This window comes from Syngnathus leptorhynchus, chromosome 6 (genome assembly GCF_054491065.1).
Source record: "Syngnathus leptorhynchus isolate UIUO chromosome 6, UIUO_Slep, whole genome shotgun sequence".
NCBI classification, from domain to species: domain Eukaryota; kingdom Metazoa; phylum Chordata; class Actinopteri; order Syngnathiformes; family Syngnathidae; genus Syngnathus; species Syngnathus leptorhynchus.
The window spans coordinates 11524377-11660257 of NC_141200.1; the positions used below are offsets into that span (position 1 = coordinate 11524377).

The 135881-nt window shown below is 40.3% G+C and overlaps 11 protein-coding genes across 15 annotated transcripts in view; 5 read left to right on the top strand and 6 right to left on the bottom strand.

Moving 5' to 3' along the window:
• The window catches only part of rag1 (recombination activating 1), a 4091-nt gene extending 295 nt beyond the window's left edge, over positions 1 to 3796 (bottom strand). The window contains exons 1-3 of the mRNA XM_085914766.1: positions 3456 to 3796; positions 2233 to 3365; positions 1 to 1456 (exon numbers count right to left, since the gene is read on the bottom strand). The exon at positions 1 to 1456 is cut by the window's left edge and continues 295 nt beyond it. Of these exons, the coding sequence (XP_085770892.1) occupies positions 1 to 1456; positions 2233 to 3365; positions 3456 to 3796 (2930 nt within the window). The remainder of the gene's footprint in view (positions 1457 to 2232; positions 3366 to 3455) is intronic.
• Positions 3797 to 15220: 11424 nt separating this feature from the next.
• Positions 15221 to 22047, bottom strand: LOC147055957 (uncharacterized). Its single transcript, XM_085914769.1, has 4 exons — positions 21107 to 22047; positions 20822 to 21018; positions 18159 to 18350; positions 15221 to 16795 (listed from the first exon to the last, which is right to left on the bottom strand). Exons 2-4 carry the CDS (start codon positions 21006 to 21008, stop codon positions 16488 to 16490), a joined length of 687 nt encoding a protein of 228 aa, XP_085770895.1. The 5' UTR covers positions 21009 to 21018; positions 21107 to 22047; the 3' UTR covers positions 15221 to 16487.
• Positions 22048 to 22246: 199 nt separating this feature from the next.
• accs (1-aminocyclopropane-1-carboxylate synthase homolog (Arabidopsis)(non-functional)) lies at positions 22247 to 31869 on the bottom strand. 2 transcript variants are annotated; one of them, XM_085914768.1, is made up of 17 exons: positions 31715 to 31869; positions 29848 to 30296; positions 29632 to 29745; positions 28561 to 29249; positions 28387 to 28446; positions 28232 to 28302; positions 28090 to 28159; positions 27351 to 27417; positions 26587 to 26684; positions 26118 to 26195; positions 25896 to 25996; positions 24934 to 25023; positions 24778 to 24823; positions 24491 to 24632; positions 23599 to 23741; positions 23286 to 23439; positions 22248 to 22936 (listed from the first exon to the last, which is right to left on the bottom strand). In XM_085914768.1, exons 2-17 carry the CDS (start codon positions 30272 to 30274, stop codon positions 22518 to 22520), a joined length of 2769 nt encoding a protein of 922 aa, XP_085770894.1. In that variant the 5' UTR covers positions 30275 to 30296; positions 31715 to 31869; the 3' UTR covers positions 22248 to 22517. The 2 variants fall into 2 exon arrangements, with proteins under 2 accessions (XP_085770893.1, XP_085770894.1); XM_085914767.1 differs by having other exon boundaries at positions 22247 to 22936; positions 29632 to 30296.
• Positions 31870 to 32783: 914 nt separating this feature from the next.
• On the top strand, positions 32784 to 77144 carry furinb (furin (paired basic amino acid cleaving enzyme) b). Its single transcript, XM_085914192.1, has 18 exons — positions 32784 to 32841; positions 32944 to 33171; positions 33295 to 33474; positions 35686 to 35957; positions 50669 to 50767; positions 53783 to 53878; positions 54318 to 54446; positions 54532 to 54608; positions 60597 to 60685; positions 62392 to 62564; positions 65582 to 65794; positions 67606 to 67706; positions 69293 to 69396; positions 70824 to 70941; positions 71039 to 71218; positions 71572 to 71699; positions 74676 to 74804; positions 75087 to 77144. Exons 4-18 carry the CDS (start codon positions 35784 to 35786, stop codon positions 75749 to 75751), a joined length of 2475 nt encoding a protein of 824 aa, XP_085770318.1. The 5' UTR covers positions 32784 to 32841; positions 32944 to 33171; positions 33295 to 33474; positions 35686 to 35783; the 3' UTR covers positions 75752 to 77144.
• Positions 77145 to 82454: 5310 nt separating this feature from the next.
• man2a2 (mannosidase, alpha, class 2A, member 2) lies at positions 82455 to 99109 on the bottom strand. Of its 3 annotated transcripts, none has more exons than XM_085914804.1 (23): positions 98865 to 99109; positions 97187 to 97976; positions 95259 to 95516; positions 95026 to 95170; positions 93738 to 93909; positions 93417 to 93544; positions 92430 to 92603; positions 91717 to 91903; positions 91112 to 91289; positions 90623 to 90825; positions 90287 to 90469; positions 89910 to 90024; positions 89263 to 89333; positions 89005 to 89170; positions 88105 to 88341; positions 87913 to 88035; positions 87713 to 87827; positions 87413 to 87546; positions 87174 to 87315; positions 86936 to 87069; positions 85729 to 85926; positions 84889 to 84999; positions 82455 to 84563 (listed from the first exon to the last, which is right to left on the bottom strand). In XM_085914804.1, the coding sequence occupies exons 2-23, from the start codon at positions 97316 to 97318 to the stop codon at positions 84411 to 84413; spliced, it is 3459 nt and encodes a 1152-aa protein (XP_085770930.1). In that variant the 5' UTR covers positions 97319 to 97976; positions 98865 to 99109; the 3' UTR covers positions 82455 to 84410. The 3 variants fall into 3 exon arrangements, with proteins under 3 accessions (XP_085770930.1, XP_085770931.1, XP_085770932.1); XM_085914805.1 differs by having other exon boundaries at positions 97187 to 97979; XM_085914806.1 differs by lacking the exon at positions 97187 to 97976 and having other exon boundaries at positions 98865 to 99108.
• An 877-nt stretch (positions 99110 to 99986) lies between these two features.
• On the top strand, positions 99987 to 106104 carry unc45a (unc-45 myosin chaperone A). The gene is made up of 19 exons (XM_085914365.1): positions 99987 to 100156; positions 100257 to 100449; positions 100928 to 101103; positions 101190 to 101279; positions 101362 to 101529; positions 102182 to 102350; positions 102533 to 102703; positions 102878 to 103049; positions 103167 to 103467; positions 103544 to 103638; positions 103726 to 103867; positions 104052 to 104192; positions 104344 to 104471; positions 104553 to 104619; positions 104707 to 104820; positions 104905 to 105020; positions 105392 to 105509; positions 105593 to 105748; positions 105816 to 106104. The coding sequence occupies exons 1-19, from the start codon at positions 100133 to 100135 to the stop codon at positions 106101 to 106103; spliced, it is 2829 nt and encodes a 942-aa protein (XP_085770491.1). The 5' UTR covers positions 99987 to 100132; the 3' UTR covers position 106104.
• A 446-nt stretch (positions 106105 to 106550) lies between these two features.
• Positions 106551 to 109535, top strand: rccd1 (RCC1 domain containing 1). Of its 2 annotated transcripts, none has more exons than XM_085914367.1 (8): positions 106551 to 106778; positions 106881 to 107063; positions 107151 to 107316; positions 108077 to 108198; positions 108269 to 108379; positions 108589 to 108753; positions 108955 to 108984; positions 109075 to 109535. In XM_085914367.1, the coding sequence occupies exons 1-8, from the start codon at positions 106577 to 106579 to the stop codon at positions 109227 to 109229; spliced, it is 1134 nt and encodes a 377-aa protein (XP_085770493.1). In that variant the 5' UTR covers positions 106551 to 106576; the 3' UTR covers positions 109230 to 109535. The 2 variants fall into 2 exon arrangements, with proteins under 2 accessions (XP_085770493.1, XP_085770494.1); XM_085914368.1 differs by having other exon boundaries at positions 108622 to 108753.
• On the bottom strand, positions 109361 to 110893 carry cib1 (calcium and integrin binding 1 (calmyrin)). The gene is made up of 7 exons (XM_085914369.1): positions 110729 to 110893; positions 110430 to 110464; positions 110219 to 110318; positions 109961 to 110114; positions 109764 to 109882; positions 109607 to 109695; positions 109361 to 109532 (listed from the first exon to the last, which is right to left on the bottom strand). Exons 1-7 carry the CDS (start codon positions 110777 to 110779, stop codon positions 109511 to 109513), a joined length of 570 nt encoding a protein of 189 aa, XP_085770495.1. The 5' UTR covers positions 110780 to 110893; the 3' UTR covers positions 109361 to 109510.
• Positions 110894 to 111559: 666 nt separating this feature from the next.
• Positions 111560 to 118902, bottom strand: LOC147055964 (titin-like). The gene is made up of 4 exons (XM_085914625.1): positions 118773 to 118902; positions 118466 to 118544; positions 112030 to 118308; positions 111560 to 111864 (listed from the first exon to the last, which is right to left on the bottom strand). The coding sequence occupies exons 1-4, from the start codon at positions 118794 to 118796 to the stop codon at positions 111830 to 111832; spliced, it is 6417 nt and encodes a 2138-aa protein (XP_085770751.1). The 5' UTR covers positions 118797 to 118902; the 3' UTR covers positions 111560 to 111829.
• A 1318-nt stretch (positions 118903 to 120220) lies between these two features.
• On the top strand, positions 120221 to 121682 carry gdpgp1 (GDP-D-glucose phosphorylase 1). The gene is made up of 2 exons (XM_085914623.1): positions 120221 to 120368; positions 120477 to 121682. The coding sequence occupies exon 2, from the start codon at positions 120553 to 120555 to the stop codon at positions 121618 to 121620; it is 1068 nt and encodes a 355-aa protein (XP_085770749.1). The 5' UTR covers positions 120221 to 120368; positions 120477 to 120552; the 3' UTR covers positions 121621 to 121682.
• Positions 121683 to 123148: 1466 nt separating this feature from the next.
• rhcgb (Rh family C glycoprotein b) lies at positions 123149 to 128849 on the top strand. Its single transcript, XM_085914188.1, has 11 exons — positions 123149 to 123553; positions 124876 to 125068; positions 125303 to 125453; positions 125592 to 125739; positions 125806 to 125972; positions 126044 to 126181; positions 126719 to 126855; positions 126945 to 127069; positions 127151 to 127224; positions 127572 to 127639; positions 128124 to 128849. The coding sequence occupies exons 1-11, from the start codon at positions 123331 to 123333 to the stop codon at positions 128155 to 128157; spliced, it is 1458 nt and encodes a 485-aa protein (XP_085770314.1). The 5' UTR covers positions 123149 to 123330; the 3' UTR covers positions 128158 to 128849.
• The last annotated feature ends 7032 nt before the right edge of the window (positions 128850 to 135881 follow it).

Consider the following 135881-nt stretch of genomic DNA (forward strand, 5'->3'; position numbering starts at 1 on the left):
TTGTGCAGATAATTGGTTATTTTGCCATTGTACCTGTATTTGAAAGTAGTGGAAATTAGGTCAGCAAATCTCTGGGAGTTGAAGGTGTAGCGGCAGACCTGGTCAGGACATTCTTTGGTTGGGCATGTAGAGCGCCACACAGGCTTCATCTGGAGGTACAGCCGCATCAGCTCCCTCAGGGCCTCTCTCCTCTCCTCTGAGGGCACCAGCTCACACACCACTTGCACAGCCTCGAAGGTCATTAGCTTCCGAGCGTAGTTACCGTTCATCCTCATCACAGGTTTGAGTTTCAGCTTCTGCCTCAGTGCTTTATCCAGGGCTGCCCGCCAGCTGCGCCGTTCCTCCCGACTGGGATTTTTGTTTCGGTACACCTCGCCTATTTCATCCTGGAAAATTTTGTAGAACTCAGTGGCATTACCAATGTCACAGTGTAACGCATCAAGTGTGGATTGCGTCTCCATGAAGGGCTTGGCTGAGATCCCCTTGACTCTGTCCCGCAGTTCCTCTACAGACTCAGAAAATGGATTGGTTCGCCAGATTTCATAGCGAGCCAGGTTCTCATCATGACTGCGTGTGACGGAATGGAGTACTATATTTTTGGAGGCCTCCACTCGACTCGAGTCACACAGTGTGCAGACATATGTGGATCCAGAGGCTTCCAAGCCCTCCAATTCACGGACCATCTTTTCATCGTATCCTGACCCTCTAAACTGGAAGCGGAAGGATCGAGGCAGTCCAGCTATCGACAGGATGAGCCTGCTCTCCTTCATTTTGTTACGTTCTGCAACCATGGGCGACAAGACAGCTGTGAGTGTTTCGTGGTCCGCTTCATCAACAAACATCAGACAGAGGGGCTTGCAAGACAATTCTGAGTTTGGCTTTGGCTCAGTGAAGATTGCAACCTCCTGCTTATTATCTTCACCAAGCAATACAGAAATAGACATAATGGTGAAAGAGAAGCGAACAGCTTTCTCGGGAACAACTGGTCCTCCGCCATGCTTTTCAGTGACATCTCCCATGCCATCACATGATTCTTTGATCGTAACATTGAAGCTTTGGGTACAGGCACTGTCTTCCATCCCCTTCTTTCTCAGCCCCTCCACAATGTCCTCCTCCAGATCCTTTATTGCGGACACCAGAGCCACATCGTAGCGGAATCGTCGTGTGATGGTGTTAGATGGTGAGTCATCCAAAGAGGAAGTCCATCCACAGAGCCCATTTATGATACCAACGTTGCAAGATGAAGAGACGTTCTTCAAATCTGGCTGCCATTCAAACTGGTGAAAGCCAGGGAGAAGCTCTTTCTCCGCAGCACGCAAAGTGTGTAAGGGCTGAAAGATCTGGCGGCCGCTGGTGGCTTTGACAGTCCGGTACACTTTGTGATACTGGCTACAGCTCAGGAAAGTATTGACCCGGATGGCCAAACACACAGCAGGGTGCAACGCAAAGCCTCTGCCTGTAGATAGAGACAAATTAAAAAGTTTCAAACACAGAATGAGGCAAAATAAAACACTAAGAGAATTATTCAGCACCAAACTGTGAAGCCCAAACTTTAGAAAGAGCTGGGGAAAAATTTCAATCATTTAAATGTGGAGTCATTCCTAGTACAACGCAGCAAGACCATGGATGTATTGTTGTCCAGAGCACACAAACCCTTGGATAAACAATGTAATGTTTTCTTATTTCTAAATGTCATAATGGGGTTGAGGGTGAAACAATAAAGCCACTGAAAAGGCAAGATGTATTGGCTACAGATGAGAACAGACATCAGCTGGCTTCAATTCCCAAATGGGAACGTTGGTACAGTCTGTGTCATTTACAGATACAAGAGCTGCTGATGATCTGATTCTAACAGGCCCTTCACATGAGTTTATATCATTTATCATAGAGGGGTGTGAAAATGAAAGTATGATAGTCAGGCAGAAAGATAGTGAGAGCTTGAGAAATTCAGCAAAGGCCAACAATGCTAGCTTAATGGACAGAGATGGACAAGCTTGAAAAGCTTTGCAATCAAAAACACAATGGACAAGCATGAAAAGCTTTGCAATCAAAATAGCAGAAACTCTTCTCTACTAAACAGTGAACTTTTCAACTCATTGTTAATTAAGGGATGAGTGCAGCCCTCAGACTATGGCAGAATTTAATGAGCTCTAATTAATTTGTTTGTGTCTGTCTTTTGGTGCTAAGGGGGTGTAAACTGATTGAACAAGAGACTGATTCATGGCCACTTACCTTGCATCGTGACCTCCAGCTCGTCTGCCATCCGGTGTTCATTCCCAGATCTCAGTGCCAGCAGATATAGTGTCAGACACACAGACCTTAGGTCGCCACCTTCCTCTTTGTCTGCAAACATCTTCACCTGGTTCTTCAGATCCTTCAGTCGATGCTTCTGGGCACGACGCGTGAGGGATAGCAAGTGCTGGCGAGGTCTCCCCCCTTTATTGGTTATCAGGTAGTTGTCGAGCTGTGATGATTGCTGTCTAGCATCCTGCTTCTCCGCATCATGGCTCATACAGTGAGCTTTAAATGAGTCTAGTTTTACATGCTGACCACAGCCATCTCTTGGACAAAGCAAAAGCAGAGAATGCAGGACTAACAAAAAGGTTTTTGCAGGAGGAATGAGGTCATCGCTGGAGCAGGGTAAGTTGCAGGAAGGACAGTGAGGCCCTATAAAGTTTTTGTATTTCATAATACAGTTGTGGCAAAAGAGGTGCCCGCAGGGGGCTTGAACTGGGTCAGAGAGCAGATGGTCACACACCATGCAAGTGAAAGAACAGAGGAAATCAACTGGGAAATTCTCAGATATAAGGTTGCTACTCAGGTGCTCTTTCTGACAGTGTGTGATGGTCCTCACCCAATGCTCCCTTTGGACACTGGGACTTCTCCATGTCTTAAGGGCAGAGCCATGAAGATGGCCGCCAAATGGTCTTAAAACTCCACTCTCACCACTGACAGTGATGTGGTTGTGGTCCAACTTGGGTCTTTTTGCTAAGATTTGGGCTCTGGGAGTGGTTTTCATCCTCTTTCTGCCAGTCTTGTGGAATAATTGTTTCTTGGGTGAGCAGAGCTGACAGAGGGTGGAATGAGGTTTCCACTCAGGGACCTTTGTCTTGGAAAGATTGCATACACCCCCTCCTCGTATGGCAGTCATCCAGCAGCGATGGCAGAAGGAAAGCGGGTGGACGGATTCTGTATCTTTAGTCACATCCACTTTAAAAACCTTCCGGATGACCTCTGGCCATTTTGTTGATGTACAGCACATTTTGCGTAAGCAATTCTTGCTGTCGTTATCCAGAACTGCGTGAACATCATGGATTGGGCCACTGATTTTTCTTAATGACATTCCACAAAGACGGCACAGACCTCTTCAACAACAAAAGAAAGAAATATTATAATATCTGTCATTGTGAGATGAAACAGAGCATGTTATCAAGTTAAGGCTTAATGTTAATTACCTGAGGTGGTTCATGTGATTGTCAATTTCTGCTAGCTTCATGTCCATGCTCTGGTCAAGTGGTTCAGTAGTTTTCTTGCTTTTTGCATCTGGGCACAATTTCATAATGCTATCTGTACTACCATGATCTAACTGTACATTTGGAGCTGTACAGACGTTAGATTTAGCGATCCCAGACATGGCTTCCTTCTCAAGTTTTGTCTCACTTGGCATAGGGGCCTTCTCCATGGACCTCACTCTAAACAGTTTAAACTTCCACTGAGTGTACTTAGAATAGGAATGGTGGAGCTCAGCCGGCATAGATGATCTGGGGCCATCTGTCTCCAGGCTTTCCTCTGCCATGATTGGACTTGAGCCTAGGAGAGGAGAAGTTGATGGAATAAGAGTAAGATGAGAATGGATTAAAAGGCTATGGGTGACAAATTTTGGGGGAAATGAACAAATTCATACCACAGATGTAAGGACACACAAAAAATGTTTTGGGTTTTAATTATTTCTTTGTCCCAACCCAGGGTCTTTTGGCTTGGCGCCCTAACAATTATATGTCATTCCTATAAAACATATCTTGACATGTGTAATCTAAAATCCATTGAACAAGACGTGACTACTGCAGGACTGTTTTACACTAATATATTGACCTCATGAAACAAGCACTGTGTGATCAATATAGCACCAAAATCTTCATTTCTCCCATCTCCAATCTTCTTGCCCTAGGAGCCTATCAGACTGTATTTCTTTGACACAGAGAACTTGTTAACACCTCCCCCCACCCCCACCCGTATCCCTGGAAGACTGTCAATCATTTATATTTGTCATTTTCCAAGATGGAGAGAGGATCGGAGCTCCGGGAGCCATAAAGTGGCTTTGTGAAGGCAGGGGGAAAATTGAAGACAGTTAAACTTATTTCACAATGCATTGATACTGACAAGGGAGGTAAAGAGGAAAAGAAAACAAGATGCCATCACACTAAATAGAGATAATTATATATTATTCCAAATACAACATTGTTCAATTTAACAGCACTTAATTTAGCAGACATTTAAATATATAATGTTTCGGCAAACTGCAAACATTACAATGTTGACCTTATTCTAGCTGAATTAACATTAGCACGTTAGACATTACTATTAAACAAGCTGATCATAAGAATCTTGAATAATCTATGAATTATTTTATCAATTTTTGGCCTTACCATAATTATACCAATGGCACTCTTCTTACAGCATCTCCTGTCTAACCATCTTTCAATGTGCTCCCTGGAAACCTTCATATTAGAGGCCTTTATTTACTTCTCTCTTTTGAGACAAACAGCTGAGGCTGTGTGCATAAGATTCAGCTGGGCTCTTACCTTGTTTTTAATCTCAGCTGGCGTCAGTCCCCTGGGGCTCCTCTCTGCACGGGGGCACAAGGGAAGCCCTGGAGCTATAGGCCTAAACACACTGCTGTATGTGTTTGTCTTTCACAGCTTGAGGCATCTGTTACCATGAGTCAAAGCTCCGTTGCCGGGAATTGATGCTGTCTTTACTTATGTGGCTTGTGTTTATACCTTTCCTTGTCAGGATCCCAACTGTCAACTCTCGCCACCTGATGCAAGCAGCTGATTTTTGGGAGGAAAAAAACAAGGTCAGAGCCACAGTGGTTTACACATGCACAGTTTGAGCTGCAGACAAACAACTTTTCTACCCCACCAAACAGAGAAAAAAAGGCAAAAACATATACATATACAGTTTTGACATTAAGAACCAAATGTGCATGTGTTAAAAAAAAATATATATATATATATATATATATATATATATATATATATATATATATATATATATATATATATATATATATATATATATATATAGAGAGAGAGAGAGAGAGAGAGAGAGAGAGAGAGAGAGAGAGAGAGAGAGAGAGAGAGAGAGACTTGATGTCTGGATTTAAAAGGACATTTGTTTTGCCTTCATCTTTCTTGTAGTACATATCACAATCAAATGTGGAATTTAGTCAGTGCTTTCAACCCAAATAGGAGTGTACTAAATATATTGCATTGCACTCAGCAATTTAGACGATTCATCAATAAATTATCTATGAATCGACAACTAATTGGTCATCAGATTAAACCATCCATTTTGCTATTTGATAATCAATTAATTACCGAGAAGGTTTTTTAATTAGAAATTAATGAAATTGAGATACTTTTTAGCAATCAAATTCATTATTTAATTGACAAAATAATGGACAGATCAATTGACTAATCATATAATTGTTAGATGCAGCCCTCAAACACTTTCTAGAAAGCAATGTTTAATTTCCACTGAGAAATATGGTTGCAATCAGGTGCAAAACTAAAAGGGAAACGGCATCCAAATGGCATCTTGCTGAATACATTGGCTTGTCATTTTAAAATGTCATTTAAATGTCATGTCTGTTTGAGGATGTACCATGTATATATGACATAAAATATGCAGCAAAAAGTATGTTTTCTGCATATTTGACCTTCAAGGTTTAAATCTCAGCTCCATCTTTTCTGCATGGAGTCACAGTATGAATTTCTTCTCCCCGTACTCGCTTGGGTCGCCTTCCTCCCACATTCTAAAAACATGCTTGTTGGTTACCCAAAGCTCTAACATTCCCAAAATATGAGCATATCATCCCACTCCCCCAAAGTCAACTGGAATAGGCTCCAGTTCACTGGTAACCATTAAAAGGATAAGAGGTCAATAATGGCTGGATATTTAACTTTAGCGTAACTCAAACTGGCAGCATGAATAGAGTATAAATAGCGAGCACAGCTGAACACAATGGTGCTACAGCGTCCAACAAAGAGGCATGAGAAAAAAAACAAGGTCTGACGCGACGTGTCACTGAGCAACCTGAGCTTACGTATAAATACGAAAAGGCATCAAGCAATGCCCAACCCTGTGAAAAAAAAAGGACCATAGCAACTGACAAGATCAAGGATCCAAACACAGTGCATGTGGGTGTATGCGTGTGCATTTATGTCTTGTATGCATGTGAGTATTTGACATACTGAATTTATTGAACCTTTGACTTGAATATATCCGAAGAACCTGTACAATACCATGTGATTTGTGCTGATTTTGTGCAGGGAAGTGAAAAGCAAGATTTTCAGATAAACAACTTTTCAGACAAAGCAATATTCCATCTTTTGAAAAGCCAGATTCTTACAGTTCATGACCAAGAAAAATAATGTGTGGGTATGCCATTTTTTATTGATTTGTTTGCAGGGAAATCAACAAAACAACACGTTTTGTTCAATTTTAGAATGAATTGCAATTACTTTATCACAGTTCTTCTCATTTTCCTGTCTTCATAAAAGGCAACGACTGGCTGGATTATTACATTGGCTGCATATGATGTAGATTGAAATTATATTGTATGCAGTGTGTTTTGTGACAAATAGGCAAAGCATAATTTGACACTGGTTTGTATACAGGCATTACTTATCCACCTTCCGTTGAGGCAAAGTGCAAGTTATATGATATATAGTTTAGCAAGGTATCACAAAATGATATATTGCAACAAAATGTTCCACTCTTGTTGATATTAATAAAATTGACATGATGTTCGCCATGCATATGCACTCTTGTACCCAGTTACTAAGCTCGATTGTGGCAGACAGAGATGAGATTGTCAGATGAAACAAACAAGCAATGACCCTCTGAGACCTTTGTCTCTCTGTGCCTACTAATTGTCTTGCTATTGAGGACATTTTGATTCATAGGGAGGAGGTCTTTTGGAGAGACCATTGTGACGTAGAGTAGTGGCGTGAATATGATGAGCAGATTGTTGTGCCGTTTTCAAGGTTATGTTGCAGTGACACTTTGTGCGTGTGTGTGTGTTTGTTTGTTTTATTTAATGGGAACAATTCAAACATTAAATTAGTTGAGCATGTGTACAAGCGGATGTTTCAGGTGCTGTGTTTTGAGCAGCTTTGTCTCTTTTTTTTCAATATCATGTCCGCTTGTTAGGTTTTTGTGTGCATCTGTTCTCGTCAGCCCTGTTCCCTTTGAATATAGCAGTCAACTTCCTCCATCCACTCATTTCTTTTTCAGGTGTGGCTTGTTATATTGTCACTTTGTATTTATTGTATGCTGCATTTGAGGAAGGTGGGCGAGGAAAGGTACACTAGAACACTCCTTTAAACACACTTTTAAACCCCTTTAAAAGTTAACTTTGAATTGCAAAGTCTGATAAGAAAAGAGGACCCTGAGTACACCGAATGGTTCAATATGATGTCACTTGTCAGCCATCTTTGTCTTTTTCATTCGACTCAAACTCGGAGGGCAGAACTCGGACAATCCGAATTGGATTGATCTGACTTCCCAATTTCCTCAAATGCAAGGTAAGTTCCCTGCTTTCTTTTGGTCTTTGCTGCCGTGTGTCATTGTTAGTCATGTTAGCCAAATGCAATTCATACCAAGTTACGCTTCCCGGGTTAGGGTTAGTTTTGAGTATTTTCCCTGAGAGGTCTGGAAGCATGAAAGCAGAACACCAGCAGACCTGCGACCCTAAGCCGTTTGGAAAATGAATAAATTCATGAATAAAGCAATGCTTTTACCACTGTTGCTATGCATGAACATTGTATGAGGTTAAACTGGAGTGGAATAAAACAGTTTGCAGTTTGACTCCAGTGGATGTCTCATAACTGTGCCTTCGGTTTGCAGGATATTGCCGGAAAACAACCTTTCTTTAGGGTTTGTCTATATACTGTAAAACATTGGGGAGAAGAGGACATTGTAAGACAGGAATTATATCGACAAAGGATATAGTATATCGCAGTGATCTTGTATGAAATGCTAGCAAAGAATAACAGGCTTAGTACAGCGTAAAGAACATATAAGGGATTTAGGTTGATCGGAGGCTGTGACAAGGAAAAAGGGGCTGCAGAGATCAAGGCTTCCAAATACAACTGCTAAAGCCAGAAGTCTAAAAAGACCACCGCTTAGCTCAGGCAATGTACATAGCTTTAAGAAAAAGAAGAAAAGGACACTTAATGAATAGCACCGATGGGTCCACTATCTTTCTCATAGAAAAGTGTCAGCATGGTGTGTAGTGAATATAAAAAGTTTACACACCCCTGCTCAAATGCCAGGATTTTGTGAAAGTGATTACATCAAAATGAATTATTTTAAAATGTTTTCCATAATCACAAAGTGCAAAATTCAACTGAGACAAGTTTATATAGCCGGCGTATATATTAGACTAGAGTTTCTGCATGAGCTTTCTAAATGCCACAAAAAAGTCAGCATTTCTGGGATTTCTATTCAGTCTGAGAATGGTGTTTTCCTTCCAAGTCAATGATGGATTTTATGTAATTGTAAATCATTAGGGGGAAATTTTTATTTTAGGCCTCATCAAAGTCTTGCATTAATATCTCCTCTGAAAATGCAAATTTTTTTTTTTCCTTGGACTGTTTGCAGGTATTTCCACTTCTCTGGTGTGTTAAACAATATGGAAAGCAAGTTAGAGCAAATTTGTTTTATACCATTTGCGTAGCTTCTTCAGAATTGGAAATCTCCCGTTGCCACAAAACAATGGGAACGCATAAGTTAAATAGCATAGGGAAATTAAGGCTAATAAGCTGGACGATTACGTTTAGCCTTCCCAAAAGCAAAACCTACAACTGGGAAGGCAATCTAGATACATGGCAATCCACTTGTAGACAATCAAATGAAATTAAAAGTATAAGCCATGATGTTTCAAGACCACGAAAGATTGGGGGATCAGGACCAGTTTCTTTAATCAAAATAGTAATATACTTCTGTGTATTCCACGTTTAATTAAATGGCAATATCCCTAATTGGAGAACAGTCCTCCTGTTGCTAGGGGACTTCCAGCCGAGTAGAAACCCTCTAAACTGCATTTGGCTTTTGTTTAAACAAGTATTCAGCCTCTTTTTCAAACTGTCGGATGCAGATTTACACAGAAGGTCTGTCATCTGAGGAATAGCAAACAACCACTTAATATTTCAAATGTTCACTTTCCCTCTCTTATGGGAAGGTGTACATTTCATGTGTTATATCTGTACAGTTCTTAAATATGAAAAATAAAAATGAAACAATAGTAGTACACGTTCAAAACTGTGTCAAGTAGACCTCTTCCTGCTATGTAAAGAGCAAATTGTGGCTGCAAGGCATCCATATATACAAAGAAAACTCAGTTCTATTATGTATCAAGGAATGGGAAGCGCAAATGGTTTTAAATTTCCACCAAACACAAAAAGATCCATTCTGCATGTAAATCCAAACACAAAAAGATCCATTCTGCATGTAAATCCCATTATAATTGTCTTGTCTTTTTAACTAAAAACTCATTATAGGAAATACCAAGACAGCTGTGCCCTTTTCTTCAGTCAATTCTCAAAGCTCAGACAAAAGAACAATGGGCACAGAAACACACTCAGATGTATTGCTGATTTCAAAGTGTGTTTTTTGAGCACTGTGCTGCAGCAAGTGTTGCTACCGTTACCTTGAAAAGTTACTAGCTCTAAAAGGTAATGTCATTAGTAATTACTTTTCTGATTACTTACTTTTAAAAGAAGCTAAATTGGATTACAAGTTACTTTAGTTACATTTTGCAGATGACGACAGCTCTGCGAAACGTAAAAATGACACCTGGTTTTGAATGTTTTGATTTTCACTTTAAAATTCTCAATATATTTGTTGATCAGATAAATCGTATTAGATTGCATTTTTAATAACAATTATTTGTGAGAAATCAGGAAATAACTGCTCTCCAAATGCTCCTTTCTAGTCAGCAATATACTGTCGCCATGTGCATCCACGAGGAGTCCGTCCACGTTACATTTCATTGTCTATTGTCTCATGTTAGAGGAGGAACTGAACATAAGGAAGCAAAATGTAGCAATCTCGGCAGGGTTTGTCAAGGTCGCAAATATTCTCCAGACATTTAGCAGATACTTGGCTGTACTTTTGTTCAAAATTTCCTTGCACTTAAGAAAAGTCACTTTGCTGTACCTTGAGCAAACATTCTGCAAACATTTATTTGCCACAAAGCCGTGAACAATTAGGAGTTTTTCCAAGGCAGTGAATGTTGTGTTCTTGTCAGTTTGTCAGGGTTCGTTCAAGGTCACACAACCCCCTGCATGGAGTGGAGGAGTGGATTGGCATTTTGGTGATGATTGGTTAAAATTACCAGACACTAGAAGACAATAGAATGTGATAAAGCAAGAAACAATATTGCAATGCTTGTTTGCCTCCTTGCTTCAATTACAGAGTCAGGCTGATGTGTGGAAAAAAGCAGCCCCCATCCATAAATTTCAGGAAGATGTGTTGAATGTCGTCATAGAAAATGCAGGGAGTGAATTTTGGTGCTGACATTTTTTACACACACATGTACAAACGTGTCAATGTTAAGGCCAATTATCTCTCGCTTTAACAATGATATTTAAGAATAAAGTTTGTTTTCATTAAATAATAAAGACAAACTATTACCTTTTTTGACTTCACATACTTCACAGTTTAAGGACAGGACATTACTGTACACTATTGGAGCCAGGAGGAGCTGAGTGAGACAAAATTGACAAAATTTAAAGCTAACCTTTGCTGATTCACCTTAGGACAGTTTTTGGTTGGTGATTGGCAAGGAGCTATTTGGACATTGTACCCATTTTCAGTGTGAGGTGAGCTTTCCAAGCCTGACTACTATGAAAACTAAAAAAACGAGAGTCAGAGAGATGTTGAGGAAGGGCTTTGTGTATTCTTCGATATATATATCAGCTGTTTGTCTAAATAGGCCTGGGTTTCACATTGGGTAAGTAAAAATATGAATGCTTATGAATACTTTTCTTTGTGTTTATTTGATTCATATTTAAAACAAAAATGAAAAAAAATGTGCCTTGGCTCAGAAAAGGTCATAAGGAAATTATTTCAGGTGAAGGGAGAAGTCGCAAAGGTCTTGATTTGTTGGTACATGTCTGAAGTCATGATGGCTGTTTGTACGGTATTTAGCAGACAGTCCGTTTTTGGTAGAGAAATTATTATTAGAACCAAAGTCCAGGCGGTGGAGTATTAATCATCCAGCCATGACAATGAAAATATAATCCATCAGAGAGCCATTTTTGCTCTGGTCTGGCCCGTCCTCTGCGCAACCTGTTGATTGTTAGGATGACGGTAAAGATGGTGTGTAATTGTCTGAGAAATGCCTTGTGATTGACTGGCCATCAGTACACCTCCACCTCTCAGTCAGTCGCGGTACGCCAACGAAACAGTACAATGGTACGAGTTGGATAAAACAGGCATCAAAGGGCCCTTCCAAATGGGCATGCCCCTGATTGCCTCAGGACAAATCCACAGCAAAAATACTAAGTGCTTTTGCCTGGTGGTCACATACAAAACAACGGCATGCTTTGTCACAGCATATCATTTACACTATATCAAACCAAACTGCTTGGTTAAAAGAGGGCTTTGCATACATGAGGAATGTGAGATTTAATTTGGTCTGAATTCATAAACAAGAAAATTGCTGTCCACCTGTCTAAATCATGGTCTTAGAAGTATTGATACAGTTTGCATTTGCAGATCAGTTTTTGCTGGCAAATACAACAAACTCTGAATACATAAGTATTTACAGTCTGATCTGAATGGGGAATAAGGGAAGGAAGCAAGTATGGTGTGTCATTTTAACCTCTATTTTTCTATTCATACTCACTCAAGCTTTATCAGCTTGCTCCCACATGACTGATATGCAGTGATTTTCATCCCTTCCCTTTCAGTGAAGGACCCACTGGAGCAATGGAGAGAGGAAAAGAGATGAGAGATCGGGATTGTTTATTCAGTCAGATGGACTATCGTGTGCAAAATTGATTTGAGCTGAAGAGAAAACCATCTACAAAAGGCTCTTGGCGTGGAGATGGGGGGGCAGAAATGCTGTGTCACAACTATTGGGTAAAACAGATGAGGATTGAGAAAGTGCCTGGATTGGATTGCATTCTTGATCGGGGTTCATCTGTTCAGGGGCTTTTCGTTGAATTCCGAGAACGCCGGTGTATTTCACTTGGAAACTGATGATTAAGATGCCTCTTCTGACGTTAGGTGGATTAGCATCAAATGTGGTCTGCATGCTGGAACACTCTGGGTTTTAAAAAATTACCTGTTAAAATATGACTTAGTGAAGTCCTCGGGTAGGCAGGGACAGTTTTTTTGTATTCTTCCATTCCCCCTTCTTGTGCCATTATGAGAAGTTACGTGTGACTATTCTTGTGGAGCTGAGCCCATTATTGTAAATAAGCCAATAAGTAACCTCACAGTGCGTGTCTCCAAAGCAAGTACACTCTATATGCAAAGCAGAAGCACACTGTTTAAGAAACTGGCGGGAAGTGATTATATTTGTAATTTAATTTCCTTGGTCACACATAGATAAGAAAATGGAACGACTACAGTTGGCCAAGGTTGACTAGAGCGAGGCTCGGATGGGACGTAGATGTCTGAGAAAACAGCACTACACCATGTATGTGATGATCCAATAACAAGTCGAGGACACAAAAAGCAATGTTCACACACAAAACTGCATAAAGAGTCATGCAAAGACTTGTGTATTCTAAAGGAATTTCAAGTGCAGAATAAGAATGAAACTCCCTTTCCTTCTGTCTGCCTCGTTTCAATGTCAGTTGGAGTGAACAAATGTAATCAGCAGGGTGGTCCGGGTGGCACGTCCATCACAAAGAGCAATGGCTCATTGAGGATTCCACAGGCAAGATGAACTGAAGTCCTGGCAAAAAAGCATGGCTGAAGGACACAGTCTATATTAGCCTCCCACCTTACCTCGCTTTTTAGGATTTTTCTAAGATTGTGGAGTCTTCACATCAAGATTCCTGACTTCCCCAAATGTGTCCGCTTATGCAGTGAAGGACATAGAGGCCATGTTCTTATTTCAGCTACATCAAATATTTTAAAGCTAAAGAAGGATGGTGACAACAATGGAGATGAGGAGAGAGTGAGGTCGGTTCATCACAATGCTATACAGATTTCAGGGACAGTGTGAAGCTCTTCTACGGCATCTAAATCCTCTCTCCAATCCTTTGTTCTCTGCTCTCTCCTCCCCTCATCTCGAGTCGGCTACCCCCCTGCTGTCTTGTCATTCTGCACATTTCTGCATCTTTTAAAAAAACAAAAAAAAACTTTCAATCCAATTGTATTAATATATCCGAAAAGTTGAAATTGTTCAAAGTGAATTATGTTAAGTCCAAAGAGATTAAACTGTAAAAAGGCTGGCTTTATTTCATAATGTATATTATGCGCAAATGCGCAACCTAAGCTCCATATCTCAAAAGTTGCCTGGCAATCAAACGATTATTTTGTAGTTTATATTTGTCCTATTCTGCCGATTTTAAACAGGGAAAAAAAAGTATATATACATGCAGAGATTTCTATGTAGCATTGCTCATCTGACAAGATTTCCTCTGCTGAGCCAAATGACATTGTCAGATATGAATGTTACACGAGCACCACCAACAGGCTAAACAGGAAACACTTCAGCTAGTGGCGCTTCCTCTCCTGCAAAATCCAGAATTATCTGTAAAATAAGACAGTGCTTTGTTTCTAGGTACATTTATTTAACTCAGTTAGTGCAACTACAGAACGGCAAGTACATACTAAGCGTTCATCCTGTGGGGGGTGGTGTTAACATAATTAGAAGGACATGGCTGGATAATGAGTTTCTAATTGATATGAAGAGCAGTGGATGAGCACAGGTTGTGTTCTGCACATGCTGCCAGCTGCCTGCAGGAAGTGCCAGTGGCCTTTAAGCAGGGATACGTCCTCTGATTGATGTCTGTTTAGCAAATACCCTTCAAGAATCAGCAGCCACGATCTCATATCTCTGTGGTTGCATCCCCGAGCATTCTCCTGTTATTGCTTCCTTTGTGCATAATCGTCTGACGTGTTGATTTACTCTAGCTTGATTCACACCAGCTTTTGGGAAGACCTTTTCAAACAATGCCCCCCCCCCCCCCCCCCCCCGTCCCTCCTTCCCGAATTGGCCCAAAAGCAAGGAGTCCAAATGTTTGTTCCTGGATATTGGAATTTATCTAAGACCATATACCGCCAAGGGACGAGGCACCACATTGTACAAGAGAATCTTAGAAAAATGAATCCATTTGAAAAGTACTCCTACCTTAGATGTTAAGTGGGTTTCCAGCTCTCTCGCCTATTTAATTAGATTTCAAGAGCTTTCTTTGAGAGAGTAGAGCAAACAACAGCAAATCCTGAGAGGCACAGCTGGACACAAGAGTACACACCACAATGAATTGCCGAGTTTTATATTTAGGTGGGATTCTATTTGTGGTTTGAGAGCTGATGCAGGACGACCCTCAAGGACATTTGCCTCATTTACACAGCAATTAAGCACTACCCTGTTGCTAAATTGAAAAAGAGACCAAAATCCTCTGTGGATTTAATAACAAACTCATTAGCGGGGTCCAACAGGGCGGAACTGCCTTTTAATCAGAGCACCACCTGATTAACGCCCAATTAACAAAGCCGGTGCCTCTTAATTTTCCCCACTTTGGCACATTCAGCATACAAGCCTAAGCAGTCTCAAGTCTGTACTACGCCTCCTCGTGGGAATGCGAGACAACGTTAAATGTAATGCCTTTGGAGGCAGTCTGTCATCGGGTGGTCCCAACACATGGCAGCTGCAACCTTTTCGCAACACACTTCCGACTCACGTTGGGATGATGTATGTATGCATTGTTACAGCAGATACAGCAAGCAAACGAAAGCTTTGAAAGGATTTGGTTTATTTAGTTGAGGTAATTTTTCTCTTTTTCTCTGAACAGACATAAGACTCGGTGACAAAGTCGGGTTTGAAACACACCTGTGATAGAGCTTCAGTACCATGTGAAAGGTAGTTGTGTCAGCTGAAGAGGCAATGTTTTGGTTCTATGCGGCACTTTTGGATTTGACTGTCTGGAGAAATTCACGAAATAAAGGATACAAATATATAAATCGAATCCCAATGAAGTCATGTTGATAGTAACATGTTGGTGTAGAGTAGTTTTTAAAATGTTTTTTTTTTTTTATTAAAGTATAAAACAGTACTGTCTGTATCTACAATATGTATGCAAATGCTGTGGAACAATTTGTAGAGTGGGAGTCACATATTTCCAACAAAGAGGACAACCTGCATGCTAAAATTCAACAGCTTAGCAACCAATGCTCAGGTAGGCACCACCCAATGCAGTAAATAAGGAGTGTTAAAAGGAGCAAAAGGGCGCCCCAACATTGCTCATGATTTCAAAGAGACACTCTTCCATGCCTGTACCCACTGAAAAATGTAAACCCGTCTACCCATCCCCGTTGGCAAAACAAAAATGTTCGTGGTAGTGTGCACCAAGTCCCACTCAGGTTCTGCCACAGAAGGAAGGGAAGACCATGCAAACTCCGCACAGTAAAGCTGGAGCAGAGATTAAAACTCAAAAGCGCTCTACTGTGAGGCAGACACTTGCTTACAAAGCTCTCAAGTTCATCTACAAACATGACGTTATGAGAAGGAACATATTGCTCCATTAAAAGGATTTGCAAATTGATGATTAATGAACTAATTTTATAAAAATGTGATGCATTTTTTATGCAAAGATAACATTCATTTCAACAACAGAATCATTTGTACAACTCAGTAACACAATACAAAACAACAAAAACTCAACAGTTTCTGTTAATTCTTTTGTAATTCTTTTTTCTTAATCCATTGATGGTGAGACTCATCATCCATCCATTTTCTGTAGTGCTTGTCCTAATTAGGGTTGCAGATAATTGAAGCCTTTACCCGCTATACTGTACTTTGTGCAAGAAGACTAGTCGCGAGCAAATTGTGGAGCCAGTCACTTTTAGTAAATCGGGCTACATTGTTTTGTTTAGTTTTTGTTACGAGTCAATCTGGTTGGAAAATGTCCTCAATATTCATACTGCTTGCCAGTTTCTCCATGAAGTCTGCTCAGCATTTTCATGTGAAATTATTACACTCATATTGTCTGTCATATCCAAGTAATGTGGTCCATTTAAGGTACTGACATGTACCTCTTTGGAGCAAGCTTACTTTTACTGACTGCAGGGTGAGGACAACCTTCACTGAAGCTACGACTCGGCTGAGAGGTGACCCTCCATGACTCCACTGCCTTCTCCAGGTCTTCGAGAATGTCTGGCACAATAGCTTGCTCAGCGACGAAGACGATCGTTTCAACAACCAACAGTAGGATCCAGCCTAAAGCACCCAGCCAGTAAGAGGAACCTAAGATTGAGAAGTCCTTGTAGATTTCTTCATAGTGGTGATAAGTGAAAATGGACCAGCTGAGTAGGAAGAAGAAACCTGTCAATGGGGGGAAAAGAGCAGTAAAACCACGAGTTACCACATTTAAAATGTCATTAAAGCCTATTATTGGTACCCTCAAGCTTTTATGATAATGGAAAAGAAAGTTAAAAAGTCTATTTAAACACATTCTGCCCTTGAGGGTATGTAAATGCAAAACATTAAAGTCTTCTTGAATTTAACCCAAATCAATACAACAAAGTCTCTTTGGAGGTTAAGAGAAAACAAAGCTATTTTAGGACTTTGCTTCCAAAGTGTGCTATATTTAAGCGTCATACGACAAGACAAAAAAATGTCCTCTCCAAATCCAGATGGATGTCTTCTTTCATTGTGTATTTGGGGGAGGGGCGTTTGTGTCACCTTGTCCGGTCACGATAATTTTTTAGGATGTATTTTCCCAAAAACTATTTGCTAAGTTAGTAATATTGTTTGTTTGTTTGTTTTTTGTTTGTTTTTTGTTTGTTTGTCACTACCGTAGACGGATTTATGTGTCTGTCTGTCTGTCGTCCGTCTGTCCATCCATCGGGTGGCAAAACATACCCATGTACCCATTTATGCCATTTAAAGGACCCATATCATACACCCTTAAAATCGCTGGGTTAAAAATTCGACCGACACAGAAAGTTGGGTCAATTGGACCAAAACGAAAATTGGTTGTTTAGTGCAAAACAACTCGGGAAGTTATGTCAATTCCTCAAATTGACCCAACTTACTGGGGTTGCTCTAATTTTAATATTGCGCTTGTGGAATAAAATAAGGAGGCAAACACGGGAGGCACTTGGTGTCTACTGAAAATGCTGTTACAGTTGCTCAGGTCTCAGGTCACAACCAATTATGGCTCACCAGGTTTATGAAGCTGACCCGAAACATTCATCAGAACACTGTTTCACCGAGTTGGGATGCACAGAACAAAGAAAATTTGGGGGATGACTTCCTCTTTAACTGTTTGCTGTTACGAAAGGATGTTAAATGGAATCTTGTGTTATGGTTATTTTTTATCTAAGATATATTTGTGAAGGGAGATGTGGGGTGGCCTCCAAATAGAATTTTGCTTGGATGCAGCCCTGAATTGCAAAGCATATTGAGAAAATTTACACATTCAAATAACAGACAATTTATAGTTGTACTACCGAACAATGTCTTTATTTAACTGAAGCAGAAGTCTTGATGAGGGTTAGTTTCATAACTAACAGTACAGTACTCTGTGGTTAAAAAAAAAAAAAGAATTGGAACGATACAGCGCCAACCAGTCCTTAAGATGATGATTGTACTTGACTGCAATAGTTAAAAACTGACCCCTATGGGTCCTATCATTTCGACAGTGTTACTCAGACAAATAAAAGTAAACTTGGGCATCTATTACCTGTAGATAACATGGTGAGGAGCAACAAGGTGGTGGGGTAGAGTGCCTGTCCTGCCATAAGCAGAGAACGAGTGTTGGAGTAGGAGCGCACGGTCTCTGATGTCCAGCAGAGGGCGAAGACAAGCGACAGAGCTCCTGTGCTCAACGCCAACAGGAAGGACAGAACCCCAAACACTCTCTCTGCTTCCAGGGCTGCGTCAGAAAATGAAGACAAGTCAATGTCAGTGTTGGTGTAGATGTTCACTCTGCATTTGGTTTTGTAAAAAAAAAAAAAAAAATCCCCACTTTTACTGTAATACAGCTGTGCCTCCCAACCATTGCGCTGTAAGACATCATCTGTTCTGCCTGAGGAATTGGTCTGAAGATGTATATTTACAACAAATCTTTGTTCATCTGTCTATGCTATCGACACATAACAACCCCAGTTGCTTTTGACTGGTGGCCCTAACATTGCACCTCATGAAGCCATGGATCTTAGTCCTTGCCCATCTGTGTCCCTGGTAAACCCGTCTATGGACCTGCTGCAGTTTGCATACTAGACCGGCATCGAAGTGGACGGCGCCATCAACGAGCTCCAACGAGCTCTGCCTCACCTGGAGTGTCCTCTATGTGGGTCCTTTTGTTGGACCTCAGCAGTGCTCCTCGGAGCTCTATGTGGGTCGTTTTCTTGGACCTCAGTAGTGCTTTCAACACCATCGGGTCAGCCATCCTGAGGGACAAGCTTGAGCTCGCCGGAGTGGACCAACACCTCAATGCTGATTTGTGGATTACCTCACCAACTACCACCAACAATCTGGGACTGTGTGTCGAGGGGCTGTATTCTGTAGTGTAAGAGCCCCCCAGGAAACGGAGCCCCCTTCCTCTTCACCTCCCTACACCGCAGACTTTTCTCACCTGTCATCCATCTGCCAAAGTTCTCTGATGACTCTGCCATCATCAGGCTCATCATTGATGAGGACGACCGAGTATACAGAGAACTTGTGAGGGACTTTATGGACTGGTTCCACCTCCTCATTACCACTGGAAAGACTAAGGAGTTGGTTGTGGACTTACGTAGAAGCCCACACCAGTGAACATCCAGGGAAGAGACATTGAGATGGTAAGACCTGTGGTGGCCTCTGCCATCTTCTATAGAGTGATCTGCTGGAGGAGCAGCATTATAGCAGCTGACAGGAAGAGGCTGGACAAGCTCATTAAGAATGCCATCTCCGTTCTGGGATGCCCTCTGCAAATTATGAAGGAGGTGAGAGAGAGGAGGATCTCAGCTAAACTGTCATCCATGCTAGACAAAGACTCTCACCCCCTCCATCACACACTCGCTGCAGTGAGGAGCTCCTTAAGTGAAAGGATGCACCGCCCAAAGTGTGTAACCGAGCGATATGACAGGGTATTTCTCCCTGCAGCTGTCAGACTCTCCAACCAAATCTCCAGGTTTTTAATGAATCATATTTATATGTATCTAACGCTTCAAATATCATACAAAAAAATTCCAGCAGTTAATCATAAACGAATTCTATTTGTGGCCATTTATAGTACAGCACTAGAGCAATAGAATATATTATGCTCTAATGCCTTATATTCACTGACAAAGTAAATTTGTGAATACATTGAGATAAGATCATCATTAGTTCCATTGACTTATGCTTTGTGACATAAGCTGTCACTTTTTCCCAATGCCTTTTCAAAGCCTGGATGTTTCTGAAATTTCGAAACTTCAATGAAAAGAAAACGGAAATGATGGTTTTCAGCCCCAGTGGCCCTTGTGATAATGCTCCATTGATCTGTGACATATTAATTGAAGAATTTGATTATCATTATTGTAGTAGCGGTTTGTGTAGTGTACAACTCTAAAGCAACATAATGGGATGTATCCACTCTCAAACATGTCAGTTGCTTATTTAAACAGAAATAAATCATGCGGTACAAGTCTGCACCACTGAGAACAACAAATATGATAATGAACAAGTTCAATAAATGTCTCTGAGTGTCAATCAAAACAGAACATTGGGATATTTGTATTCCACAGAATATCTGATGTAATACTGTTAGATTGTTGTGGTTCAGGTTGGTCTATCTTTCCCTGAGCAAAAAAAAAATATATTTACTATTAGAGGTATGTTTCTTCACTTTCTCCAGATATTGCTAGCGTTTTGGTAGCCCTGAACTGGATAAGCGGCGTTCAAAAAGACTGCATGAATATTAAGATGTGGTGACATTTACCTGGTTTTCACAGTCAATATAGCCTTCAGCTAACATAACTACGGCATGCCTCTCGTGGGAATATTACACACGCATGCAGCAGACATGTTGAAGGAATAAGGAATTAGTAGAGAACACAACCTCGACAGCAATTGCCAAAGAATAATAGTTTACAAATTAAAAAGAAAAAACATAGAGATCAAGTTTTCAACTATTGAATGACTCCTATTCTATCCACTTTATGTAAGATATACTTGTTGAAAAGAATGCACTTCTCGGAGCAGCGTCATGCTCAGACTTGTTTACAACTTTGGTAAAGGCTTTTCTGTTTGCTGACTCCCTCAGCCTGGACAATGGGGAGAGCAGTATTGCTTCTTTTCAGCACAAAAGACAAACCATTTGGTTTGACATTGCTTTATGTTTAAAAGCCATCAGAATCGTGCGAATTGAGATGTCATGCTTACCATTGAAGATCACACCATCAATGACAGGGTCACCCTTTGTCTTATTCCTCTCGGTCCAAAGTCCGCCATCCTTTAACCAGAATGGTGTCCAGACTGCATAAGACACACACAGGCAACCACCAAGCCCCACACAACATTGTGTGAATCTGAAGCGACTGATCGTGTCCTTGAATTCTGGCAACTTCATATTAAGAGCACTAAGAGAGGGCAAACAGAAGCAGAAGTTCTCATGATCCAATCCTAACCTGTATAATGATGTCAAATGATGATAAGTCATCACCTTACCTTTGTTCAAAGCCAAATCAAAGCATCTCAGCCTTTCTTGACTGTACCTCTTCTGTACTGTATTCAACACCTTGAATCACGTTTTCTTTTTTTTTGTTTTGCTGTGCTCATCACCCACTCATACTCCGCCTACATTGAACTGGAAACTCCTTTAGTAGCATGTTGCCGTGACATCTCTGTGGCCCACGATCTCATAGTGAAAGTGAAAACAATACAGGGTTGGCCTATTTGAGGAAGCACAAGGTTGTTTGATTATTTGAAACATTAAAAGAAAGCTTACCAATTACAAAATAAGTGAGAATGAGCCAGATATGCGTTCAGATTTGTCTGAGATACTTTGTTGGTGTTATTCCATTTGATAGAACAGCAAAAGCCTCCCCATCTACTATTCAAAGTAGCGTCACAAATCGTCCCCCCTTTCTTTTCCATTCTGTGAGGCAGAACTACCCTCACAAGGTTTTATATGTTGCACAGTACAGTAGCTACAAAGCCAACTAGACAATGAATCTGAAACGCATACCTCATGTGGTTTAATTCTGTATCAGTACACGATGAGATGACATAAAAATGTATTTATCGCCCAAAAAATTAATAATAGTAATAATAATAATAATAAACCCCCAAAACATTATTCAGAAAATGCTGATACAGGGTCAGGTGAAAATGTTGAGGTAAAAAAGAAAACCCCTGGAAAAATATGTACCCCAAAAGTCAATTATCTGGGCATTTTTCAGGAGCACCTTGCCCTCCCACTTCTTAGTTCCGCTAGTGCTCAAGCTTATCAAACAGTTTGAGGAAGAACTACAACCAAAATTGTGAGCCAGGGCCTCTAGCCTTGCATCAATGAGCAGGATGAGTCAAACATTTTTAGAGACACACACTTCCACACTCGAGTGTCAGCTGCGAGGGGAGACCTTGTCTCTTCACCTCATTTCTTCAATGGTGATGGCAGGTGTGTCATACTTTTTGTCCATAAAGCATACTGTATATAGCAACTATTATCAATATATATTTCAAATCAACCAGGTCGGCAAAGGAAATAAGAATATCAAATCTCTCAATTGCCATTATGGCTAAAAAAAAAGTCAAATAAAAATAATAATATAAAACATGCTGTTATGAGTGTTTTAAAGGCAAATTCAAATAACAGGAAATTGGCACATCATAAACGTTGCGGGTTGTTGTAGTTTAATTACAATTGGCATTTAATTCAGCTTATAAATATCTTGATTATGGATGGACTGGAATGTGAAATTAATCACCCATTAACATTCAACTCTAAGGCATGATTACAGATATGAAAAAAAAAAAAAACAGAAAATCAACTGCCATAAAGTCAGTCAAAGGAGGGATTATTGAGTGCTGCCAACTGTAAATTGGCAGCCATATCTTTGCCTGTTCATCCCTAACTTTACTTTCTGGCTCGTGCCAACAGGGTTTGAAACACATCAAGAATCTCTGGGTCCTCCTCTGCAGACCGCTCTGGCGTGTTCTTTTCCAACCAATCAGAAGAGTGGATTTGATGCTTGAGTGTACCAATCAGAGAGTCCAGGCTCTCCGCAGGCTTAGAGGCTTGGCAGTCCTGCAAGACAAACTCATCAGGGGCGAGCCAGCTTGTGTCAGGAACAGAACTCTCCTTTTTCTTTAGCTGGTCTGATGACTTGCTCTGGGGGGATGATGTTGAATTTTCAATTGTGGCATTGTCTGAAGTAGCACTGTCCTCTTTCACTGGTCTCTTGTTCTCCTCACTGCCTTCTTTGACAATGAAGGAATCCCTGTCCATACTGCTTTCTTTGATTTCTTTTAAGGCCTCTCCAATTCTTTTCAAACCTAAAACAATGTCAACAAAATGAACATAAAACAAGTCAATAATTGGTATTCAGTTCATGTATGAACTGAGATCAATATCAGAACTTGTTTGTTTTGCAGTTAATGTGTTTAGTGCTCATTTTATACTAGGAACTAAAACTTTAAAGCTGAAGCTAAAAGCATGACAGAGTAAACTCTCCTGGCTAGTCATAATATTCGGTAGAAATGCAAGAAATCTCTTCAGCATTTCTTCACCAGTGGAATTTATACCGAAATATGCTTATTGCAAGTATACTAAGCAGTAAATTGATGCCTTTCTATTGGGCTGTGTTAAATACTGTATGACTACAGTGTAGATATATTGACGGACCAAGTTGGAGGTAGTGCTGATGGTCGGCAAATACGATGCGAAACCAGCCAGGTGTGGAGCAGGAGAAGGCTTGCCCGCAGCTCAATACAACTTTGTGTTTGAGGAAGCACCGCCACATCCGCAACTCCTCCTCAAATGAAGGGGCTCTGAGAAACTAGCAAAACAGACAAGAAGTTGACATCAAACCTCGTGAATTAAAATGTTTTTAATGACAATGACTTTCTCCTTGCAATCCAATTACCTCTGCACAAATTAGCATTTGATTATCAACCCCAGCAACCACAGCATTACAATGTGACCTTATTCAAGTTACCTTCCTGAAGTCAGCCCAGACATACAAAACAGCAGGCCTGTCCAGGTAGTGAATATCCATTTTCTGCAACTCATTTGTCAGGTAGCAGTGAGCAGCTTTCAATCTGCGTCGGTTCTCAGGCAAAAACTCCTTGCTTATCCAATCTACACCATGACAGTGAGAGGCATCATTAGCAAAAACTGCTTGCTTATCCAATCGACACCATGACAGTAAGAGGCAACATTAGTTTCACAGCACTAGTTTACATTGTGTTACACATTGTGCTGTTTGTTCAGCACGATCTGCAGCACGAGCTGAAGTAGGAGAGGGACACAGGTTAAAGCTAAATTTCAACCTCAACTATGCCAGCTGATCTACATGCAGGTTTACCAAAGTTAACAAAGAAAGGATAACCCAATGACGTGACAGCTTGGATTGGGAAATGCTACTTTCCGCTGTTTAAGTGCAAATTTAAATTTCAAATGCATTGACATCTGATTGCCTATGAAAGACTTGAATGTGACCAGAGACACCTTTGTCATCATCTATCAAACCTGCGATCATGTGCTTTGCGACAAAAAGGTTAAAACCAATGCATTTAAAATGTAAATGCATATTATTTCTTATAATGGGTGCTTTGTTCTAATAAATAAAGAAATGAGTGTGCATTTTGTCCCAAAAAAATCCATCTAAACCTTATCTAAAGTTTGGAAAAGACAACAAACAATCAATAACATGTCTGTGACAGACTACATGCATTCTCTGACTAAACAACTAACCGTTTTTTAATGTCTCCTGGTAGGTCACGCAAAACTGACAAGTTTTCCGCAATATAGGATAATCTTTCGATGTAACAAACAACACTGAGGTCAAAACTACAATAGCATGTTTTCTCCAAGTCACATAACCATACCTCTGTCCTGAAGAAGTTGTGCAACCTGTTGCTGAGTTATCCCAGATATACCATGGAATGAGCCCAATTGGGCCAAAGCCTCCACAATGTCTTGATTCTCAGTATAAAGAGTCCCTAATCTGTTTCCAGCCATTGCAAAGTCCTGGAAAGGGCAAGATGAAGTCAACAAGCGAAATGGCTCTGACAGAAAATCTTTTGCGAGGAAAAGCTGAGAATTTACAGTTCTGTCAGGAGTCATAAAAAAAATAAAAAGTCCTCCACATAATGTGATACTGCACAGCACGTACCTTGCTCAGCCCCCACATTATATGTGTCCTCTGTGGGTCGGGCAAACTGAAATAAGGGCACATCATTAGCACTTAAGAGGCAATCTCCATCCATAATTATCATGATAAAGGGTATACATGAGTAATAATAAAGAGGATAGGTTAACAACACTGTACCTTTCCAGACTGAGGACACTGTGAAATGTTACTGACTCATCAAATACTGTCAGCATGTACACTTCATCTATGATGGCATGGATCTCATTTCTAAAACAGGAGACAGATACTGAATAGTCAGCTCGACATACCTTATGTAGTGCAAAATGTATGATGATTGACAACAAAGACAACATGGCATAACGTTAAAGCATAATACATAATAAGAAAAACCCAGAGTGATTTATGTTTACAGCAGCTGACTAACTGGAAAGATATACGGAGGCTATTGCGCTGGGAATCGCAATTACAAAACAACAAAAAATTAAGGGCCTTCCTGATCATATTGCTGCACTTGACAATATGCTGATTCCTAAAGCGTACCTACGTAGCTCAGAATTAGGGAGAAATATATAAGTTTTGCTTGGAAGAAGGAGAGCCGTGACGCAAAGGCGTTCACAACTGTCTTGGCTTGGCCGCCTCCTCAATTCAACACGGCATCTGAGTTATTCTCGCAACTTTCCAGCATCAATACTGATGCAAGGTAAATAGATAAATATATCCAACGTCTCAATGTCGAATGAGAAAGCAGGTGGGGCTGACGCGCTTGCTTTCGTCTGCCTTTTTTGGTTTGGCCCAACAGAGCCCTTTTGATGGAAATAAAAGAAGAGACCGATTTCCATCCAAGCAATGGGTGCCAGGGACATCCCACGACTTGACATCACATCCATTCCAAACATGGTGCCGTGCATTAAAATAAAACAGGGAGATTGGCCAATACAAGACTAGACAAGAAAATTGGAACACCAAATATTTATCAAATTGTACAATATTGCTCCCTTTACCCATCAAGACTTCAATGTGGGAACTCTGACGGTACACCTTAAAAATCTGGCAGTAAACTTTTTAGAGCCACTGTACAGTATCTTCTGTTAAATGTTATGCTTTACCACAGCATGTGGTAACTGAGGAGCAGACCCTACCTTTTAGCAAATTCCAAGAAAGAAAGCATCTCCTTTGGGGTGTAGATCTCAGCAAGAGGATTGTGCGGGTTCATTAGTATAATGGCCCGAATGATAACCCCCTATTTGAAATGCAACAGTTATTCGTCAGTGAAACAGGATGTGAGGTTTCAAGAATCTGCTTTAGCTGGGTTAGCACTTTTTCGAAATATTGAATGTGAAACAAAGACATGCATGGATTACCTCTTGCTTCGCCCTTTTTATAGCTTCCTCCAATTTGCTCACGGTGAGATGAAAAAGACGACCATCATTATTACCATCCTATAAATATTTTGCAAAAAACAAGGGACAGATAGCCAACTGTATAACATTAACTTAAGTAGTAGTAAGTACAACATGACAAAGAGTGCTACTGAAATGTATATATAATCAAGGCAGTACAGAAACCTCACATGTGTGTAGGGACAAGGACAGAGCCTGACTGTGAAGAGGCACAATTTTGTAAATAATTGATGTGCCCACATAATTGCAATGAAGGAGAAAAGAAGTCTGGAAAAATAACCCGCGAATAGCAGATCTCACTTAAAAAGAAACAAAATGAGCAACTGGTGGCTTGAAGGAAAGGCAATTCCCAGAAAAGGTACAATTGTTCAAGGGCCTACTGTATATCTGCTTAAGAAGCGAAAAATAAATACAAGATGAAGGCTTCTACCTCACATTGGAGTGGGACATGAAACAACTTGACGTCACTGTACAACTGCAGGTCCTCAGTAATAACACCGTAGAAAGGGCTAGGAATTAGAATGGCATCTATAACAAAGACAAGAAAAAAAAAGAGGGTGATTTGAACGGCAATAGAACTTGGAACATAGAATGAGGAAACACACACTAATAAAATGAAACATGTATTGTGCTGAAAGAGGAACTAAACAACAAGTTTGTCTCTACATGTGCACTGCGACTGGCGATCAGTTCAGAGTGAAGTCTGCCTTTTGCCAGATGTCAGCTGGGATAGGCTCCAGCACCAACCACTCCTGTCCTTGCTAAATTTTACTTTTACAAACTGTTCTTAGTAAACAAAGCAAGCAGAAACACAACATGTTTTCACCAATTTGCACTCTAGGGAGAGTAAACAGATCTACAAATACATTGCCCTCTATAGATATCGGTGCCCCTAATTGAGATGTTTTCTTTACCTTCTAATAAATTCATTTTTTTTAATATAATATAGGACCAAAATTAAAAAAGAGGGCGGAAAATCCAACCTTTAAGGGCATATATTTAGTCGGGGACATTATATTAATAAATGCTTCACATCAAATCATGTGGGCCACAATAATTAGCACTACTGATGTTAATATTTTGCAGAACACTCTTGCCAACAAAAGAGCAGCAAATCTTCTCCCATAGTGTTTCACAGGATTTATTTTAATACAAAAACAAGTTATGTATTACTATGTACATTTGGGGACCTACCTTTTGGGTCACAAATGACTGCTGCAATGCACGAAAAGAGAGCACTACATCCATTCATCACCACAACCTGACAAAGTACACAAATGAACAGTGTTATTTCACAGCCGCAAAGAACCTTGTTGGCACATAAAAGGCCTGACGATGCACACGAGCACACTAAACTACTTAATTAAATGGCGATTTGGCTAATCAAGTAATTCAAATTAACTGATTTGGCAACATCAGCTGTACGACAATGAGTGCAGCCTTGTTTTTAGTTCAAATTAGTTGGAGAATCGCCTAAAGCCTGCAAAGCCAGTAGGGGGTGATTTCTTTCATTAAAAATTACACAAAAACAATTCCCTCATTAATCTTTGATCACATGCACTAGATTCATTCTTCTTCAATAAAGCAAATATTTCTCATTTACGCTGTCATATTTAGAGGAAACAGTTGATGTTATGGTTTAAGGTTTCAGTTTGACCATACTTTGGGTTGCTGGGTTTTATTGTACAAAAAAAAAAAAAGGGTTGTTTTGAGCAACATTTGACCCAACTTCCTGGGTCTCTCCAATTTTGAACCCAAATTGGGTTGTTATTAACTTAGCATTTAAGTGTGCATTTTGTATTTTTAATAAATTTCAAAAAAATTCAAATACAACTTTTTTTTAGCTAAATAAATACATTAACTGTGACAAATGGCAAAAAATTAGCATTTAACTAGTGACCATTAAATTTTGAGATCCATAAATTCCCCTTACATTTTCCGCTTTCAATAGCTTTGGAGAACAGCAGTAGTGAGTTAGAAACTCTGCGACCACTTCTCTCAGGCTGAAACACAACATTGAAATAGAATAATTGGAAATTGTCCTTTTTAAATCTAAATGAAATCAAATCACTTACAATGCATGTCCCCTCCAATCACCATACTGTAACAGTGCTGGGTCAACACGAAGCATGTCAGATTGGGTCAACTGCAATAAAAACGAAAGTAAAATCGTATTCCTGTCTTGTACTGTATTGTATTGATGTATGAAAATAAAGCACATAATAATTACCCTTTTATGAAGAAGATCATAGCAGAGCTTGTTCTCGCTTGTTCCCATATTGATGACACCCTGCAACACGGGGCACAGAGACATACCTATAGCCACTTTAGCATTTACAAAACCTATCTATTATATTATATTATCTATTATATAATATTACAGTCACTGGAATAAGTGACTCACATTAGGGTTGTCAATGTCATATTTGTTTTCTCTATATTGAGCAAAGCCTTCCTGGAGGATGCCTTGGTGCTGTCGAATACTGTTCCCACGATTGGACAGATACACGCTGGCCTCAGGAGACTTGACACTTCTCGGAGTTGCAAAAGCACTCTCGGCTGTTGTGCAGGCCCTGACTGATGGTTGTGGGTCCGGCTTTATTATCCCCTTAGTGGAGTGTGCAGAGGGAGTGTGTGTATATGGTTGAGATGGCGAAGAGGAAGCAGTTGAAGTCGCCAGTACAGCTGACCGATGATCTAGCGGAGGAACGGGGATGTTAGTGGGCGCTGTTTCTGTGGTCACAGCACCCTGTCTAATGGCACTTAACGCCCCCGTAAGCATGTTAAACAGGTGCAGCTCATGCTGGTGCTCCTTTTCCATTCTTCTCTCTTCTTGCTGCTGTCTGCGCTCATCAGCTTGCAACTCCTTTTCTAGTCGTGCTTCTTCCCAGGAGAGGAGGCGATCTTCAGCACACCGCTGCCACATGAGGACGCTGGCAAGAGCTTTGTTGAGAGGCCCCTGGCTGCAACACTTTCCATTTCCGTGGCCACACGCGCTTTTCCCTGCCTTTGCCTTACGACGTCTCCTCTGTTTTAAGGCAGCCAGGGGACGGAGGCCCTCCCTTGATGCGTCATGTGGCACAGGAACAGTGCCTAAATGGGAAGCAGACGCATCAACGTTCAAGTCAGCTGAATCTGCGGACGTGAGAAAAGCATGAGGTGACATGATTGCTTAGAGACATGCCTCTATACAAAATAATAAAACTGTGTGTGGATGGATGGATGGATGGATGGATGGATGGATGGATGGATGGATGGATGGATGGATGGATGGATGGATGGATGGATGGATGGATGGATGGATGGATGGATGGATGGATGGATGGATGGATGGACGGATGGATGGATGGATGGACACATGGATAGACACATGGATGGACAAATGGATGGACAAATGGATGGACAAATGGATGGACGGATAAAATTTTGCAAGTAGCAGTAATGTTGTGATGCAATATCTGTAGCAATCAACAACCTGAGGGGGAAATTCTTGAATGAGCAGAATTGTCTCCTTGACCGAGTGTATCCTCTGTTCCAAGAAAAGATTGTCCATCTGTTTCCTGTTCATCTCCTGATCTGTAACACAGATCTGGTCGTCCAACATCAGCATTTGAGAGAATTTGCTTAGCATTCTCACATTTGACATCAAGTGGATTCTGAGTTCTAGGGGGCTGACCAAACAGAAACCCACCCGAAGAAGTTGGACCAAAAGAGCCGAGTGAGGAATGCCCCTGGAAAAATGAGTCACTTCCATCTGGATTCTGAAACAATTGCTGCGCAACAAATGTTCCACCCTGAGTGGAGTATGTGATAGCCGGTCGGTTTGCCAAGACCCGATCCATCACGTCGTAGAATTTCCAAGATCTCAGTTTGTGGTTCTCCTTAATACGACGATACTCCAACTTCATTTTTTTAATCTTCTCTCTGCACTGATCACCTGTGCGGTACATGCCCTTTTCACGCAGAATGAGTGCGATGCGGTCAAACACACGCTGGTTGCGCAACGAGCTTTCCAGTTCTATCTGGATAGACTCGTCTGACCACAACTGCAGCAGCTCCACAATCTCTTGGTCGGTCCAGTTGCTGCCTCGCTCGTGCCTCTTGCAACGAGGGTCCATTTTTCTGCTCGCTGGAGATTATCTGCAACATTGTGAAGAATCAGAATTAAATATATCCCAACTTGTGTCTTTAATTTATGGGGTTCATGCGCCACAGTTCTTTTGTTTCAGAAATGACTTTTCCAAACACTTTACTCAAGATCCATTGCAAATACACTAAGTCCTTATTTCATATTTCATTCCATATTTTCATTCCATTATTTCCTTGTTGAGCTGCAAGTAGAGTTAAAGTTGGTTTGAATTTGCACGATTGATTCTCAATTATTATTCTTTCAAAGGGCCAGGGCGGTTCCAAAAGGTTTGCATGGTTTAAATCACGTGTATCCAAACCATTACCATGCATTTATCAGCAACCTGCTGCATAGACTAAAAGGAGCATTTAGTGCCTGCTTCATTTTTATCCTGGGTGGCAATTAAGGCGGGAGAAAGGTTCCTTCTCATCTCTCCCACCCTGGTTTTGAAACACCGACACATCATTCGATAAGGATGTGTTGCCAAGGCAAGCTTCGTACAGCACAGTTCTGTTATGGTTTTAAGTATGCAGATGTGAATCTGTTGTTATTGAGTCCAGGGGTGTTTCTAAAAGCATTTTTTGTACGTTGACCTGGGAAGAAAAAGTCCTGACACTACTGATCCAAGTGAATAGGGCTAACTATTTATTTTTTGGATTAAATCATTTGAACATCTCAATGAATTTATTTCCCATAAACCTTTTTTTTATAATGTATTATACATTTACCGAAGTTCTATTTGTTATTATTATTATTATTATTATTATTATTATTATTGGCAACCCCTTCGACATTAGCAGCAGGTAGAGAAAAACCTAAATAAAAGTTCGTGTTGAAGAAAATTATCACATGCCTTTTGAAACTATGCGCAATGAGCGTTCAGAGTCGGACAGTGTATCATGCAAAAACTTTACTTGGTATAAAATAAGATATATGTACTAGGGAGGCGTGTGTCCGCCGATGAATGTCTCTTGTAATTTATCACTCGGTGAGCCAAAGTCACGATCTCATTTTGAGTGACTTGAGTGACGCTGTTTATCGCGTTTCACTGTGTTGCCGTTTATTATCTTGTCTCACAACGAAAGATGACGTAGACAGATTTAAATCATGACTTCGAAATGCACGCAGTAACAGACATTTTTCAAATTTGTAGTTAACGAAGACAAAAATCACTTTAAAAAGATGGTATTGGACGTATTTTATTGTTTCAATCATTTATTTAAACTCAATTTTATATATTTGAAGTATTATCCATGCAAAACTTTAATAACTTGAAACTTTTACGAAAATCTATTTTACAATAATTTTAAAGACATAGAAATGCATTTTAAAATCTCATAACATTTTCAGGATTTTCATGACGTGCAAACTAAAATTGACCATCTAAATTAAATAATGCATTGCACATTTAACCACTTGCTTCGCTCACCGTATATCAAAAGTGCATGTCCTCGAAGTACGTGCTCGCCTTCTTCTCCTAAAGCGAGACATCTACGATCTAATACGGGCTTGTCAAATGGGGATGCCGCAACTAAGGGAAAACTATATCCGGGGCAACTGTACATGCATGCTATCTTATTCCGGGATAACTATCCCGTTCTAACATAGTACGGCGCAAACGCATTCGAGCCAACAGGCGAGACTGGTCCTGTGCTGCTGTAGCGCCCTCTATTCCAGTACATGGTTTAATTTAACTGTAATGTAAATATAATTCCACAAGATGACGCTGCCACACTGTAATAAAAATAAGAGCGCCCCCCCCCTCCCCTTTTTCTATCAGGGGTAAATTATTGTATTGAGATAAAATACTTGTATTTATTCTGACAGAAACGATGAAAAAGTGATTTTATAAAAAAAATATTTCATAAAAAAAATTATATTTATTACAATAGTTTTATTTTTAAATGGGCATTTTTGTCATCAGTGCGTCTGTGTGTGTGTGTGTGGGGGGGGGGGGGTCGTGGTAATCCAGTGTTTCTAGTCAAGGATGAAATTTGTCAATTAGGATTCAATGTCATGCAGAAGTGTTGTTGTTTTTTTTAACTAATATAGTCACTGAGGAGGGCGGGTGAAATATTTTATAATTAAATATTATATTTAAATATGTTCTTCTTTCTGGGTGGTGTAACAGAAATTAACTGAGAAACTCCAAATCTGGACAGATTAACGCAAATGATAAACTCAAACCCGAGACGTGTCACTTAAAAATGTGGTTTTTAAGAGAAGTTGTAGAAAACGTCTTACACTTGTACAATGTATTATTATTATTATTATTATTATTATTATTATTATTAATTTTATTATTATCTTGATGCGTTACCCTGCACCGCTGTAGTATCCTCTCTGTGATTAATAAACGATTTACCTGGTTCTATCTCTTCTTCTATTGCTAGAACATGAGTCAACATTCATCCAAATTAATTATTTCTTGTATAAACGCAGAGAAGACAATTTAAATGACCTTTAGCCGCGCCCCTCCGAGCAATTATGGTTTCACGAGTCAGGCACGCTCTCTACACGCTTTTGCTGTGACGCATTTCCCGGACAAAGGAGCAGGTTTGTTGTCATTTGCAGCTCTCAAGAGCTCCCATCCTCCTCTGACCCCCTCGCAGCTTCAATTTACCCATTTACGTTTGTGCAACTCTGTCTTATGAACAGAAGAACGGCGTTTAAAGGAAAGAGGAATTGCTTTCGAAGGTTGAAGTCACCGGCAAAATAAAAATCATGCTGAGGATGGCAAGTTGGACAAGCTAGCATTGGATTTCATCTTGAGCCGCCAATATAATTGCAAAGTTAAAGGACAAGTGGCGAGAGAAAGGATCAGTCCCCGCCCGGTTGAAGAAGAGGGATGGAGTGGCATGACGTCTTGGATTTTGACATGTCACGGTACGAGCGCATTTCTGTTGTTGATGAAACTACGAGTAAAACGTGTTCCCCACAGGGAGGGTCGCTATGGCAAAGTGGGCGGGTGCAACTGAAACGTTAGCAGAAACCTCATTTCTATTTTAGCCATAAATCCGTGCCAGAGCTGCCGACAAGCATCTCACCAGTCTGCCCAGTGATGGCGAATCCGTCCCCAGTCTCGCTCCTTGGCATTGTGATCCAATGCAGGTGGACCTCTTCGAGGGGGCTTGAATGAGCACCACAAAGACGCTCTCCGCTGCGCGTCCTCTCTGAAGTTTGTAGGAGGTAAGACTCTGTCACTCGTGGATTATTTTTATTCATATGACAACTAAAGCATTTTTTTCTATTGCATATAGTCAATTTCATATCCATGGCTTTATATGCACGTTACAGCCTACAACAGCCAGCATTCATTCTTTTTCATAATTATCCACGCCTTCCTTCATTAGACAACTGATCTCATCAATTGCATCTATTTGCGTGCGGTAGGAATTAATAACAAGTAAATTAACTGTTTTGTAGGCTTGACTTTCAGAAAAACAAACGCCCCACTCCCCGCCCCCCAATCAAGCTTCACGTTAATAAAATCAAAAGTGAGGTCGGGGTAAATAAAGCGATATATACAACTTGTAAATTATGGCCATCGTAGATTTGTTAACTTTCCTTTTTAGATGGGTGTTAAGATATTGGGGGGTCAAGGTCACCATAGCAAGACAAACAGTAAGATTTTAAGATTCCACCTTAACTGTCATTTAATCCAGTTAATATCGTTTGATTCTAGTTTAGTATTGAAGCAATGCAACACACAAATACTGTATACACTGCATAGTGCATACATATCCATGCAGTTGCTACCTATTTATTTGTAGAGGAAATGTTCATTTGTTTTTACAATATTATAGATTCACCCTTGACCTAACCTTGTCATGTGTTGAAAATGTTTCAGCAGTGCAGATCAATTTCCGCTGTAAGACCATTGGAAACAGTATTTCGAGAAGACACAAAACAGTCAAGCATCAGAGAACAATATAGGAAGACAAGAGGTTATTATAGATATTGTTTAGTCATGGGGCCATTGCTGCATGCAATGCGTAGACCGCATTTTCTGGAAGTCCCACTGTCGAATTGCAGTAAGAGCAAAAAATTTGATCTGATGAATAGCTACTCTATCTCACTGCTCACTCAATTTCCAGTGCATCTTAGGTGAAAGCTCTTTTCTTACTGTGTGTCCTGACTAAGCGCAGTGCAATATGCAATTTTTTCCTGTCATACTGAACTTCATCTGCTCTTATGAATGGACACTCACCTGCCAACGTTCTTCCGCACAATCACAGCAACATACTCTTGTGCATTCTTTTAGAGGGCAGCCCGAAGCATGGTGGGTGCTGATTTAACTTGAGCACAGCCTGAAATAGAACTCAAGAGCTGGTTATGTTGTGCTACCTACTTACTATTCACCTGTGAAGCCAGCAAATTACATTTTGGCCAGATTTGTTTGCATGAATAAAAAAACTATAAGATGAGCTGACTGGAAGAATCTAGCATAGAAAAGGAAGAATGTAACATTTTTTTTAAGCAGCACATTTTTTTTGCTGTTGAGTCAATGGGAATTGCTGTATTTGAGTTCCTCTGTGTCTCAGAACAGTAAACCAATACTTGACTTCCTTGCAAGTGCTCAGTTTTTAAATAGAACAGGTTTGGCGTTTGAAAAGACACTGCTGCCTCAAGATCAGGAAACATGCGCTGTTACATTTCTGTCTGTTCCATGTCATTCTATGTACAGTCTGCATGTACTGTGTAACCTCCATTTAACAGTATAATTGGGGGATGGGGTCGTCCATTAGAGATTTTTTTTTTTTTCATGGCCTAAAAATCCCCAGTAGCAGACTATTAGTCGTAATTTAGCTGGGTTTTGTTGATAACATTCCAGTTTGATTCCTATTGTCTTAAATAATTGTGGATCGTAACAAGACGGGACAAAGACAATTGTCATTATATCATTGGTCTCCAACTGACTGCTGATCATTTAGCAGAAATGACTAAAATGCTGAAGTCCTGTACAACAAATGTTTGCGTCACATGTCAATTTCAATTGAATATCAAATTTTCAAACAGCGTGGAGTACAGAAAATCCGAAATGAATTTCCCTTTGATTGATTATTATTGATACCACAATGCAAAAAGTATTGAATTACATCCAATTAAAAAAATACATACCTCAAACACGTACACACAGTTCTTTTTTTATGAATAAGGATGTACATTTCATAATCATCACCACAAATGTATAGTATGTCTCCTTAACAGTGCTTGGCATTTTTATTGAATGGGTTGTAAAAAGTCATGTGAAGTCTGACTGCCAACCACGGCCTCATTAACATTGTGGCTGTGCTGTCTACTTTTCGCTTTGGTGTAAGTGGGGGATTCTGACCCAGAAGTGAAACCATCAAGAAAATATTTGTCTTTATCACTCACTTTGTGTTCTGTCATCTCTAGGCCACTGTTCTACTTTACCACCACAAGAGAGTGCAGCTCCAATTTGGCTGCAACGCAGTGATAGACCCACAAATACACTGCCCTTTCTTTCACTTGTCATGGATGCCCAGGTGGCTCTGCTGCACGTATGGACAGTCCTTGTCCTGACAGCAGAACTGAATTGGATTGATACTGCAGAGGTCTACACCAATGCTTGGGCTGTCCAGATTAATGGAGGCCCTGAGGAGGCTGATCGCATCGCAAAGGAACACGGTTTCATCAACCATGGCAATGTGAGTCGAACATATCATGCACTGTAACTGTACGTGCTTCGTTTGCTCTCAAGATGTTGCTGTCAAGTATGATTGTCCTAACACTCCATGTGGCACTAACTCTGATAGTGTTAGAATTCTCTCGGCCACAAAATCTGTAGCCCACCGCTCTTTTTTTAGTGCTGACTTGTCATGCTTTAGACTTGCCTGCAAACCTTTCATATTAATTTCTTTTAGCGTATGATAATGCCAGGTCACAAGACTTGCTAATTTTCCTTTTTTATGATAACCACTCACTTGTGTAGTAAGAATTTTAAGAAAGGTAGAGTATTGCAAAGAAAACTTTACCTTGCTAGCATCTCATCCTTATTTCTAGAAATTATAATGCTAATTTAAACTCTCAAGCATATCAATTTATATGCGTAATGACACTCATTTTATTTGAGTGAATACAAAATGAGTTACAAGCCAGTGCCATATCATAAACATGAGCCTGAATTGCTACATCCTTGAACGAACCTTGATGAAAAAACCAACATTTGCGCCGTGCGCAAACACTCACTAACCTTCGCCACTCAGTGTGATACGAACTTTATTGCTCCATTTATTTATTTTTTATCTTTACTTGTCGCGGTGGAGGATCACACTTTCTGCTCCATTTCTTTCACTTGACTGGAGTAGTGTAGAATCACATTTTAACTCAAGTGATTGCAAGGTGGAAAACTCGAAAACTCATAAATTGGATCACTTGTAAATTAAGGGACCATTGTATATTATATAGTTTTTCGATTGCACAGATTTTCACCTTTTTCCAGTGGGTCTCCACCAACTCCTCTGCAGTAAATGGGGGCTCACTCTAAAGAGATACCATGTGGTGAGTTATGTTGAGTAAAATTTCTGGATTAAAGAAAGAAAACATTATAATGTTGCTTGATGTTACTGGGCAGAAAAAAACCCCAACATAGTTGTTACATTATATTTTCATTGTCTGGGATTTCCTTTTGGCGCAGTGCCTCATCAGCCTTTATTATTATTTTAGTCTCTGGCCACTGAGAGAAGGTTCTGCTACAGAGGAACGATGTGCAGAATATGTGACAGTGCAGTGACTGTACAGCAAGGGTTATGAGCGTGAATACATCTGGCAAGGCATTTTGAAGCTGGGGGATAAGATTGTAAAGGTCTTAGTCATTTTTCTGTCATCCTTGGTGGTAGTTCCAAAAGGAGGCTGAAGGGAACTGATGTATAATAGAGGCTAATTAGATTTCTCTTTCTAATGTGATTATAGGATCATCAGAAAGCTGATTATGTGTTCACTTCTATGTCCAGTAATTGCACAAACGTATAGTATATTGATGAATGTGTAGTTTTGCTTATCGTAATTCAGTTTAATTTTGTTTGACTTGTCTTGAGGATGAGAAATTGTGTTTGTGTTTAGTACGAGGCATTGTGGAGGGGTAGGGGATGGACCCAATAATCTCCATCTACTTAATTGTTTTATGGTTTGGCCCCAGTTGACAAATTCTATTTCTGGACCGTTTTATTTCAAGCAAATAAGAAATTAGATACAGAAAGAATGAGCTGTTATTGACAATCACATGTATCCCACTGACAACTATTGATACTGCAGTTGAAAACTATTTGCCCCAGTCCTGATTTCAGATGTGTTTGTTTTGTTTTTTTGCATGGTTATCACATAACAAAGTTTGAAGATCATGAAAACAGTTTCAATATCTCACTACAACATAGCCCAAGTAAAATATGTTTTCAAAAGGATGCTTTTATTCTGTAAAGTGACAGAAATCCTAAACATAGCTGGCACTTTGTAGAACAGTAATTGTCCATTGAATTGTAGTAATAACTGGTTGTAGCACCTTTGTATCATTAACTGAAGTCAAGTTATTGTCATTACTAGTCATGTTTTTTGCATTGCTGTAAAGGAATTTTGGCCCTCTGCAGAATTGCTTGAACTCAGTCACAATGGAGTGTTTGAGCACTAACTGCCTGTTCACACACAGTATCATGATTGAAATCTGGCCTTTTATTTGGCCACTTAGAAACCACCTCAAATGTATTTCTTTATCTATTTATTTTGGCGGCACAGTGGATCACTGGTTAGCATGTCCGCCTCACAGTGCAGAGGTTGTGGGTTTGAATACAGCTCCGGCCTTCCCGTGTGACGTTTGCATGTTCTCCCCGTGCCTGCGTGGGTTTTCTCTGGTTTCCTTCCACATTCAAAAGACATGCATAGTAGGCCGATTGAACAATCCAAATTGCTCGTTAGTGTGAGTGCGAATGGTTGTTTGTCTATGTGTGCCCTCGTAAATATATTTTCAAATAGTATTTCAAATGGAGTGTATAAGGATGTATGAAGCTAAATGACTAGCACATAAACCTTAGCGCTAGTGATTTGATAAAGTTCCACTGACCACTTTAAAGACGTTAGATGATAAAAAGTTGGGATATTTGATCTTTATGACTGCTTTATTACAGTGTTAAGGATAGCTAGGATTATTTTTTAATCGGAAAGCGGGAAGTTCAGGTCAGTCACTCACAAGTCAAAAAGTTTCGCCAGGCACAGAAGTAGAATAAGTGGCTGCCAATTCACATAGCATCAAAATGACTTATTCAATCTGATATTGTCATCTGCTACCCAAATTCTGGAGCCCAAAGTCCACGAGAAATCAAGATTTAGGTGTACTTGGATTGCATTTCTGAATACATTTTTGCACATGTAACTTGAAACTGTATAGGAAGGAATAAAACATTTAAGTAACCCCCCACTCCAACCTGCCTTGTTGCCTCAATCCAGTTTTCCCACCTACCACTGTCTTTTTTTCCCCAGTGTGGCTAAAGCCCCAATGGTGCGTGGTGCATCAAATTATGTGTTATCTTCCTCTGTTCAGATAACAAATGGTGAGAAGCTATATAAATACGTAGCCATATCTCTGATTCCATACTCGTCGGTGCAATAAAATAGCAACAGCCACAGCTGCCAGAATTGCATCATGCTGGCAGAAACTCAGTATTATGACTCTAAGATCTAATATTTCAAAATCAGAATCACGCTATGAGGCTATAATTCCCTCAGTGCTGCAAAATTAAGCCAAAATATTCTTGCTCTCTGCTGGGTAGTTATATTGCCATGGCTGAAGGACTATTTCCAATTTCGCTCAATGCTCAGACAACTTGCGTTTGAACCACCAGGTCAATTCATCCTCTTTTTTTCCAGTTCACATCAAACTTGCACGATCTTGTCGCAAAGCAAACAATACTACAGCCCAGTCTGCGGTCTTCAGATGTGTCAGATAATTTGTCTCTGACTGTGTGGGTTGAGTTGATATTTTTGCTCAGAAATGACAGATGCTTCCTCGAGTGACTGCGTGCATGCAATTTGCTCTAACTTTAGGAGAGTTGATTGCAGTATTTTCAGGTGTCTTTTAAGCATGAATACAGCATGAAGACATCGGAAAATATTATTTAGGCATGACAGAAGGCATGGTTTTTGTGTGCTTGTCTATTGTTACTCATTTGTTCAGCTATGAAATTATTTAGTCCCCCTCTTCCCCACTCCAGTCACACAGCCTTGTTTTCTCTCCAGTTCATTTGTGTTTTGAGATGTTTCACACGTAAACACACTCCAGTGTTATGCAGCTCAAACGCACAATGGTTGCCCTTGGAGTATCTGTTGTCAATTCTCACAAGACTCTGAAGGAAAAATAAGGGCAGCCTATCCAGAGAAAAGCTGTGAAGTCTTTCTATCTGCATTTTTTATCTGCAATGATTGTTATGGGTTGTGTATTGTTATGGGGAGGGTTCCCCCCCCATGGTTAAATTTTTAGACTTTGAGCTCTTGACATGAACATTATTTCTGCTGCAGTCTTTAGCAGAGCTGTGAAATTGCATCTCACCGAATGTGTTTTGACAAGGTTTTGACAAAAAAAAAAAAAAAAAGATTTTATCTTATTTCTTTTATCTGGAACAATGTATTTCCCAACCTTTGGTATTATGGTAAACATCAATGCCATGCTCCAAATGCATACTAATATAAAAGGGAGATGAGATTTCCTGTGATAAATGGCTATTTTTCTTTCCAGACGCCTTTATCCAAATTGCGAAGCAGATAAAAAAAAAATCATTTCATATCTTGGTGGATAATAAAGAATATTACACCGCAATTTGTATGTATTTTTTTCATTTTGTTTGTGTTCAAACAACGAACACAGAATGAGTGACAACTGTCGCTCTTTTTCTTTTTCAACCTCTCCTTCTTACTATTAAGATGCAAGAAGTGAATGTTACAAGAGCTGTCTCTATTTTTTTCGTCCTGCCCTTTCCCCCATCTAATCGTTTCTACTTTTATCAAGTGCTTCTCATTCTCAGGAAAGTAGTCTTGCTTGTCTCATTGCTGCCTCTTGTTGAAATGCGTCACTCCATTGTGGATTAAACCTCGAGCCAAGACTTTTGATTTTAGTTTTAAAATGGGTATATGCGGTTTTAAATATCCATCCAACTTCTTCTGTGGTCTTTATGGTGCTAGTCTAAGCAAGGAAGTCGAGACTCTCAGGTCAGCCGTTAGACATAGTCTCTCCAGACATGCATACAGTAGAATACCTCACCAAGGAGACATGCATTTTTTGCCTGATTGACCATAAAGGTGCATTCCACTTGGCCTGCCGATAGCCATCAGCTGCTTTCGGCCTCCCACAGGCCAAAAAGGCCCGACAACGACTCCTTCAGCTGGACGGCAAAGAAGTTTCTCCACCAACAGATTCAGGGATTCTTTCCCTGAAACGAACCACTAACTTACGACAATTCAGGCTCGCCGCCTCAGCAATGAAAATGTAAAACGTGGACTTCTCTAACTGAATGAAATCAAATTTATTGTCATTGCACATGCCCGAGAACAGAGCAATGAAATTCATTTAACAATTCAAACCTGTCCAAGAGACATAAAAAAAACAATGACTAACAGAAGAATAGAGAAGCATGATGGATTTTCTTAGATGAAAAGGGAAAAGATAAGGAAGGGGGAAACAAGTCCCAAGCTTTGATTCTTCCAATGTGTGGAATTATATGGGTTTGGAAAAATGACGGAAGGCGTTGATAATAGGGTTGTGTTTTGTGTTGTGTGATTATGTGAATGTGTGTACGCAAGCCATGCAGACGAGATCGCTGATTCCTGAACAGTGACACGAAGCACAAGAGAATGAGGGCGTAAGGAAGATAGCCAGCCTCCAGCAGCGTCAACATCCAGGGGATAAGGGTCCAAGACAACAGTTGTTTTAGGAACAGGCTGGCTATAATTTCACATAGCCGTAAGTCTTCACTGGAACTCTCAACGGGTATCTATTGGCTGAACTGGCGTTCAGTTCTTCGAGGCAAGCCTTCAATTTTCCCGCATTGGTATATCCAATTTGTCGCCTCCAACCTGAAATCGCGCTCACTCGTCACCTGAGTTTGAGTGTTGACCACACGACACAGCCCATTAAAGTTAACCGGCAGCTTGCCCGTTTCCAGTAGTACCGCGAGTATCTTCTGGAAATTGCAATAAATCAGGAAACTGCCAGCTCCAAACAGCAAACTACTGGACTTTAATAATAATTTCCTCCACAAAAAGAATTGATACAATCTTCCACTTGTTCCAGGAATCCCAAATATACCCAACAGGTACTCCCATCTCCGCTCTTTGTTTCTCTAAACATCCTCTTTGGTAACACTACCAGCAGCATAATGCAACTGATGTCCTAAGATCATTGAGACAACAAATCCTTCCACTACGATAAGATTACAACCCAATGAAGAAAGGTCATCCATTCATTATCCGTACCACTTGTCCCCAAGGGGGTCGCGGGCGTGCTGGAGCTTATCCCAGTCATTATCAGGGAGTAAGTGGGGGACACCCTGGACTGGTTGCCAGCCAATCGCATGGCACACAGAGATGAACAACCGCCCTGAAGAGAACACAAGGAATCAAATGTGTTCAATAAAACTAATACTACTGCGATTGGCTGTCAACCAGTTTAGGATGTCCCCCGCCTACTGCCCAAAGTCAACTGGGATAGGCTACAGCACACCCGCAAAAATCGTGCGAAAAAGCGGTTCAGAAAATGGATGGATGGACGGACGGATGGAAAACTAATCCTGCTGAGACAATTGTCAGGCATTATTGCAGTCAAAATTTGCTTTGTGAAGAAGTAAATAAATACTTATAAAGGTGAAGGCTGACTAGATGAGTAAGAGAACGGATGAGAGCAGTCTCCTCTGAGACAGTAGCTACTTGTTTTAACATTGTCTTTTTTCATCCAAGTGTCTCCTCATCAGGGGCTTTTTCAAAGTCAAGTCACAAGGCACTTCTGCCTCTACATTATTTCACCCACACTATACATCAAACCAACAAATCTGGAGTATTTGCCATTTATTGCCCAGATTTGTTGTTTTATTTTAATACAATAATATATTTGTATATTAATTAAATAGGTTGGAACTTAAGGTAATCAAATTTCTGACTTGGATTCTCAGAAGCATCATCTGAAAAACAGTGGTTTCTCTTTTGACTAGAGGCAATGCTCCTGCTTCTCAGCCAAATGTTCCGTGGCCAACTCTCAAATCAAGACTCTGTTAGTTAACTGTTAAATTGTATGTGTGAAGGTGTTTCCTGTGAAATGCACCACTTTTCTTCTGCCATGTTTTGTACATTTGCAATACTCAGAACTGCAGTTGAATAAGTGAAGGTAATGACGATACAATTAAATATGTGAAGTAATTATCTGTCAAGCAATGCAGTTGCTGAGCTGATTTGATCACAGAAATGCTCCAATATGCTTCAACTGCAGTCAGTAGCTGTCAACTATAATACAACTAATTAATCCTTGCAGGAATTAAAGCTATTGGTATGACCTTATCCAAGACTCGGCTGCCGTAGGTAATTACTATCTGCCTTTAAACTAGATGTGGCTAGAGGCACAGTCTACTTGCTAAGAATACAACCATCTGGTGATATGACATGTGTTGGGTTGACTTGATGAATTTTTGGATCTGTTTGACTTTTGACCATGAGCCAGAATAATACATAGAGTTCTGAGCTCTGCCTATGGGGATTGCACAATGCAGATAGAAATTCTGGTGCAGCCGTTTTGACTCCCGCTTCTATATTTCCCATCTGCTTGCATTCAAACACCGTAGAATATTAGTGACCCCAATTAACTAATGCTAGGAAGAGAAATGTTGACATATGTGTTATCTCAAGCATATCGTACGCTAACTCAAGGGCTGTAAATGGTGATTTTCTATAACAAAATATTTATATATGGTGTCTGAAAATTCTTTTTTGGGGGGTCGTATTATGAAAAGAACATTTCTAATCTGTAAAAAAAATCTCATTTAAAGATACACTACAGAATCAAAAATGCATTTCTGAAATGTGTCATGCAACAGTGAACATCAGACTATTTGCACCTATCATTTCCACATTCGGGGTTAGCTTCTGTCACTATAGTCTAACGAATAGCGATTGCATAGAACTTTTTAATTCATTCATGTTAAAATCCACTTTGACCATTATTGTGGTCAAAGTGTCATCTCTCTGAGACATTGTTGTGAGCTCGCTTCAAAATGTGCTTCGCTTTTAGATGTTTCATTCTACACACACAACCACAGTATATGGCCTTGAAAAACCAAATATTTCTGTTTGCTGCACCCTCGAGACGGATTCACTGAACTGCCAGTGTTCAATTGAACCCAGATTAAGAACCCCTGCACAATGCTCTCTCTTGCGCGCTTGCACAACACACACACAGACACACACACACACGCACACACACTTTGAAAGCCAGAACATCCCCGGCTTCAGTAAAGAATGTATGCTGTGTGGAACAAATGCTGCTCAGCCAGGGATGAATGCAGTGTACTTTGACAGTGTTTGTCCCCATTGGATTCACCTTGCGAATCTATAGTGCACAGTCAAGCTGCAGTGCTGCATGAGCAGTTTTATCTGAAATGTAAATGTCTCAGGGCTTTGCTAAATATTTTCTGAAATGGCATGGTAGTTATCCAGTATACGTAACACCAATTGCTATCTTTGCAAATGGGTAAAACAAAAAAAAGTTAAGAAAAGAATTAATGTTGGCAAGGTTTTTTTTTTTACTTTTTCAAAGGACTGTTTGGATTTTTTCCCGTTAATGAATAAAATTGTCATTTAGAAAAAACATTTTATCTTAGGTTGTCTTAAAATTGGCTTGACAATTAAATCAAAAAATGAAGAAAAAATATCAAATGAATAATTGATTGATGAATGAATGAATGAACGAACGAACGAATAAACGAACAAACGAATGAATGAATGAATAAATACAGTGTGTGTGCCAGTGTGTTATCTTTATTTACCTGAGCTCTGAGTGCACGCAGACCCACTTTATACTGTATACTCTTGCAAGATTATACATGAAGTATTAAAAGCTTTTTATTAGATGTTAGATGTATCTATCAAAATAAATTGATAGAAGTAGCACGAAACCATGCTCCATAAATGCTGTATGACTGTAATGCAGTTTGTCGGCTGATCTGTCATCAATGTGTATTTCTATATATGAAATACATCCGGGATGTTAGCCTTTATGTTTTAAGAAAAAAACAAAACAAAAAAAAACAACAGTATGTTCCCTTTTGTAAGTAATAGAGGTCCCGAGAGATCTAGTCATAATGTACAGTAGCAAAGCATTATTTATCATTATTATGAAGGCTGTCATGAGATCTTGCTCTGAGGGCTTTCTGATATTCTGTGGTCTCTTTTGCTGTCAGTGCGGCCGCATAAAAGTTTACACCAAGCACAGAACAAATGACTGTGTAGAGCAGGGATCTTCAATCCTGATCTTCCGGGTCTGGTGTCCTGCATGTTTTATATGTCTCCCTGCTGCAACACAGAGCGAATGGTAACATTCAATTGGGTCTCTCGGCAAGAACCTGTACGCTACACACGGATTTCCAGCCACTGCTAGTTGCAAGCCCAGATGAAAAAAAATAATGCATGGATTGCCTCAGGGAGGGCATCTGGCATGGACAGACAGACAGACAGAGGTACAGTCGTTGACATTGCCATTGTCCTTTCATGCACAAAGCGTTCATGTGAGCAGACTAGTCAAGTTTGTCATCCAGCAACACTCCCAAGATATTTACAAGACGCCTTTGATGGGCACAGGCTCTGGATGAGGCCTGGGCCTCCTAAAGTCCATCACCATTTCCCTGGACTTGAAAAAACTGTGCCAACTATATCATGCGAGTGACTCGCTGTAGAGACTCCTGATAAACAGAAGCTGAGAGTAACTTACATTTTAAGAGACACTTTTTTTATGTACTCTATTATAGTCACAATTCATCAATGTCATTCCATATACGGATATCCCTTCCTAAATACAAAGCCATCTGTGCTGTATGAGAGCAATGGCAGTATTTAATAACTGATTTGCATATTACAGTATTCCTTATTCATTTCATTATGTGGAAAAAAAGAATGAAACATGAGCTGATATTTATTGCAGACAATATCAGTGTAGCACCCCCTTGTTTATAAATTATCATCACTGTTATTCTTTATCCTTATCTTATGCTTTGTCCCTATCTTTAGAAACCAGCTACTACTACTCTAAGTGGGTTTGTCCTGATCACAATTTTTTTTGCACCAGTCTGAGTCATTCTGTTTTGTTGCACTTGACGCGGTATCGGCTGCAATGTGTTGAAAAAAGGGTTAAACGAAATAAAATAACACCTACAGTGTGTGAACATACTATCAATCATTTGCAGTCAGTGTTATCATTGCTTTGACCAGTGGCATAAGGATAGGGTGGGACATAGCTAAATGAGGCTGCATTCCAATGTTCTACCAGCTTGAACATCGCAGGCTGCACCTTTTAATAATACAGTGGCATCAAAGGACTAAGACGTTATTCAGTATGACACCATCTAAACAAGAAACAGGAAGGAGGGAGGGATGGTATTATTGCACATATTGATCTCAATAAAGAACGGTGTGGTTGGTACAAGTCCTACTTTTTTTCTAAGTAGGTTTGCTTTTCTGTGCTATATGTTTAAAAGTGCCGACAGCCTCCATTTTTCTGAGCTAAGCCCTTGAAGGTCAGAATACGGAGATGAGCCTGTTTAACATATTTCCTTCTTGTGTTTCATCATTGCTGCGATACACTCACAGTCTCCCTGCCTCCAGTCTTGTATCTACAGATAGATGAATTGATATTAAGTTATCTTGCAAAAAAATCTTCTGAGTGATAGTACCACTGAGTTTCTCCATCTTCTGTACAAACAAGTATCAGTCTGGACCTTTACGGATTTTCTAGTCCAATAGCTCATACTCTTGATATGTGGCAGATGCAGGGGATAGATATACATATTTTTTGCATGATGGAGCCACACGTTTTGAGTCAGGGATGAATTACTCGCTGTCTAGAGGTATACACTTTGGGTCAGCGTCCCAAAATTGCGCAAATTTCTTTTGATGCATCGAGGTTGAGAAACTAAAGGGAGCCCCAGTTCTAACCCCAAACTACAAATATTTCCTGTCTTATGGTTCAGGGACAAACAGAGACAAACAGCAGCCGCTTCAACTGATCACTCTCGCACCAACCGTCATGAAATGCATTTTATTTTATTTTTTTAAACTGCAATGGCAATACAGATTCTAAAGATTGCCCTAATTTGCATAATTCTATGCGTCATTGCTTATGCTCTTTGTCAGATGCACTCGCCACAGTGGCATATTTTTCATCATGTCTTAAGTAGATTCAAGCACACTTCTTCATGTGCTGTAAATTTAGTATGTTCTTTCTACGGTCATTAAAAAGCCTCAAAAAGATCCTTTAATATTCTTGCTGAAATTCTTTTCAAACATAATTCGATCATGTTCCCTAATATTATTTTGAAAATTAAATTTAGTGAAGGTTTGCAAAAGGAAAAGGGATGTGTAATTCTCAAGAAATGATGGTACGATACTCTACGATTCTGTTTCTGTCTTCTCAGCTCAAGGGAATAGAAAATAGACTTTTTGCTGGATGGTGCACTGAGATTTGACATGTTTTTTTTTTTTTAATATGATGTGATCTAATTTTTTCCTTTTAATTTTTCCATGAAGATTTGACGTGATTTAATTTTTCATAAGCTTAGCTTCATCAGGCACGATCTTTTCTTTAATAGATATTTATTGATTAAATTCTGAAAGTAGGGGTGGCGGGTAGGGTGCCAAGGTGTTTGGTGGGGGTGACAGCCCCCAACCCACAGAATATATAAACTGTTTCAAGTTATTTTATTATGTATGATTCAAACTAATCAGGGTAGAAACTACAGCCTCATTTGTGGTTACAGAATTTAGATTCCATGTATTTACAGTATTTATTTTTGCTTCAGAGTGTTTTTATGCAGTGTTTTAACCAAACACCTGAATTTTATTTTTTTTCATCTTCAGACTCAAATGTACAGAAGTATATATTATTTACATAGAGAAAATTGGCAGATATAAACATTTAACCAATAATGAGGAAGCTAACATGCATACTTAACAATCTTGAATTAAAAACCCCGAGAAAAAATAAATTCGACCAGTGGCCCAGTGACCAGCTTATTACCTTGATGTGTGTCTCTATTATACTTGTGATATATTTTCACATAAAATCTTTGCAATGCGCCCACATAATTGTTTGAGGCTTTTCACAGTTTAGCTTTTCCTAAGGGAAGTCTCCTGATGAATGCAGTCGAGGCAAGGAGGCTGCAGTAACAGCTAGGATGTAAACAAATAATTACCCCTCATTTGAAAATACCCAATTAGCTTTGGTTTTGGACTAGTAAAATGAGCTTCTTCCCCCAAGTACAAACCAGGCCTTTCAGCTGTAATTTGTCTAAAGATAGCAACTGGGTCGATTGCTAAATGTTTGTGTGGGGGGGGGGTGCATGTGGGTGTGTGTGCGTGCGTGCGTGCGTGCGTGCTTGTGGCCATCTAAATCTGTCATATTTTTTCTTTTACTTTACTTACTGTGTGTGTGTTTTGTGTAAATGCCCTATAACAAATGGCAGCAAATAAAAGCCCATCGAGATGGTGAGAGTTAGATAATTATGTCTAATATTTCCATCTCAGTGAAACAACAGTTGGAGCTTAGCATCGTCTGTCAAGGTTGGGTGCTTCTTTTATAGACTAAATTAATGATGTTTTTGAGTTAATCCTGTTTTTGTAGTCAGCTAATGATGTGACTTGTTTCATAAAGTTGACCCTGATTTTACACCATCTGTCCATCAGTCAGTCCTTCCGTCAATCAATCCATCCGTCTGTCCATCCACCCATCAACCCATCTTGCTGGATTTCCATGTGAACATTTATAGGGCTTTGGGTTAGGGTCAGTTTCAGATACACTGCCACTTGAGTGAAGAGGGGCGGACCCCAGCAACAGTCAGTGTTGCACTTTCAGCTATTTATTCAGCGGGATAAACACCCAATGCATCAATTCAAAATGAAGAGGCGCAAGGTGCACGGAGGAGCTCTCTGCTGCCGGTCTGATAGACTCCAGGCTTCTGACATCGTTCACTATGTCAGGCATATCACATCACACTACAACACTCTGCTACTCGCTCATGTGAGTGTTGGTGGGGGAGATTCTAAGAAAAAGGACCACCAAATACAGACTAATAAGTGAACCTCAACAGAAAATAAATTATAGTAAAATGTCTCTGACTTTCTCCCAGAACATGTTTCGTAACTTTTGTTACGGTTCGTTTATAAACGGTTCGTTTATCGTGGTTTCACTACATCGCGGATTTTTGAATTTTGAAAATTTGTGAAAAAATTCACATATAAGTCGCTCCTGAGTATAAGTCATAAGCTGGGGATCTATTTCCTAAGGATTCAAAGCACATTTGTTTGTACTATACCTTGAGGCATGAAGGTGTAGACAAGGCGGAAAGAGAGCGAAATAATTTAAGTGAGAACCCTGAACTTGAAAAATATTAACTTCCGAAACTGGCCAGTGAGTAGTTTAGAGTGCAGTTAGCATTTAATCCAAACTCATTATTTGGAACCATAGAGTATTCGTCTAATGTATAAATACCTTGGCACTACAAGTCGAAACAGGTTTGTTCCACCTTATTGCAGCACAAGTCAGTCTGCTGCCTTGTGGCTATTAACGGTGATGTTGATCCCATTAATTTCATGGGTCACATCTATGTCTTGCATTATTCATTAGGTGGTTTCCTTTTATCTCTTTTTTCATTATTTTAAGACTCAAGGAGGCAGCCCATGTAAGTTTTTAACCAACTAGTGAGGGCATTTATTTCAGCCTTGGACTTTGTAAAAAGAGAGTTTTTCAAAACTGTTCAGTGTTTGTAATGATAGCTTTAGGCAAACATTGATAGAGTACTGTGAAAGATAAAGCTCAGTTTGCTTCTATATATGTATATGCAGCCTACAGTATGCTGTGCTGGTGGTGTTGTGTATTATGTAAAGGTACGTTTGACAGGCAGTGGTTTAAATCTATCTTCTCCATTTACAATTGTTGCATGAACACACTGTCCACTTCATCAAATAGTCATGCAACTGTCGTCATTCAAATTTGTTTGTTGTGAAAGATTCATTGACACATTAAAACAGAGAGGATGCAGTATTTTGATAGACACCATTGGTGACAAGTTGCTGGACTTAAATTCATTACAATTGTTTGAATCAGCAATGTGTATTTTATGTAGAGCTTTTTCACCCAGTTTTCAATGGGCCTGTCATGTACATTTGTATGCACTTCGAAAGAAAATGATGACTTCTTAAATTGCAAAGTGATAAGGGTGATTTACTCTCATTGCATTTCTTGTCCCGTCGTAATTTTTATTCAAATCAAACTGGACAGCTGGCAACTTTCTCAATCCTTCCAGACGAGGCTTCATGCCTCCAGTCTGGTCAGTCAGCCGGCAGCCCCAAGAGGGCTTCCATCCTGTTGTCTTCTCTCTCTCTCTTCTTTCTCTTCAAACACATCCATTCTTCTTGGTGTGCTTGTCAAATCTTGCATCTCACTCCACTCTTCCCTCCCTTCTTCTTTGCCTTTCTGCTTCTCCTTTTCTGCTTCACGAGGCAGGGAAGGTGAGTCATTCCCCAGTGGGACCTCAGTACATATTGCAATATTTTCTCAAGGAAGACTTTTCTTTACATTTCCTTTGTTGTTGTTCATTTTTTGTGCATTAATGCACACTAAGTTTTGTCATGTATGTATGTATGTATGTATGTATGTATGTATGGATGGATGGATGGATGGATGGATGGATGGATGGATGGATGGATGGATGGATGGATGGATGGATGGATGGATGGATGGATGGATGGATGGATGGATGGATGGATGGATGGATGGATGGATGGATGGATGGATGGATGGATGGCTGACAGAAGCATGGCAGCCAGTACGGCCACCACCAGACATTTGTACCAAGGCATACATCAGTGCGAGTGGCAAAATGTAATGTAATGTTATAAACTTATACATATATATATATACACTGAGATAAAAGAAAGATTTCCATTAGACCAGTCATCCGGATCATGGACGAATGTGCTACTTCTACGATACTCGCTTATGGACGCTAAATGCTCTGTTCTTTAGCAGACATATTCTGCCTACTTTCTATCACAACACAGTTTCCAATTAGCAAACTTTAAACAACCTGTAAACATATTTATTGTTGACATTTCTGTATTTCTGTAGGTTTTTGGAGATTATTATCACTTCAGACATCACGCTGTGGAGAAGCGAGCTTTTTCTAGACACACGGGGCTGCACATCAGACTGCAACAAGATGCACAAGTAAGACTTTTCCATTCAATCACAGCTAATTACTGAGGCCTAAAATCGATTAGCATGTGAATCATTTGAAGAAACTAATGTTGACGTGAAGGACAGCTCATTTTAATCTGTTTTGGCAAGTCCCACTGAATGTTTCTAAACTCTCCTCATTTTGAAATGAATTTTTCATATGATTGTTATACAAATGGGCTTAGTGTAACATTTTAACATGAAAAATCTTCACCAAAATTTAAAATAAAATGTAGCATTAGCCACAAGAAGGGAAAGTTGTAGTCATTTCCATAATATTCTGCATTTCAGTTGTATGAACGCTAGCACTAAAGGAGGATGTTTGAGGAATGCCTTGACGAGATTCACTTCTACTTCAAGACTTGGCTTGTATGTTTGACTAAAGGCAAGCATGCAACTTACAGTATGTTTGATTTGTTTTTCATCTAAAACCATCAAACAGCCAAGGCTGTAAAAAAAATGTAATTACTTTAAGATTGAGCACGAGCTGAAAAGCCATACTCTCGGACAATGTCTCTGTCTCCTGACTCAGCAACAACAACCCGGGCTTCAGTGTAAATGCAGCTCACTTGGATGAATTTTGCTCTAAGAAACTTTGTTGTGGCATCCAAACTCATATCGAACGACCCCTAAAACTTAATTAGGAGTAATGATTGACAGCACTGAGAACGCACTGGCTCAGAGGCCTAGAAAATGCAAAAGGTCATCAATGATACAGGACAAGTGAACATAACATGTATTTTTAGTCTTGACGTTACATTATGCTGACAGTCCAAAAAAAAATTTCTCCTTGTACTCTGGCCTTCTCCCACATTCTAAATACATGTATATTAGATTAAAAGATCCATGTTCTCATGACAGTCCATTTATCACTAAGAAACTCAGCATATGGATTTTTTTAACTAATTTGGTTTGGTTAAAAAAATCAATATTTTTTTACCCTTTCTTTGATTAAAATGGTATGAACATAGTGCTGTGCTGCCGGGTGTTCACTGTGTTGCCAGGCAGCCACTATCGTGGATTTTTTTCTTACAGAGCCTTTTAAGCAGTCAGCCAACAAAGGCAGTGTACCAATGCCTTTGTTTACTCACTGTTGGCCTCTCACACCGGTCTTAACGCTTAATTTGGATTTTTGGTTGGAATCCAATTTTTAGATGTGTGTGTAAGCGTTCACATTTCAAATTAAATGTGACCTCACTTTGTCTGGTGTGTGAAGATATGCTTCTCCAAAGTAGCCCGTATGTACAGCAGAAAGAGACGTCACTCACAACGCAATGTTTGCAAAAGTAAATATGCTCAAAGGCCATTGGCCCTGTCCAAATACTCGCATTACACCCTACAGTCTTGAGTAAAATGAACACCTGGGGGAAATACACCAAATGTTTGAGTGCGTAGGCTGCAAGTGAACAAAACCTGCAGAATTTGGACAGTGCTTGTTACGTTATTGACTTGACGCCATATTGGATCTGTGTCATCAAACATGGCGACAACCGGTATTTCCTTGTTTGCCAATTTTGCCATTTTAAATTATTCAAACACTTTAGTAAAGTTGTAGTTCAGTAAAAACTCGAGCTCAGGCTGCCAGTCGATGGTAGCTATGGCTCCCTGCAAAAAAAATCCAAAAACTTTTAGTTTTTCTTTTTAACTTTGAATTTCAACTACAAAAACAAAAAAGACTCAAGATGTACTTACAAATGCTTGAATTAATTTTTATACCAGTCACAGCAAGCTGCTGATGTCAATGAAATATTTTCAATAAAACTCCATCTGACAAAAAATTAAAAGACAGAACATGTGCGCTTTTCTTTGCGTTTAATTTTGCCAAGACAACTTTACAATGTGTCCTGTGTAGCTGGTGCCAAGATGTCCGTTATGCATAAATAAGGAAATTAAATATTGATTTGTCACTGAAACAACATTGATGCCCTTGTTCTCCAAGCCAAGTTTGAGTTGCATCACCACCACTGTATGATTGAACCACCAACGCTGATGTATTGAAAGCATTTCCATTCAGGCAGCTCATTGTGTAGGACAAGGTTACCATGAAACAAGAAATCAAAGAAAGGTGATTATTACCGTGACGCATAGAAAGTCAGTAGAGAGAAGAAACTTTGTGAAGGAAATTCATTTTCCCTTTCAAAATCTACCAACTGGATTTAAAACATTTACAAGTACCTGTACATCCAATTGTCAGACACTTGGTTGCTGTCATCCCCAAAACTATCAGCTTGATCAATTTATTTTCTGAAATGCAGTAATGTGCTTTTTGCCTCTAACATTTTCCATTCCATCCCTACAATCTTCATTTTGCTTTCACAGTGCTCTTTCAAACCCATCAAAGCGGTTCACCCTAAAGCGCAAAACTCACTTTTAAAAATGCAAAGCAAGCTGTCTGGACTTTTGAGTCATTACCATAAGAACAACGAGGCACATCCTCCTCGCCTACAATTTTGCCTTAGACAAGCAACTCGGTTTTCCCAGGAGAACTTGCTGCTTGTCTGAAGCGCTACTTATACTTAGCATGACAAGAGGGATTGCAGTTTGTATGAAAGAGTTCAACATTTATAGCTTGGCTTCCATATCCACAGTATGTCTTTGCAGCCCTTTTTACACCTTTTGCCTACTTTCCAAGCATTCAGTTAGGTCAGTGGTCTCAAACTCAACTTGTTTGCATCAAATATTCCACAAAATAATAGATATCAAGTAGGGGCCCGCAAAATATCATCCAGCAGGCTACAAATGGGACCCAGGGTTTAAGTTTGAAACCACTGCTTAGGCTTGGGGTAGAAAAAACTTCAAACAGCTGCTACTTGGATTGGAATAAAAGATTGCAATCTTATTAAGTCACACGAAACATGCTCACCAACAGTGTGCGAAATCTCTCTCTTGTTACTTTGCACACAACTTGAGCTAAAGTTTGGTGGCTTTTGCAATAACCTTTGACATTAAAGTCCAACAATGCCAAAATGATAAGTGTCTGTGCTTGTGTATGTTTGCACACCTCAGGTTCTGTGGACAGAGCAGCAAGTGGTGAAAAGGAGGAAGAGGAGGGAAGTCTTTGAGGAACCAACCGACCCTGATTTTTCCAAGCAGTGGTACCTGGTGTGTAATGATATCTAATTTGTCTTCCGATTTGGTTTTCTGCACTATTATGCTACACCATTATTCTGAATTCTATTAGTAGTAGTAGTAGTAGTAGTAGTAGTAGTAGTAGTAGTAGTAGTAGTAGTAGTAGTAGTAGTAGTAGTAGTGGTAGTAGTAGTAGTACAAAAACATAACCTAAGTAAACATAAATGCAGTTTTTAAATGATTTGATTTATTAAAGGGAAACTATTCACAGCTTCCCCACCCTGTGTGAAAAGGTAATTTACCCTTTTCCCTTGTGAAACCATGAATCATGAAATATTTTTTGACACCACTGGGAATATATGTAAATCAAGAAATCTAAACTAGATTTTAGTTTACCAGAGGGGTACGGCTTGTCGAGAAGATTCCTGTTTCTCACATGATGTTGACCTGTCTAATAATCATATGTCTTCAGTCCACTCTGACTCATCAAGACTTAAATACCAAAGTAGCTTGGGCTCATGGCTACACTGGAAAAGGTATTGTGGTGACTATCCTGGATGATGGCATTGAAAAAGACCACCCAGATCTCATCAACAATTATGTTAGTAAACTTATCAAGACTTTGCATTATTAAGAACCTCCTTAAAATATGCTGAGAGTTATAACCTTGGTTCCTGGTCTTTTAGGATCCGGAGGCCAGTTATGATGTCAATGATGGAGATGCTGACCCGCAACCAAGATACACTCAGCGTAATGAGAACAGGTAAGGTATTCAGTGAATTCATCAATTTGGCAAGGCATTGCTTTTAACTACCCCTAAATGAGGAAAGTGAACAAGTACATTCAAAAAGGCTAATAAATAGCACGATTTAGCTTGATAATATGTATGCATTTCACTACAATCAAGTTTGAAGATGCTGCTTGGCCTATACTCAGGTCTATAAAATACCAATTTCCTTGGCTTTCACGCAAAAGCCTCGCAGCCATTTTGGCTCTGATTTGTTCGAAACTTTTCACCTGCCTTGGGTTGCCCCTCAAGCCTTTGATTACATTCATAAATATTTACCATGCTTCGATGTTGAGCATAAAGCACACTGATGTTGCATGAGAAGGCCTGCCTCTCAGTCAGCGCTCTGCTTCGTCCTAAAGGTTGGGGTCGAGATCCTGTGCAGGCCCCCACCAGACCTTGCTTTATGTATTGATGCAATGTCATGTTGAAAGTGGAAAGTTTACGAGAGTGGAATTGTCCAAAATCTGGTAGCTTGATGAATGCTTCGGCGTGTTCAGTATTGCTGGGATGAATCAGAGCGGGTCTTCTTGCCCGACATCGGTGCCTGCAATTCTGGAAGAATGGTCAAGATGCACTCCTAAACCTTATAGATAGCCCTCCTGGGTGAGTTGAAGCTGTTATAGCTGCAAAAGGTAGACCAACATCACAATGAACGGTGCAATATGAACCCTTTGGATTAAGAATGGGATGTCGCTTAAGGTCATTTGTGTGTCAAGGCAGTTGAATGAACACTTTTGGTAATACAGTGGACTTTGCAGCGTTCTTGTCTGTCATAGATTAGATTATCATCAATCAAGCAAAATTACACCCGTTTTTATTTTATTTTATAAATGTTTCTTTTAATGAAGAACTCTCAATTTCTTAACACAAAAATAAATACTAGAATAATAGAAATAAAACAAATTTGATTTGTTGTTTGAAAAATATTAATTTTTCAACACTCGTTTCGCGAGTGGGTGTGCCCATGGCAACAAGTGGGCCTTCGTCTAAACCCCATGGCATACATGAAAGGCTACATGTCTTTTCAAATCTACACAGCAAGACTTGTTCTAAATCTGTCTGTTTTCTTCAGACTGCAGCTTTCTTTGCTGCTGTGTATTTTCTCTTTCAGGCATGGTACATGCCACTTTGTAATCTTTTTACCTTTCAAATGTGGTGTGAGGTTCGTTTTTTTTTTTTCTTTTGTGACTAATTGTGATAAGAAATCTTGTTTCTTGTCCAAAAATGTTTGTTTGTGTAAAAGTACATTAATAACATCCTGTGACAGAACAAAGCACCACTGCAGGGGATTACTCACCGCCTCTGATTCTGTTCCAATATGAAGCCAAACCATCATCATCGAAAAGATGCACATGCATCCTTTTAAAATCAGAGGGCTGACACTAAGTGCACTCACTATGTGTTACCAATGAGATAAATAGAATAAATAAAGTCTGCAGTGATTTAGAGTAACACTGAACATATAGTACAGCATGTGAGTAATTTCAACAACTCCCTTGCAATCAAATTTTATGAGATAATTCATAGGCAAGAGGGAGTAAGGAGGTGGAGGGTTTTCAGGCTGCCACTCTGATTAAAACGCTGACACAAAGGTTGTTTCCCTTGTTTATAATTAACATATCAGGCTCTGTGCTTCATGAGTTGGCAGTTTTGACAGATAGTGGAATGGAGACAGGATACACTGAAGGCTGGGTTCTTGTTAGTTCTCGCTGATCACGGCAAGGCTCTCAATCATAACAATGCTCCTTTTTTTCTTTTTCATTGTCTGTAATGTCGGTGTGATGTTGATTTTGAGAGGCAGCAAGCGCATTGGAAATTGCAATAAATGTGTCTAGTTTGATCAAACCTAAAACAATGAAACCCTGAATTGAAACAAAAAAATAATAATTTGGCATGCTAGAGAATGCAACTTTGTGGTTGGAACTGTTTCACCATATCCTTATCTCCTATCTGCTCTTTTGGACACAGAGAGCTCTCTTACACTGAAACTGAGCAAAATAACAGCAAAAACTATCGGGTTGCACCATTGACTAGACACCCCATAGAAACAGATTGAAATCAAAAGTGATGCCAAGAGACACATCCCTACAATTAAGCCAAGCATGGCCATGCTTGCGAGGCACATTTGGTCATGCTTTCTCGCTTCCTACTCACAGTCAAAACCCAACACAAGCAAGGGTATTGTTGTGGCTGTGCTGCTCCACCATCATTTGAATGCCGTTGTTACACAGTAAATGCTACAATTTCAGCTTCACCCACTGGAACTAATCGGTTCTCGGTATAAAACATTTAAAGAAACATATTTGAATAGAACGGCTTGCAAGAAAGACATTGCTGAAGAGTTGATAGGTTGAATTGATTTTTTTTTTTTTGCAATGTGATGCAAGCATCAAATTCAAAATAATATTTGCAAAAAACATTTTTTGGTCTTTAGTTAATTGAATCTTCTTTGCTGAAGTTGATGTTTGCATGATATAACATTTACATTGGATGATGTACTGTACTTGGATTCTTTTTTTTTTAAATAAGCACTTTAGTCATTGAATTGTGTACTTTGGTAACATTCAAGATGTGGAAGTAGAAAAAATAACAAAATACAGTCTAAGTGTTGTATACTAGTCAGCATAAGAAATCATAAAAAATGATAATAAATTACAATCATTCTATTGAGGGGTCAAACTTGCACCATCAAAAACTTTAAATGCACTGTACAGTTGATGTTTTAGGTAACATTGCAGTTCAGTGGCCCGACTGTTAAGGAAATTATTATTTCATGGACATCTAAAATGTAAAGCAAACCGTCATCTTTCCTTTTTTGTCTTAACATCATGAATAAGTTAAAAAAGTAAAAAAAAAAAACATAAAAAAAAAAAAAAACACCGTCAGATATCCAAGTTAAGGACACCCATACTGGTCAGGTTTTCCTTGATTGGATTCTTGATTTTGTGTTGTGGACTGTATTTCCATTTAAAGTTTTAGGTTCAAGTTTTCAGACCACTACTGTGAGAGATAATCTGAGTAACAAAAGTGCATCAACTGAATTAGTCCCATAAAAAAAAAAAGTTGAACTGAATTGAACTGTTTTTACTGCTTAATGTTCCACTATGGTGTCTGAAGAGGAAACTTTCTCTTTACTCATGCTGTTACCTGCATAATGAGTCTCAATTTACTCCTTGATTACATACAGTATGTAGTTAATGAAGGAACCGTCAAGTCACCATTAACCGCTTTACATTAATATATTATAAGAGCAGCCAACTGGAAATAAAAACTCCAGACAGTAATTGCAGCATTTAATTACATGCACAAGTTATGTTTCACATCCTCCAATATGTATACCTATATGTATATATACGTATTTCTTTGTAATACTTTTTTTATGGTTGTTTTATGTTGGATATTTTGTTGGCCTGATAAGGAATCCTAAATATCTTAAAAATCCTAGAGTTTCCTCCCGAGACTCCCGAGATGCACTATTGCCTGGAAAGTTTGCAAGTGTAAAAGTGATAGAGTTTAAAGTAATGGAATTATAGAAGTAAGTGAAAGAGGCAAACAAAAGAAAATATTTTTGATCAGATTTATTGAGGGATGCTAGCATCATCATAAAAGCTATGGTTTGATTGATTTAACTTGAGAAGAGTACATGTGTCCAACTTGTGGAACATTACTTTTAAAACTTGGGACAACTTACCCAGAAAATGGTTCTAGGACAGGCCAGCACCACTTTTCACAGTGCGTTGAAATGCCCCAGAAATGAAAAAGGGTATGATTCTTGACTGTTACTGCCTCCGAAAAAAGTCCTTTGGGCAATCAGAATCTCCAAAATTGAATCGCGGAATAGGCAATATGTGATCATTTTTGTTTCTGGCATTTTATTTTGATTATTTTTTTTACAAAAGCAGCAAAGTTCAATTCTTTCTGCGCAAACATCGAGTAAATCAGACCGTGTGTGGGTTAAAAATGTGAAATGCGAAGAGGTGGGAATAACATGATGGCGATACATCACTGTGTTCCAGAGCTTAATCAGGCGTTGCTGTGCTCTGACCCTGTGAAGTGACTTTAGATCAAAAAGGGTTTTTGTTTTCTTCTTTGCTCTGCCATAGCAGCACTGTGGCTGTAATTAGTTTTGTTTTGATACTGTTGAGACAGCAACCCTTCTCCATCAAATATTATCACATTTTAATGAGGTAAGAGGAATGAATTTTAAAATGAGAGACATTTGTTCATCTGTATTTTATAGCTGAAAGTGTCAACAGACAGTAACGTTAGGTATAGATGACAGATGCAAGGGAAATATTGTGTGTTCGGCATCGTAACGGTCAATGTGCCAAGGGGTCTTTATTATATTTCACAGACTTGATTAGCATGTATAACCGATAAGGGAATATACATTTGTGATATGTTGCTGCATTTTTCATCATTGATTATGTGCCCTCTAAAACTCAGCACCCGCATTAATAAATTATTAAATAAATGATTAATCTGGATCGATCAAATAGATTAGTTCAGAGGTGTGGCTGTCAAGGTAAAGAAATGGGTCTGTGTCTGTCAGTGTCACCGCTGACTTCAGATTTTGACGTCAATGTGCTGCCATTTACATTTAATTTGCCCTAGGCCTTCAGAATTTGCTGTGAAACCTCTACTTACTAATTTAATTTGTTCCGTGATTGCGTTCGTAGGTCAAAAAGTTCTTAAATATTAAATGGAGTAAAAGTGATTTTTGCCATAAGAATTAAGGTCAAATGTAAGATTCATGTTTAAGTGCTTTACCTTGAAAGAAGTTACGACTGTCTATAGGAGTAGACGCTTGAGAGACGGGGGGGGGGGGACAAGTACCATATGCTTATTTTTACGTTCATCTTCTGACTATCCTCACGGCTTTTTGCACTGGCCTTCTTAGGAGTCATGATTGACTACAAAGATCCTGGACAAACTACAGATGGACTTGTCAACATTTTAACATGCACATAGAAACACAGGGAGTGACTGAGCGAAGGGTAAAGACAATATGAAAATGGCTAAATGACATGCACACACACACGTCACAATCTCACCAGACACACTCTGAGAAAGTCACTCACGGGTTCAGAAGTCGAATTTGGTTGGTGAGAAGAGGCATAAAATTCTTGAGGCTCAGGTTCGTATCTCAAAATGTTTGTAAGTATGTAATTATTGAGAAATGGGATGGTTTCAGTCAGATTTGGTCGGATGGTACAGTCAGATTTCAAGTTTGCCCCAGAGCTGGCCTCTGTGGTCTCCTCAAGTTTTCTCATTTTTCCGCCAGTAGGGTTTTTTTTGTTTTTCCTTGCCCTCCTGGGAGTTTAAAATCAGGGGATGTTTGAAAATAATTGTCGATTTTTTTGTATATGTGAAGCCCTTTGAGACTTGCCTGTAATTTAGGGCTATATAAATAAACTTGACTTGACTACAATAATGTCAGCTTTTTTTACAGCAAACCAAGTTTGATTAGAAAAGAATGTCTGCAGTGAGCTTCACACTTTAATACATTTATTAATCGGCATCTCTGAGGACTAAGATGTATTTTGTGGTTTTTGTGATCTCATTTTATGCTGCACACGTCTTAAGTCTGCAAATCAATAGAAAACAGTGAAAACGGTGTGCAGCCCTGTCACCTGCGGCACAAAAGCCCATGGCACAGCAAGCAACGTGGTTGCGAGCAAAGAAAATACAGTAGAGTCTGCAACTCAGACACGCACTGAGGCAGTTGGCCCTGAAGTATATATCATCTTTCTGCAAAGAGGAAACTGCAATACCTAGTTTTCTTGTTAACAAATAACATTTTGGGGGCCCTAACTATGCTGGTAACCTGAAAAGGATCTCAATTCACGGCTAACAGACTTTAATTGTTCAGCACTCAATTGTAAATATTATGTTGGTGTCAGGTAATGGATGGCTGGATGGATTGTCTTTCATAGACCTTCATTTCTGCTCTCTTCAAAGACACGGAACTCGATGTGCAGGAGAGGTCGCAGCTGCAGCTAACAATGGTGTGTGTGGCGTGGGTGTGGCCTATAATGCGAAGATTGGAGGTGAGTGCACCGTATTAATGAGGATACGTATATAGATATTTTTTATTTATTTTGTTTTCTTTCAAATGTGCTCACGCAAAGTCTGAATAATAAAAATAATATGATAATAAACAAACAAGAATAATCTGACTGATTATACTGTGACACCATCATGTACCCACATTCCAAAAACATGCAAGTTGGGAAAATACAAGATGCTAAATTTCCCAAAGGTATGAACTTGAGTGTAAGTGGTTGTCAGTCTCTCTTGCAATTGTCTAGAAACCAATTCAGGTTCTAACCTGCCTCCGACCAAGGTCTGTTCGACAGAACAGGACAAGCAGTAAAAAAAATTAATGCATGAAAAGATGAATATTGTACAGAGTAGTTGTAAAAAAAGACATGATATAAAAGTTCTGATGATTTGACCTTGGAAGAGTATTTTTACAGAACAGTTTGGTTGAGCTCCAATTTCAATTTTGCGGTGCTTAACTTTGGAATTACCAATGTATCCAAAATGGTTAATTCATTTTTTTAGATGCTTCTGAAAAAGTCTCACAATGAACTGTAGGAAATATGTTGTAGGTTTTTGGCATCAGAGATGATCTGTTAAATTGCATGATGATAGAAGCCAGCCTGGATGGTGCATGCAGGCCCTGAGGAACTTGAATTAGCCCCATTCCAGATGTTCCTCATAACTCTCCTTCTTTGTCTTCATTAACATTTGTCTCTCGACTGAGCAACATATTGGCCGTGCTTTTCAATAATTAATCCTCTGTGAATTTGTTCACGTCCTTAGAGCTTGCTAAAGAGCGGCTGTGTTGTGTTGTTCTGTATGTTCACGAGTACAAAGAACGACACTTTATTGGTTGTATCCTTGCTGAGTAATGATAAAGTGATATGCGTTTAAACACTCCAGCTGACATTAGTTGGCTCAATTCACATTTGCTCATGCATCTCTCTTCCACGTACACTCATTCATTTGCGGTAGCACACTACTTCTGACTTGTACTCACACCAGCAGTGTCGCTGAGCTGTAGGAAGTAAAAGAGAATTGTAACAACAGTGATTATGTCTACTGCTGCAACACAGTGTGTACATAATGACCGAGTAAACATCTTTTCTTCGTGTCACTATTTGCGATTTGGCATTCAAACCCCTGTAAGCAAAATCTCCTCCTACAGCGATACGACTTAATCTGTGCGCAGCCCTGTCGGAGAGACTCAGCGGGTTGTCCTGAATCGATTATTGAAGTCTTAATGTGGATGTCTGTCATGTCTCAGGTCCGCGGGTGTAGTCTCGGTAATAGACTTCATTTGAAGGTGGTTCATTTCACACCTCTCTACTGCCATTAATGTCCACGGGACTGATTTGAGGCTGCTCACATCAAACGCTCAGGCAGCGGTGTGCTTAGGTGTGACTGAAGATGTCATTTTGGTTCTACCCTCTGGACACACCATTCTGTTGTAGGCTCTTTGAACTCGTATCCTATTTTTCAGATGGGTGTTCATCAGATAGATGTACAAGCTTTAAAAGAAATCACTATTTTCCTTTTCATCCCACTTGTTTGTTCTTGTTGTATCTGATGAGACGTTTCGTGTGCTTGTTTTACATGTTTTTCCACTTAGTTTTGAATAATCAAAGGCTGCAATTTATTCTGTTGTTCTCTTGCCTCCCATATTTAACCGCTGACCTGACGTGAACTGCTCTGCGTGTGCATTTAACAGGAGTCCGTATGTTGGATGGGGAGGTGACAGATGTGGTAGAGGCCCACTCTCTTGGTCTCAACCCCCAGCACATTCACATATACAGTGCCAGCTGGGGCCCAGAAGATGACGGCAAATCTCTGGACGGCCCTGCTAAACTGGCCAAGGAGGCTTTCCAGCAGGGAATCACCAAGGTTGGTCTGACAATAACGACTTTGCCATTACACCTTTAAAATTGCTGGGTTAAAAATAACCCAGCAAGAATTTGACTCAACGTTTTGCCCCAAACAACTCATTATTTTGTACAAATCAATGCAATGGTTTTAATTTTATTTATTTATTTATTTATTTATTTATTTATTTATCAAAAAAAACAAAAGTTGGGTCAAAATGACACATGGGTCTGTCCAATTTTTAAACCAGCAGTTTTAAGGTTGTTGTTGTTGATATTGTCGCTCGTCGCTTTTAAAAAAAAAATAGCTGTTAAAGGTGTCAGAAAAGTTTACACCCTTAAGACTGCTGAGTTAAACATCGGACCAACCCAGGAAGTTGGATCAATTTGACCCAACTTTGGTTTGTTTCTTTGCGAAACCCAATTTGTTGGGTTGTTTTGCACAGAAACTGGTTGTTTTGTACAATTTGTTGCATTACTGAAACTCTCTTACACATGCCTCAGTCTGTAAAACGCCTATAGCTAATCCAAAATACAGAAGCCTAGACTTGTAACGAGAACTCATCGGCATCCTCATTACCCCTGTTTTGGCCACCTGCCATTGGTGTCCAATAAAATTCAGAATAAACTACTAGATCCTCTTGATCAACATGACCTCCCCCCCAGCTATTACATCTCTGAGTTCGTCATTCCACTACACGACCTCTCCATTCCACATATCTTGGCCTTTTATCTATCCCTCACACACACACACACACACACACACACACACACACACACACACACACACACACACACACACACATACACACACACACCACATATCAAAAGCTGATCGCACATTTGCATTCCTAGTCCCAGCTCTGTGAAGGCATCTCCCACAATCTGTTAGATCTAATGAATCTGTAAAATATTTGAAGCAATGCCTCATTCATGTTGTAAAGCCTTTACATAGAGCTCCCTTCTTATTTTTGTATTCTGTTTTATTTAATTCTGTTTAATTTCTCTTGATGTCATTACTGCATCTTTGTCTACATGTTTGTCTACTCCAATCTTTCTGTCTCAATTTTGCATTGTACGTGTCTGTGAAGAGTTTGTAACTCTGTATTACAAAGCGATATTTTAACAAAGGCTTATTTAATTATATTCCATATGTAAACTAGTATTATCTTATTAAAACAACACAATGGACTACTTTTTAAGACATTACATTCATATTGAACACAATCGAGGTTAGAATGGTGTAGCACTCGACAACCATTTTCTCAGACGCCTTTGAAAAATGACTTGCCCGTCCGTCCTGCATAATGCATCCATGTAATTAATACTTCAAGAAGAGGGTTCCAAATATGGTAGTGAACAGTTTTTTGGTCCCTCCTTTATTTTTGCAGAGAAAATGCAACAAAATTGCATACATGAATAGGCCCAAACTGTACTGCATGTGTTAGCTTTGTGTGAATATCTGCATATATCATACCATAAAAGCCTTGTTCTTGTCTGTTGGAACTCGTGTGTGAATATCTACATATGAGTGTATATTGCCTGTATTCACCAAGATTTCGAAAGATTGCATTTAAAACATACCCAAAAAACTGCTCTGAGAGAGACCAGCGCCGGAACTTGAATGACCCAGAAGCAAATAGAATGAAAGTTGAAAGGACTATTGCAATATTGGTGATTTGGCAGACACAATCCTGGTTGCACCTCGTAAGAAGATCAGCTTCCACATTTGTTTGCGTGGGCATTCAAGTTTGTTCCTGCATTTTCTCCACAGACCTTTAGTAAATCAAACCCTTGGTGTCCTGGCTTTTGACTTCCACTATCGGATTTTCTGGTAAATTGCCATCATACATGTGTAGATTTGCATCATGTTAAAATGAGTAGATAAGATTATCCTAAAAAGACCAACAAACATCCCTCAAACGAAAGGACATTTTCACAAAGGCTACTTTCAAGTTGTGGCTTGCTGACATCAGATGGCCCCGTTCCCTTTTATTCCATTATGGCCAAGAAGAAACGGAAGTGTTCCATAGACCTGCAGCTATTACGAGCTGCAACAATGTCCGTCAATGTATGAAAGGGCAGCCTTACTCTGTGTGCCTTTGGTGTGGGACATTTCAAAAATTCCATTCAGTCATCCATCTATCCATTATCTGTAACGCTTGTCTCCCGGGGGTCGCAGGCATGCTGGAGCTTATCTCAGCAGTCATTGGGCAGTTGGCGGGGGACACCCTGTACTGGTTGCCAGCCAACCGCAGGGCACACAAAGACGAACGAACAACCATTCGCACACACACACACACACACACACACACGCACACACACACCATGGGCAATTTGGGGTGCTCAATCGGCCTACCAAGCATGTTTTGGGGATGTGAGAGTTCTCGGTGAAAACCCACACGGGCACGGGGAGAACATGGAAACCCCACACAGGGAGGGCCGGAGGTGAACTCGAACCCACAACCTCTGAACCGTCAAAAATGTATTCTAAAAATGAAAAGTAACCAGTGCATGAAGGCAAACAAGATTTATCTCTTGAAATGCTAGACATTTCAGTCATAAGTACCTTTAGATAAGATGCAAGATCAAATTCTTGGTGCGTGTGGAAATAAATGTCTTTTTTAACCTGACAGAGTATATAATTTTTTACTTCGGTCATATTCTTATTATGACACATAAATCACCTCACGATTGTTAGGCTGCTTGTAAAGTGCAACACTTAATGAGATTGAATGGGTGATATACTGTTAGTGCTTTCGAAAATTGGAGCAAAACAGTCTCATCGGCAGCTTTGGCATTCATCTGGCCTCTAAATATTCCGTTTGATATTTTTCCTTTCCCTTTTATCTTCTGTTTTAACACAGTGCCTCACATGAAAAGATAAGAAGACTAATGGTTGTACAGCTCACTTTCCAAAGACAACATGTAACTAACAAGGCATTCGAGCAGTGGGGCATAATCGGCTCTCTCTATGTCTCCCGTAATTACTGTTGTGCGGTCATTTGGAATAATGTGTTCATTCTTTCTTTACCTCAGGGACGTGGTGGACTGGGCTCCATTTTTGTGTGGGCTTCTGGAAACGGCGGCAGAGAGCAAGACAACTGCAACTGTGACGGCTACACCAACAGCATCTACACATTGTCCATCAGCAGCACCACACAATCTGGAAATGTGCCATGGTACAGTGAGCCTTGTTCATCTACCCTCGCCACAACCTTCAGCTCCGGAGACCCTGGGGAAAAACAGATAGTAGGTGTACGCAGATACACAGTATACACTCATGGAAAGTCTGAGCTTTTGTGCTCGAAAGGAAACTATCCAAATGTCAAAATGATGTATTGTGTTTCAAGACAAGATGTAAGCTTACACATCCAAAATCAAACTTTGTCTAACATTGACACGCATAAGGGAATCTCTCTGTTGTTAAAATAGGAGCTGACAATGACTGAGAAACCGCGACATGCCTCCTTGGCGCTACTTGTCAAAAAACGCTTGCGTCGGGGACAAGGAACAGATAACTATCAATCCTCTCAAAGGATGCATTCTGCAGGCGGGCCAAAACAAATATATAGGTGTCCTTTGTTTCTTTTTGTATTGGTAGCATCGGCTTTTTCTTTGCCAGAGAACCCATTTTTACTTTTCACAAATTGCCAAAAGAGTATCTTTAGCAATTTATTTTAACTGACATCCCTTCTCGTATCTCAGTATGTAATATCTTTCACACCCAGGATGAACAGAAATGTAGCTGTGAATATTGACAGATGGTTAGAAAACATGACTCGAGTGAGGATAAGCGGTATGGAGAATAGATGCATGGATAGAAAACATGTTTGATTTAAATGCATGATTTACATATAGTGTGTGTGTGTATGTATGTATGTATATATATATATACTATATTTTTATATAGATAGTATACATATATATATATATATTTTATATATATAGTATTTTATAGGGTTTTTTTTAATAAGCGAGATATTCGCCATTTGAAACAGTTCCTGGGTGTCTTAAGATGTCTGTGACATGCTTGTCAAAATATCCTATGGATCAAGATCTACTGCTCAACTCTCTTAAGCCATCTATACTACATAAGTTCTTATTTCTTTGTAAAAACATATAATGTATAATTTAACAATGGAATAAGCCTTCAACAAGGTTTTTTGCCCCTAATTTCAAGTTTTTGGTTAGTAAAAACAAGTGGACGTCTTTGAAAACGCTGCCGCTGCTGTTGTAAAATTGAATGTCCAAACCTTTTACAAACAGAAGATGTGAACATCTTCATCCTGCACATCCTTGTCCAAATAAGTTCTGTCTATTATTGATTTGAATAGCATACTGACTTTTGTTTGTGCATGGCTTTGTGATAACGCTTCACCAATGATGTGTGAACTTACTGTGACCAGTGGAAACACATATTTTCCACATATTTTTCAATTCTGAAACCAAATACATTACCAGTCAAAGATTTGGAAACAGTTTTTTAGTCAATAATATGAGAAATTATGTCCAAATGTTTTACTGGTAGTGTACAGTATATGTATTCAATGCATTTGCGGTTGGAAACAGAACAACCAGCTTTGTGTGAAGCACGGCAATGATTAATTATGTATGTTGTGCCTATGTCATTTGTTATTCATTTAACCTTTATTTTCTCAGATAATCCAATTGAAAACAAATAATCATCTTCAACGGAAACGCACCTGCAAACACCAGATTAAAACAAGATTGTCTTTAGGCGTATTTTGGTCCCGATACGTGCATGGGGATTGTCTGAATTGAATTTCCAAAACTGCAAAAATGCAGAGACTACATTGTTCTCATGTCAACATTGCCATTGGGGTTTCTAGTTGTATGGTTCTAGACACATGAGACTGGAAAACAAACTGACGCTTCCATTTTCTTTCCTGTTATCAATTGCTCATTAAAGGGTCTTCTGGTTTCCGGGACCTCAGTGACTAACCCCCAACATCTTTCACTGTGACTTTCCAGCACACATAAGTGGAATAGTTGATGTGTAAAATTGAATGTATCTCTCAATTTCCATGTCCGTCTCCAAGGTTACAACAGATCTCAGGCAAAAGTGCACCGATTCACACACAGGAACGTCGGCTTCAGCACCACTAGCTGCTGGAATCATTGCTCTGGCACTGGAGGCCAAGTAAGTTGAATTACCCTTCCACGGAACCAGCCTTATGGCCCATCAGATGTTCTTTAAGCTTATTTTGTATGCATCACTGTAGGCTTAGCGGTTAATGTGAATATTTGTGTGCACACAGAGTCAGCCTAAAACCTTACCCACTGGTTCACCCAGAGAACGGATCTTTTTATAATTACTTCATTAGCCAGACAAATTAGTGACTTTATCCCCAAAAAACATCCGAATATCTTACAGCTGATTGTGACGTCTTAAACTAGAAAGTGTGTCACGTTATATCTCATCCAGTTTTCCAAATTCAGCAATTCGAATGTGTTCCATGATAGGCTTGCCTTTTATCTTATCTTGGCATATTTAGTTTGCTTATCTTCACAATGCTTGTAATTCCCATTTTAGCAATTTAGCTGGCAGCATTTTATTTGAAATCCTTAAAACCCCCTCAGGGCTATATAAGTAAAGATGTGAAGAAAGTAAGTATCTCTGTGTAATACTTTGAGATTTCTTGTCAGGGCAAAAAATACAAAACATTATTCAATTCATTCATTCATTATTCAAGTAACAATGAAGAACCCCACTCCAATAAATGTTACATTTATACATTTGAGTGCTGTAAGTTGAATTTGAGATTCAACTCGTACTTGATGTGTTTTCATTTTGAGGCTTCTACCAATCATTATTTTATTCAAACTCAAATCAATTTATGTTCTATACAATCATGTCAAAGTATGTCTGACCAAAGGGGCAGGTAGTCAAAAGATCACATTCAGCGTGTTTTCCCTTTCATGAGTAATATCAAAGATGTTTGTGGGAGCTGGGTTCAAAGGCTATGCCTGTGATTTGTATTTGTCAGTGCTTTACAAAAAGACATTTTTCAAACTCTGATCTCCTGGCGGGGACTGCAGACTGTCATCTGTGACAGTGTTTCAGTTTATCACGCTGTAATCTCATCTATGAATTTGCCCTCCCTGTCAGATAGATTCATTCAAAAGGATGTTTTATCTTTCTGCTGTTCTATTTCTCCATCAATCACCCTTGCCACTACTTGTTAAGTGTCACTGAAATAATGGGGGATCGTGTCTATTAAAAACACATCCCCATTCTACACTATAGCTGACACTGGCTCTGCTGTTGTGTTGGGCCTTTTCATTCAACTTCTTTGTATTCTATGTACAGAACATTAAGTATCCTTTCTACAGTGTAAAGGCTGCATCATACACCTCAGTAACGGTCATTACAAAGATGTCTCGACGCGTTCCTGTTTTACCGTGTTCACTGAACTTTAAGGCCAATGTTTTATACCAGTGTTAAAACCATAGTGTGAAACAGGATAGTTGTCATGCTTAACTGAAATGATCCTTGGTCTTTTTCGTATTCGAAAAACTGCCTCTCCATTTTAACATTCTGAATTATATTTTAGCAAGGGCTACAGATGGGTAAATGTTTTTAACATTCTACTGCTTTCTTTCTTTTGCTGTAGAGTTAGAGGTCAGCCAAGTCTGACAGTTCATAATATATGGCGGGAACTAAATTACACCTTCTACTGTTGTGTGACATGAAGATTAAATGGTCTCTTTCCCACATTTCGGTAGTATGAACCTGACCTGGAGGGACATGCAGCACCTGGTGGTGAGAACAGCCCAACCCAAACATCTCAACGCAGGAGACTGGAGAACTAATGGAGTTGGACGCAGAGGTAGTACTGATGATTTTGTGTCAAAAAACTCCTTTTCTGATTTTACACTTCACCAAAATGTTGGAGATAGAATGTATGCTCTGTGTTCGCCATCCTGAATGTGGCAGGTCTGTCAGTGAGGCGATGCATGTAATAAATGGACTGACCTTTATAAAGTGACAACCATCATGGTCAGTAGCATTCATAAGCATTTTATTAACTTTGCTATGGTCTGTTACCATGATGACACATCTTAGTGTATTATGCCACACTAACAGTATTCAGCAACTTTTCTATAGCCTTGGGTTTTTTTTTTAGTTCTGGTCCCAAGGAAAGGTTTAACTGAGGTAGACGACAAGAACAGACAGGGAGAAATGGTAAAACAACAGGCTGCCCCCAGTGAGTAGGAGCAGGTCCCTTTTTACCAAGTTCATCTCATACAGTAGTCATTATTGTGCTCTATCACTATAAAAAAATATGATGTAGTTCAAATGGAAGATTTTTCCAAGATAAATATTTTTTCTCGCATTTATGTGACCTATAAACTGTATGAGTCAATTGAAAGGAAAAGGAAAATAAATCTTTTTGAGGGGTGGAAATAACACTGTTAGCTCAGTTTATTTGTATTCCTCCTCTCAAAACAGTACAAATCATAGGTCACATTGATGGTTGGAAAACCTTTAAGTGATTTATCCATCCATCCATTTTCTGAAGCACTTTTTCGCGCAAGAGTATCGTGCGTGCTGGAGCCTATGCCAGCAGTCATCGGGCAGTAGGCGGGGGACACCCTGAATTGGTCGGCAGTCAACTGCAGGGCACACGTAAACAACCATTCACATTCATACTCTCACCTATGGGCAATTTGGAGTGGTCAATTGGCCTACTATGCGTGTATTTGAAATGTGGGAGGAAACAGGAGTACCCAGAGGAAATCCACACAGGCACATGGAGAACATGCAAACTCCACACAGGAAAGTCGGAGCCAAAATCGAAACCACAACCTCAGCACTGTGAGGCGGACGTGCTAACCAGTCAACCACCGTGCCACCCTGAAGTGATTTATGCCAGTCTCGTTTTATCAGACCACCAAAATGTGCCATTTCCAATCAGATGTATAGAGATGTTTTTGTTTTTATATTGCTTACACTGTTTGCCGGGGATGATGACTGGCTGAGTAGTCAAGAATTTTAACTGTAGATTCACAAAAAAGCTCAAATCTGAACTTGATAGGTTTGTGAATATCCTTTCTACTAACCACAAGAATCTCACAGTACAGCTGTTGTGAAATAATTTATTAGGTTATGTATTCTGTAGGTCTTCAATACATTGTAATTTCTTTGGTAATTTGCAATGAGTGATTAAAAGGCTGGTTTGTTATTTGTGTCTCCTTTACTAGAAAATAATGCTAATGAAATGTGTGTACTAACAACGCCCCGTTCCCCCCACAGTGAGTCACTCATATGGTTATGGGCTCCTGGATGCTGGCGCAATGGTGGCTTTAGCGCAAAACTGGACCAGAGTGGGCCCACAGCACCAGTGTGTTCACACAATGCTCACAGAACCAAGGTGAGTGTTGGAGACATCAGTCACCATCTTGCCCCTCAGGGTTGGCACATTTATTTGTGTAGACACGTACCATTAAGCTGTCTTGTCAAATCTGCAGAGACATCGGGAGCAGGCTGATGTTCAGTAAAAGCGTGGATGCCTGCTGGGGACGGCCAGACTATGTCAGCTCTCTGGAGCACGTTCAGGCTCGTCTCACTCTTCTCCACAACCAGAGAGGCAAGCTGGCTATTCATCTCATCAGTCCACTGGGCACACGCTCTACCCTCTTGTTTCCCAGGTACACAAGGAAACGCTCAGCACACTCTGAATTTTACATGTGAGGTGTACAAACCTAGAATTTGTGATGCAGGGCCATGACAGACAAATAGAAAAAAAATCTGTTAAAATAAATGTAATCTAATAGGAATTATTTCAACACTTTCTGTTGTAAATTACCTTTTTGGAAAGTTACCTACAAAATTTGGAAATATTAAGAAACGTTCCATTGGACATAATGTTAATGAAGGTATATAAACTTGCAGTATTTGCTTTATTTCCATTCAGTACTATTGAGTTCCTCTCTATAACATTTTCTAAGACACATTTTTCATTTCGATACAGAGAAAAGAAATACTGTCCCTATTCTTGCAGGCCAAATGACTTCTCCACTGAGGGATTCAATGACTGGGCCTTTATGACCACCCACTCGTGGGATGAGAATCCTCAAGGGGAATGGACCTTGGAAATAGAAAATGTTGCTGCTAATAGCCGAGACTACGGTAACCGAATTGGCTTCCATTATTTATCACTTGCATCACATCAAACACCCATACCAAGACCATTTTTTTGTATTTATTTTTTTTAATTATTTTATTTGAACTACAATATTGGTACGGCGGAGCTGGACGTTAGAGCACTATATCAGTTAATCTGTGTGGCATTAGCATATTTTCCCCAGGTTTACATGGCTTTTCTTCAGCTACTCTAGCCAGCTCTCATGTTACATTAAATTCATGGTAACATAATCGGACAATTAGATGAGAATGTTAATTTAGTTTCTACATATGTCCTTCAGGTGACTTTTTCAGAAAGTGTCCTGCCTCTCACTCCATCCAAAATCAACTCACATGTGACCCTGAACATAAAAAGAATGTAAAAAATGGATGATTGGATAAACTACTTCACAACGGTAGATCACTGATCTTCGGCAAGGTTGAACCGTTAAAAAAAAGTGGAGAAATGATATTTTAAAACACTATTGATTTTTTCCAATTATAGTTGCGGTGTTCTCTGACAAACAAGTCAAGTACATGACATTGGATGGACTTCAATATGAACCCAGACAGAAATTCAAAAGACAAAAAAACTCTCCTTCTTGTAGCCATTTAATCTTTTCAATAAACCACAAAATAAATGAGAATAAACAACAAGGTCAACTCAAACATGGACAAAATTTTTGGTAACCCCAAATGATAAAAAAGCCCACAGTGGTCAGAGAAATAACTTGAATCTGATGAAAGTAATGATACATTTTTGAAAATTAAAGAAAATCAGCCAATTAAAATTGTGGTTCAGCAGATTTAAAAAAACAAGCTGATGAGAAATATTTAACCAAAGTGATTTTCCTAATTAGCATTACTGCTGTTGTTTCAGGGCATTAAAAGGAAAATTAAGGACAAGCATGTTAAAATCTATCATAGGACAATCTCCGAACAGCTTGATGTTCCTATGTTGCAAGTATTATTCAGAAATTGAAGATCAACAGGACCGTAGCCAACCTCCCTCAACATGGCCGCAGGAGGAAAATGAAGGAGAAATTGAAGTGATGGATAATACAAATGGCAACCAAAGAGCCCAGAGCAACATCCAAAGAAATTGAAGGTCACCTCCAAGGTCAAGGTACATTAGTGTCAGAGTGTAACATCCGTTGTTTGAGCCAAAGGAGTCTTTATGGAAGATGACCCAAGATGGAGGAGAATATAAATTATTAATTAAAAAAAGTGACCCTGGAATTTAATAAAAATAAAAATTAAAAATCTGATGAACCACAACTTAAAAGCAGTGACTTCCATTGGTAAATTCTAGTTTAGTTTTTTTTTTACTTTTGTTACATTCAAGTTATTTCTGTGACCATTGTGAGGCTTTCTTTCATTAACAAAAGTACCAACGCGTTTACATGGATCATATCATTTATTATTTTTGATGTGAACCATGACGCAAATGGCTAAAGGAGCAAGTATAAAATAATCATTTGGATTTACAGCAAAACTAAATGGGCTATTGGTCAGCACACCTATCTACAAAGTTTTATCACATTTTTGGCATAATTCTGGTAGTTAACTAACTGAATAACTAATGTCAATCCTTGAAGTAGGCAGATATGCTACAGTAAAAGTCTCTCACTAGAATTAAAAGTAAAAAGACATGATAAGCCTTAATCTCTCATCTGTATTGACTGAAACATCGTTGCTGACTGACCTTTGCTGCCACACAAGATGGAAAACATTATTTTTCCAGCCTCATTAAAAATTGTTGTCCTCTTTCTCCGTGGTCAGGTCTTCCATTTATTTTGTCATTTCTGTGTCACATTCCTCTCCCTCGCCAGCACCACGTTTTTCTAAACTCCCCAGCTCTCGTTTTCATATGTAAGAATTAAGATTGTGCCCTTCTTTTGGTGTCAGGCAATGACAAGCACGGTGGTTTTATAATATGCCAACATATTGTTATCTTCCTAATTGTTATATTGTCTGCTGAAGGGCAAATTATCCACAGTAGTGCCCAACCTTTTCGTCCTCCTTCAGTTGTAGGAAACTACAAAAGCAAGGAATAAGGAATTAAGGCACTGAGAAATTAAAAAGTGCGATAGATAACATTTGTGTGATTGTGCCACGTCTTTCTCAACAAAGAATGCATATTCAAATGTCATATTGAAAATTGGCCAATTTTGGCACTTGTCTTCCCGGCAAGTCTTATCATCACCCATTGGCGACATCCTCATCAGCTACATGAACCTTTTTAAAGTTTTTTTTTAAAAAGGGAATAATAATAACAACAATATTCACTGATTATTCAACAACCTGAGTCTTTGCTTTGCATGCTCTGAGCGTCTGCTCTCTGTCTGCAGGGTCTTTGGTGTTGTGGTCACGTAACTCACAACATAAATTTACGTCCTCCCATGTGTCCTCATCACACATAATGTATTTTACTCAAAAATGGCACTGACTAAAAGAGAGCCCATTAGCATGCTGCCTTGTTTATTTACACATCATTCATCAACACTGGGAATAGTCTAGCCCGGCGTGTGAAATGATCCTTCATGTGTATCATTCCTTTTAAATGATCTGATTCACACAAATATCCATTTGGCACTGTTACTATAGACTGAACAGCCCCTATATCGTTTTCTCAGAGCAGCTGGGCGTGACAGCAATGTGATTTTTCTGGCCTGGAACAGCTGACAGTAGCCCGTGTTATGTTCAGAATAATGGCATAGGATAATGGCTGAGTAAAGCTCCAAAATCTTATGTATGCTTTTATGTTCGCACACTCAAATCCACATCCACACTGCACAAGTCAAAACGTGAAAAAAAAAAAGTGGTATTCCTTTTCAGAATTGTCTAAAAATAGCAGTCAGTGTTCTCAATGAATTTCCATGTATAGCAGCACAATACTGCCATAATAATAATAATAAAACCACCATGTCCTCTTTTAGAAATTTAAACTTTATTTCCTGTTGGTCCGTCCATCTCTTTCAGGAGTGCTGAGTCAATTCACACTCACTCTGTGGGGCACAGGGTCCAGTGGGGTCAGCCCTTTGTCGTCGGACTTCCCTCGGCCCTCCAACAACAGCTGCAAGACGTTCGATGCCCAGCAGATCTGCATCGGTGAGTCATCGGTTGTCTTCACGTCGGGGGAACAAACAACTTATATGGGTCACATACCAAGAAAAGTCTTGAGCAAAGTAAAATTGCGCTGAAGTAGATATTGCTTTTTTTCTGATGACATTACATGTTTGCAAAGCGTACTTGCTCCATTGTGTCAGTTTAAATCGCAAACGAGCGACTGACAGCAGACAGGAAGTAATCAGCCCGAATTTAGACGAGGGCCTGATTTGGGTTTACACGTGCAAAAACAATGTTCTTGTTTTTGTCTTGCTCCTGCCACAGAATGCAGCCCAGGCTTCTCTCTCTTCCTCCAAGGCTGTGTTAAGTTGTGCCCTCCTGGTTTCACGTCGGGGCCGCAGCTCCTCAATCTCTCTCTGGAGAACTGGGTCGACTTGTCTTCGGTACAAGCCTGCCTGCCCTGTCATCCCACCTGTCTCAGCTGCTCTGCCACGGGGCCCACGGACTGTCTGTCCTGCCCTCCTCACAGTCGCCTGGTCCTCACCTCCTGCCTGCACCAGAACCAGGTGCAGCGCAAATCTCCTCTTGCCGGAGGGGAGCCCGGAGGAGAGGATCCAGAATTAGATGATGATAAAAGCGTCGGCGGGATGGCCCCACCTGATCCTCGCTCGTCTTCTCACTTTCCTGTCGTTGTGGCGATCCTCAGCTGTGCCTTTATCTTGACGGCCTTTGCCGGAGTGTTTCTCATACTGCAACTGCGCTCGCGTAGAGCCTCTTCTGGCCGGAGGACCAAACCGCCCGATAGACATGTGGGCTTTGGTTTCGGCCCGGGCCGAGGACAGAAGAGGAAGGCTCGCATATGCTACAAGGGAATTCCCACTGTGTGGGGGGATGAGGACATGACCACCTACGAGTCTGAATCAGACAGCGAGGAAGTTGACGGTCACAACGAAAGGACAGCTTTCATCAAGACGCAGAGTGTCATCTAGACGACCCCATCCCAAGATACAGGGGTCCTCGGTTTACAATGGAATTCCTCCGAATTTCTCAGAACATGTAGTTTGTTGTAGTGTTCCTAAAAATTTAAATCGATTGAAATATGAATATCTGAATAAATTCAGGGTTGTCACTCTGCTTGCATTACTCGTCTCTAGGCTTCCCCCACGTTACATATTCCAACAACGTATTGAAATTCAGATTTGATAACCAAAAACATGCACCGCCTGCGACACGCATTTGAATTTCCTCGGAAATGCACACTATTCCACACAAAATGCCTTTTTCTTGATCGTCAATTTCATTTTTTACTGTGAAAAGGGGAAAGTAAAACTTTTAACGAATGTAAAACTGTTTGATATTAAACTTTTTTCATGTAATTAAGTGCTCATTTGAACTACAATTGGCTGTTCTTAAATGTTTGAAACAGGAAAAAGAAAAACTGGAACACTGATGTGAAATAATCAACAAGGAACTGCTAGTGCCTTGTGTCGCGAGACATATTCTTTCACCACTGCACACTCTGATTTGTTCATACCTTCAAAAACATCTTTCATCTAGAAACGAGGACCCCTGTGACAGTTTCAGACCCCAACCCAACACATGATTAAATATTATTTGTACTTTGGGGAGGAAAACAAAATGGAGGCCTACTTGTCCCACCAAATGTCTTACCTATTCTGCCCACCTTTTTTTTAATAATTGTGTATTTGTTAATGTGTCACTTGCTTAATTCTGAAATCCCCTATTTATATAATGGTAAAGTAGATAAGGCAGTTAGTTCACAGGTGTCAAACTCCTGCAAACCAGATCTAGCCCTACATATCATTTTTTGTGGGCTGTGAAAGTTTGCCACAGGTTTTCCTCAATCATAAACAAGCTCATGATGATGATAAAGAACATGCGCTAGAATTGCCTGTAACAAACAGATCAAGCAGATCATCTTCGGGCTAGTAGACATAATCATAGTAATTGTAATTGAATTTTTTTGAGTAATGGAAAAAGTTTGACACCTCTACTTGAGCTTTTTGGGGTATTTTTGCAATGAGACATTATGGCGCCATAGCAAAAGATTTTGTATTTATTTATGTATTTATGTATTTATTTATTTATCTTCACGGAATTTTAAGTACTGACACATTTTGCTGTTTTTCACTCAACAACGCAGTATTTTATTGTATTTATACAATTTGAAGTGTGAAAATGTTTGTCGGGCAGCGCTTTACAGCATTCCTAGACACGCTTACGCTTTGGTCCTTCCCAAGGCAGTTTGTGCCATTTAAACAGAACAGAACAGCCACTCGGAACAAAGGCTCAGGTCCTTACATTGAGAAAGCCAGAAAATTTTCTCCATGTTTGTTGCCGATTAAAGTGCTTTACTATCAAGATATTTCTGCTTTCTTTTCCAGCCTGAAGCAATGTTGATTTATTCCCAGAACATCAGTTAAGGTGAGGACTCCTTGTAAGCAAACATTACAAGTTATTTTTCCTTCAATTGCCTTGTATAACAACCTTAATAGGACTATCGAGGCCACTGTGCAAAGAAAAAGGGTAAAAATGCATAAAAAATACCAAGTTATCGAAATCCACTCATCCATTGTATTTCTATTCGAACCCCAAACCTCAGAACAGTGTGGCAGGCATACTAACCTCTAGGCTACCCTGAAGCACTTCACATTAAAACTATTAAAAGTAAAACTTTATTCTCATTGGATCACAACCACAATGATGTTATTATTCATTTTATTTTTCATGGTCCCTCGTACATTGACGTAATCAGATTACAGTGATTGAATTCAAATGAAATCTGGTATTATTTTTATATGTTTATATTATTACTTTTTCTATTTGCCTCACAGTGGAATATATCATGGAGATCGGTTTCAGGCTGGAATAAAATGGCGTTGGTGTTTGAAAGACCACTTTGTCTTTTCTATATTCTATACACACACTTAGCATTGCTAATTGTATTTGCTCTCCAAGCAAGCAGATGGCTGTTAACATCTCCCTGGCCTCGTTTCAGATTTATCATGAAGCACCAGCACTCATTTATGCACAGCTGTTTGAGCATATTTTTGATAATCAATGTCCAGCTTAAGTTCCATGTCCTACTATGCACTTTAGCTGTACGAGTAAGACATACTAGTAGATTGACTGTGTCTTGTTAATAGTGCTACAAATAACACAGTACACAAATAAACCTTACTAGTAAACTCCTAAACTGCACCGGTGATACTACGAGACCCAATTAGTAGGCATGTGTCACAAACTAGTAGCCACCTAGAGTTGCTTGTGCAATGTGTGTAGAGGTAATATCAGAATAAGTCAATCGATCGTTCTATCTGTCGATCTATCTGTCTATCTGAATCCATCCATCCATCCATCCATCCATCCATCCATCCATCCATCCATCCATCCATCCATCTATCTATCTATCTATCTATCTATCTATCTATCTATCTATCTATCTATCTATCTATCTATCTAAATTATCAATTTGAATTTAGCCCTACACTGAAATATTTTGTTCGCGTTTGAAACGTTGATTGTTATAACGCTCCCATACTTTAACTGGAGATCTTTCAACAAAAGAACAAGCAATGAAGTTTGATTTGGTCTTACTTGTCTCATACTTTATCTCATTCAAGGTCAAATTTAAAATGTTTATTGTCTTAAGGCCTTTTCACGCTGCACTTGTTTTTCATGCTATGGATGCTGAGGGTTGCTTAGCGGCTTACCAGTCAGTATCATGGATCCTTTTCCTGCACTCTGAAATCACTTTGCCAAGACCAATCCTATTGGCCATCTGACATCACAACAACGCCGCTCCCTGAGCTAAACGTTTTGGCAAATGCCACGCTTGTGTGTCACACTGCGATGCGACACAGCATTCCGTTGTCAAGCCCTCGCATCAATTAAAAGGTTCATCAGTGGTGCGCTCTGCCCTGCTAAGTGCAGTATGAAAAGGGTAGGCCATACTTGTAGATTAAGTTTCCTTCAGAACATAGTATGACTTTGCTGCTTTCCTGTAAACATATTCATAATGGAGAAATTACACAAAGCCTTCCTTGATCAGTGAAAATGAATGATTTTACCACAGACGCTGTTGTCGCTGGCACACTAATTAAAAACTGGGGGACTGTGTTGCCCCCGGTACAGTCTTGAACAAACACTTTCTGTCCAAAAAGCTGTGAAGCTGTCTGGGAGTTTTGCATTCATTCCTCTCTATTTGTGTATAATACTACAAACTGATGAACCAGCCTTTCGTCTCATAAAGTCAAATAATCCAGAATCAAGCTCAGTACTTACGTAAACCTCCTTAAAGGAAAACAATCAATATAATGACGTATGTAATTGTATGTAATATAAACAGTCTTTTGTTCAGACAATACAAATTTTAGGTGTTACCTACATACCTGACGTATGTAATTTATATTAAATACCTAAAGTACATATGAAATATAGAAAAACAATACCTCAGCCTGACAATGTCTGAAAACATGATACTATATTGGAGTTGTGGAGATAGTAGGTACATGTAGTATAGTAAAGTAATTTTACCAATAGATGATGATGTTCCACTTTGCTCTTTCATTATTTTGTGCGGGATTACACAATTTGGGATCAGGTATGGAAATTTTAATAATGAAATCAAGGAAATTGATCAAATTAAAAAAGAAAATCCGTATACTACAACACATACAAATTAGAATTGTATGTATTTCTTTTAGTTACATCATAAATGTGTGCCTAAGGAATGCACTTGTATCTGCAACTTTGCTGCTGCTCAGATACTTCAAAAAGCATGCAATTAATAAGTTGGTTGGCAACTTTAATTTCTAAAACATTCATGAGTACATTCTTAATTTCATTTAATTAGTTTTTTTTTATACAAAACCACAATTCAGATGGTCATATAAAGTATACTTTATTTTGCATTGTGAATATTGTTTCCCATTAATAAAACAATATACAGTATATTTATCTTCTAAATTACAAGATGAATAGCTTAAGAAGCACATGGCCTATTCAGAGCATCTAAGGCTGATATTAGCATACTAATTAGCCTGTGTCCGTGGCCCTGGCTCTCTACATTATCCTCATCGGTCTGTCTCCTTGAAAACATATTTGTGAGCTCTGTGGATTTGGCAGCATCATCATCTAAAGCTTTTCTTTTTCTTATCCTAGCTTTTTCAGCCACATCTGGCTTTTTTCTGTCTATCTGTTTACTCATGGGCCACTCTTCTTCCCTAGAACCAGCACAAGCTAAATTGGACCCTACCAACTTCAATGAATGCGGGGAGGGATTGAACATGTAATGGTATCCCCCCAACTTTAAACACGGACAGGAAAGAGAACTGTGATTCAAAAGTTCTAAGACATAAATGAATGAATTTTCTTGAATTAAAAACATTTATACAACTTAATTAAGTTTTAGCCTATTAATGATAGTCCGGCCACATCTCCCCACATTGCCGCAGACCTCCGGGAAAAATCCTGGTTTTCCCAGCACGCCATTGACACCAAGTTCCTATTATCGTGGTCGGTTAGTTCGAGAAGGATGGAATGTTTTCCTGAGAAGTGAAGACAGTTGGTGGCAGCAGTTTGCTATCAAATTCAGAGTCTCTGCAAGCTCTTGGCATCCACCCTGGAGCTCCAGCTGTGCTTGCAGCCAGGTCTCAACAGCCCTGCTCCCATCATTCACTTTTTTACACGGTTATACTTGTTTTATCTTGGAGAAACAAAAAGCATTTACAGTGGTGTTGAAAATTGTTTTCCCCTTCACACAATTTATTTATTTTGCCTGTTTGTTACACTTAACTGATTTCCATTGTCAAACAAATTTAAACCCAGAAGCAGACATGAAACGAAAGTTGAAAAGTAAAAGTCTTTATTAAAGTCTCGACCTGAATTAATTGAAAGTCAATTTAAAAAAAATCTGTGCGGCTTGGCGGACCGGTATCAAGTGACACACGGACCGGTACCGGTCCGCGGCTCGGTGGTTAGGGACTAGCTGTTAGTAATGTGCATTCCAGTTCTTTTAAGTGAACTGAATCTTTATAATCAGATCACTCAAAAGATTCGTTCAAACGAATCGTTCAATAAACCGTCCAAATTGTTTTTGTTGTTGTTGTTTGTTTGTTTTGTTTTTTAATAAATTAAATAATCAAAAATCATGGTCAAAGCTTCACGGAAAGTGAAAAGTGCCACACCCGCCCTCATCCCCATTTTCTGATTGGCTGTTTGATCTGTGACGTCCTCGGACGCTTCATTAGGTACACCGCCATTTTCAGGTTTACCTAATAACAGGCCACTTCATTAGGGAATAATCCTGGTCAAAAGTTAACAAAAAGTGAAAAATGCCACACCCGCCCTCACCCCCACTTTTTGATTGGCTGGTTTCTTTGTGACGTCACTTATGGACACTACATTAGGTACACCGCCATTTTCAGGTGTTCCGCATAACAGGCCAATTCATTAGGGAAAAACCTTAAGTGAAAGTGAAAAGTGCCACACCCGCCCTCACCCCCACTTTCTGATTGGCTGTTGGGTCTGTGACGTCACTTTGACACTCTATTAGGTACAATGCCATTTTCAGGTGTTCCGCATAACAGGCCAATTCATTAGGGAAAAAGCTTAAATGAAAGTGAAAAGTGCCACACCCGCCCTCACCCCCACTTTCTGATTGGCTGTTGGATCTGTGACGTCACTCGGACACTCCATTAGGTACAACGCCATTTTCAGGTGTTCCTAATAACAGGCCAATTCATTAGGGAAAAAGCTTAAATGAAAGTGAAAAGTGCCACACCCGCCCTCACCCCCACTTTCTGATTGGCTGTTGGATCTGTGACGTCACTCGGACACTCCATTAGGTACAACGCCATTTTCAGGTGTTCCTAATAACAGGCCAATTCATTAGGGAAAAAGCTTAAATGAAAGTGAAAAGTGCCACACCCGCCCTCACCCCCACTTTCTGATTGGCTGTTGGATCTGTGACGTCATCCGGACACTATTAGGTACAAGTCATGGAGGTGCACCCCAGAGCATCACACTGCCACCACCATGTTAGACTCTAGGTTTTACATTTGATCACTTCTGCTTTGTGGAGCTCCTGCCGGAGGCAAGTGGACAGCATTTGAACTGACTCAATGCTGCCCCCTGCAGGGGGACCAGTCATTAAGCTAGTTTAGGAAAGTGACCCCATCAAAGTGCAGTTGCATGACTTTCAAATCATTAACATTGTAATTCATACACTGTTCAACATTTTAACTCATAATTTTAATTTTAATTCATAATCTAACAGAAACAGGAAGCCCAACTAGAAAGGCACTAACAGGATTCTATCATTTGTATGTAGAACTTGACTTGACAAGTTGTACCTTAAGAAGTTTTTTTCATGTTTGTGTTTTCTTCTGATCTCAATCTTCTCCATTTCTTCAACTTTGGCAACACAGTTGTTTTACAGTATTTGTTACTAATGTCCGCAGTCACAAGTAAACACTAATGAGCCACAGCAGTCATCCCAAAAGAGGATGAATGTCATCAAGACAAAAGGCCGCAACATGGGCATCGAGTGAAGGTGTCTGTTGTTAAAGCTGAGCTTTCAAATTATTTAGTTTAGGTTTACGTTTCACCGCATGTTTACTCCACCAACACTGAATACAGAAGATAGCCTGCCACCATATATTACTTCTAAACAATTTTTATTTTATTAAGACACATTTCCACAATTTCCGTGTGACATATTGTGAAAGAGCTGAGATAGAGATCGAGGGACAAAAGAGCAGGAAGTGGAATTTAAATGTGGTCACATTGAAATGTTAATAGAAGCCAGAGCAGCACATGGTGTGACAGACCTCTTAAGGGAAATGAACTAACCAAACAGTTATTTAATGCCCACTCATAAGAATGTGTGTCCACAGCTCCATGTTGAGTACAGACTCAGCCTCGGGAAAATGCAGTTCAAAATGCAAATGGAATTTTGCATGTAGCGCAGAGCGCTACGCACATCAGCCACCTACACGTTGTCACTACACTTTAACTCAGCATTGCCTCCCAATTTTGAAAAGTTGATAAAACCTTCAGCTGGCAAAAAAGGCTATTTGAATTTTCACTACAAGACATTTCTTTTAAGTACATTTTCAGACATGTCGTTTTTTTTTTTAAAACTTCGCCAATATGAATACTATATCTGAAAACAGGATTCTTAATTATTGCAAATCTCCGTAGGGTTGAACTTCAATATTTAAAGACAACAAGCCCGGGAAACTAACAGCAAAAACCTCAAGTTTGATTTCTACGGATTAGAAATGAATGGCTGAAATCGAAATCATTTTGCATTCAACTACTGAGCTGAGGCTCCAGTTACAGCATCATAAATTTTTCCTGACATACTCCATGCATACATAAATGATAGCACTGTGCAAAAAAAGAAAAAAAAAAGTCTTACGCCAGCAGTAATTTGTTGTTTAATCCAGTAGTCCCCAACCACCAGGCCGGACAGATAAATTGGTTGGGGGCATTCATAGCAGAGCATATACGTCTCAATCAGTAATACATGGGATCACCCCACCCCATCAGGAATCACAAAGACCACCACCCCCACAGTAAGCATTCAATGTTTGCCAGTCAGTAAAAAAATCTGTACTACCATAAATTGGGCCCTGGTGGAAAAATGGTAGGAGGGCACTGGTTTAGATTTCTTAATGCTATAATCACATACAGCTACAGGATGTACAGAAAGTCAGTGCACTTTCATTTTGATTGACACTCCCTTGTATTTCTCATAATACACAAGTGCACTTTGACTTTCCAAACACTGTGTGAGGCATGGCCATAATAATTCCAGCAAGATGAAAAGTTGCATTGATGCCACCATAGTGACTAAAATAAGAAAAAAAAAATCCTGTCATCTCTATCTTGATGCTTCTTTGCACCATTCTTCAGATCAGCTTCGTCCCGCTAACTGTACATGTCCCAAGTGGTGGCCCCTAATCCACGCACGCACGCACGCACGCACGGTCTAGTGTTGGTGAAGCACAACTATACACACAGCCACTCAGTTGTGACACGCCGACAAAAGGCTTGAAACAAATGTTCGCCGGCGATTTCAAGGAAGCTCTGAATGATGAGCGGCGCGCTTACGTGATCTACTTGTTACTGCACAGAGCGGAGACCCACTTGCATGTCTGAATATCCACACAGGATATTGTTGCATTGAGGCAACAAAGAAATATAAACATTGAATCGGGGAGACAAAAAAAAAACAATGATTGCAATGTGTGCCAACATCAGTGTGAGCATAGAAAATTAAAAAAATAAAAGCTCATAATAAAACAAATAAAGCTTTTGAAATTGCACTCCTGCGGCACACATTTTTTTATGAACCCCTTAACCCCACCATCTCCTCCCTCTTACTACCACTTGCACATCATTGGGATATTTACATTCAGTAGTTCAGTTCCAGGCTGAAAGCCGAGAAAGAACACATTCTTATGCAGTAGAACCCACTGCGGCTGTGTTCTCATGAGAGTTTGTGGTTCTGCACAATGCGTTCGTCACAGCCAAATCAGAGTGCCCTGTTCCGGTCCAAAGCTTCAAGGCTTCAGTTGTGGGTCCAAAGAGTCTGAGCTTGCAAGATCACGTTGGCTCCTAGTGCAGTTTGAGCTTGAAGACTGAGATCTCCATTGGATTCAGGCTGACTGTGGAATGGTTGGCCAGTGGTGGACTAGAGTACATTAGGGTCAAAGACATGGGCTGCAGCAGTTGCAGGTCCAAGTTCTTGAAGAGGCTGGAAACATTCAGCTGCACACAAGAGGACAAATGGAAAAGGCAGACATTATTACCCCGTTAAACGTTTGCTGGCAGCATATGTTTCTCACGCCTCCCTGTACATTTGCTCTTGTCCAGCAACCAACAGCCAACTAGTTCAACTCAAGAGACTTAAGACTGCGCCCTCATTCGAAAAACATTTCCTTCTGCATTTAATGCTGACAATGTCTGCGGCATTAAATGAATATGATTTTTATTTGTTGACTGATATTTAATTCTATTTATATATTTTGGGATCTTGTATGCTGGGGCAAAGGTAATTTAAGCGACAACTGGACTTTATAAGGGGGTCCCTCACCTGTCCTTGGGTGGTGGTGCAGTTGAAGCCCAAGTTTGGAACATCCAAAGCACAGTCGAGGCCAAGACGGTGAAGAATTAAAGCTGTGTATGGTGATGGAGCATTGGGGTCCTGCGCATACACACAAAAGATTCCACTTTAAAAGAAAAATAGCAATCAAACTCATAACACTGGTACTTCTCCTATTTGTCTGGAGTTGGATATAATTTTGCTCCTATGGTGTTGCGGAAACACAAAACCTGTCACCATGAAATCTTCACTAACTGCACAGAGTAAGTGTGATAACTGTGTGATAATAGGATCATTATCCAACTTCTGCAGAGCTTGCTGATTTTCTGAATCAGGTCTGTTAAAGCAGGAAAACAAAATATGCAGGATACTGGAACTCGGGGCCCAACATTGGTGACACCTGACCTCTATAGTCAGGGCTTTCCAACACCAGGGATACTTCTTTCCGTCGTTGCTTCCTGGTTTATTTGCTTCCTTCCTTGAGACAGTGTTCCTAAATAGGGAACATTCTACTTTCCTTTCTTCCCTTGGTCCCTAGTTTCTTTGCGTAGCAATAATTCCCAGTCGTCACTGCACACAACAATATAAAATCAGCCCCAATTAGGCCCATCCTAGGGCCTCAAGCCACTGCGTTCTCTTTTTATTCTTAGAAATATTTGTTTTTGGCTGTGAACCAGCAGCTTTGGTCACGTTGCCTCTGGTCTGCTAAGACGAGGAGCGCGAGTGCTCTTCTGCCAACTCTTATCAGGGTACAAACGACTGGTGCTTAAATTGAGTTACACGAGTTAAGTTGGTTCATGAAATCAAATTTAAGACAAGTGGGTTCATTACTTGGCTTTGAATGCTGCGAAGGTTTAGAAGGTGAAAGTCACAGGGGAGCATTGACTTGAGTGGTGCGAAGGTTTGCAGAGGAGGCACGCCGCGCCTTTTAGGCAGGACAGGTAGTGCCAGAACATTGTGATTCAGGATGCCGTTGGTCATGTGACCAAGCAGAGAGGGGAAGCTCATCATCATGGAGTTGTCTGTCATCTGGAGAAGGGCACAGAAAATAAGGAATGATGAGGATTAGCGTGATAGACAATAGCTTCTTGTTTCAATTTAGACACAACTATTAATTCACAGTGGCTGTGGTTGAAGTCTACTTCTAAAGTCTACACTATACCCAAAAGAATCATGAGCGGGTTTGAAGAGCTACACGGTAAAATCTACGTCCTTCATTCCCATTTGTTTGATCAAAAGTACCATTTGTTACTTTTAGCTATGAGGACCTGTGACAAAGGATAACAAGAGCAACAGAGCACAAACTAAGGGGACGATGATCAACATTGTTGCCGTGACAACATTACCTCTTCAACTCTGTCACTCAACATTTTGCGGAGGAGAGTGCGAAACAAGGAAGAGAGTTTTGCAAAGAAGCCATCAGGCTGAAGGCAACAAAAGGGAAAGAGATGGAAAACAAATGCATGAAATGTGAACCGAACAGAAAATATTATGACGATGGTATAGACAGAACAGAATTGATTACCTATTTTGAACATGGAAACAAAATAACAATCCCAATCACAATACAATGGTAATAAAATTATACATGCAGAAATAAATGAAATCTCTTGGAGGATGTTGATCAAACTTGTCCTCGAACGCGGAAGTCGAAACTTTTCTTGACGATAATATGTTCGATACACCCCCACTAAACAAGGTCTTCTAATTATTACTGATGTTCATGAAATGTGGATTAGACAGAAAAATCCACCTGCTTTAATCCATCTCAGGGGCCTGTTATATTTCCAGGGAGTGCTCAGTGCCTAAGGGCTCAGCTTGAAAATGTCATGGCTCACACATTTTCTGGGTTTGGTCATAGACACTTACTTCACCTTCGGTCTTTTTTTCAATTGAGATGTATACATAGGTAATAGCTGAACAATAATGGTGGAAAAACTTTTGTTTTTAATTGCACCAATACTTTTGTCCGTTCAGTGTACACGCAGATGTTAAAGGAGGAAAACATTTCCCCCTTATCTGCTGTCTTGAATCTTACCTTGCTTCCCATCAATCTCCTCTCCAGAAGCAATCGAAAGCGGTTGATCGTCCTCTTGTTGTCCTTTAGGCCTTGACCCAGCCCACGATTATCATCCTGCATCAGTCGGCGGTCCAAAATGACCTCCAGCTGGCCTAGAGGTAGAGTAACACGGCACATTCAAACCTTTACGACTCATACAACAATAGGAGAGTGAATGAGAAACAATTAACAAAATCAAATCAAATAAAAGGCAAACCATTCTCCAAGCTGCTGACACCCAGAGCCTGTGCCGTGTGTAGCGTAAGCCTGTGATGGCTGTCCTGGATGTAAGCCTGGCTGGGCATTGGGTAGAAGTTAGCTTGCAAGGGAAGTTTCTGGTGGCGGCGACGAAGCTGCATCTACGAGAGGAGGAGAGGTGGGTGACAGCTTCTCGACATTTTGGGATGGCTACAGAATATGCCGAGGTAATATCCAACAAAACACTATCACACTGACCTGGAAGCCATTGAGGTCTGTGTAGAAGACATCTCCGCTCTGGATGTCAGTGACCAGTCGCAGGGCCAGCTCCTTGTTGGTCTGATCTCTGATGTCCACTGTGGTGGTGATGTCCACAGAGAGACCATCCACACCTGGAAAGACATAGTGAAAAGTGAAAGGAAGAACTTTACAAACATATTTTAATGGGGTGTAAATGTCCTATTATTCGGAACACGTTGGCCCTAGTAGTTTTATAAAGTAAACAGACAACAGCTTCTGCATTTGCAATCTGAAAAGTGCCCATAACAGTTTTGTTACCTGGCACGTTGTGAATACGAATTGCCTGCTGAAAGTGTTGGTAGTTTGCCACTACTTCAGAGAAGAGCGGACCCTCAACTACACGTACAACAGGTGGCTCTTGGTGATCGTAGGGCTGAAAGCAGCAAGAAGGAAAAGGGGTTATCGTTATAGTGGCAAGAGAAGCTTTGTGGGGATTTGAACAGAAAGTGAGTCAATACCGTTGATTTTCCATCTGGCAGGAAAAGATAAGCCCCACTTTTATCCTTAGAAGGACGAGTTCCGTACAGAACAAATTGCATCTGAACCTTCATTTCCTGGGGATCTTCCTTGTGTTTGATAGTCTGCAGGTTGAGGCAGATTTAGCAAAGTGAGCATCACTGAGATCAAAGATGAGTAGTTCTGACTCAAACCTCCAGCAAGCCTGTGGTCCCAGAGAAGCCTAGTGTCAGAAACTGGCTGCTGATGTAGAAGGTCTGAGGGTCACTTTGCTGAGACCGAACAGGTAGGGGGTCCAAAGCGTGGGCAGGCAGGGCGCCTCGCGGCAGCCGGAAAAGGGTGTCCGAGCGCAGAGTCATGGGCGAGTCCGGAGAATTATACATATGGAAGACCGTGAGCGCCAGCGATTGTAGACGCACCATGAATGTAGCCTGTGAAAAGGATTGCGGTGAAATCGGGAGTAGAAATAGGTAGTGATGTTTCAATCAGTATTTTGTGCTCCCGATACCGATCGTCCATGAGTGCAATCGGCCACTACCAATCTGATACTAATCACAATGTAAAGTTTTCAATTTTAGCTCTACGACTACCATGTTTGCTTACATAAGTGATTTTTGTCGGTTCTTTTTTTCGATTAGTTACCGTATTTTTCAGACTATAAGTCGCGTTTTTTTTTCATAGTTTGGGTGGGGGGGCGACTTATACTGAGGAGCGACTTATATGTGAATTTTTTCACAAATTATAAACGAACAATAAACGAACTGCGATGTAGCAAGGGATTGCTGTACTTTGAATTTCAAATGACGTCAGCGACGCGGCGGTTGTTTACATAAAGGACAAAGATTCGATCACGGGATGACAAAGATGACGAAGGGCCCCACGTACTACCGGCATCATTAACGGCTTTGTTTGTAAGTGACACTGAGGACGAAGAGTTTGAAGGATATAATTATTTGGAGTGACACACGCCGCCACACGCCGCCACACGCCGTCACACGCCGTCACACGCCGCCACACTTTTTTGCGCAGCTAATGACAAACCAGGCCACGTGTAGGACTACAATCATTAAAATTTATGCAAAGTCATCTCTCACCTCAAACACTTCAGCAATTATTTGATTGGATGAGCTCCACTGAGCGCTCACTTGCACAGGGAGAGTCTGTCCGTCTTCAGTGAGCACCCTCACCTTGTGAGTGTTGACCAACACGGTCACGGCACATAGCCGCTCCTGCTCAAGTGGGTTAAACAGGACCAGGTATCTGACAGCAAAATGAAAAATAGCAATCAGTCTTTTGGTATTGAAGGACCTGAAGGAAAGGGGGCATCATGTTAGACATGACATGGGCCTTACCTTGGCCCTGCCGGATCCAGCTCGATTAAAGTGTGCTGCGGAAGGGAGTCCTGAGTAGCACGCCTGTCATCCTACAAAATCAAACACACACAAGACCAATATTTATCCATCAACCTAATTTTGTATCCTGTTCAGGGTCACAAGGAAGCTAGATTCTATCCAAGTTGACAATCAATTACAGAGCAGACAACCCCTGCATGCTCACATTCTCATTTCAGGGAACTTTAGCAATGAACCTACCAAATGGTTTTGGACTAGGAGGACATACCCAGAAAATAGCCACACAAGGACACAGAGAAGAGAACACCACACAGCAAGGTCGCTGTGGAACAAAACACTAAGTGCCCCATTTTGCCTCGTGTAAAGCGCAGTCTAACTGTGCGCCGTTTTTTTTTTTCCATTTGGTATGTCGCCAGACAAGCATGGGTACAAAAAGGAGCTGAAATTGACTTAATGGGACTAGTGCAGGAGATTATCAAATAAAAAAACAGGCCTCCAGAGGCGCAATGTGGTCAACCAAATTTGCCCCATGAAAATAAATATGCACCCATTTTTACACTGAGCACATGTTTCCAGGTCAGTAAAAGCCTACTGTATGTAAATTGTTTAGTGCTCTCTTAGGAATCCCCTCCAGTGTTTGTTCTTACCGTCTCTAGGAAAGGCTCTGTTTGGTAAAAGCGATAGAATTCTTTGTTCTTCATTATTAGGAAATGTGCAGCATTGATGATAACTCTCTTCAAACCGATGAGTGAGCGTAGTAATCTATGGATGACAGGAGACAATCATAACGCAATTCAACAGCAGATGTCGTGTTATTGTTCGACTGGGTATCAAACCTGTAAGACAAGGTGGAGGCTTAAATGATCCTTTTCATACAAAAAAATATTTAACCTTTATTAATCCAGATAAGGCAATTGAGAAAAGATTTTCATTTACAAAGCCAGCCTGGCAAAATGTTTCTCTTATTTTCATCTCTTGAGCGAACTCATCTCATCTTAATTTATCTATCACGGTCATTTCCTACCTGGTGCCATAGTCGACGACAACATTCTCTTTCGCAGTACCAGTGATGCCATCATGATGCTGGAAAAGGCCCACAGAGCGCCTGGCATCAACGAGCAGGGCGTAATCTGAGACCGGATAGCGTCCTTCCATGCCCAGGTGTCGGGCGTTGGCGACCGCTAAGCTGTAAAGTATCTCAGCTCCCCTGAAACATGCATAACATTTGGGATTATTATGAGAAGCTATATGAGAGAGACTTAATGCCATGCCAAGAAGAACAATGTTCCCTGTTGAACAGTTAACACACACAAAGCACAGTTTGCAAAGTAAGACTGATGAGAGAATGGAATGACCAAACCTGAGGTGTGACTCGATGACACGATCCAAGCTCTTATAAAAGGGCCGAGATGTAAAGTAGCCAGTCCAATAGTGGTCTTCTCGGTCTGCATAGGCAAAGAAATCCCCACTGAGAACGGGGAAGTCTGTAGGTCGGGATCCTTGAACCAATCCATAGGATTTATACAAAGCATTGAAGTAGTCAGTGAGAGTTCCAAACTGAGCCTGGAGGTATAAGCAGAGATGCGGGAAAAATTTCAGAAAATCCATTACTAAAACCAAAACGCAGAACAGAACAAAAAGATACTGAAAAAGATACTAAGACCTTCTGGGCTTTGAATTCAACACTGATCCATGACATGTCTTTTGTTGCCTCAGCAACTTAAATATGATTCATTACCATATAAAAGTTTGTCCTGTCCACCCAAATACTCACTACAATCTAGTGAGCATGGAAAACAGTAACCAAAATTGAATAGCGATTGTGACAGTTGCCAAATTCCTTTCTCACCTTGACATGCATCTCAGGGTGAGAATTCATGTAATCAAAGAGCTTCTGATAGTTGGTATACTGCTGGTCCCACTCCAAAGCCTTGTCGTAGCGAAAGTCATCCCCCAGAGGGATGAGAAGCACCTTGCTACGGTAAAGTTTGGACTTCTTGCGGTACTGATCCAGGAGGAGTTGTGCCCTGAATTGATGTAGACAGCATGTGCAGTCTTTAATACCAGCTTTCTAAGAAAATTACTACAACATTGGAAATAGCAGGTTCACTATAGGTGCGAGCCATTTGCCATTAGTCAGTAAAATGTGCAGTCAGATGTTATTTATGGTTGTTAAAAGTCGGTTTTGGATAACCTTCCTCCCTGTATCCCCTCTCTCTGATGTTTGTTCATGGCTTAAGTTCAGTCTTGGAAAACGTGCATCCCTCACTGCTAACTGCAATTGTGGGTACAGTTTTCAGAAGTCTATTTTTAGGTCATTATCATATGAATTTGATTCAGACTAAATAGTCCTGTTCAACTAAATTTGTGAAAGCAACCTTTACTGCTGAAAATGGTACAATAAATAAAAATCAATCGGGTATCCCTTTAAGATTTCGCAGCAGTATAACGCACCTTTCTGCTACATTTGCTTCGACCACAGTTTTTGGTGGCACTTTCCATGGACAGTTGATACGGCCACCTGGTAGCCTCTTGAAGTCAAATTGGCAGCAGATCTTTGGGTCAGGCCCACATGTATGAGGCACATCATAGCTGTAGAAGGGCATCATGTGGCATAAAATGTCTGTACTGGAACCAGTGTCTGGAAAGGTAATACAAGTAAGCATTCAAATATCTTGGATTGAGAACATGCAACCATCCATCCATCCTTCCATCCATCCGTCCGTCCGTCATTTGTACCGATTGTTCACCACCATGCCGCCCATTGAAAACATGCATCTTGAAGCAAAAGGAACTGCTTTTAGAATAAACAGTACACAGAAAAATGCTGAGGGGGACTTCAAATGTTTAACAAGTTGAAGAAAATTTACCTTAACATTTAATCATGAACAAATTATTAGTAGCAACACAAATAATTACTCATGTAATTTTACAAATGTAAACATCAATAGGTGAAGAACGAGAATCCTCAATAGGCTTTCCATGTATTTGTTATGGAGGAGTTTAGAAGCGTGGGAAGCACTCGTTCCATTGTTTTTAGAAAATTCTCCAAGATGGCGGCCACTTGTCACATTACTATTATTGGAGTGAACAATGACAGTTTAACTCCCTGGGTTTGTATTACATTGTATATCCTTACAACATATCTTTTTCTGTGCTTAACTCACCCCAGGGCTGCCGCCACATAAACTCCAGGTTGCGTGTGGCAGCAAAATGCTTTTTGACTGAGTAGTGGACCCTCTGGATGAGCATGTTGGTCAGGTTGGCTCTCTTCAGCACATAGGCCATAGTAGAGCTGTGCCCAAAAGGGTCTATTGCCCATCCACTGTGGGGGGTTGCCCCTGAAATAGAACAAAAAGTTAAAATAACGTTTCATATTCACAGTACAGAGAGAAAAAAGTTATAAACCGTTGGTTTATATAACTGGTTTTGCTTCCATTAGCAGCAATATCCTCCCCCCAGACGTTTCCTGTAGTTGCAAATCAGATGAGGATGGATTTCAGCTAATTCCTCAACAAAACTGTCACACTAAGTAACACTCTTGAGATGTTGAGATGTCTGGTGTCAGTAGATCTATTGAGGTCAAGCTACAAAGATCAGTCGGATAGACTTGGTGGATTTTTTTTTTTTTTACACATTTGGAAACACACACAGTAAGTATGAAAAAGTCTTGGTGTTCATAAATCCACAGTATTGTAATGAACATTCCACAAGTGGACATTTCTTGACAATGTCTCCTGAGTCCCAAGACCTCCACATCATGTTTGTTCGCATCAAACGTCAAAGTCAACAAATCACTGGAGCCTGCGCGTTTTGCTGTGGTGAAGGTCTACTTAATCTCAGCAAAGTACATAACTCTTCATAAGGAGACTTACGTTGTCACCCGAGAAGTCGCTACGGACAATTTATTGTGTATTCAAACCTTCATTGCTCTGGCCGGGCATCCCTAATTTATATATTGTTTCATCCTACATCACCTGCTGAGTGAGAGGCTTAACAAACTGAACATGGCCTTACAAGATTTCATGATGGGACAGTGACAAGGTTAGAAACATTTTAACTTTGGTCTCACGACATTATAACACATTATAATACAAGAATAATAATACAATACATTAACCATCACAGCGTAACATGGAAGGTTTCTGATGCACCTATGTTTCTCTCCAGCCACTGATGTCCCTCAATAAGTTGGTCTATCATGGCGAAGTAATGAACGTTGGCTTCGTCCGTCATCACCCAGCCTCCTGTGACAATCTCGAGCTGTCCTTCGAGGATGAGTCTGTTGAACAGAGAGATTTATAAAAAGAATCCTGCCCAAACATGCAAGAATCACATGATCCAGATAGGAAGTTATTTTCACACTCTGCCAGTGCGTCATTGCTTTTAAGCCATCTGGGTTAGTTTTTTTGTTTTGTTTTGTTTTGTTTTTTTGCTAGTGGAATTAAAAAAAAAAATATGGAGCACCGACTCACTTGCGTGCAGCCTCCTGCTTTTGTGCATCAGCACCCTCCCACCACTTGGAGAAGAAGGAAATCTCAGACCAGATGAACTTTCTGCGAGGATCTTCAGCCAGCTTCACCACCATGTTGTTTAAAATATGTTGTGTCTGGTCTGTGAAGTACTTATCAAACGTCTTAACCCAACCTAACAAGAAGATAGATTTCTGTTACCACCACCACCACCACCAAAAAATAAATAAAAACGTAGGCCAACAGTCAGGGGAAAGGGCAGCAACTGATTTATAAGTCAATCTATTTTGTCCACAGAGTTAATTGGCAGTCACACGTTCCATGCACTCTTTAGTTCCATACATGGCAAAGAAATACAATTTAGAAATATCTGGTAACAAGTTGACTGACAACTTAAGAAAAAACATGCGTGGCAAGTACGTATCTTTTTTTTTTTTTTCTTCAACTGTAACTTCTCCGCCCCCAACAGCTCCTGCTTTACATTGCTTGCGCCACAATAAATGCATGAGTTTAAAGATAAGAGACAGAACATATGAAGAAATAAACCAAAATTTGGGGGGCAAATCTGCTCTTAACGCAACTCAAACAGAACAATCATTTTTACAGACAAATAGTCTGATTGTGTGGACGGGAACTAAGTGAGCAGACTCTTTCAAACTTTGCCTATTATGTGGCACCTCTAATGCAATATTGCAAGTATTCATACTCCACACACACTGGTGAAAAATGTCCATAAAATAAAATGCCCCAAATGGTTCAGCTGGCTTTTAAGAGAAATAACCTGAAATTGTATGAAGGGACACAGTCACACCTAAAAAAAATGCCCAGACTTGCCACCACAACTCTTCCAAAGCTAAGTTGCATTTACCTAGAGTCATACCTGCTTTTAAGACAAACTGTTGTATGACAGAATGTGACAAATTTCCACATTGACCAAACGGTCCCTCCCAGAGGTGCTCTGATGTTGATTTACTGCCCATGGACTGAATTATTCTTAGGGACTCCTGATAATTAACGACCCAAAAATGACTATTATCATGATCTTAATTTGTAACATTAGACATTCCATATAACGGAATGAGAGTACAGTACACCTTTTTTCACAAATTCTTGATATTCTGGATAAGATTTTTGTGTTTGATCTTTGATTTTTGCCTTATCTATACAAATATTTGTAATTTCATGTGAACACGTGTATACAATATCTGTATCAAATGTGGATGCTTTTTTTTTTTTAGGTTATTCTCAAGAAAATGTATTAATTTAATGCAGGCGTGCTTGAGGTGATTACCTGGATCATTATGAGAGTGTGGGACCACAAACACTTGCAGAGGTTCTTTGTCCCACTCCTCAGGATCGTAAGTTATGTCAAATCCCTGTTTCCACACACCACCATCCGGGTTGTCAAACTTTAGTAGGGAGTATACATCCAACATCTGAAAATAAATACGTAATATACAGACAAACAAAATCAGATTTGACTGAATCAAGTGACATGTTTGTTCTAAATTGTAGGACGCTAACCTGAACGTCTGCCTGACTGTGACTGTCTGCAGCCAACTGACAGTCCTGGGGCTTGACAGCGAGGAAAGAGGGGCGCCCGTCAAAGGGAAGGACCCAGGAGCCATTGGCACTCCTAAAGGGCAGGTGGCCACTGGGAGACACTGCTCCTGTGTCTGTGAGCTCCATCACAGAGTCTTTTATGTGACTAATGATTTGATGGTTTTCCTCGAGCAGCTGCTCCAACTGCTCTATCCGGTTCTGCAGGACTGAAATTTGGCTCTATAACATACAAAGAACAAGTCAACATGAGGGCACTTGAATTTAATGGAACAACCATATTCATGTCCACTGAAATGTTAACTCAAACAATTGGAATTTCAACCAGAATGTCCTGAAAGAAAATGTGCCTAAACCATCAAACAAAACTTTGAATTTGGGGATTTCATCATGTACTGTCCATAATATAATTAAAAGATTCTGAGGATCGGGAGACATCTGCACAGAAAGGCCAAAAAACAATGCCTGAATTTCCTAACCTCACCAAGCCCACGTTCTCGGCAGCTGCGCCTATGCACGACATGGAGCACCACTTCATCATTGCTCGTGGGCGGCGCCTGGACTCAGCCAAGCTTGCGATCGCTGAAGAAGTCTTTGCCACCATGCACTCACCAACTGCCCCGGTCGCCCTCACAACAGACCTTGCAGTGGTAGCCACCTGTGAGCAGTTAGTTGGCGGGGGCCGGGCAAACACTGGCCTTCTTCAGCAGGCAGCTCCGTGACGAGAAGTAGTAGAGCACCTTTGACAAAGAGCTCCCTTAACCTTTCCTCGCCACCAGACACTTCCGGTTCCACTTAGAGTGCCATCAGTTCAGTGCTTTTGTGGACCACAAGCTGCTGACATTTGCCATGGCCAAGACCTTGAAGCCATGGTTGGGACGGCACCAACATCAGCTTGCTGCCATATCCGAGTTCATGGTTGGCTACGTTGCTGATGGCTTCGCCCAGGCAATAGCGGGAGCCGTTTTCCTGGCACGCTATGTCGTCATGGCCGCCGACTTTGTCATCCAAGCCTACTATATGGCACACAACAACACTGCGGCTGTAGGACATTATAATTGTTCCTCTTCAGTCTTTGGACCCACCACTGGCCCCTGACCCCCACCCCATTTTGTCCGTGCATCTGCAGATTTTTTTCGGGGAGAAGCAAAACAAAAATACCAGGTTCCCACCTGTAATAATTTGGTGGAAACGTGGACTTGAATTCTCTTTGACTTTCATTTGAATCCCGCTTGAAGCGGATCTTTGGGGTGTTTGTGGCGGCTACATAGATTCATTACAAAAATCTGAATTGAGCATAAAGACCTGCGGCGTGAATACAGCCAAATAGACACAATTTGTCTTCGTCTCCTCATCGTGACATATCCCCACAACATAACATATTCAAGCAGCAGCTAACGCTATGTAATTCGGTTACCCATTCATTTTGTAAATCACTCATCCATAACAAAACCCATGAAAAAGATGGCTGTCACAGGTGCTGTAACAGTACTTAAAAATAATGCATCCTTTCTTCTGTTAGAAACTTAAATAATACAGTATAAAGACACTAACTAAATTGAAAACAATCACTGATACTTATTTGAAGAATATACGGATAGAGCCAGTGCAGGTTCTGGTAGGGGGACCACAACACGGCTCATGGTGGCTCCTAGATGTTTTTTAAAACCTTAGCTCTGCTAAATGGTGATAATTGACAATATTTCTTATTTACAGTTACAAATGACAAAACAATGTATTATTTGACACTTTGAATGTTCCACTGTATTTTCTGCCCAATATCAATGTGCAAAAGGCCAATTTAGCAATCATTCCCAAAGAGATTGACGAAATGAAATGTACTACATATCATGCAACAAAATCCAAAGATAGTCGTGTCCATTTATTCTTACCCGTGGAAAGTTTCCACCATTTTGTCGCCTTGCAGGGTCATGCTGGACGCGGTCCAACATGAGATAAAGTGAGAACACAGCCACACAGAAGATGGCCCCTCCACACACTGTCACCTGTTTCCTCAGTTTCATTTTCTACAGGCTCTTCTACAGATTCTATAGGAAGCACAGCTGCTTTTTCAAGCAACACAGAAAATGGGGCTCAAAATAAAAAACACCCCTTCATTGGGCAAAAAAAAAAAAAAAAAAAAATTCCCAAGGGTTTAGTTCCTCACAAATGTGTCCTCCAGCCTCCATTCATGATACTGGCGACTACACAGAAGTGGGCAGTGGCTGCAGTGGATGTGAATTAAGTGAATAAATCAGCAATAGCTGGCAAGAAGTCCATCAGCTCTGGCCAGGCCACAGCCACCGGTGGGCTGCTTTAAAATAGTCCTTGTGCTCAATCATCCAAATCTGAGACAGCAGGAATGGAGAAAACAAGCTCAAAACAGATGGAAGCGGTCCAACAGGAAGTTTAGTGTCTCTGCTACATCAGGTGACTCCCACTTATTGGTCCAGTCCCCACTGCAGCAGCAGCTCATCGGTCAGTTTCAGTTTTCTTCACTCTCCTTCCAGTGCCTTAACAAGTCTGCACACTTGTCTATTTCAAAGCTGATTCTGGTTCTGCAAAAACAGCTCCAGGCATTCCAGAGAGAAAAAAAAAGTTGTCTTCACAATGCTGTCATCAAATTGAAAATAGCAGGAAATCAGTAGTTGATCACAGTGGCCAAGAAGAAATCTTCCTTAACTGCTGAAACAATAATGAAGAAGAAAAAAAGATTAACGGTGCGTGCAACATTTTGTAATCAGGCTATTAAAATTAACATGCTCCATTGAGTACACGTGACAGGAACAGAGTGGTGAGAAAATGCAATACATGATAAAATGAAAGGGGAAAACGGTAAGGAAGCAGATGGTGGGGGGGTGGACTTCCTCTAAGCTCTAACGGATCTTCCCGGTTCAGCACAGTGTGCAATCCAACCAGACTAATCGGCTCACTTCTAGGGAGCTGACTATTAGAAAATGATCAAACTATCATCTTGATATGATATGTCCAGACCACCAAATGTCATCTCATCTCCCCAAAGGCAGACGAAGTACAATCACGTACGTAGTATTTGCTCAGTTTGAGCAATGCGCCCACTGGCTTGTGTAAACAATGACAACCCCACCAAACAACTCTATTTTATTGACAAAGGGCTGCAACTCTGTTAAGATTTAACTTTGATGAGTTTTAGACAAGAAAGCACGTCGATGAAATGGAAACGCAAACGTTTGATTCCCAATTGCACATGCAGCTGCTGAACGAACATGTAAGCAACATAAATGTGTCATAAAAGTCGCCAATATACTGCAATGGAACAAGCTAGCGCTCACTACCGAGGTATACAATCGAAATTACCTAGTACGCTTTACTTACTAGCATGAAGAGATTCTAAATGCATGTCACAATATTTAACTCATCAATGTGTTTGCCACGACAAGTGTTGGCTTGTGGCTTACGTGTAATAAGCCTTACCCGAGTGAAGTACAGCTAACCTATTAGTTTTCGTCTAACCCCGTGCAAAAGAAATTCTCGTGACTTGTAAATAAAATAGAGGATTCTGACGTTTAAAATTTGAAATTCTGACGTTACCTGTCAATGGGGCAAGTGGACCGTAAGCGAGGAGCGCCCCTTGTGTTTACGTATGCGCCTCAGGCTACATACAAGTCACAGCAAGGCTGACCGCTAACCAACGATAGTTGACAACTAGCGTGAGCAGCTGGCTAGCCAGCTAGCTTGCGTCGTTAGCTGCTGCAAAAGCTTGAAGGAGGAGAGTAAGATGATTGGTCGACAGCTTGGGTAGCTTGCGGTCAGCAAACAACCCCTTCCTTCCTTTCTGTGGACTCATCTGAAAGCCACGTTGGTCTAATAACTAATCATTAAACCATGATATGATGTACAATTTAAACATGACTTTGATCAACACCCAAAATTGGAAAACAGTTTGATTTCTATTTATTTGTTTATCTCTAAATACTAAATGTCATCAAGAGCACATGGTTTGTTTGTGAGATGTCTTTGGAGACCTATTCACCATTTGTCAAAATAAAAATCGAATTTTCATCTTGTCTATTTTTAGCTGCTTTTTGTCTATATATTGTTTACATTCGTACATCAGATAAGAAGTTACACGCTTTTTCCCCAAGGAATACTTTTACTAATTGAATTATGTTATTTTAATAGCGTGGGTTACAAAGGTTTCTGAAATTTGCATGTTCTGTCCATGCTTGGGTTTTCCTTCTGCCCATGCTTGTTTTTTTTTGTTTTTGTTTTGTTTCATTCTCTACACAGGTTAGGTTCATTGAAGACTTTATTTGTGTGAATGGTGGTAGACTATGTGCCCTGCGATAGGCTGGCGACTAGTTCAGGGTGTACCTCATTCGCCAAATCCCAAGGATAAGCTCTATAGAAATTCGTTTTCTAAAGCAGCGTTTGCCATCTCGCTGGCACATCTTTTTTATCACATGCTTATTTTATTTACACGGTTTTAAATGGTCTCCAATGGATTTTTGGTTATTTCACCTATTAATCAAAGACAGTTATTTATTATACAAAATTCGTGTCAACAAAAAGAATGAAAACTATCCGGGTTAGAACATATTGCGGACAGACAATGTGGATGTAACCATAACCGAAATATTTGATTACAATGTAGGAGCGTGCTTGCTTTCCTTTTATAGTATTGCAGCCTATGGAGGGGGCGCGTCCGAGACCAAACGTCATCGTTTCGCGCCATACACCCGGAAGTCGAGCTCGTTAATAATTTACGAGAAGTTTGAAGTGTTTGCGAGCACTTTTTATGAGTAGCTTTAAGTTAAACGTGATATACTCAACCCCGAACCGTGTGGAACATTTGGAAGATGAGCGAAACCGAAAACGAGAAGGTAACAAATTTGGGTCACGAAACGGCAAACGTATTGTTGGATTCACATCGGAGACAGTGGTGAGCTGAATTCTTGTGCCCGTTTTTTTTCTTCCTTTTAGGGTACTGCAGCCCTGAGGGAAGAGGGGAACAAGCTTTTCAAGGCCGGCGATTTGCAGGGTGCTGTGTCTTGTTACACCAGAGCATTGAAGCTGAGTGACAACAAACAAGAGAGCGCTGTACTTTACCGCAACCGCTCTGCATGCTACTTGAAAATGGAGGACTATAACAAGGCAGAGACGGATGCCTCCAAATGTAATACAGTCCTTGTTCACGGCTTATTTCCCATAGATGTTTGACACTGATTCATGGAAAATGTAATTGTAGTTGCACGACATTTCCCTCAATGATCTGTTACACACCCACTAGACTGGGCACTTCATTTGGTACACTTAAAAATCTGAAACCCACGATTTAATAGATGAACGAGTTAACCACCCTAGTTAAAAGCTTAAAAATAGGTGTGACTACAATAAACACGTTTGACAATCTTGCATGCTTTTGCTGCAATCATTTTAATTTGACCCTGTTGTTCTGATAGTGTACTGCACTATGTGTATGTATGTCTCTTGGCTATCAAAACTCTGGGTAATTGTCTTGGTAAAGGTACATTTTAATATATAGTACAGACCTGATACTGGATCGCATTAGGTTTTGCATGTGAATATAATTGTTTCTATCTGCACAGTTACCTTTTATAATGTCTTTGTTTGATTCTTTGTTTGACTTTTAGCTCTCAATACTGACCCAAGCGATGTGAAAGCCAGGTTTCGGAGGGCTCAGGCTTTCCAGAAACTTGGACGTTTTGACCAGGCCTTTGTGGATGCACAGACGTGTGCCCAGCTTGAGCCCAAAAACAAAGCATTCCAGGATCTCCTCAGACAGCTGGGGGCAGAGATCCAGCAAAAGGTGATGTAAAATACCCTTGGGAGTATTCTGTGATCTTCCCAAAAAAGGCAGTGCTCACCAGCCTTTTTTTCTTTTCATCTTTGTAGTCACTACAGTTAAACTCCACAGATGCACGTGTGCAACAGATGTTCTCACTCCTTGTAGATACATCTGTGAAAGATTCTGACCGACAAAAGGTAGGTTTGCCTTCCCAGGAAAGACTCTATGGTATGATGTGTTTCTACTGTTCAAGTAATATGGTCAATTGACTCATTTCAGGCTGCCCAAAATCTGGTGGTGTTATCTCGAGAAGACGCAGGAGCTGAGCAGATCTTCCGTAACGATGGCGTGAAGCTGATTGACCAGCTTCTTCATTCAAAGCAGGAGGATGTTGTCCTTTCTGCTCTGAGGACTCTGGTTGGCTTATGTACTGAGCATCAGTCCAGAGTAAATTCAACAATTTTCCCTTCATTCAATTTCTGTACTGTCTTTGTTTGAGGCTGTCATAGTGGACTTAGTTGGGAGAGTTCGGCTAAACCCTGGACTGGGTACCAGTTAACCACAGGCTTGTCTTTGAAATTAAGGTTGTAAACTACTGTTATGATGAGCAGATCCCAGTAGATGGCAGAATTGAGGCACTTTGCATTTAAGATCAGCGCAACTTTTGAGTTGAGGATAAAGGGGAGGGGAGAAATGTCAATATGTTGGAAATCAAACAAGTTTGGGAATCTGACACAAGTACATATATTTATGCTGTAAACAGAGTATATGTCCCGGTTTTTATTAGAAAGTGTGTTGCAATTGTGAGTAAAGATGAGTCAGTGGCGAATGGCGTTTAAAAAAAATGCCACAATCAAGGCACGCTATGAATCAGCGTTAGTTACTTGTATATCTGGGGAATAAAATACTGTAGGTCTTGAAATATCCGCCATAATGCTCTAACACAGCTGAAACTCCTATGAAAAAAAAGAGAAAATGATCTCTCGCACAGCATTCATTTAAATTTCTTGACATATACTGAACACACATTTATCTGCATTACTGAGAGACACCACCGCCTACCTGGTCTTCATGCTGGAATGTATGCTTTTATTTTTAGACAATGGCAATAGTGAACGAGCTGGGCATGGAGCAACTGTGTGCAATCATGGGATCTGGAGGCTCTGCTGTTTCACTGGCCACCTGCCACCTGCTGCAGGTGATGTTTGAGGCTCTCACGCAGGGCATGAAGAGGGAGATCAGGGGAAAGGAGGAAGCTATACTTCCTGGTGAGTTTGGACTCAAGTCATTTTCATTTTTTGTGTCATTCAATACTTCTTTCACCAGACTCAGAATTTGATTTTAAAGTACAACAGAAACATGTTTCTCAAGTATTACTGTGTGTGATCAGATGCCTTCTCTCAGATACAATACGTTCAATGTTTGTGGGCTGTGTGGATTTTTCAAACAGAACCATCCAAGGAACTTCGGTCGATGTTGCGTCACCTCTTGGAGATGATGCCAGCATCAAATGTGTCAGGACCTGGCAGAGACAATGCCATCAACCTTCTAGTCAAACAAGTACCCCGCAAGTCCTTAAAGAACCCAGACAACTCCCTGACACTATGGGTGATTGACCAGGGTATGTCACTTCTTAAGAGAATTTAATTTCTATAAAACCATCATATTTCACCTTTTGGGTCTTGTTGATGTAAGAGACGATGAGGAAATAGATGTTTCTGCTTATCTAAGGAAACTTCAGAGATTTTCTTTCTGTTATGTGATGGCATGGATTTACTTGGTTCAACTCTTGCAGGGCTGAGTAAGATTTTGGAGGTGGCTGCATCAGTGCCTGAGCTCTCAGAAGGGCCAAAACTTACAGAGAACTCCCACATGAGTTGCTCAGTCTTGCTTAACAAGCTTTATGACGATCTTCAAAGTGACAAGGAGAGGGAGAACTTCAATAATCTGTGTGAAGACTACGTTCGGTGAGTTGGTAACCCAGGTTGCTCAAAAACAAATCAACTGTGTTACCAAACAGAGAAATTGCACTCTATATCTAAATGGTAACTTCCTTCACATATTGCTGTTTCTATTTGGTTTAGACAACACTTTACCCAAAAGGGCCTTGGAGGCAAGCTGCGAGCCATCCAGACCGTATCTGTGCTCCTCCAAGGGCCGAGCGATGTCGGCAACCGAACCTTGGAGATGTCAGGGATGATGGATGCAGTTATATCCTTATGTGCCTCTGAAGATGTGATTCACCAGCAGATAGCAGTGGAGGCTCTTATTCATGCAGCAGGTAAAGCTAAGAGAGCTTCCTTCATCACGGCCAATGGTGTGGCGCTTCTCAAGGACCTCTACAAGAAAAGCGAGAATGACCGAATACGTGTGAGAGCCCTGGTGGTAAGCAAACCGCTGTATGACGTCAACGTCTCTAAATTTCGAACAGATCTAACGATGGCCCTATGTGGTTATTCAGGGGTTGTGCAAGCTTGGATCAGCAGGAGGGACTGATTTCAGCATGAAGCAGTTTGCCGAAGGATCCACACTAAAGCTATCCAAACAATGCAGGAAGTAAGAATAACTTCTTCATTTTCCAACAGAGTTCCGTTGAGGACTATTGTGTCGCTAAGTGGTGGTTGTCGAATACTTTCCCGTTAGGTGGCTTTGTAATGAGTCGCTGCCTCCTACGTCCCGTCGATGGTCCGTGGAAGGCCTCGCCTATCTCACCTTTGATGCTGATGTGAAAGAGGACTTTGTCGAAGACAGAAATGCTCTTCAGGCCATGTTTGAACTAGCAAAGGTTTAATTCGACAAGTGTTTTCAGCTTGTAATATTGGACACAAAAATCATCTAATTCCTCACTCTTGTTACATTGAGTGATTTTTTTTTCCTGCTCCATAGTATGTGAGACTACCATCAGTATAGCACACATACTGGACCGATCTTGGATAACATGAATTTTCTTGCCTTTATTTTTCTTGCAGTCTGAGGACAAAACAGTACTCTTCGCTGTAGGCTCCACTCTGGTAAACTGCACCAACAGCTATGAAGTGGAAAAGCCTGATCCTCAGATGGTCGAACTGGCTAAGTATGCAAAGCAGCATGTGCCGGAGGAGCACCCCAAGGTAACGTTTCAATACCCTTTGAAAAGTTGTTGTCTGCTTCTTTTCCTGAAATGTTTGTGAGTAGGTAGATCCAACGCTTGAACAGAATTCCATACATACTGTAGTTTTTATTCTGTAAAACTAGATCATGTGAAACTTTGTCATCTGTCAGGATGCAGCTGCCTATGTGGAGAAGCGGCTAACAAAGTTGCTGGAGGCTGGAGTGGTTTCGGCGTTAGTGTGTATGGTTAAACATGAGAGTCCGGCTCTCACAGATGCCTGTAAAGAATGTATATCCAGGTATGAATTTGGTCGGAGTTTTTTTGGGGGGGGGTTTTTTTGTGTACATTGACTCAGTCTTTTTGCTATCATTCACACCAGGGTGTTCTTGGCTTTAGTGGAGCGGCAAGAAGACAGAGGCACAGTTGTAGCCCAGGGTGGGGGAAAGGTACATTGGTGTACACCGATATGCTTCGTTGAGCCCATACTTAGGGTCTCACGTAATCTAATGTACAAATGTTGTTTTTCGCCATAGGCTCTCATCCCACTGACAACTGATAACACTGATGTAGGAAAAGTCAAAGCAGCACAAGCACTTTCCAAAATTACTATCACATCTAATCCAGAGATTGCCTTCCCAGGAGAAAGGGTAAAAAAAAAAAAATCCACTTATGTGCTTCTGCTTTTAAAACTATATTTGTGCTGTTAAACTGATCTTGTATTGTTATTACAGATTTATGAGGTTGTGCGCCCTCTTGTCAGTCTCTTAAATCTTCACTGCACCCTGCTACAGAATTTTGAAGCACTCATGGCTCTGACCAACCTGGCTGGAATCAGTGAGAGACTCAGGTTGGCCACTAGGGGGAAGTGTCTTCTTAGCAAATGACATGAATTCATTCAATTTCTTCAGTCATATGTAGTTGTTCACCTAAAAGTCTGATATGAACATAAAGTATACTTTACCAGAGTCATCCAATCTTTTTTGACAAGAAAATGTGACTACAGCAAGATTTCCTATGCAAACTAAGTACAAGTAAATGTCTAAAGCAAGAGAATGTTTAGAAGCCACTTTTATTCCATTGTTTTAGTCCTTTTGTCTTCTCATGATTTTTGAAATACATCTCAACATTTCTCATCCTATTACTCAAGTCGAGTCTCTAGTCAAAAAGTTTAATATGGTTTGTTGCTGCTTTTGTTGAAATGTTTTTTTTTTTCCACAGACAAAAGATAATCAAAGAGAAGGCTGTGCCAAAAATCGAAGGCTACATGTTTGAGGAGCACGACCTGGTCCGAGCAGCTGCCACAGAGTGCATGTGTAACCTCATCCTGAGCACAGAGGTATGGCATACAATCAGACGCTCGTCTTGAAAAGCTGAACTCGGAAGTCTAACGGTATGTTTGCGCCTGGTGTGCATAATCAGGTGCAGGAGCTGTACCTTGCCACTGGCAACGATCGCCTGAAGCTGCTTCTCCTCTACTGTGGCGAGGAGGACGAAAGGCTGAGAAGAGCCGCTTCAGGAACACTAGCCATGCTGACTGCCGATCAGCCTGAGCTTTGTGCTCGTATCACCACAACAGTGAGCAAAGCTTTGAGTCTCTCACCGTGACCCTCACATTGCTGTTCACACAACACCTCTTTTTCAGACCACCCACTGGCTGGAGATCCTGCAGGCACTGCTACTCAGTGAAATATCTGACTTGTGCCATCGCGGTGCGGCCATTGTTTTGAATATGATGCGAGCTGAGAAGAGTCTGGCAGAGACACTTATTGAGAGTGAAGTCCTGGAGATTCTGTTTGTCTTGACAAAGGGAAGACAGGGTACATCAGAACGAGCCTCAAAGGTCGCTCAGAACTGCTTAGATAAGGCAATGGAGTACGGCATCATCATGAGTAGAGAGGGAAAGGACATGCAGGAAGGAACTAAAGCTTAAATCACTTCCCCTGTGAATCTTTACCATTTCAGTACCTGAGCATTTCAGCCATTTCAACTTCTTTCCTGCTGAAATGCTACTAAAAGACCAAGAACTTCCTAAATTTAATGAAGGAAGCAGCAAAGATATTTTAATGTAATTATTTTCTCAGTTTTTTTTAATACTTCAGTTAAAAAAAGCACTGTATCACACTATAAAAAATATGTATGTTTGCAATGACGTGTACACCAATGCACAAAAAATGTGATCCACGTTTCATACAATTCTGCAATTATTTGACTGCATGTTTTAGGTTTTTGTCTCCAAAACATTTTTATGAACTGTTATTTACACTCGTGTGTGTTCGCGGTTGTACTACACAATAAACTACCACTGAGTCGTGACTTTTTGTCAATGCGCATGCGCAATACCAGTCATTTTGTGGGAAGCTGTACTGTTGACGTTCTGCCAGTCACCTAACATAAGCCATTCTAATGACCTGGTTTGGGTTCGGCTTCAACGCCTTTGGACAGATACATGTATGTGACCCTGTTGTTGGTACTGACGACGACACTGCTAACAGGGTTAAAGTGAGAACGCCATTTGAGTTCAAGTGTCATGTTGACGGAAGCTGCTGTGGAAAAATAAGTAGACTCCGAGCAAGCTGGAGTCGAAGAGCAACTCTTCACGCAAATGGTGAGTGACCGATGAAAAGTTTCACTTAGTTGATAAAAAGCCAAGTTACGTTCATGTATTATCTGAATCACTGAAAATGGCTCGACTTTGCTGTGTTGCCAGGTTTGTGCTTGGCAGGTTTCAACGCTGCGAGTGCGATTTGTGGGACAGGGTGCACGGACGCCGCTGTCGGGGAGTCTTTCTTAGTCCTCGCTTTTCCAAACAGAATTGAGTCATGGGACCTGGACAACGAGAAGAAGACCCCAGTATGGAGCATGGAAGTCAAGAGTCCATCCGAAAGTGCTGGTAATGATCACCATAGCTCCACCCTCTGAATTGATTTGGGTGTTTGTATCAATATCTTCACTGAAATCACACTTTGTTGCTTTCTAGGTGCGTCCCCGAATCTGCCGTTAGTCCCAGATGGTTACATTGCCACAAAACCTCCTTTTTATCGACCATTGTCTCCGCACCTGAGGGCCACCAGGCTGGCTCTGGGTGCAGAGCACAGCATTCTCCTCAGTGCCTCTGGAAGTGTCTACACATGGGGACTGGGCAGGTATAACTCAGACACTTGTCAGTTTTGGTCATCTCACGCATCTCTACCTTTTATGCAAGAACCACACGAGACACAGTTTGTCCTTTTTACGCTTGCAAGCGGAGAAAGCCATCATCACTCTTGTGTCATACAAGAGCGCCTTAAAGCAGTCTGACTTTCGCATCTTGCAGGAGACTATTGAGAGGAAGCAGGATGGTGGTGAGGGTGAACAGGTTTCAGGGCCACCTCTGCAAAGTGATTTAGTCAGTCTTATCTCTTTGTTTTACAAAGTTGTGTAAACAGATACTGGTGGAGCATCTTTAGACAACAAGCTAAGCAAGAACGTTTGCACAACATGAAACGTTTTTCAACAACTCAAGGGAATGTGGAAAGTTTAAACGAGTCAAGGGAAGGTGGAAAGTTTTAACAGTTAATGATTCTAATCCACATTTCAACCTAATCATACGATCAAAATAAATTGTCGACCCGAACACTAACAGTCCATTGTTTGCTAATTGTGTTAGAAGGCTAATGGATGATTTGAAAACACTTGAAAGCTCTTGTGCAATTATGTTCGTTTTCATGGAAAACACTAAATTGTTTGGATGACCCCAAACTTTTGAACGGTAGTGTAACTCACTGGCCAAATTACATGATACAGATTCAACAAGCTGGCATAGACTGTTAACTTTTTTTTTTAAAGTGAAATTGCCCATTAAAGGTTTTGGCATCCCTGCTGTACAGAACACCTTCATTGTATTATTGTTGAACTACTTTACAGTCACGGTCAATTGGGGCACGGTGTCCTCTCACCTGAAGAGCAGCCCAGAGTGGTGGAGGCCCTTTGGGGGATGACCATGAGCTGGGTGGCCACAGGAGGCTGGCACACTGTCTGCATTAGTGGTAAGAATCTCTTGTGGTGCTGCCGGTGTAATCAGGGATGCCTTTAAATGCTATTTCAATGTATTGACAGACGCGGGTGACTTGTATGTATGGGGTTGGAACGAGAGTGGCCAGCTTGGACTTCCCTCGCGAACTGCTAGGAGGGCACAGCAACATCAAAAAAGTCAAAAAGAAGAAGCAGGTCGGTCATGTAAATCATTTGAAATGCTGGATTATTTTATGTCAATCATTCCAATGTGTGTTGTGATGAGAATTTTTCACTTGTTATACCTTACTGGTGAAATCCCATTTTCATGCATGATACTTGACATGTAGCATGAAGAATATCAACGGCATTTGTATCACAATACAGTCTTAAAAATTAAATTTCCAAATGAAACTATGGTACAGATCTTTCAACTCTTGTTACCGAATTGTTTGAAGACACACCGGCGGGAGAGAAGGACGAAGAAGTGTTCATATCTATCCAGGCATTCCCAGCACTACTGGACGTTACTCCATCGTGTGAGATTAAGACAGTTGGCTGTGGCTCCCGTCACACAGCTGCTGTGACATGTAAGTCATGATGTCACTTCTCTATGTCCGCATGAAATTGCTACTCCGAATAGGTACACGTGAAAACTAGGCTCAGAGCATGCACAGAGCACAGATTGCGACTTCCAAACAATCTCTTAACTTTCAAACTTACACGAGACATTTCTTTTACATTGAATTGGGGTTGGACTTCTGTTTTCAATGTGATCTTTCTCATTTTAGCCACGGGTGACCTCTACACATGGGGATGGGGTGAGTTTTGAGTCCAATTCTAATATTGGCAGCACACATTTATATTTGATTTACAAAAGAGATGGTAACTTCCTTGTTTTTCCTCCTCAGGTCAATACGGTCAGCTTGGATACGAGACATCCTATTCAGATGAGCCGCGCCGAGTGGAGTTCTTCAGTGAACAACGAATGCGTGTCGTCGATGTGACGTGTGGGGCATGGAATACTTTTGCTGCTGTCATCAGGGAAGAAGTAGCTACCTCATAAATATTATGGAATCCTATTGCTAAATATGGACTTTGCACTGTATCGTACAAAGTGACAACTCAAGACTTGAATTACAATTCAAGTATTTCGTATACACTCAATAAAAAGCTTGACAACTTTGTAAAACTTTTTATATGGAAATATAAAGAGAGATTTCAAACTTACAAATAGGTGTTATACATATAACAGTAAAGTCAATAAATTCCATAGAAATTTACAGCAAATAACTACTTTAGATCACTGATTAAACAATAATAAATGTAGGTGGTCAATTTCTGTCTTCACAGCACAATTTTGAAGGAACTGTGGAGAATATTTTGGAAATATGTTAATGATTTGTCAAAGGCACACATTTTTTATTCCATTTTTATGTTCACCTGATAAAATCCGGTGACCTTGAAATGACGTGCTGAAACTCTGAGAGGTTCACGGTTCCATCCTTGTCAATGTCTGACTCGTCGAGAATCTAAACGACATCGGGTATTATTAAACATTGTTGATTATTTTGTGTCCATATTGCAGGATCTCGCTCACGTTGTTGATGAGCTGTCTCATCTCCTCGGGGGTTAGTCTCGTGTCATCGGTCTCGCCGGTCAGGCAGTTGACCAGTTTCTCCAGATCACCACAGTCAAGAGTTCCATCATCATCAAAGTCTAAAAGATGACAAAATAGCATTAAATATGCTTTTGCTTTCAATCACAAGCTAAGTTTTTTTTAAACAACATTTTTACCAAATATACGGAATGCATAGTGGGACTTGATTTCCAGTGTTGCCGAATCACTGAAGGCACTCAAAAGATCTAGGAAGTCCTCAAAGGTGAGGCTTCCATCTTTCGCTTCGGATGTTGAAAAGACGTGGCAGATCCTCGTTCTAAATGGGTTGGACTGAAACAGGAACAAGTACAAGGGTCATTGTGGTTTCATAATACTTGGGAAATTCCTTTTAACCAGATGAATGACTCCGCTTTCAGAGCAGTGACACATTGTACCTTGAGTTCTGGAAGGGTGAGGATCTTCTCCATTGGCACCCTGATGTTTGGAACGACTCTCTCGTCTTTCGGGAGCAGCTCAGTGAATCTTTTATGTGCCCTGGTATTAATAGCCACAACATAATATTGTGTTACTTAAGCAGCTACCATATTAATCCTGCCATTCAAACAACAAATATATTCAGCGTGTGGCATGCAAATAGTCACTTACAGAAGAATTTCTTGTTTTGTTAAAAACGTCAGCTCCTGAAAGTAGAATGACAGTCACTCACAAAATATTGGAAATCCTAACCTATATTACTTTTCAACGAGTAATATAACTTCGGATTCAACATTATGAGACACCACTGTTGTTTCAAATTGAAAATTGACGTATAAGGTTGCTTCTTTTGGGGTTACGCTAAAATAGCTTTAAGTTGGCTAACGTTGCTGGGTGGAACAAGTGTTTGTTTGGCACTTCACGTAAATCAGCCAAGACGACATCGCGTTTCTTATAAGTTGATCACTTACTTGGTATTCTGAGAGCAAATCCTTTCCAAGTTGACTCGCCGTTGTCCCCATCTTGTACTATAGTTAGTTTCCAACGTTAAACTTTTTTTGTCTTATAAACACTGTGTTGCCGCTGTACTTCCGGTGAGCCTGTTAACCATTTCATGCTTGACAAGCTCCACGGATGTTTGCTAAACTCCAACAGATCATACAATCTATGGTCACCAAAGTCCCAAAATATATTTATTTGTATTCATCGGTGCTTTGTTTACATATATAGTCTGATATGTAGATATTTTTACAAACATAAGACGTTTCTCGCATAGATTTGTCTTTTCATCGTGTACATAATTCACATAATATTGTAAATAGCGGTCACCCGATGTTTTTTTTTTTTTTATTGTAATGTTTAGTTGCAAAGCGGATCATGACCAAAAGAACATGTTCGCAAATGCAATATTAATACTAAGTATGTTTAGGAGCAACATATGCTGCCATCCAAGCACAACTTATTTCAGCAAGACAATGTTAAGCCACATTCTGCATGTCTTATAACAGAGTGACTTTGTTGTTAAACAGAATGCAAGACATTCCACCTACAAAGCTAAAACAATTGTGTGCCACGAAAAGTGGTGTAACAGTGGTAAACATGACCCTCCGTCTGTTTTTAGAACATATTGCAGGCATCAGATTCCAAAAAAAAGTAAAGTAAACTAAGGTTTTTTAGCTTGAAAGTTGAATATCTTGACTTAGTAGTGAATTAAATACAGGTTTAAAAAAAATGCAGATCATTGTATTCTGTTTTTATTTACATTTTACACAAGGTTCCGACTTTATCGGAATTGGGGTTTGTAGATGTTTGAAACAGATAAATTGTATAATGTAGCTCATCAATAAGCATAACTAATGTTTTACAATTCCAAATCCAAACTGGTTATGTCATCTTTTATTTTATTTCATTAAACTTAGACAAGGATGCTATAAAAACATTTTAGTTTGACGACAGCACAACATGCGTGAATTCAAAGAACTTGTGCTTTTTTAAATTGAACAAAGTTTGGATAGCTCAGCAATCTTCTCAACATGCCCAAGTGTTCAGCTCAACTCTGGAGGAAACACAAACTAAGCACCCGGGTTTGTTTCCCAGTTTGTTGAATCTAAAATGAAATACATAAAAAGAGAATCAGTCACACAGTGGAACAAAGTGCTTACATAATTAAAACAGCATGTAATAATTCTTGCTCTGACATTCATTTGACTGAACAACTTATTTAGATTGTAACTCAACATTATTAATGAGTTTGTTTTTTTACAGACTCTACCTGTCATTGTTGTTCCTTCTCTCGTCTCAGCCGGAACACCGATTCCAAATTCATTTTCAGCGGTGACTCGAAAGTAGTAGATCCCCCTTTCCTCCAGGTCAGTCACCTTGTAGGACAACCTGTGGCATCTGTTTGTGAGTCTCGTCCATCCTTTTCTACTGATGTCCAGTATGTCAACAAGGTAGTTCTTAACGGAGGCTCCTCCCTCATTCTCAGGAATGTCCCAAGTAACTGTGGCAGAGTTCTTGGTAACGTTTTTAACAGCTAAATGTTTTGGTGGACCAGGGGAATCCAGAACCTTCACACTTAGAGTCAAAGAGGCACTCCCGGCATCGTTTTGCAATTTGACGATGTATTTGCCTGTATCATCGCGGGTTACTTTTTCCACAGTGATGGAGGTGACGGAGTCGGTGGTGTTGATCAGTCCTCTGATTCTTAGATCCACATCTGCTTTTTCCCAAGTCACACTGGGAATAGGTTTGCCCATGAAAGGTACGGAGAAGGTGAAGGCACCTCCTTCTTTGACATGGAGGGTCTTCTTCATGTCAGTGCTAATATCAAACTTAGGTTCTTCCACTCTATCCACAGCCGCATAAGGATCCGTTTCAGGACTGGCTTCACTGATGCCTACCTTATTTATTGATCTAACAACAAAAACATATTCTGTCCCTGAAGTGAGCCCAGTTACTTTAAACTCAGTTTTATCTATGTTTTGTGTCCCAGCGGTCCAGACTTCTTCTGTGGATTTTCTGAATTCAACTTTGTAGCCTGTAATTGGTGCTCCTCCATCAAACAGCGGCTTGTTCCATGACAGAGTGATTGAGGACTTGGAAGAATCGAGAAGTGTAGGTTTTCCGGGCGGGGAAGGCAGAAACTGTGGATCTTCTGCCATGGTGAGAGGACATGGTAGACTGGGTTCACTTATCCCTGCAGCATTCTCTGCAAAAACCCGGAATTCATATTCACATCCTTCATGTAAGCCGGTGGCTTTGACTCGTAGGTCGTAGACGGGCTTCTTATTAACACGCAGCCAACGAATGCCTTGCTTGTCACGTTTCTCAATGATGTACCCGCTGATTCGGCTCCCTCCATCAGATGCTGGCCTCTTCCAGCAGATAGTCATAGCGTCACTCGTTGCACTTGTGACCTCAACATCCGTTGGAGCAGATGGGATGTTGAAGGGGTCGACTGCTCTGACGGGATCACTTTCCAAAGTCTCCCCTTCGCCATACTTGTTCACTGCCCTCACCCTAAAGAGATATTCATTCCCTTTGAGCAGCTTAGTTATTTTGCAAGTAGTTGCCATCAAGTCACCATAGATAAGAGTCCAGGCCACACGACTAGTTTCACACTTCTCAACAATATAATGCATGATCTCTGCACCGCCTGTCTCGTGAGGTGGTCCCCATGATAAAGTGAGTTTCTCCGCTGAAAGTCCAGACACTTGCAGGGGTCCAGCTGGAGGACCAGGCCTGTCTAAGACTTTGCATGTAAACACAATAGATGTGGTACCCGCAGTACTCTGGAGGCTCAGAGTGTACTGTCCAGAATCTTTTCGAACACTCTCCCGGATTAACAGACACGTATGCGTCTTGGTTGTTGTAATCTCAACCCTACCCTTTGTGCCGATGGCTCTACTATTCTTTGACCATAACACTGTAGGGTTTGGTCGACCTGAGATGTCAGCATCTATTCTTAGGAGATCACCCACTTTGACAACCAGAACCTGTTTAAATGTGTCCTCTATGATAATTTTAGGTGGTTCCACATCATGCTGTACAGTCACGGGTCCTGTGGCCTCAGATGGTGCACTAAAGAGCTCAGCTGCATTCTTCGCAAGAACCCTGAAGTCATATTGTTCACCCTCTGTGAGACCAGTCACCTCCCAAAAGGTATCAAGTAAGTTGGTGAAGTTACATTTTAGCCAACATGTATCTGGAAGCTCTTTCCTCTCTACAATGAAAGTAATAATTTTAGCCCCACCGTCATAGTTTGGTTTCTCCCAGGAGAGGGAAACTGAAGAGTTTGTTATGTTGGAAACTGTGAGGTTTCGTGGAGGATCACACTGGTCTCTCGCTGCAACAGGTTCAGAGGTATTACTGCAGGGACCAACACCAACAATATTTTCAGCATACACCCGAAATTCATATACGAGGCCTTCTTCGATGTGTGTAACTTTGAATCTGTTCTCCGTCACTGGACTTTTGTTTAATTTTGTCCACAGAATACTACTTTGATCTTTGCGTTCAATATGATAGCCAATAATCGGGCTGCCACCATCACTGCTTGCTGGGTCCCATGTAATGACCATGACAGACTTTGAGGCACTCACAACAGAGATATTGCTTGGTGGACTTGGAACCTTGAAAGGATATTGGGCAACAACTAGTTCAGACTCAACAAAGGAGCTCTTTCCGTAGCGATTTTCTGCTGCAACACGAAAGTAATATTCAGTGCCCTGTGTCAGACGAGATATTTTTATCGAGGACCTGGCAACGGTGGCCGACACCGTCTGCCAGATTGTGCTGTTTGTATCTCTCTTCTCAACAACATAATTCGAGATTTGACATCCTCCACAATAATGAGGGGGCTGCCATTTCAGAGCCACAAATTCAGCGCTCACTTCTTCCACAGTGAGATCACACGGTGGTCCAGGCTTTTCAAAAACATTCACATGGATCTCAGCAGATGTCGTTCCAGCAGAATTATTGACGGTTACCTCATACAAGCCAACATCTACCTTTGTTGCATCTTTGATGATGATTTGAGATGATGTCTCCGATGTACACACATTGACCCTGCAGGTCTCTTTGAGTATGTTGCCATCTTTCTTCCATGTTACAGTGGGCTGTGGTACACCCTTGAATGGCACATCAATTTTCAAATCATTCCCTGCCTTCACACTAAATGTGCTGGACAGCAAACTAATAATGGGTTGAGCGCTCGTGTCTTTCACGGTAACAGGTGTCAACAGGAGCCTGGGCTCACTCTTCCCCTTTTCATTCACAGCACTAACTCTGAAGAAATACTCCATTTCTTTTGTCAGTCCATGAAGGACTGTTTCCAGTGTTTTACTCTCAGAATAGGTTCTCCACTTGTCATGTCCTTTTGCTTGCATTTCAACAATATAACATGTAATTTTGCTGCCTCCGTCATGATCCGGCTTTTCCCATGAGAGTTTTACGCTGTCATTGGTGACATCGCTATGTGTGATTTTCCCAGGAGGAGAAGGCACTTCAGACACTTTAACAGGCTCTTTTGTTTCAGCTGATTGTCCACTTCCATACTCGTTTACAGCCAAGACACGGAAGTAATAAAAACATCCCTCTTGGAGGTTGTCAATTTTACACGAGTTCCTTGTGCAGTTACTACACACACTTGTGAAGACCTTTCTATTCTCCTCTCTCTTTTCCACGGCATAATGTGAAATCACTGCTCCTCCATCAATGAGAGGAGCCTCCCAGGTGATGAGCACAGAATCTCTCTGAATATCTTTCACTTGGAGGTTTGTTGGTACACTGGGAGTATCCAACACTCGCACATTGACGAATGCTGACTTAGAGCCCTTGCAGTTCGTAACAGTCAATACATATTTCCCCGTGTCATTTCGGTTCACGTTTTCAATCATCAGCAACGTGTAGGCGCCTGTCACCTCTATTTGGGCGCTCTCACTGAGAGCACCACCTTCCTTTGACCATTGGACTTCAGGTTCCGGCCTTCCTCTGATGGCAACGTAGAGACGTAATGTTGAACAGGCTCGAACACTAACTAGCTTTCTCAAAGCTGTGTCCAACTCAATTTCGGGGTGCTCTAGTTTCTCAGCTGCGACCACAGACCCTGGTAATTCCACCGGTTCGCCGACTCCATTGGCGTTTGTTGCACGTACCCGAAAGTTGTACTCGGCATTTTGCTTCAGACCTTTTATGGTGTCTTTTGTATCTTCAGTGTTTGGTGTGCATGTTAGCCACTTATCATCTGCTGCTTCTTTCATCTCAACAACAAATCCATTAATGGGCGCGCCACCATCATAGATAGGCTTGGACCAGGATAGAGAGACAGTACTGCACGAATGGTCTGTCACTTTGAGGTTGCTAGGAGGTCCAGGAGGGTATGATGTATCACACACTTTAATATAATCGCTTGGCTCACTGGGTGCACCAACACCAGCAGTATTCTCTGCCGATACTCTGAACTGATAATAATGTCCCTCGGTGAGTCCCGTGCATCTGAAGCGCAAGTCATTCAGTCTTCTCTTGTTGCATTTTGTCCACCTAACGCCTTCTTTATCACGTTTCTCCAGGATGTAGCCATCTATCTCAGAGCCCCCGTCAGTCTCAGGTCTTTCCCACGTCAACATGACAGAGTCTCCGGTGACAGCACTGGCAGCAGGGGTAGAAGGAGCACTGGGTGTTTTGAAAGGATTTTGTGCGATGAAAGGTTCTGATTCCAGATATTCCCCGACACCAAATTTGTTCACGGCACAAACACGGAATATGTATTCTCTCCCGGGCGTCAGCTTGGTTGCTTTGTAACTGACAGTTTCAACATGAGGTTCAACTCCTGTCCATGTAACACGGCTTGTCTCCCTTTTTTCAATGATGTAATGTGAAACACTGGCTCCGCCATCATTTAAAGGGGGGTTCCAATGAAGATTACACTTTTCACCACTGACAGCTTTCACCCTTAAAGGTCCTTCTGGGGAACCGGGTCTGTCCAGCACCTTTACATTCACCGGCATAGATGTTGTTCCATCAATGTTAGTGAGACTCAGGACGAAGCATCCCCCATCCACTCGTGTACAATCCCTGATGGTCAGTGTTGTATGAGTGAGGGTGTTTTTTACATCAGTCCTTGGGGTAGCTTTGTTAATTTCCTCACCATCCTTCAGCCACCTTACTTCGGGAAGGGGTTTTCCAAAGTAATCCGCTTCAATTATAAGTGTTTCCCCAGCCTGAACAATAAGTGTACTCTTGAACTTGGGGTCCATAATCGCAGAAGGTCTTTCAATTACATCTTCAGCAAAGATGGTTACACATTCAGAAGGTTTGCTCCAGACACCTGCACCATTCTTGGCAATGACCCTGAACATGTAACTTTGGCCTCCCGTCAGATCTGTAACTGTGAATTGATTTTCAATAACATTTGTGAAGTTTGCTTTCATCCATCGGCCATCTGGAAGCTCCTTCTTTTCAACGACGTAGCTTGTAATAGAGCTGCCACCATCATAGCCAGGTTTGGCCCACTGGAGTGTGATATTCTCTTTTGTAATGACAACAGCTTCAGGTTTACCAGGTGGATCACAGGGATCTCTTGCCACATAACAGTCAGATATCTTGCTCGGAGGACTGAGTCCAGCAATATTTTCAGCAAAGACTCTGAATTCATACTCAATGCCTTCCTCCAGGCCAGTCGTTTTGAATCGGGTGTCAGGTATGGCAAGTTTGTTCAGCTTGGTCCATAAGATGCTGTTTTTCTCCTTTCGCTCCAGATGATACCCAGTGACAGCACTACCTCCATCTCTGCCTGGGGATGCCCATTCAACTAACATGCTGTACTTTGACACTGTGGACACAAAAGGTGCACCAGGAGCCGCAGGTACACTAAATGGGTACTGTGCTAGTACAATTGAAGATGTGATGGCTGCACTCTTTCCATACCTATTTTCTGCAAACACTCTGAATTGATACTCACTACCAGTCTTTAGTTTGGTGACTTTGATTGTTGTCCGCACTGTCGTTGCGGATACGGTTTGCCACTCCATGTTAGTGATGTCACGTTTCTCCACGACATAGTTGTCAAGCTGACAGCCTCCTGTGTATTCGGGTGGCTCCCAGGAAATGGACACATAGTCGGAACTAACTTCATCAATTTTCACAGGCCCAACGGGGGGGTCGGGCTTTTCAAGAACGACCACGGTGATTTCTCCCGTGTAGCTTCCAGCATTGTTGCTTGCTGTGATGGAGTATTGGCCAACATGCTCCCTGGTAGCGTGTCTGATATGAAAAACTGTCATTGATGATGTAGTTGAGATCTCCAGCCTGGATGTCTCTTTGACAGCCTGTCCATTTTTTTTCCATTCTATCTTTGGGGCTGGATTACCCAGCACTGGTATTTCTACTTTCAAATCATCACCATTTTTCACTGTAAACGTAGTAATAGTCAGTTGAAGGGTTGGTTTTAAGGCGGTTTCCTTTGCTGTATCGACAGCAGACTGGTCTTTAGGATTTTTGGGATTTTGTGTGTTCCTTTCAACAGACCCAGCCATTTGCCCTGTAGAACCTCAGAGCAAATAAAAAAAACATTATGTAAGACTTTAGCCCACAACGATTTAAACGATTTAAAGAAATGTTGAGTTCGTAATTATATTTTCAAAACGCAGTTATAAATCAAATTTACAGTGAAAACTTTATGACGACTAGATGTGTGCTTTGCATACCTTCAACAATAGAAGAGGTGGATGACTCGGGATTAGTATCATGTAGGGGCTGAGCTGTATCATTTCTTTCATTTCCTGTCTACAAAATAGATCGATGTCAGTGAGTTAAATTAAAGCACTGATGCGTAATTCTTACATGATCCCATGAAAAACTTTAATATGCTAATGTGTTAAAGTATGGCACAGTATTTTAATGAACAGACGTATTATTGTCTAAGATGAAAAGATACAAACTATAAACGATATACAAGCTAAAATGCATACAATGTTTTTATAATTTCTACATAAGTTTAAAAAAAGGACTTACTTCTTTGTCTGTTCCTGCTTCCATCCTTATTTTACAGTCGTTGTCCTAACAAACAAAACCAAGTTATCTCAATGCTGTTTGAGATACTATGAAATGAAGCAGTGCTCCCAAGCAGCCGAACACATGTAACTTCCAGCAGTCACCGTCTGCTTTATCTCCAAAAGCATGCAGTTACTCAGCTGCTAAAATAGCCTCATGACTGAGTGGCCAGCTGCTGCTTCTAAAGTTACTCCAAACCATGGGTTACAAAACAGTAGAAGACATGACGAGACAAAAAATAAACAAGTAAATAAATAAATAGATAAATAGATAAATAACCACAATCAGACAATTTATGCTACATTAATGAAACGTAATTCTGCTAGTTTGTTTGCTTCTATTTTTTTTGTTAGACATACAGTGGAACCCCGAAATCACCTCGGAACTCAACATATTCGGTTTCCAATTCAAAATGTCGGGAAATCTTTGTCCCGGTTCTCGGACAAAGCTTAGGAGACCGACCCCGAACTCAGAGGTCGTTCCTCCTGCCGCTAACTGGCGTTGGTTGGCCTTGTTGTTTGGCGGGTTGTAGACCACTGTAAAGTTGCACTGTGCCAGAGAACAAACATGGGTCCCAAGAAAGACGCAGGAGAAAAGCAGAAGAGGATAATGGTGAGAACGACGATAGAGCTGAAAAAGGTGATTATAGACAAGTATGATGGACGGATTCAAAGTGCGGAAATTGACCACAAGTTCATTTTTGAGGAATAGAGAGGTGATAAATAGTGCTAGTTTTACGAAGGGGGTTACCTGGGGTTACCGGCCAGGTCCCAGTGGAAAAAACACTCACAAAATGCAGCCACCTGATTTTTCTTATGGAATTGGATTCCCCTTCCATTCATTTGCCTTCATAGATTCAGCGCCAAATCAATGTCACGTCACATTATGTAGCTCTTAAAATTATTGTTTTAATGTTGTGTTTCTTACTTAATTCATATAGCATATTCAACCCGATGCATTTTAGCTCCGAAAATAAATAAAGGGTAAAAACTTGCTGGCTGAGAACAGATTATTACGTTTTCAGTTATTTCTAATGGAGAAAATTACTTCGGAACTCAACTGTTTCTCTTCTCAACACTCTTTCTTGAACAAATTAGCGGTGAGATCCGAGGTTGTACTGTATTTGAGCAATATGAGTAAACAAGATGAGTATTGCATGGGGCTGTAACAATACACTAAAGTTGAGATTCAATTTATGGCAAGCTTACTAATATTATATCACTTTTATTTTGGCATCTCAAGCAGGTAATGCAAGTGTAACCGGTCGAAAGAATAGAAACGTGACAGGAGCTGAACAGTTGTAAAATAAAATAGGATACGCTCTTTGTTTTACTCTATGTACAATACTGTTGTTTATATCTTATTCAAACATTTACTCGCTTCATATGATCGTGACGATGACAAATAAACACAGTTAACAGTCAAGTCACGGCTGGAAAACTGTGGATATCTTTTATTTTGGCAATTCAAACCGGAAATACAAATACCAACGACGAAGAACCAACGTAACTATTCGGGAACTGACAGGAGCTCAACATGAGTTAAACGTGCACAAATGTAAGTCACTTGTTTTGCGTGATCATACGTATGATTTACATTGTAGTTGACATTCTGACTGAAATATTTATTGTCCTTTCATCCTATGAATTGGAACCATACGACTAGACGTAAGATGACGCCAGCCTGTTTATCAACGCAAGCAATGTAAAACGTCAACACCCTCCACCCCACCTCCCCAGCAATGCCAGTCCAGTTTGTTTACTGGAATCAAGACTTTATCAAAGATGTGCCCGTTAATACCAATGACACGTCGGCATGTAAATCGAGGTTTGACATTGCCATTCAAGCTGGATGGACGGAAAGGATGGAGAGGGGTCTCCTTCGCTACCGTTTGGAGGATTTACAGACACGTATCCTGCCTGGCCCCTGTGGTTTTGTTGCCCAGTTAAATGTCAAGAGAGGACTAGAGAGAAGAAAGCCTCAAGAGATTTTAAGTATTCAGCAGGATTTCAATGCTGAGCTGTTTAATTTTAACAAAATCAATCCAGATGAGATCATATTTGAGATGATTAAGGAATCTGAGGAAGGGCATGAAATTGGCTGTCAATCATGTAAGACTGTTCTGTTGGTCAATGTCAGTCCTCTGGAGTTTGGACATTGTCTTTTTGTTCCAGATCCAGAACGCTGCTTTCCTCAAATCCTCACAAGGCTTGCCGTTGAAGTTGGTATTGAATCGGTACTGCTCAGCTCTGATCCATCTTTTCGTGTAGGCTTCAATAGTCTCGGAGCATTTGCATCTGTCAATCATTTACATCTTCATGGATATTACTTGAAGTATAAGCTCAGTATTGAAACTATTCCTGTCCGTCCGCTTATTCCCAACAAAGGATTTTATACTTTGGGAGGATTTCCTGCAGGTTTTCTATTCTACACTGAATCCAAGGGAGTGAAGGATGTGGCCAGTGCCATCTGTCATGTCACTGACTTCCTAGTGGAGGCCAATGTTGCTCACAACCTCTTCATGACCAGAGGAGCCCCACCCTGCGAAGAGGATGATGACAAGTTATTAAGAAAAGGCGTACGCATTGCCGTGTGGCCCAGAGTAGCTTGTTTTGGTACCAAAGAGGAGTCCGCTCTCAATGTTGCACTATGCGAGCTTGCTGGACATCTCCCATTTAAGAACAAGAAGGATTATGAGCTCACCACTGAGTCACATGTTATAGAAATCATTCAACGTTATCTTCTCCCGCATGAAGATTTTCTACAATTGGAAAAGCAGCTGACTCATCATTTAATGACACTGTCATGATTTGACAAAACATGTTGAGTTATGCTCATTCCTTATGATATTAATAAATGACAAATCTTAACTTTGCCAAGAATGTGTGTGCAGTCACTTTCAAAGATGCCAACAGTTTTCCCAAATAATGATAAAAACCAGAGAGAGATTATTAGTAGTCAAGGAGGCCGTTATTCATTTTTTAGTAAAAGGGAAAAAATATTTACAATCTGTATATACATATATTGAGTGATAAATGGATATAAATAGATATACTGATGTAGTGTACAGTAAATATCACAAGATAAAAGCTGGAATTCTGACCTTTTGGGTTACATTCATCTTTTGAACAGAAACCCAATATATAATATGGACCAAAGTAGCCTAGAATATATTGAAAACCAGGACTCCACTGTTTTTGTTATAGAAGACCGAATCTTCCCAATCAGCGTGTAGGCCAATATGAATCAAAGTCTCGCATGATCCCAGTGGAGTTTTATCATGTGCTTGAATGACATCACCAAGACAGTGATGCCAACACAAATGATTAGTGCAGCGAGGTGTGTTTTCATCTGATGATGACCTTGTTTTTCTCATAATTGATAAAAAAATCATAAGACTACAAATTAAACTTTGGTTTAGTCATCACTACCCACCAACCAGAGTGCTGCCCATTATGAATCATTTCCAATAAATTCATAATCATTAAATTAATGGTGGAAATCTGAAACTGGCTGTGTAAAATGGATGGTCAATTACAAGATTTGCATCAAAATTTCACTCTGTGTGTTAACTTAAATGTTGTGTGGTCACCTGTATTCACCTTGAGCCCGGTGCTGTAATGGTTGACTGAGTCAAACCTGTCAGGCACCTTTCTCATGTCTTGTGGGAAATGTTATTTACAGTGCATGCTTGACAGGGTCTGACTACTGAGGTCATGAGAACAACCCCCACCCCTCCATGAAATCTCCATCACATCACGCACACACACCACAAACATGCATGCACACTGTGATGTGGGAGGAGTGTACAAGACTACCCCCCCCCCAACCTTGCTTTCATTTTTGAGAAAAAAAAAAAATTCATTTCAAAGGTGGAACCATTGTTTGCTAATATACACATAGTTCTTTTGATTCAACTATATGTATGCTACCTGTTTTAAAAACTAAGGGGATAAAACTTGTGAGCAAGCAAAATATTTTTCCTTTTTTATAAACTTTCACAGTCTCGTACTGAGAAAAAGAGGGGAAAATGATGGAACAATTCACACCATTTTTAAGACCTAACGAGCTGGCTTGACCTCTGTCCCCAATATCTCAATCAATCAATCAATCAATCAATCAATCAATCAATCAATCAATCAATCAATCAATCAATCAATAAATAAAATAAGTAACAAGCCTAGTATGACAAAGCAGTAAAAAGTCCTGACATTTCTTTTCAAAGCATCTGAAAAATAAAAACAACAATCCATCAAAGTCCAGATACTTGAAAAATGTACATCCTGTAAGTACATAAATACTAAACTATTCGTACTCGGTTACCTCCTGCACCTCGTTGCATGTCAGCCTTCCAGAAAGTGTCGAGGGAGTAACTGGGAGTGTCCACTCATCTTCCCTCACCTTCATATGAGCTTGGCGTTCAGTTTGTTAGGAACTGCAACTGAGAGCACATCCAAGCTGAATCAATCAACTTCCAAACAAAATTGGCAAAAAAAATAATAATAGAAAACTCAACAGGATGGGCAGCGTTCAAAGCTTCAGAGAATTCTGTGATCGTCCTAAAAATACAAATGTTCGTCTTAGTCTTCCAGCAGTGTGTATCGTTTGGCAAACAGCTATGATCATCTTGTTTGGAGTTTTTATTCGTTATGATGAGGAATCCGATGCACACTGGATAGAGCACCGGAAAATAGCAAATATATCAAGTGACATTGAGAATGACTTCTACTTCAGATACCCAAGTAAGTAATTTCATATCAATCAGTGTCACTTTTTTTGCCATGACAAATTGTTCAGTACAACCTCTGCTCTTGAAGTATTTGTGAATAAAGTGTCTGTATTTTACCTTTCGAGAAAACTTTCAAATGACTTTTTACAATGGACTGGAATCACTTGATTGATATGTAATGAGTTGACATTGCTGGCGTCAACAGGTGATTATTTCTCTTGAGGTTAGTTTGTTAGCATTATCACTGAGGTTGCTAAAATAAATATAACATCCTGGTTTGATGAAATCAATAACAACCTGTTGTGTTGTGTCACAATAGGTGATATTGTCAAGAATTTCATTTTTTTTTTCATTTTTGAGGCAACTAAAGACTGTTTTCTTTACCTACATTTCACTTTACTGTTACTAATGTCTCCTAATGTTTCAAAGTGACAACATATTGTGCCAGTAGATGTCTCAAATGGTTTGTGGTCATGTTTTTGTAAAGGACACCAGCGGGTCATGCTGGTATCCATCAGAGAGCCAATAGCAGGGCTTGTTAATGTACAGAGGCAAAGTCACAAAATACTTGGATTAAAAAAATAAAAAGGAAATCTAAATTGTAATTTTAAAATAACTATGAAATAGACACACCTTTTTAGTCTTCATAAAAACTAAATATATATTGACCAAGCTTTTAGAATGTATTCATATTCTGTAAAGAAAACAAATGCGAGCAAATGCATTTATAAGTTGACTTTTAAGACATTTAATGTAAAGTGCAACATTTAAGGCCCAACACAATCCAGTCCAGGACCTTGGTTGACTTTGTTCACCTTTCCAAACAATTATTCCTCCTTAGAAAATAATTTTTGAAAATCATTGTCACGGGGTCAAACGATTGCAACCTTAAAGGGTAAGCAACTCTAAAATGTTCTTTACATGAATATGTTGTATGTGCCCACTATTAGCCTAAACACAGCATTCTGATTAATATTGCGTTTGTGGAATATGAGTTAAGATGCTAAATTCATTTGTTTTTATGTATCTCAGGGGGCTGCCATTTTGCCCCTTCCTGCAAGTGGCATAATGTCTGCCCCCTGAAATGGATAAAAACAGGTGGATTTTAACAGTTGAATTCATATTCCACAAAAAAAAAACGTTAGCCAGAACACTGTGTTTCGACTAGTTGGGCTACACGTAATTATTACAAGGAAAATTTGGAGTTGACTTTTCCTTTAAAGGCTTTTTTGACAGGTTTTTTTTTCCAGTCATACGAATGTAAAAAAAATTAGCCTTTATTGTGTCGATATTGTGGGTGACCCACGTCCTAACACAGCTTTTTTTTTTGTCAAGGCTTTCAAGATGTCCACGTGATGATCTTTGTGGGCTTTGGCTTCTTGATGACTTTTCTGAAGCGCTACAGTTTTGGCGCCGTGGGTTTCAACTTCCTCATCGCAGCATTTGGCCTTCAATGGGCGCTCCTAATGCAAGGCTGGTTCCACTCCCTGGATTACACTGACGGAAAGATCAAAATTGGCGTTGAAAAGTACGATAGACCGATTTCTTTTTCAACCTCATTGTAAATACTGGATTATCCAATTATTTAAAACCAGTGATGCTCATAGTAGTTTTTTGATACTCATTAAATGTTTGATGGATTCCACCAAGTGTTTCCACAGAAATAAAAACAATCAACTTCCCAATATAGTTACATTCGATTTTTTTAAGAAAGCTGATCAGTGTTTACAACTTTAGTGACTCCTCAATTTGTCTCTTCAAGTTTGATTAATGCAGATTTCTGTGTGGCGGGCTGCTTGATTGCCTATGGAGCCGTGCTAGGTAAAGTCAGTCCAGTCCAGCTGATGGTCTTGACCCTGTTTGGCATCACATTGTTTGCTGTGGAGGAATATATCATCCTCAGTGTTATACACGTGAGTAGGAGCACTCGTTTGAATGGTTGTTTCTCTCTGGCTGACCAGCAAACCAAGTCTGGCTCAGTTCTGAAAGGAATGCACAGATCCAAAAAAAAACTATTTGGTGAGCAATAAATAACCCTTGTTGACCTGAAGGCTCGAGATGCGGGAGGCTCCATGGTGATCCACACATTCGGCGCTTATTATGGCCTTGCCATCTCGTGGATGCTCTATCGACCTAACCTGGACCAGAGCAGTCGTCTTCAGGGCTCAGTCTACCACTCAGATGTCTTTGCTATGATAGGTTAGCTGGCGTCACCAAATGCTTTGTCTGACTTCTTCCTAATATTATATACTTATATATGGGTAGGAACTCTCTTCTTGTGGATGTTCTGGCCCAGTTTCAATTCAGCTATCGCCGACCACGGCGACGGGCAGCACCGAGCCGCCATCAACACTTACCTGGCTTTGGCCGCAACAGTGCTCACCACTGTGGCTTTCTCCAGCCTCTTCCAGAAGCACGGCAAACTAGACATGGTAAAACTCCTTGAGGGACTTGATGAGAATCTAATTTAGTTCATGAACATTTTTGTTTGTCTTCTGCACAGGTCCACATTCAAAACTCCACTTTGGCTGGTGGTGTTGCGGTGGGAACTGCAGCAGAATTTATGCTGATGCCCTACGGGTCTCTGATAGTTGGGTTCTGCTGCGGTGTCATTTCCACATTGGGTTATATCTTCCTCACGGTATCGTTCATATTTTGATTTGATCTTAACGAGCATTTTGATGTTGGTCAAGTTCTTCAAGAGCCAATTGTACACTTCTATACTTTGTGGGAACAGCATGCAAGTCCCATTTCTGGTTCCAGTACAAAGCAACATGACATGAAGGGGTTGATGGATTAGTTAATTCTGAAAAAAAAATGTAATGAATCCCTCAGATACCAAGATGTAAAGGTAGTACCAATACTTTTGTCACTGTAGGGAAAAGTTCAGTTTAACAAAATAAAAGGCCAAAATATGCAATTGCTCACATAATCCTAATTTTTTTTTTAGATATGATTTATTTTTAATTGATACCATTTAGCATGGAGTGAGAACTTGGTAAAAGTGCAAACTGGGTCACCAGCAATTTTTGATGAGGATCAAAATGTCCAGTGTGGCCTGCTTGCTGATGCTAACATAGAAATGGATAAACACTGATAGCGTACAGTGCATTAATAGAGGTGTGACTTCATAGTTGTTGAACTGCACTTCTATCCCTGTGTGACACTTCTTTCACAGCCATTTATGGAGAAGCACCTGAAGATTCAAGACACATGTGGAATCCACAACCTCCATGCCATGCCTGGGCTCATAGGTGGCATTGTGGGCGCTATTACCGCTGCAGCTGCCTCTGAGTCGGTGTATGGTAAAGAAGGGTGAGAAGCATGTGGACATCATGGGATTTTAGATGAAGTCAAACTTTTGACCACTCTGAATCTTTTCTTTTCTTTTTTTTATTTAAAAGACTGGTTAACACCTTTGACTTTGAGGGTGATTTTGAACACATGACCCCCACAAGGCAAGGTGGTCATCAGGCTGCAGGCATTTGTGTGGCTGTTTGTTTTGGTGTTGGTGGAGGCATCATGGTTGGTAAGATCAATACGCCGCAAAACTCTCCAGGTCCTTACATCGTTTTGGTGCACTTTCATGATGTCTTTGCATCCTTTACAGGTTTTATTTTAAGATTACCCATCTGGGGCGACCCGGCGGATGACAATTGTTTTGATGATGAACCCTACTGGGAGGTTAGTGACTCTACCAATGTCATAAATAAGTACCTTTTGCAAGTCACAACACATTTTAGTATAGTAAAGTAACCAAGAGTCAGCGACGGTTGTTCACTCACCTCATTGGAGTGACAAGTAGCGGGAAATCGCTAAGTTAAGTTGAATACACCGAAGTTACAACGTAATGAATAGGAACGAGCTCCGCTCTAGCACAAATTCCAGAAAGTGCAACTTCATCGATGATAAAATGTGATGATGAAAGCAACTGTGATTATGCATTATTAAATTCTATTTTCCAATTTTTCAGGTAAAAATGGCACTTAACAGAGTTGTTAACATCTGACTGATGTTGAAATTGTTTGCAGGTCCCTGATGAGGAGGAGAGTATTCCACCAGTCCTACAGTACAACAATCACATGCTCAACAAAGACGTGTAAGTGTTTTATTTTGTAGGCCAACAATGTTCAGGTTCAATGATATTGTGCAATATTCTTCAGCTTCACGTTCTTAACACTGAAAAAGCTTTTTAAAAACATTTTACCCAAATTATAAAAGTTGAGCACCAAAAACAAAAATAATAATTACTCATTAAAATATAATTGTACTAGTTTGACATTAAATATTTTAAGCGAGGTGCTATTGTTGCATTTATTATCCTCTTGGTGGCAGCACTGGTTTTAGTAAAAATGATGCCCCAATGTTCAAGGCGCGCGGACATGCGCACACACGCACGCGCATGCAACTTGCACAAGATGACCTTGGAGATGCAACATTGACGATAAATAACCTCATTCCATGAGACATGAAATATTTTCTTTTCGTCAATGACACATTTGAAGTGACACCTCTTACTGTATAATTGGTTGTTTGTGAAATGTGTTTTTAATTATGTGCCTTTATTCATTTTTTTTTTTTAGAACTGAGTCAAATTTCGCCATGGAGCAGAACTGACCCAATGTCTTGATTATGGTGGATTGCTTTTCTCTGTTAGTACCTTTTTATAATCTTGCTGATACAATAGTTCATTCCAAAAAAATGTGTATTGTCCAACCAGTGAGTATATTTAATCTAACGCAAACGTGTAAATAATAGGTCAATTGATCGGTTTCTTTAGTTCAATGGTTTCCATGGTCTAATTCAAGACAGTATTTACTCAAGTGGATTCACAATATGAATTTGGGCAGGACAAAATAAGTTTGATCTTTTCTGAGCTAATGTTGATTTGTTGTTGTCGGAGAATTTCAGATTGCAATGATGTTAATGCCGGATAAAATGCTTTTTGTGTGATGACGGGTAAATTTAGAATGGATCACTGAAACTCTGTTTGCATTGTGCTTGATGTCATGGTTTTAAATTTTGCGTGGAAAGTATGAGGTACTGTATAGGCCTAAAAACATTTCCCTCATTTTTCACATGGATGTTTTGATGTATGACTTTGAGTTTTCTGTGTGTCTGCCTAGTGAGAGAATTTCTAGTGCGTGTGAGACTTTTTTTTTTTTCATTTTTAAGTGAGATTTTTTGTGAGAGAGCTAAATGTTATTTTTGGATGTATAAAAATCGTCAACTTCAATGAGTCACTGGACAAGATGATCTTGTTTGCTGTGTGTTCATGGTATGCAAGTAAAATATTTGCAACTTATAAATTCCAGATTTGATTGATTTTGCTCAAGTGTCAGAAACATGTTGAATTGCAAAACATTTGAACTAATTTACTGTATCAAATTGCACCAAGAGATGTTTCTATTACTTTTTTCAAGGCTCATAAGTTTGTGAAGACGATGGTGGTGTCCCTAATTCCTTCTTCACTGATGCCACACTTCCTGCTCACAATGCATTGCGGTCTACATTAACCGATTGAGCGACCATCGATGCACACGAATGTTCCAAGTATGTTGTGGGAAAATCTGAGTTCACTATTGTTTTTCTCACTGGACATTCAGTCAATGGCGTAAAGCCTATACAGAGCATTATATAAGTAATATTTTAATATATTTAGAAAGACGCAGCCTATTTCTCAACATCTTTATAAATGCATTTTGTTTTTCTATTCAGTCATTTCTCTTGCTTCTCGTGAGAATCATAATTGAGTTTTCAACGAATGGACAAGGTGTCTCCACTCGGTGTCAAATGCCCTTGAAAGAAAATGTTGGTTTATACACAAAAAGAAGGGCATTTCCTAGATCTCCAACAAGCACTTTTGCCAGAGGTCAGACAGGCTGTCAAGAAGGCTCCCACACATGCAGGGTGACTAAACATGCCCTTGCCTTTTCAATGTGACCTCAGTTCAAAGGGCAGCAAGTAATAAAGGTCAAAGTCAGTGTTTCATTACATCGATCTGACAGAGGATGACCAGTACGGAAAACAGGCATTGTGTAATTCCTTTAGATGTTTCCCACAAATGAAAAGCAGCAAGGAGTTTATCTCCACATTCAGTGGTCACAAAAACTGGCTTCCATCTTAAGTCTTCCGCTTTTGTCTTCAGGAGCATGTTTGAGTAAAGGAGTTAATGATGCCACAAGTGCTCCAATTAAAGGAGATGCCGCCCTACTGAGAGAAACGGTTCCCACATTTCTGCACTGATACCACGCACACACACACACACACACGGCCCTTCACATTGGATCCCAGTTCCCGCTCCAACTTGACTCATGTTTATTCTCCATCTACTTAAGGACAAATGCAGAACTAATTCAAGGCATTGTTTACATGACAGTTAGCCTCCTTAAAGGTGCAGGTGCACTAGGCCCAGGGGCCTCATGAGACCCAAGTTGAGCGTCTTAGGCTCAAATGGCTCTATCATGATGTTTTGATTGACAGGTGGGGTGGGGGGGGGGGGGAAGAGAGGGTGGGAAAGGAGTGCAGAACAACGCCTCCAGAATGAAAAGTGCACAAAACATACTTCCAAACAAGGGGCCACAGAGACGCTCATTAATGATAAAGAGCACGCCAGTAAATGTCTGTTTACACTGTGTGTCAGCCAGAGTGTTTGCAGGTTGAGATTAGTTTGTAATCCTTTACACATTGCTATGAAATTTATAGAAAGACAGAATTAACATTGTAAGGGGGTTGTGGGAGGGTGCCTGCTGATATCCATTCACGGCAAAAGTAGTACAGTGGAACGTTAGAGCTCTGCCCTGTGTTGCGGGGCAACCTCTGAGATTTTTTTTTTCTCTATTGAAAATAGTGGAAACACAATTGCACCTTGATTCAAATAGTCAGACTCATTATCAGGCTTCTGCAGAATTGGATTAGCTGATCATTTAAATCTGTTGTATTACAGGAGAGAAACTTCTTAAACATTCAGGTCTGCAGTTTCAGACCCTTGGTCCAGACCTTAGCTGCGTCCAAATTCACAGGCTGCATCCTCCAAGGCCGGTTTGAAGGCTGGGTCCTTCACAACCCCAGAAGCTCCACCTCCGTGGATCGCATAAGCCATGGTGAATTTGGAGGGGTGGACTAGCTCTGTATAAATGAATAGGCAGCGTCCTATTAATACACATTTTTCATCTTCGTTTTCAACAGCTTGGGCTAGTGTCTGCTACAAAGCCGTGTCACAAATTTCTTTTCTATTTATATTATATATATTATATTATATTTATATTATTTATTTTATATTTTATATGATTTATATTTATTTATATTTATATTATATTTATATCTATATAGTTATCTATTTTTTTTCTTTTCTATAAATTTCTTCTAAATTTCAAATAAAACCGAGTGAATCAAAAATACTTAAGTGCTACCCATGCAACAAATCGGAACAAATATACATTTCTAACATACTGCAGGTTAAATGGCATGTTTAGAAATATCAATACATTAACCAGAAACCTAATTTAGATGTGTTGGTCAATACACAAATTCTAAAGAACAAAAAACCTTGAGTGCTTGATTTCTTCAGGTCTATGTTTGACACCTCCTGACAGTCGTGTTTACATGTTTGGAGTTCCTAAATAAATATTTTAATGATAAGAAAGAAGCTCGTCACCAAAGAAATGTTTCAACGCTGCATTTGTGTGTCATGTGACATGCAGTCGGGTCGCTCCGGGAATGATGTCATGTAGGTTGAAAACTGGTGCAGCGGTCATGTACACCAGGGCGATTCAATTAATCGATTAATTCAGTTGGGCCAAATTTTCTAATTAGGAAACGTAACACAAGTTACCCCCCTCAAGTTCTGTCAGTGTGTGTGACAGGTGGAGTACAACTGCTTTTCCTGAACGTGTTGGGAAAATTCTGAAATAGATAGCCTCAGGGTTGTTTTCAACTTTAAAGTTCCACTGTGCATATTAACTAGCAAGACCAACCTTCCAAGGTTTAACGACACTTGTTAATGTTTTCAGGGATTTGTGTTATAACTCTAACAAACTGAGCCATAAAACGCCCTGATGAAGCCTTATGCAAGTCCATAAAAATGTTTATAAACTACAGGTATTTAAACTAGGGGTCTCGAACTTGCAGCCCAAGGGCAATTTGGATATTATTTTGTGGCCACCTACTTGCCATTCAAGTTTAATGATATGCGGCCTTGTGTTTTTTTTTGTCTTGACGTTGCTTGGGTGTTTATTTGTTTGTTGGTTTAAGATTGGACTAGCTGTACTTTGTTTGTCATACTCAAACCCAATTTTTGTACAATACTCGATGTGGGCCCGACACAGCCAGACTTATCTCAACATTGAATTTGAGACCCTTGGCATAAAACCTTTCTGTTTTCGCTACATGTGTTTTGTAAGCTTTAGGTTTCCCCCCCCACACACACACACAGACACACACAAAAAAATCCTTGAAAGCTCCCACCTGTGTGTGCCCCAGGTATCTACCCACTCCACTAATTGTCAACAGAAGCCGTTTAAATGTCTCGATCAGACCACAGTGGCGAGGAACAGAAGATTAAGCATGATCCTATTCGATCCCCGCAAGCCCCTTCTTACGGTCCGTTCCACCAGCTTTTGAAAAGAGGAGGGGGCTCCATTCAGACCTGTGATATGAATCCCAGACGTATGGACGAGAACAGAGCTTTTACCCCACCCTAGTTTCACAGAAAAGACCCCTTTTTGGCAACCTCTAATTCTGGTTGCTACGGCCATCTGGGTTCAATGGCGCGCTCCTGTTGTGAGGGGACAAAGCCTCTCAGTCACCCAGCCATGGTTGCTAAGGGAGGCAGAATGTATGGGGAGGGACGGGCCTGTTGTTGTCCCAGGCCAAATGTCTCTCTTAAGGCGGGCGAGAAGGAGTGATTGACAGGTGGCTACACGCTCCGCTGCAGATCACCCAGGAGGTCTGAGGGAGGTGACATTATATCTGTGACTGGGTGTGTGTGCGCACTTTGGTGAGTTATGCAGTGAGAGCAGACGGACTATATGATGGAGTTATGTAAATAAGTTGAAAAAGTAGCATCAATTCATACTTATTGAGGAGCTGCTTCTGGTCTCTTTTTGTAGTGAAAATCATATTTTGATGTTTTGGGGAGAATAAGAACTTTTTAGAACACTAAAGTACTACTCGGAGCAATTATTGGGAAATTCTGCAGAAGCATTGGACTAGCAATTATAAACATTGTTGAACTCATTTAAATGGTACTGTGTTGAATTAACATTCTGACAATTTATTGACAACAACATCAATAAATGTATTGATTTATCTGGTAATTTATTGCTAACAACATCAATAAACATCAAGAGGTCTTAATTGAATGGATGTGCTGCCATGTCCCAAACAGGAAGTGACCGCAACGGCTGTTTTTCGCCCCTCGAAATACACTCACACAAACAACAGCACAAATCTCAGTCAAATTGTTTATATTATATTATCCCTGCGGTATGTCTGCAAAATCCCAAGCAATAAAATCCGACAATTCATCGTAAAAGGAAAATAATACCGAGTCAGCATTTAAGCATGGAACTGGACCATCCTTCTTGGAGAACAGTGATGAGGTTTAGGATACGTTTGTGTTGATTTGCATGTCGGAGTGTTTGTTTTTTGTGCAGACATCAGTTCTCCCTGCAGGGCTGTGCAGCCTTTTGGATGTAAAAGGGGTCCACGAAGGACCTTGCCTGGCCTCACTTAAATGCCTGAGACTGTCTGGGTTCTGCACTCCCAGACACAGAACCCTTCCACTCGTCAGATGGCGCCCGTCCCCTTCCCCGTCTCCCCAACCCCCTTCCCCTTGACCTTGACTCCTCTGTCACCACGGCCCTCCAGACAGTCTGGGGTCAAAGGCTAACACAGCAGTCACACATCAGACACGGTTCGAGTCCCCTGCGTCCATATAAATGCTGAATGATAAATGATCTCAAACTAGCCTGTTGGAATGTGCCTTTGAATTCCTGAGGTGCTTTCACAACTCAAAATGATGGCGGGGAAATATAACGACACGTAGTATCTTTTTATATTCTTAAATCATTTTGTATCTGTCTTAAAATGTTTACCAAAGACCATCCTATATTTTCAGGCATTCGGCTTGCATTGCAAATGGTAGCTTGCAGTTCTTGGCTGTGAATGCCAGCCAATCTCAGAGTATCAGCAAGTGGTAACTTGTTACCTACCGTATTGTGCAGGGTCGATAAAACAATAGTAGCTTGCGCAGATCCAAATTTGTCCCTTGCAAGGTTAGTTGAGGAAGCAAAAACTACCAAAATAACTCAAACTACAATTGAATGAAAAAATCCTCAATAAAATAAAAAAATGCTTAAAAAAAATACAACTAACTGATACGTAAATCTGTTTCGATTATAATATGAATATAACTGAAACAAAAATGGCCTTTGTTTTCGTCTATTGCAATACATTTTAAACACGAGGCATTGGGCTCAATTTTATATGTATATATGTAGTATTATCAAAATGTTTTATGTAATGTTTTTGTTGAATGTTTACACTTACTGTGGTGTTGAGTTATTTTTGCGCACAAGCAAAAGACATTTTTTTAAGAAAGAGCAAAACCTATTACTAAAACTAACCAAAATGAAGTGTTTTTGAAAAATATAAAAATAAAATACAAACTAACAAAGCCACCCTGAAAACGAATTAAAAGTAACTAAATTTAAAAAACAAAAGTTAAAACTAAATACAAATGAACTATAATTAAAATTCCAAAACAATCATAACCCTGGTCCCTTGAGCATAATATATCATCATATATCTTGAATCATGCAAATTCGGAACTATTCAAAGTTCATTGAATGTGTGCTGCGAAAGCTGCTGTTTTGTATCTGAAAATCACAAGTTTATTTTCAGTTGAATTAACAATGTGAACCGTCATTGTTAACTGCGTATTTAATGAAAGGCTGACAGAATTAATAAAACAAAAAAATCTGATAACTCAGTTTTACTGAGAAACACCTCTCTGTGATTTAACAGTGTTTTGATTGTTTTATTTAGCTCCATTCAGGAGTTCAAATGCAAGCCAGAACTAAGCATTAACTGTCTGAGGGAAACCCAAATAAATGTTTTTTTTTTAAATCAAGATAGTTAAACTAGTATAAAAAAAAATCCAGATTACTGAGGACTATCTGAGAGGAAACCTACCCAATAGCAAAAAGCCCCCCCCCCCTTGGCTTTTCATTGCCTATGTTCACTCATAAGGCAAGGCACCAAAGGCGTGTATACGTGAGGAGCACCTTGTAGGATACGTTAAATCAGCTCGATTGGGAGTTTAGGCCAGGGCCAAGGCTCAAATGAATGGACCACTATTCAAAGTGGGAGGATGGTGGGCTTCAGAGGAGTTCACAGGCCCCTGTCTCCATTCTTATGCTAAAACTTCGCTTACAGACTCTTTCACGAAGCATAAACGGCTCAGAGCGACTTTCCCTCCAAAATGTGGAGACTTACTGGGCAGAAATCTTTCAACTCTTGCGGCATCTGAGATCTCATCTGGAAAAATGTGCTTGCTTTTGCTCCATATTGCAGACTATTATGATGTACAATGTAACATTTCCATGAAGTGAAATATGCTCCTGTTTTGCTCTTCTGCACCTTTGCTGACTCATCTCTTTTTTTAGGATGTGACTGTTGTTTTTTTTCTGGGCACTTTTTGCAGCCAGTGGTCACCGGAGAATGGCTGGAAATAGCCTCTTAATTAGCAGCCTTTGACCTTTGACTCTGGCTCCTGACCTCAGCATCTTTCTGGTCTGTTTATTGTCCTCTGGGGATCCATCCTGATCATGACCCCTGACCCCTGATGTCCTGCAAGTACTTCACCAAAACAAATAGACACCTATTAAAAGGTCGATTTAAGCCTACATGGTCAATACAAATGATGGGAGTCTCAATTATAAATGGCAGTACGCATGCAGACTTTATAAGATTTTAATAATTAAAATCACTCCAGTGGAGCAATTTTATTCATGTGTTTATTTCAGCATTCCAGAGGCTGGTTTCATTAATTGCTTTGCATTCAACCAGGGAGGGAGGACCTGCTACAATATTTGAGATGGATGGAAAACATGGCGCCATGAATCCATGTTATTTAAGACAAAATATATAAGTATTTGATTACATTAGCCATTTTAATTTTACAGTTATGTGAATTAATGTTCAAATTTCACTGTACATATGTGTGGAATGGGAATTAGAATATTCCCATATCAAAAAAGATTTGGTCACTTTTTCATCTTCAATCTTCTGAACGACTTCTCTATATTATATTATATTATATTATATTATATTATATT

Excerpts from the sequence above, each read along its gene's own strand:
- furinb (XM_085914192.1), top strand. The coding sequence starts at position 35,784 with ATGGATGCCCAGGTGGCTCTGCTGCACGTATGGACAGTCCTTGTCCTG. Across the intron at positions 70,942-71,038 it reads ACAATGCTCACAGAACCAAG|AGACATCGGGAGCAGGCTGA; the intron begins GTGAGTGTTGGA and ends TCAAATCTGCAG. Across the intron at positions 71,219-71,571 it reads TCTACCCTCTTGTTTCCCAG|GCCAAATGACTTCTCCACTG; the intron begins GTACACAAGGAA and ends CTATTCTTGCAG.
- gdpgp1 (XM_085914623.1), top strand. The coding sequence starts at position 120,553 with ATGCCAGTCCAGTTTGTTTACTGGAATCAAGACTTTATCAAAGATGTG.
- LOC147055957 (XM_085914769.1), bottom strand. The coding sequence starts at position 21,008 with ATGAAGTTGCCAGAATTCAAGGACACGATCAGTCGCTTCAGATTCACA. Across the intron at positions 18,351-20,821 it reads TGATGGTGTGATCTTCAATG|CCCTGGAAGCAGAGAGAGTG; the intron begins GTAAGCATGACA and ends TTTCTGACGCAG. Across the intron at positions 16,796-18,158 it reads CCTCACCATGTTATCTACAG|GTTTCTTCTTCCTACTCAGC; the intron begins GTAATAGATGCC and ends CCCCATTGACAG.
- accs (XM_085914767.1), bottom strand. The coding sequence starts at position 30,274 with ATGGACCCTCGTTGCAAGAGGCACGAGCGAGGCAGCAACTGGACCGAC. Across the intron at positions 28,447-28,560 it reads ATGACATTGACAACCCTAAT|GGTGTCATCAATATGGGAAC; the intron begins GTGAGTCACTTA and ends CCCGTGTTGCAG. Across the intron at positions 28,303-28,386 it reads ATGATCTTCTTCATAAAAGG|TTGACCCAATCTGACATGCT; the intron begins GTAATTATTATG and ends TTTTTATTGCAG.
- cib1 (XM_085914369.1), bottom strand. The coding sequence starts at position 110,779 with ATGGGGACAACGGCGAGTCAACTTGGAAAGGATTTGCTCTCAGAATAC. Across the intron at positions 110,319-110,429 it reads ACAAAACAAGAAATTCTTCT|GGCACATAAAAGATTCACTG; the intron begins GTAAGTGACTAT and ends TATTAATACCAG. Across the intron at positions 109,533-109,606 it reads AGGTCACCGGATTTTATCAG|TTCCTTCAAAATTGTGCTGT; the intron begins GTGAACATAAAA and ends TATTCTCCACAG.
- rhcgb (XM_085914188.1), top strand. The coding sequence starts at position 123,331 with ATGGGCAGCGTTCAAAGCTTCAGAGAATTCTGTGATCGTCCTAAAAAT. Across the intron at positions 126,856-126,944 it reads TCGGTGTATGGTAAAGAAGG|ACTGGTTAACACCTTTGACT; the intron begins GTGAGAAGCATG and ends TTTATTTAAAAG. Across the intron at positions 127,225-127,571 it reads ATGATGAACCCTACTGGGAG|GTCCCTGATGAGGAGGAGAG; the intron begins GTTAGTGACTCT and ends AATTGTTTGCAG.
- rccd1 (XM_085914367.1), top strand. The coding sequence starts at position 106,577 with ATGACCTGGTTTGGGTTCGGCTTCAACGCCTTTGGACAGATACATGTA. Across the intron at positions 107,317-108,076 it reads TACACATGGGGACTGGGCAG|TCACGGTCAATTGGGGCACG; the intron begins GTATAACTCAGA and ends ACTACTTTACAG. Across the intron at positions 108,754-108,954 it reads TCACACAGCTGCTGTGACAT|CCACGGGTGACCTCTACACA; the intron begins GTAAGTCATGAT and ends TTCTCATTTTAG.
- LOC147055964 (XM_085914625.1), bottom strand. The coding sequence starts at position 118,796 with ATGGAAGCAGGAACAGACAAAGAA. Across the intron at positions 118,309-118,465 it reads CACCTCTTCTATTGTTGAAG|GTTCTACAGGGCAAATGGCT; the intron begins GTATGCAAAGCA and ends ATTTGCTCTGAG. Across the intron at positions 111,865-112,029 it reads AGAAGGAACAACAATGACAG|ATTCAACAAACTGGGAAACA; the intron begins GTAGAGTCTGTA and ends ATTTCATTTTAG.
- unc45a (XM_085914365.1), top strand. The coding sequence starts at position 100,133 with ATGAGCGAAACCGAAAACGAGAAG. Across the intron at positions 100,450-100,927 it reads AGAGACGGATGCCTCCAAAT|CTCTCAATACTGACCCAAGC; the intron begins GTAATACAGTCC and ends TTTGACTTTTAG. Across the intron at positions 104,472-104,552 it reads TGTAAAGAATGTATATCCAG|GGTGTTCTTGGCTTTAGTGG; the intron begins GTATGAATTTGG and ends CATTCACACCAG.
- man2a2 (XM_085914804.1), bottom strand. The coding sequence starts at position 97,318 with ATGAAACTGAGGAAACAGGTGACAGTGTGTGGAGGGGCCATCTTCTGT. Across the intron at positions 88,342-89,004 it reads TAATTGCTGAAGTGTTTGAG|GCTACATTCATGGTGCGTCT; the intron begins GTGAGAGATGAC and ends TCCTTTTCACAG. Across the intron at positions 85,000-85,728 it reads TTCGCAGCATTCAAAGCCAA|GACCCCAATGCTCCATCACC; the intron begins GTAATGAACCCA and ends GTGTATGCGCAG.